Source organism: Mytilus edulis, chromosome 1 (assembly GCF_963676685.1).
Source record: "Mytilus edulis chromosome 1, xbMytEdul2.2, whole genome shotgun sequence".
Taxonomy (NCBI): domain Eukaryota; kingdom Metazoa; phylum Mollusca; class Bivalvia; order Mytilida; family Mytilidae; genus Mytilus; species Mytilus edulis.
The window spans coordinates 64,761,835-64,906,013 of record NC_092344.1 but is presented as its reverse complement, the minus strand read 5'-3'; the positions used below and the strand labels follow the sequence as shown (position 1 = coordinate 64,906,013).

The window sequence follows — 144,179 nt, the reverse complement described above, 5'->3', positions numbered from 1 at the left end:
TCCGAAGTTACAGTACTTCGAGGATTATTCTTGTTATATGAATAATTTGTACAGTACATCGAAGGATGGAACTGGCTACATCTTATACATGAATTCATGGCTGTATACACAATTCATACGAGTACAAACGGCCTTAAAATTATAATCGTAGCAAGGACTAATAATTGTGTGAGAAGTAAGAAGATGTCTGTGGAACATGATTTATGCCTACTGCAATAAACTGAAGCCATAGCTGCTCATCAATGACGTCCCATGCACGCATATGATCACGAGCTTTTCGAAATTGCATGTCAAATTTATAAACGTTCTCAAAAGGTACACCCCCTTATAATCGTCATGTAGCTAAATTAAATCAATTCATTTGCCAATTCCGGGAATCTTTGCAATAAAATTTTCATATAATTTAAAAACCCTTCAGTCCACTCACCTAAGTTAAAGAATGATTTACTTTTGAATATTTGTTTCTGTCAATTAAAATGTCTCCATCTTCATCAAAACCGAGCACTTTTTCGGTTGATCAATATTTGAAACAAAATTTTTTTTTGTAAAGTAATTGTGCCAAATCAACATATTCTAAATTCCATATTTGGTTTATAATTTTTTGTGGTACAAACACATCAACATCATTACTAGTAGGTATAACTAAAATCTCACCGTTTTGTACAGAATTACGAGCTGTGGGCTGTCCTGGGTGTACACATCCCTGATCAGGAACTTGTTGTTCAGCGGGCTGCTGAGGAAGTTTGAAGTTCAAATGAGTGTGGTTGTAGAATTGGCTGTAGTGGTACAAACGGCTGTTGTGGTAATAACTGCTGTTGTGGTTATAACTGACGTGGTGGCATTAATGGCTGTTGTGTGGCATTAATGGCTGTTGTGGTGGCATTAATGGCTGTTGTGGTGGCATTAATGGCTGTTGTGGTGGTATTAACGGCTGTTGTGGAATGGCTATATTTTGTCTTACAATTTCAGCTCTCTTTGGGCGAAGCCTTCTGTTTACCGGTAGCTGTATTTGATTTTGCCTACGTACAGCACGGTTTGGCAGCACCCTCTCCCCTTTTCCCCTCGGCATACTGGCTTAAACAAATAATTACAATGTTAGTCAATGCATTAGTAAAATAGTATATCATTTGTCAATGTTACATCCCTTAATCAAACAATTGAATCAATATTGAAATACAAATATTTCAATTTTTACCATTGACTAATTAGTTATCTGTATTAAGATACAATGGCAATAACCAAAGTAGAAAAAAAACGCAAATGCTTGATTGTGACTGTCTATGTCCAGTGGCAGATATTTCAAGTATATTCATAATGATAATATCATATTGATAACGAAAGTCATAAAAGAAAATAATTATTGTATCTACCGAATATCAATTGAAGTGGCCTTCGTTAATGAGAAATATTCCTATCCTATAATCGACTATAATACATGAAAACTATGAAACAATTAAATCGAAAAGTATATATATTTAAATAGTCAACTAACATTCTTGATGGCTCGCAAAAGTTTACAAAAAGAAATGATTCATTAGGTACGGAAAGTGATATTTTTTTTTTTTTTTTTTTTTAAATCAACTGATCTAAGAAAACTTGACCTCATTTTAAAGGCATTGTGAAGACATTTTCAAAACAGTTTCACTTGTATCAATACACATAATAACAACGAAGAAATAGCAAATTTTCAAAATGGTAATTTTTTACTACTCTGGAAAAACTGTTGCCTCTCTTTAAAAATTAATAAAATATATATATATGGTTTTTTTTTTTAATCATTTAATCATTTGGGTTATAGCTTTTGTTTATTTTGCTTCTTTTACATCTTGTTAGTCAATTTCAATCCTCCATATTAAGTTTTTTGGTCAAAATAGAAGCTTAAAGCATGAAAATGTCAACCACAATCATGAAATTATATCGTCCAAAGTCACATAACATGACAATTTTTGTTTATTCCTTTTTTCAGAGCATCAGTTGGTATATTGAAAATGTAAAGTAAAACTTTATTAACATTTGAATGTAAAGAAAAAAAATATGAAATATTACTCTTTATATACAAGTGTATATGTTTGTGTGCGTGTATAAAAAAGATGTGGTATGATTGCCAATGAGACAACTCTCCACAAGAGACCAAATGATACAGAAATTAACATCTATAGGTCACCGTATAGCCTTCAACAATGGGCAAAGCCCATACCGCATGGTCAGCTATAAAAGGCCCCGAAATGACAAATGTAAAACAATTCAAAGGAGAAAACTAACAGCCTAATTTATGTACAAAAAAATGAACGAAAAACAAATATTTAACACATCTACAAACGAAAACCACTGAATTACAGGCTCTTGACTTTGGACAGGCACATACATTCAGAATGTGGTGGGGTTAAACATGTTAGCAGGCGCCCAACCCCCCCCCCCCCCTTTTTGACCTGTGACAGTACAACATATGAACAAACTATAAAAATCAGTTGTACCATGAGAGACAAGAAAAGTTTTGAAATATGTCATCTGTCTTTGTATTGTCATGATAGTTTTAGAATGTTCCCTTTTCATTAACATTTAATGAAATATTCTTATTCTTATATAGCATGTATATTGAATGCTTATAAATAAAGATAAACAACAACCTTTTAACAATTATTCTACTGGACTAAAATACCTGTTGCACTCAAAAACAATGAAAATAATATAACATTATTCTTATTCCAGAAATTTCAAACAAATAATTATGTCAGATCACTGTATTAAAATACTTGTATGTATAAAAGTAAAGTAAATTCATATCTGTATATCAGTTACAATATTTATACAGTGAAATCTGTAAACCAATCTCATTCAGGACTGAAGTTCAAAATGCATTGAATGTGAATAGCATTCGTTGCCATACCTAGATTCATATATTGTTTTCTTTATGTCCAGTGGCACCTATTTCATGCATATTTAGGACTAAAAAGAATTTATATATACATTTATGTTGAAATTAATATGTGGCTTACTCACCGGTTACTTCGCGCTGCAAGATTTGGATTTGGATTAAGAATAAATAACATGGTAAATGTTCATTAGCGTATTTAGACAGTTAAACAATTAGATATAACAACTCGCACAATAAGTATAACCATCTACTCAATTTACAAATATAAATATAAAATAATATCCAAGAAAAGATTGACAATTTACGCAATGATAGAATTTAAATTCAGTTATAACACCAAAAAAAAAGTTCACGACTATTTAAAGCATTTAACAAAGTTAAAATTATGTAAGAAAGAAAAACCAGATTAATAGTTTAAATTGTTGAGCTATTATTTTTTATAAAATGTTGCTTAATTCTAAAACTAAAAAGAATACTCATCTTTTCTTCTGTGTTTTAAATTCTATAGCTTTGGTCAAGCTCCGTGTAAGGTTTGAATTCAAATGACCAAACCACACGAGGTAAATTGCACGGACTAACATTTCGCGGGCTAAACTAATTAGCATATTAAAGTGACCAGTATAAAATGAATCGAACACACCGTCAATTTAAATCAATAATAGGCATACCAAGTTATATAACTACAATAACTGAATTTAATTATTATTGAATTAAATTCTATTATTTAAAATATTTATAAATCATGATTTGGTATAATTTACAAACCCACATTTTAATTGGTTTATATGTTAGTCCCCACATTTGTTGTTTATACTTCCATACCCATATTTGTATTTATAAAAGCATTATATACTCACATTTATAATTGTAACAATATTTTTGTTACAATATTTTTTGTTTTTGTTGTACTGCTTGTACTGAGTGTAACTTGAAATCAGAGTATATTATATAATGGAAAATAAAACAAAAGATATATTATGTATATTAGTCACGATTTTTAAAACTCAGAATTGTCATGTAAATTCAAGACAGAATTCAAAATATTCAGAAGATGTTAAGCCATATTGAAGGCAAAAATGTCGAGAAGCTGTTGAGTAATATCAATGCAGTATTCAAATGACTAGAATTTGCCAGGAAATTTAAAGACTGCATTCAGAAAGTCTAGACTATGACGGGAACATACCTTACAAATTAAGTATAAGTCAGAATATGTCCAAAACGTTAAGACATAAGTTATACTATTTGAGAATGTCGAGTAATTATAGTAAAATTGAGCAAATCAAGATAAAATTGATCTTTTTAAACTTTTGAACTTTTATATGGATTTCATTACGTAAATATATATCAAAGGTACCTGGCTTATAATTTAATACGCCAGACGCCCGTTTCGTCTACATATCAGACCCATCATCCACGCTCAGATCAAAATAGATAGAAAGCCAAACAACTACAAAGTTGAAGAGAATTTATTACCCTAAATTCCAAAATGTTGTGGCAAATACGACTAAGTAAGTTTCATGTCTTTGATGAGAGTATTCAAAACATAAGTTTGCAACAGACATTAGAACATACCCAAAAGCATCAAACAATATCAAGCTCTGTACTCTCATAAGTTCATTTACCACATAGCAGCCTCCCGTGCCGTATACCAGAGTAGTCTAACACAGTGAAACAATGTCAAATATAATAGGGATAAGAACATGTAGTATGAGTGCTAATCTCTATCCAAGTTTTTCATCATTTGTAACACTAGCACTAAATGGAATTAAATCAAGACAAAGAATAAAACTTTTCAATAGGTACCTACCTTCACCCTTACCTAGATCAATAGTGTTATATCACATCATAGAAAGACATACTATAAAATATCAATTGAAATGGCTTAACTCAATCAAAAGACATATGAAAACAAACAAGTGATTATACATGTACGTATACATATACACTGTACGAATAAATTTGAGCTATGACACTATGTTAATACAAATCAATAAAATATTGGTTGGGATAATAAACAATTTCAGAAATTCAACCATATTTTTTAACAAAATGCCGCCATGTGCATGCTATAACGATGTAAATCTGGACCAAAATGCAACCATATTTCTAACTGTTTATTTAGATTATAAAAGACCGACAAATGCAACTAAAATTAATCCTCGAATCGAAATTACATCGAAGACAGAAGGACAATGTTCCGATACCGAAAAGAAGGTCGATATAACTTTACAAACAAATTGATCATATCAGTTTATAAGAGGAAACACATGAACAACGGGAACTCTGAGCTGCAACAAAAACAGACACCAATACAACATACACCGAAACGAACTATTCGATAACAACTGCCATTTTCTTGCATTGGTAAGCAAAAAAGTGAATTTAACCTGGTTTTTTTGTTAGCCAAACCTCCCGTATATACGAAAATGTTTAAAAAATATCGCTAACATGACAACCCTACGTATACGTGACAGAAATATAACACCAACACCAGTATAAAAAAAACATAAAAATGATGATGTGTTAAAGGAAAAGATTGTTGGTTTTTGTATGACGAAGACAGTATATGTAAACAGAAACATACAAAAACAACACTTTTTCACCTGATTCTAGTGGTTTCAAGAAGGTTTATCATTTACTGTACATATAATGAAAGATGGAATATCTATTAGGAACCAAGAGAATTGTGCCGATCTAAATATACGACGACAAACAATTTTCGATGAAGGATTTTCAAGGTTATTGTGAACTGAAAGATGTCGCAATATATTCGGAATGTTTAATTGTGTTTTTTTTAACATCGTGGTCAATCGCTGTCAATTACGGTGCTATACTGGTTGACGTGATGGCCAGAATATTTCACACGTCTCTGTCGAAATTTAATTCTAAACATTCGAGATTCAATTTTTTCGAAGGAAAGTAACACACTTTGCAATAATTGTTCAATCTTTTAAAACAATATACAAATGTTGGCTCACGACACAATGTAGCAAATGTAGTGTAGAACTCAATATTTAGCAAAGTTTCGAACCCATACTTCATATACATTCGAATGAGTCACATTGAATTTTAGTGAATTCATAATTAGTACAGTTTGTAGTAATATGTTCATTTGTCCACTTTAAAGGCAGTGATCCAGCAAAGGTATCAAATTAAAGTTAGAATATCAAAATCGATGACTTACTTCAAGAAAAGATTAAACATCTACTTTAATTTAGTATTTTTTGGTATTGGTTTGCTTACTGTTGAAGATCTAACAGCAATCTACTTTTGATAACGTTAATGTCATTCTATTGGAGAGTTGTCTCAATGGTAATAATATTTTTTTTAAAGAATTATTTATTGAAAGACAATAACAATCAAAATCAAGGAGTAACAAAAGACTCGCAAAACCAAAGGACATCTACATCAATAGTTATAAATAAGAAACAACACGATCTCCACTAAATAAAGGCAACAGTAGTATACCGCTGTTCAAACTCATAAATCCATGGATAAAAAACAAAATAGGGGTAACAAACTAAAACTGACGGAAACGCATAAATATAAGAGGAGAACAACGACACAACACTACAATGTAACTAACACACACAGAAACGGACCAAGCATCAGACAAAATCCCACGAGAATAACAAATATAACATCAAAACCAAAAACATGAATTTGGGATAGACAAGTACCGTGACACGTCTTATCGCAATGTCAATTTACACTCAAAAATAAGAGAAAACAAACGACGCAACGTTAAATTGTAACACACACAGAAACGAACTATAATATAACAATGGCTAAAAACCGGGAGTGAAATCGGGTGCTCCGGAAGGATACGCATTTCTCGCACCGTATACGGCACCCGTCGTGTTCTTTCTTTGTACAGTTCGGTAATGATGGAAGGTTATTATGACTGAGGACGAATATCAGATATGATTTCTGACACACTTTTGTCACGTTGAAACGTGAAACGTTTCCCTTTAGAATATAAAACTTCGTCATACGGAAAAATCATTAACAAAGTACCAGTGCCTTCATATTGTTTGTTTAATACTTTATTATCCAGACGTATTGTGATGCAAAGTTAAAAAGATTAAAGACAAATCATGTTTATTCATGGATAATTATAACAAATGGGTTTACTTTAGATAATGGACGCCAAATTTAATGGGGCAAATCAATTTCCAATTATTTCTTGTTTTGAAATCAAGTTTTTTATCGGAATAACTTTGAAAACACATAAGTTCAAATTGATTTTCGTCCCTGGTTATAACTGTTGTTTACATTGGTGCTTAAGAAATCACAGTTGTGATAAACAGACACTATTTCGTTTTCATGCATTATAGGACAAATACAAGGAAATACTATTAGAACATTTTAATATAACAAAAACTATTGATACACGAATCAGAATATACACTATGAATATTGCCAAAGGGACGAGGCAATTAATCTAGTAAATATGTTAGCTATGAAAACAAGAAATAGGAAAAAATCAAATGGTCATAATTCCAGTTATAACATCAAAGTCGATGACTGAGTTCAAGTAAAGATCAACATTTATTGTAACTGATTCACTTAGATTAGTTTTTGGTTTCACACCTGTTGAGTAATTGTCTAGCAAATACTCTTTTTACCGTCTCTCGTCAGAATATGAAGCAGCCTTTACTGCAGTAATTACGAACACAAATAGCAGTACATTCATGCTTCTAGTAAAAAAACTTTAATGTCCAGAATTAATTTGTTGTAACTAAGGACAGTGCGGCGATAAATATAATTACTCTTAGTAATATTAATCTGTGGTTACTGTTTTTTTTAAACGGATGTCAAATGAAATGGGATGAAATTAAGTTTTTCTGTCATATGTACAAATGTAACAATTGAATTACACAATATGGAATGAATTTCTCAACAAACATGATTAATATTTTAACAATTAAATGTTCTTCCTTTAATGAATAAAATTGATCTAACTCAGGACCATTCCTTTGTGAGTAAATATCGTAATAAGGGATTTAATACAATTAATCCCCATATAAATAAAAGTTTATCACTTATTCATTTAGATGTTTGCATACTCAGTTTCATCAAATAAAATTATAAAATTAAATTATAAAATGAAGAGTTAATAAATTGAATAGACAAATTTATGTATCCGCTTATATCATGGGTTTCATGTTAGCTTCGACTGTAAGTTGATCACTTGCTTTTTTCTTTTTTTTTATACATAATAAAAATAAAGAATTCAGCATACTTAAAAAGAAATGCAAGAAGTTATATGAAATATAAAAGCTGAACATGCTGAAGGGTAAACTATAACTACACTGTATCAATTTTGCAATCCAGTCATGATTATACAGAACACAATAAAATTCAACAAAGCAACATTTATAGCTATTATATTGAGAACCCTGTCTAATGTCTCTGCTACATTTCGCCATGTAGTATAATGAAGTCCATTGTAGAGATTATCTGATGATTCTTTATGTTCATAATCTTTCATGTCCCTCTTCGGGCGATTTTCTTTGTCTTCGACAACGTTCTGACTATCGCCTAAAGGAGAATGATCTTCTTTTGATGATTTTGTCGTCACCATTATCGTTTTGATTGGTGCAATTTTTACATAACATAAGAACTTGTGTAAGTATCTCACTATTTTTTTGTATGACATAGGAACGATTTTTTTGCTATCGTAATGATAGTACTCGAGAGTTTTTATTATTCCAAAGACTGTAAAACTGCTATAGATAAGTTGTAAAAACAAATATACATTGAAACACGACACCGTGTCTGTAGATGGTAGTTTGTCCAAAACAGTTGTTAAAAAAACAATGTATGTTAACAGAAGACTGACACAGAATGACAATCTCTCACCTGATTCTACTGGTATCAAGAACGATAAACTATTAACTGTGCATATAATAATAGATGGCAATACTAAATTCAGAACCAGGAAATATGGTTTACGAGTTAAGTATAGAACAAAATTGACGTTCGACACTGAACCTAAAAGGTCCTGTTGAACTGCAGAACATACACCCCATTCAGAATTTTCAATTGTGAACTCATTTAAAACGGAGGTAACTGATGTTTCAAGAATTATGAAACTGAAAAGGTTCCGTGGAATAACTGTTATATCACATGTATGTTTATCGGAAGGGTAATGTGTTATATCCGTGGTGCACGTAGTATGAAAGACAGTCACTAAACTTGTCATAGCTGTTCCGTTTTGAAAGAACGCTACATATGTTGACTCACTATCAAACGTGCTGCTAAACTGAAAAATTGATGTTTCCTCCGCCATATTCCGAATATATAACTTTGGAATCCATACTTCATGTACATCAAATTGCGTCATAGCGATATCAGAGAATTCCGAATTGTTCCACTTTGTAGCAATTTGTTCATCTTCCCACGATATATAAAATATTCCAGCAATGGTCATAATTCCAGTTATAACATCAAAGTCGATCACTGAAAAGTAAAAATTAACATTTGTCGTAATTGAATCACTAAGATTATTTTTTGGTTTCACACCTCTTGAATAATTGGCTAGTAAATATTCTTTTAAACGTTTCTCGTCAGAATATGAAGCAGCCTTTACTACTATAACAATAACGAGCAAAAGTAGCAGTACATTCATGCTTCCATTTAGATACATCACTGTCCAGACTATATTAGTTGTGGACAGTAACTATGGACAGTGCGGCGATACAAATTATATCTCTAAGTAATATTAATTTGTGGTTATTTTTTTTTTTACACTGATGTCAAATGAAATAGGATGAAATTAAGTCGATTGACAATAACGTGTTACTTCAATACAATTATTTCATTTGGATAACATTGGTTCAAATTGATTTCTGTCCCTGGTGTTCACTTAAATGATTTAAATGTTAATTCACTGCTCACATCACATAGACAATATTTGCTAACTGTGGTCACAAAAACAAAGAAAATGTATTGATTAAATAGGGAATAATTAAGGGAAATTTGAGAGTAATAAAAATTATGATTTTGGCTAAAATAGCGCATAAACTTACCAGAACAATGAAATAAAGTAAAAAATAAATGGATTTGTAATTGAGGACATTAGGAGATGACCCAGTGTATAAATAATCGAAATTTAGAAAAATGTACTAGTCAAATTATATGAAAACGGAATATTAGATTAAAGTAATTGTTAAAGGTAAAACCACTGTGTTTTATTATTTCTACAGTTGAGATAAGTTCTAACATCTCTTTAACTAAAATCTACTGTAGAAGTATTTTTATTCGTTGGGTACAAGTTTTCGTAAGTGTCAAACAAAGTAGAGCAACTGTTGTCCAAATCAAGACACGAAAGTTCCACATCTAAGTTTTATTACTTTGATACTTGAACATAATCTTATTTTGTTTTCCTATTTAATTTTTCAAAACAAAATTTAACCATTTTTAATTCTCATGAAAAATTAGTTTTGACCGATGATTACAGGCGATGATGAAGTGTTATTTCACAAGAATTAATTCTACTATAGTAAAGTAAGTTTGTAGAATTTTTTAAATAACCGTTTTCTTAAAGTTACAGGATTATGGCGACATTAACACTTTTGGTGATCATTAATTTGTTGACCATTCGATCTCTGGTTAATTAATGTCACCACTTCTGATAACACGCGTGAAATAACTAAAATGTTAACTCTGCAATTTTCTTCAATTGAAACAATTTGTAAGCATAGATTGGTCAGCTTATTACCGAAAGCAGTAGTTTTTGTCGAGCCTGCGACTTTTGTCGCAAACAGATCGACATAGGGATAGTGATCCGGCGGCGGCGTTAGCGGCGGTGGCGTAAGCTAACCTCTTAAAAGCTTCATATTTCAGAAGGTAGAAGACCTAGATCCTTCATACTTCGTATATAGATGTCTAATGTTATGGAGAGCCGTGGTGTAGTGGTAAGTGCATCGGACTACTAACACAAAGGTTCCTGGTTCGATTCCCGTCTGGGATGAAAATTTCAGGAACTGAATTTTCGGCTCTCCCTTGATACCATTTGCGAGTATGATCTCGAGGAAACGATGATAGTCCGTCGGAAGGGGACGATAAATGGCTGACCCGTGTTAAGAGAGAGTCATATCTCTTGCACGTTAAAGACACTCTTGTAGATTTCGAAAAAGAGCAGGCTAATGCCGCTACAAGGCAGCACTCGCAGCCGCAAAGTGGAAAGGGATTTCGCAATCCACTATAAATAAATATGTTTAAATTAAACTAATGTTATGATGTTTCCGTCTGTCATATGTCCATTGTCCTTGACCTCATTTTCAATGTTCAGTGGCTACTTGAAAAAAAGTTAAGATTTTTAGTATTCTTAATTTCTCTCTTATTATGAGTAATAGGATAACTATATTTGGTATGTGCTATCTTGCAAGGTTCTCATGCTGGTTTCACTTGACCTCGACCTCATTTCATGGATCAGTTAACATGGTTAAGTTTTCGTGGTTAAGTCAATATCTCAGATATTATAAGCAATAGGTCTCCTATATTTGGTGTATGGAATGATTGTAAGGTGTACATGTCTAACTGGCAGGTGTCATTTGACCTTGACCTCATTTTCATGGTTCAGTGATTATAGTAAAGTTTTTGTTTTTTGGTCTGTTTTTCTAATACTGTATGCAATAGGTCTCCTATATTTGGTGTATGGAATGATTGTAAGGTGTACATGTCCATCTGGCGGGTGTCATCTGACCTTGACCTTATGTTCATGGTTCAGTGATTATAGTTAAGTTTTTGTGTTTTGGTCTGTTTTATCTAATACTGTATGCAATAGGTCTCCTACGTTTGGTGTATGGAATAATAATAAGGTGTACATGTCCATCTGGCTGGTGTCATCTGACCTTGACGTCATTTTCATGGTTGAGTGGTTAAATTTATGTTTTTGTGTTTTGGTCTGTTGTTTTAATACTGTATGAAAATATTTTACGATGTACATGTCAGGCTGGTGTGTTGTATTTGACCTTGACCTCATTTTTTATGGTTTATTGCTCAATGTAATTTTTGTTTTTTGGTTTGTTTTTCTAATACTATTAGCAATAGGTCAACTATATTTGGTGTATGTATGGTTTTAAGGTGTATATGTCTGTCTGGCAATTATCATCTGACCATGACCTAATTTTCATTTGATAACTATTTCATGGTTCATTGGTCAATCTTTAGTTTTCCTGGTTTATTTTGTTTCTTAGATACTTTATGCAAAAGGTCAACTATATTTAGAAAAAAAACCACATAATGATTGTAAGGTTTATATGTCTGTCTGGCAGGGTTCATCTGACCTTGGCCTCATTTTCCTGGTTCATTGATCAATGTTAAGTGTTCCTGGTTTAGACCAATAGTTGTTAATTTCTTTGTCCTTTGGTTTATTGTTGAGAGTTGTCTCATAGGCAATCATGCCACAACTTCTCGTTATATTTTATAGCCGACTATACGATATGTTGGGTTTTTTATTGTTAAAGGCCGTACGGTTACCTGTTATTGCTTACATCCACTTTTCTTTTTAACTTTGGTGGATAATTGTCTCATTGGCAATCATATCACATTTCCTTATTTTTATATCTGAAACAGTTCTACTGACTTCTTTAAACAGTTTCTACAAGAGGCAGTGCTGCCATATTTAAAACTTTGACAGTTCTTCACTACAACTGGTTCTGCTATAAAGTGATATATTTATCTATTAGTTTTGTTCTTAACTTTGTTTCTACTTTGTGTAAACACAATATTATGTGAAGGTATGGTTTGTGTAATCCAAATAGTTTACCTATAATATACATCTCCATAGTGCTCCTTGACCAATATAAGAATGTGTTATTTGTTTTTTTATGATATTTACAGATATATAAGTAACACTGTTTTCTCATGGCTTAGATATTTTTACAAATTAACGAAAACCCAGCTAACTGGTCCGAAGCCACAATTATTTCGTAGTGCATTTCTTTAAAAACATAAATGAAAATAAAAAAAGTCCAACCTGCGCTTTCTCAAAGAAACTTTTACAGTGTGTTGTACTATTTTGGGGACAAATTATATTAAAATTATAGAAAACTTCATCGGCTCTAACTCAAAATATGGATAATTTTATGTTTAGGTCTTGAAATCTTTTGACAGCTTCAGAAGTGCTAATTTTAAACCTTTTTCAGCTGGACCAAATCACTACTTTCCTTTAAAATTCTGGACTCAAATTTCTAAGCAGTGTAATTTCACCCCCTACTTGAAATTTGAGGCATTAAACATGGAGAATTAAATTTGGAAGGGGTGTAAAAATTAATGGCAAGTAACCCACTGTCACCATTAGGGACTCTATTTGTGAACAACGAAAATCAAGGGACGACAATTGTGGTCTCGGACCAACTGTCTCTGTTCTTCTGATTAGAAAGCTGCTGTCATTTGTGTCATTTAAAAGTGTTCTTCTAACAGTTCTACCTTTGAAATAGTTTGAAAAGTTTTATCCTAGAACTGATTATGACAGTTATACCATGGAAAATTTCGACGGGCATAATTGTGTTAAAACAGCTTAAAGATCATAAAAAGTCAACTGTTTTAATGCAGAATAGATTAAATGGTATTGTTCAATCTAACTTCTATTGCAATTTTGTAAATAGAACTTACAAATCCAATCTAATTTAAATATTGATCTCTGATTACGTTATACTACATATGAGATCTAACAACTACCCTTATCTCTTTCACTTTTGTGACCCTTTCTTATGTAATATTTGACCCCAGAAAGTATTTATATTGACCAATCAAAACCGTCCTAATAAAAAAAGTCTCAGAATCGTTTAAAGATGGCGACGCAGGATTTAAAGACGATTTCGAAAACACATTAACAGACATTTTGCATCAGTACAAAGCAGAAGGGCTAAGTTGTGAGCAAACACAAATTTTGCAAAGTATTTTGGGGCACAAAGATTTTATGGTTATCATCACGGTCATACTGCCAACGGGCTACGGACAAAGTTTACTTTACAGATCATGCTACCTGTTGTTGACAGAAGTCTTATGTAACCTTGTAAAGACCTAGTCCAAATAATTATGACGTCTGGCAAGGCGTCCAAGAAAAAAACTAAAATAGCCTTGCCAGACGTCATAATTATTTGGACTATGACCGCCCTGAAACTGAAAGGCTCTAGTCATGCTTCAATGATTCCGTATATAATCAACAACATTGGGCTATTCCAGGTTTAATCCATTCCCCTCCGTATGGAAGACATAGGAATTCCAGAATTTTTTTCTTGATTTTTTCTAAAATTCCAGACAAATTTCCAAACTTCTTGTCTATTAGTGCACAAGAAATTCCATGAATTTTCCAAAGGGTAGGGTAATTTCCACATAACTTTTATTGGTAGTCGTTAAGAATTTCCAGGAAATATGTAGTATAACGTAATCAGAGATCAATATTTTAATTAGATTGTTACAAATCAAATTGATATATTTTAATTTAAACTCTGGAAAAGAATACCACTTTGTACATTTCGTGTTCTTTATGGAGGTAAAGCATGGTAGGTTTATAATAAATAGTTTAGGACCAAATGGCATTCTTAAAGTCACAAGAACGAGTTTCTTGAAATTATAATGTTATGGAAATTATTGAACAAATGCATGCTTATATACTCATCTAGTCCTATATATTTTGCACTTATTACGAACCCATAATGTTTAATCGATAAAAACATATTTCATTCAGTGAGTGTTGATCTCATACTTAAACTTCTAATTAATTTTCAGATTTCTAGCCGAAGTTAAAAGAATCGTGATTTTGACATAGTATTGGTGAACAACTAACACATAATCATGGGACACGTGAAAGACAACTGAAATGCTGGAGCGAAGCTAATTTTGTTATATATTTTCTACGCGTTTCAATTTGTTCATTAAACTTTACGACAGTTATTAAATACTTTAGTGTTTATATAGTTGTTTTAACCTTCCAGCGTACGTGTGCTTGCATTCTTTAAATATTATTCGATGTTTTCCCTCGTACTAGAGCTGTCCGGCTGTCGAAGTTCTAATGAGAGATCTTGTGGTTAAGGTCATTGCATACGGAAAAGTTATAGATGAGTTAGAGTACACGAAGACAATAATTCAATAGCATGACATTTCTTACAATTTTTAGACGATAATAGATTTTTCTTTTAAAATAATTCTCATGTGCACTGGTTTAATAGTAAAACATAGCAATTTACGTATAAAAAAAACATATTCATTTTAGTAAGTTTAAAGTTGAATATGACTTTTATAAGAATATTGAAATCTGCAAAACAAATGAATTCATACTGATTTCAAATAATTACTTTGCTTTTATTGATAAACTATCTTGATCAATGTATGTCAACTTAACAAATTATTTCCGAAATAGTTCACATCGGAGTTCGAATCAAAATAGCTGACATAGATATAAGAAGATGAGGCATGAGTGCCAATGAGACAACTCTCCATCCAAGTCACAATTTGTGAAAGTAAACCAATAAAGGTCAAAGTATGGCCTTCAATACGTAGTCTTGGCTCACACCGAACAGCAAGCTATAAATAGCCCCAAAATTGATTAGTACAGTCCGTGTAACGTAAAAGTTAACAATACGAACGATGCCCGAACCATGTACGGACGATGCCCGAACGATGTACGTACGCATACCGAACGGTGTACGAATGCAAACGAAACGCTGACCGAGCGTTGTACGGACGCTGAACGAACGATGTACGAACGAAACCATGTACCATAAACCATTCCATAAACGATAACATAAGCGCCCTTTTATCGTATATCTTATGGTTTTGCGTAAATCGTTTCATTTAGCGTATACCGTATCGTTTAGCGTACATCGTTTCGTTTAGCGTACATCGTTTCGTTTAGCGTATATCGTATCGTTTAGCGTACATCGTTTCTTGGCGTGCATAGTTTCGTTTAGCGTATATGTTGGTTTTTTTTTTTTTAAATATAAAACATGAATTGTGTTCTGTTAAATCTTTTTATATAGGTGATAATATGCGTAAAATTCGGATCACTCAACATTTTTTTGAAAATAGCCTAAGGTATCACCCTTTTTTTTCAAATGAACAATTCAAGTTATTTTAGATTGAAGTCGGAATTAATATAATGTTCTTACAAAAATATATTCGGGGTCTTAAGGTTGACTTTTTGTTCAAAAAGATTGTTAAATATTTTTTTATGTATTCTCTTTTATAGCATGTATTTTAAAAACGACTGAATAGAAGTTTTATCTATATGTCGTAATTAAACAATTTATTTTTTTATTATAGATTTGATTATTCATTTTAATATCAGACGAAAAAAAAAACCAAATATTCGAGAAATTTCAAACAAAAACAATTACTCATTATGTGCCTAATCAACTCCAAACATAATTCCCTACCAATGTACAAACGATTGTGTATTATTTTACCTATAAATGCACTTTACTTTAAACAATCATCAACAATTGTCCGACAAAAAACTAGACCATGTCCCTCTATTCTTGAATTTTCTTATACCATGTTCCTCTGTTCTTTATTTTGCCCGTTATACTCTAATCTAATTTTGTATTTTTTTTCTTTATTTTCCTGTATTTATACCTTCTTAATTCGGAGCAACCCACACTAAATATACATATGATACACACGGTCTATAGGTCATCGCTTATGCCGAAATACACATCTTTGCATAACACAGGATGTCTAGCTTGTTCATATTTATTTTAAGTACTGAATGCTTTTTTTTTGTAACTTCATTTGGGGTGTAAAAGCGTTGACCGAAGTACATTTTGTAAGAAGCACACGGTCAACGCTTTTACAACCCTATGAAGTTACAAAAAGAAGCATTCAATACTTATAATATAAATACATTTTTTAGCTAGGATTATGAAAACACGATTTTTATCAAGTTTTTTTTTAATTTACCTGTGCACTCTATTGTGGGACCTCGTGTAATCTTGAATGATACACTTTATTGTGTAATGAAATTGAGTAAGGAATAACGCAAAATTGCAGTGTAGCCAATCAGAATAACGTATTATAATTCAATTCAAATCTTTATTGCCATAAAACTACATATTTATAGTATGTGACACAACATATAATGAAACATACAATCATCTAATGTTATGTAAATGCCCTCCTAATGATACATCTAATAGTTGCCACTGGACATTTAACAACTAACTATAAATTCATCCGTCATATTCTTAGTTTTGTTATAATGTGAAAATCAAACAACATGATGATACAATATAATTATTGCAGTTTTTTACTAGGGAAATAATGGGGAATAATTGTAAACAAAACCACTCACTCACATCCCTACGACACAAATTAAAGTCTAGCCTTTTCACATTAAAATACGATATTTTCATCTATTTCAATCTACATGTATTCTAAATAATTTTAAACAATTTCAAATCAAACGGTCATTTTTCTTATTTGCCGTAAAAAAACAATTATTTTCATTTCTTATTTTAAACAGATCGATTGTTTTACAATGGTCGGTGCAATGGTCAGGATTTATAAAACCGTGTTTGCCAGGAAAAAAAAGCTACATACATGTACAACAGGAAAATAACAATGTCTTCGAAATACTTCAATTCCCTACATGTATTTTCTAATTTCTGTTGTAATGTGGTGTAATGCAAAGTGGTAATTCCTGAATACTGATTTGTACCCATCAAGCATCTGGGGTTAATAAGTGTTACAAATATATGGACAGTAGTCTCTGTTTCTTTACTCGAAAAATATTCACCTAAATCATGTTTTATTTATGAAAATTGCTCATTGCTGGCGAATGCTAAATATTGATCTCTAGGTTTTCAATTGTTTAGTTGTTAGGTTACTGTCTGATCTCGCAAACCTGACATGTCATGGTCATTATTGTTTGCATCAAATTGCACCAATGCATTCAAAAGATATAAACGCGACACCGTACAAGAGTCGTTATTTTACATAAACTATTAGTAATTTTTTTTCTTTAACGAAAACGAAATACGAAACCACTTCTCTCAATTTCCTTTGGGGTTATTGTGCTTGTCTTTTGACAAAATATAGCCTTGTTTCAAAAAATAAAACGTATAAGAGTAATATATATAACTGAACTAGAGTGAAGAGTTGAGAAGTAGGAATTACAAATTTTAATTGAATGTTCTAAATCTTAGTGTATTTCTGATTATGATTGTACAGACTCAAAAATGTCTTTGTTTTGCTGAAATGAAAGGTCACCGTCGTCAGCCAATAAAAGCAAAATAAATATAGTAGATCTTTCGAATTTTGAAAACAAAATTTCTCTTGCTCCGTTGATAAAAGAGCACTTACAAAATAGTGAATACTATCCTCACCAAGATGACCACAGCTGCATGCTTGCGGGATTGGGTTTAATATTGATAATGTTTAAATCTGCATTTGAATAACGGCACCATATTACTCAACTGCACTGGTATTAAACTGATAACCGTAACTTGAATTACGACTATCCTAATATGGCGACGGCAGATATATGTAAAATCTTTACAGCCATTTTTCTCAAATGTAGCATGTTTTTGTCAATAGTTAGTCAGCTGCAAGGTTTTTCTATATCAATGATTACATCGTATTTGAATCGTAACGGTGCACTGTAATAGTCTAAGCGCTTTGAAAATTGCCGTTGAAAAATTGTGCCAGGATCTGTTACAGAAAAAAGGTGTCAAAGTTGAGAAAAACGCTTGGTACTTTTATATACTTTGTGGAAAGATAGAAAAACACTACAATTTTCGGCAGAACTCAAAGATTCTTCGATATGTCCTATTGTCTTCTGAATATTTTTTAAGATGAACAATTTAAATTTGTTATACCAAACATTTAAAATTTTACTCGGCGTTTATAAATAGCATTGAAAGTACAACATCTTATAAACGATAATCATTGATACAATTGATGTAAATGAGCCACTCTTTCTCAGGTGGAGATGGAATATGTTCGTTATTTGATTTAACGAGTTTAACAATCGAAACCCCTGAAATATCGCCTTATGACAAGCACGAAAAATGGCTAAACTAAACTTCCAACAGCGGACAATTATTTATAATTATACGATATTCTTTCAATGGATGTTTTAAATATAATGCAGAACTTATCAATTAAGACATTTCTTATCCCTTTTCAAATATGAAGTCACATGCACGAACAAGTTTGTCTGACAACATATTTCATCCTAGCCACAACTCCCCCACCCTTACCCTGTAAAAGTTTAATGGTATTTCCCCTAGTGTTGATTTCGACAACGAGCTTTAACTGTAACCGCAGATAAATAGTCAATTGTAAGTCGGTGTGACTCTATCCACCACCAACACATAACCACAAGCTGAGTGAGGAAACTTTCTTGCTATAAGACGTCTAGAACAATTTTCAACCTTGTCGTCTTATTTCTTAAATTACGTTTTAACAAAATATTCGTTCCCGTGAAAACTAAGATTTGTTTAACTTTCAAATTTTATCGTGGTCTCTTCTCAGGATATAGCGGTTATCTGTTTGTTGGCTTTACAGCTAATTTCCTAATGCATGTAAAGCGAGACTTTAGTTAGCTTGCTTGCTTAGTTTGTATATTTTACAATTGTAATTGGGATAACCAATCAAATTTAAATATAATATATACAGATGAAAATATGCCTCTATATTGTTTGAAGTTGTCAATGTTATTTACAAAGCTTGAATCCATGTTTATACAAACAGAGCAAGCAAGCCTATCAAAGTGTTACTCTACAAGCATTGGGAAATTAGCTGTAAAGTTGACAAAGAACAGGTTAATGTATTCAAGTGAATTTAAGATTTCTTGCAATTCTAAAGTACAATGGTTAAATCAATCTTATCTTTGATGTGCCATATGGGCATCCCTATAAAATAAGACAGTCCATGTGTGACCCATGGCATTAAATATTATGCATGTCAGTGGATATTTTCTTTGTGAAGCTAGCACTAGTAAGTAAAATGTAAGCAAGTAAGTAAGTAGGTAAATTATTTATTATAGTGACATGTGTTTTTTTCACAAAATATTGTATTATACAGTGAGATATAAAAACAATAATTAGAACACCCGACCCTTTGGGTATATAAGTCACTTTAAACATAAATAAGAATGGTACGGCGAACAAAAATAAATAAATGTTATCGAAAATTTTAATATAAAAATCTTACGAATAACCTATATTATTTACGTGTCTGAAATATTTTGAAAAGTGAAATTAAACTCTTGAACAGACCATTTATGAACGTCGATTCACAGGCACTTGTCTCAAATTTTGTTTTCCTATATAGCTTAATATTAAGGTATATAGGATTTTTTTATTGAGACAAGTGCCTGTGCGTCGTTTGTGTGAATTCGGGATTTACACGTATTAAAACCTCTTCACTTTTCGGGATTCGAGGAAAAAAAATATTTAGCAAACACTGTTGAGGAACACAAATAAAAAAATAATTCTGTATCATAAATTTAATTTGTTAATATTTGCAACTCTTAAAACCAGCTGATATTTTTTTTTGTATTTCTTCGTGTTGAATAACCTAACAAATGGGGATACATGTATCCACGACTTCCCAAATTTATTCTAAAATTCAACTACGTTACCCAATACTTTTAATATTGAAACAATGCAAGATATAAATATATTTTTGTTTATCAAATTCGAATACTGGGAGCTGTCTGAAGCCTGTTCATAGGATCTCAGTTTTAATATAGGCGTGACAATCCATCACTTTTATCCAATCAACTGTCCTTAATAATAAAAATTGACGTGCAATTGTGTCTGTGTCAAGTTAGATAAATATATTCATATTTCTGGACGTACATATGTCAGAGTTTAGGCTTTTTCATTCGATAGTAGCAGATGAAAAAAAAAGGATTTTCTGATATTATATCTATAACTGAAAAAAATGGCATCAAATCGTAGAGGCAGTCCCACTTTATGTGAAGAATAGAACGTATTCAGTTTTTTGGGATTTTCTTCTGTCCACTAGCAAATGTCTGCCTGTACCACTGAAAATATATATAACTTCTGGACTAGCGAACACAGGCAACCTAGTAACTAATCTTCCTGCTTCCAACCGAACGACATGTTCCAGATTGTTGTAATCTTATTGAGTACAGTCATCCCATAACTCACGTGCATATTACATAATTGGTCTTATAAGTGTTAAGTTTATGTGAATAAGATAATTCCTAGTCAATACATATTTCAAATTTTTTTTTGAAATTTAATCTGGTGCTTTCACACTTTGAAACGTTTTCTATATTGTATAGAATTTACCATTGAAATCAAAAGTAATACTTAAATGTTTATAACAGGAGACAATTCTACTACTTGATTTTGAAGTTCTATTTTATTATCATCTGGAGAAATATTACAAGAGAATAGCATAGTAATAGTCTTGTTCCGATTAAAAACAATAAACCAATCCTTAGACCATACTAAAATTTGTTCTAAATCGCTATTTAAGACATTCGCTAATATGTTAGGACTAGTACTTGAATAAGAAAGGGATTTTTCATCAGCACACAATCGAGTTAGACTTGTCAAATTACCAGCTATGTCATATACATGAATAAGGAATAGTAGGGAACCTAATACAGAGCCTTGTGGAACTCCGGCATTAGTATTCTCAAAAGGCAAATATGAACTTGAAACAGAAACGCATTTTGTATATTTGAAATATAACTAATTAAGTGATTAAATACGTTTTTAAATACATTTTTTTTTTCAAATATTTTCCTACTACTGATAATAATGAGATGGGTCTAAAATTGGAAATCAGTGATTTGTACCTGGTTTTGAAAATAAATAAATGCTGAAAGTCAACTCATTTTAAAGAAGTTTTGAAAATAAAATGGTCAAATGCATTTTTTTTTACATAAAGCACAAATAAATTTACATGTTACATTATGAGATCAAAATACCTTAAATAACCCAGTCCAGAGATATCGTGTATATTCGACTGAATATACCATATCCAGTATTTTACATTCATACTTGTTACGTAACAAGATCTGGGCCCAGGTAAAAAGATCCAGCAGGCGGTGTATATTCTAAAGTGTTTATCGCCTTCCATTATACATGCTGACGATGACATTTAGCTTTAGGGCCATTTTGTTTTCGCAAAGACTAACAAAAATTAAATAATTTTATATATAAAATATTCTGTTGAAAAATTATTTTTTTAAATTAAAGGTAAACAGATAAGCATAATGTCTTCGCAATTTCTTGTTAAGATCCATGGACACAGATGTCAGAAGGAATAAGAAAACACTAAATTCTTAAACAAATATATTGTAAAATGGACACCAAACACATTTTGATAGAGTAGTGTACTGATAAATTTTCTTATGTATTTTCTATGTTCTGGAAACTTCAACATCCCATCAACAATACTTAAATTAAAGTCCTAAGTTTAATAAAGTAAATATATATTTTTTTAGAATATCATTTGCAAGGCTGCATGCCCTGCATGCCCATTGCATCTATCGTTTTCATATGTTTCTTTTCCGCCATGCATAAGTTTAATCTTTACTTTGACTTTATTCTATATAATTATATATAATTTGTTTCAGAGATCGATTTATGAACTTTATGCTTAAAATAATTAACCCACAATATATGTATATGGTATACGGCATTTTTTTTTGTATATATACATGTACATGCATAAATTAATAATAATCCCTTAGATATATTTTAGTTGATTGATTGTAAGTTGTTTTATGTCCAGTGTAAACTATCGCAAACATTTTTATGAAGAAAAGAGTTTCTAATTCGCAGGAAGAATTTACGTCATATTTTGCACAATGTAATTTAAAAGTATTATTTCCTTGTTTCAAAGTAAAAATAATAAATATTATCATATTTTAAAAAAAACGTGGATTTGTTTTGTGATCAATAGAACTTACTGCGACCAATTAAATTGTATTTACAATGAGATTTTTATTTAGGTGTGTGCCAAATAGGGAAACAATAAACTGGTAAGTTGGTGACCAGTTAGACTTCGTTTAGATAACACACGTCTTCAAAATTAATAGTTTAAAATAAAATTTTGGGGAGTTAAACATTGAAAAGTGAAACGCTAAAATGTATATACAAACCTATTCTATCACTTTCCTCTGAGCAAGGGAAATATATATTGAAACTGTAGGAGATCATAGTGGGTTTAACGACAACGAGACAGCAATCAAACAACAAAAACACATAAGGACAGCTAGTGGGTAACATTATATAGTTTAGTTTAAACATATTTTATTTGCTGAATTAAAGCAAAATGGATTAGACACAAGTAAATCATACTTATGTCAAGTCATTAAAGATTGCATATTTTGGCGTTAATATTGAGTCACTGATAAGGTCTTTGCATCGGAACTAAACACATTATTTTTTTAAAAACAGTTGTTGGCATGACACGGGTTATGTTCTTCTCATATATGTTATGATGGTATGATACTAAACCCCTAACGGGAAGGATTTTGCCTGATGTTCATATGTTGAAATCATAATCTTTCAGTCAGTTTAATTGAAGTCTGGAGCTGGCATGTCAGTCAACTGCTAGTAGTCTGTTGTTATTTATGTATTATTGTCATTTTGTTTATTTTCTTTGGTTACATCTTCTGACATCAGACTCGGATTTCTCTTGAACTGAATTTTAATGTGCGTTTTGTTATGCGTTTACTTTACTACATTAGTTAGAGGTATAGGGGGAGGGTTGAGATCTCACAAACATGTTTAACCAAGCCGCATTTTTGCGCCTGTCCCAAGTCAGGAGCCTCTGGCCTTTGTTAGTCTTGTATTATTTTAATTTTAGTTTCTTGTGTACAATTTGGAAATTAGTATGGCGTTCATTATCACTGGACTAGTATATATTTGTTTAGGGGCCAGCTGAAGGACGCCTCCGGGTGCGGGAATTTCTCGCTACATTGAAGACCTGTTGGTGACCCTCTGCTGTTGTTTTTTATTTGGTCGGGTTGTTGTCTCTTTGACACATTCCCCATTTCCATTCTCAATTTTATTCTCCATAATACAATATAAAGTTACAATAATAGTATAATATAATGGACATGCATATAAAACAAACAATTTATACAATATAATACTAGCTTTCATAAGTGAACAAAGAGGATAGAAAGTAAAAAGAGAAAAAGAAAGTTTGAACAGTCGTATAATTCTGTGACGATGACTTGTGAATTGATGGCAATGATGACGTTCAGTGTCAGTAATAATAACGCTCTATCAAGGCATAAGAAATCTGTTTGACCTTTTTATGAAATTTTGAACATGTTTGAAAATTTGAATATTTTGTTCGTTCGAAAGTTCCAAGTGTCCGCAAATTAATAGTTTTGTATCTAAAACAAAGTTTTCAGATAGCCAGTTAAGGTTATGGAACAAGGTTTTTCTACATAATGTGTATTTTGGGCAAACGAAGAAGTAATGGTAGACATCCTCAATATCGGACCCACAATGGCAAGAAGGATCATTTATAATATTCGCTCTAAATATGTCATTGTTTAAGAATGAAGCGGAACATCGCAATTATATTATATAGTGTTCACCAATTATAGATAGGTGTATATATAACATGCCAATTTCTAAATCATCCCTTATTTCTTTATCATTGTGAATAATTTATCTCGGAAAATAAAATACATGTACTACAAGTCTTTGATTTAACAAATGATAAAAGATCTGGCATAAAAACGTGATTCTCAATATAATTTAAAAATTGAGGAGAACGCCAGAATAAGAAAGTTATACAATTTAAAGAATACCAATCTTAAAGTTTTACTACTAAGAGGTACATTGTCCCCCTTCTTTTAACCTACAAGAAAACTTCATGAGAGCCGATGATTAAATATCCACCTTAATTTTCCGAAATGTTCATATATAATATTAATACGGCGTCAAGTGTTTAAACAGTAATATCAAATCGTTATGCACGTTAAATAAATATTAAAAATGTCATATGAATAAATAAATGCTTAAAAAAATGATGCAATTATGTTATCAATCTAAAAATATTAATCATGAAATAATAAATATATATAAATGACTGAAGCAATTAAAATTCTTAAGGATATTGTTTCAATATTGCCGAAAACTGAGACTACTATAACTGTTATACAATGTACATGTAGTAGTCTCAGCCGAAAACAATACGTAATATTGATAATATAAGCAAGTGTGACAAACCAATCAAATTTTGTTGTTTGGGACTATTCATGGTTGACTAGTTCTATATTAACCAGTGACACTAGTCCTAATTTTTAAGAAAAGGGACAGACAAAGTATGAAACAAAAATAACCGGTTTTTCAAAACTATATTTTCAAAATGCACTGCATAATTTGAACCGCTTTAAAGTGTTTCATTTTATTTTATGTTTGTGCGTATACGAAAAATTGATAGCAAGTTAAACTTCAATGTTCATAATGTTAATGTCTGTGTCATTTTGGTCTTTTGTGGATAGTTGTCTCATTGGCAATCATACCACATCTTCTTTTTTATATGACTTACGAGTATTATATTTCTTGTGAAATCGATAGATCAGCGGTTTTTTCACAAATACCGAACAAAAGAATATTGCGTAAACGTCAATTAATGAACAAGCAACCCAACGAGAAAAATAAAACTTAAGAGGCATCTACATGTACATGTATAACTAGTTTTGAATTAGAGAAATCATTCAATGCCATATGATTCTATTAAGATTTGTGCGTTTTTCGATTTACGAATAATTCAATAAGATAAAAAAAGTAATTGAAGCAACAAAAAAAAAAAGATACATGAAATAACAATTAACATAAGTTTACAAATACATACCAAGGTGCATTTAATAAAACAACATTTGAACTTATTAATACATTTTTTCAATTGTAATTTTATGTACCCGATATGGTGTTCTTCTAAAAAAAAAATCACTTGAATGGGTAGTTATGGTGTATATACATGTATCACACGTGCTATCTACATGCACAATATACGGAAATGACATGGTTGGGTATTGTAAAGTTGCTGAATGAAGATTACTGTCAGGTGTATATCACCGGGCGAAGAATTTACTGGTTTGTCAAAACGGTTAGGTGTAATTTGTCATATTGTAAAGGTTTGAATCGCGCTCATCTCTTCTTTTTTATAATATGAATTGCGCCAATAAATGGAACTTGACAAATTCCCATTTCCATTCTCAATTTTATTAATTGTGTCATATTTACCTCGAAACGATTAACCTATTTACACGTACATGTAACATTAAAATACTGACTTCAACTGTTAAATAACTAAAATTACAAAATTTGAAATTATGTACTTCTCCTTCCGTATGCCATATTTTTTGTGTCAATTTTATCTTTCCATCAGGTCCTAGTGCACTATTTTGTTCTAAGTGCACTAAGGAGGCCCTTGCGGTATCTGTACCTGTAAATACCGGAAAGGACCTCGTCAGTGCACTAAGAACAGTCAAACATTTGAAAACAAGTCTATAATATTTGCGCAATTAAATGATTGTTTTATTGGCACAAATAAATGCTGCAGTTTTTACAATAAAGTGATGCAAAAAAGAATTGGCGTAATTAAGTTGTGGCTCAAATAATTCTTTTTTAGCGAAACTGGATATCGGCCTTCAAAACATGGTGTGTACACAAACAAAACAGTATTCATCTATTACGCAGTCTAGCCGGAGAATAAAAGTTTTTGCAATTTGTGTAGGATTTTAATTTTAGAAAGTAATGAACTAGTAAGAAGATCGTTAGAAACCTTAAGTGAATCGGAAAATGAGCTATGCACGATGAAAGGGAAAAGTTTGGTGCGTCGATAACAAATTTCATAGATGCATGTGATAATTGTAAAATTTCAAGTCTTTAAATAACATCCATTTGTAGAACTGATTATTTCGATCCTTCCAATATGTGTAGAATAATAATAAAAAAATATATTATTTAGTCTCTTTCATATAAATACTGTAGATTTGTATTTTATCATCGATTGCAAACATAACGTCCAGTAAGAAATATTTCATGTATTCGTACAAAGAACAAATCAATTTCTTTTAGAATACAATTGATTGGTTATTTAAGGTAAATGATTTGCGACAGAATAAGTGAAACTTGGCCAGAAGCTTACCTCTAAAATAAAGAAATATAAAAAAGGTAGAGTTATTTTTAAATTCTGTATTTTACTTATACATGGACTTAAGCACTTTTTACAGTAAAAAAAAACAGTTTTATCACCAACAGCAGGAATCACAAACGACACTGGTTCCATAGATATCTTTAACGAATTTTTATATATCTCTGACAGTTTTCGGTTTATATCAGACTCTGACATTGAGGAGAACAAATACCATGGATGTGTTGTATTTTTTTTTAATACATTTAAATATAAAACATGTACTTCATATAAAGCCTCATTTATAGAACATTCTTTATAATTTATTGTGTCAAGGAAATATTTGGATCAGAGAAATGTTTGGCGGAAGAGAGAGAGAGTGACATAGAGAGTCTGACTTATATCACGGTATTTGGTCTCATGTTATTCATGTCAAAATGTGATGGAAGAAACGTTTCCTATTCGTTTTATATATATTCCATAATGATATTAGTTAGAGATTTAATCTAATTCAAACTAATAATTGTTTTTTTTTATCCCGCATCTTTTTATATTAAATCATTTTAACTCAAAACTATAATAATTGAAATAACTTTATAAAATAAAACCAAAACATACGTGTATATCAGACGCTTAACAAAACGATATACCATACGATTGATGAAACGCTAAACGATAGCACATACCATACGATAAACGAAACGCTAAACGCTAAACCATACCATAAACCATACGACAAATAAAAAGATTAACGATACTATGAACCATACGTTATAACAAAACCCTCAATGGTGACATTTACCATACGATGAACGAACGATGAACGAACGCTGACCGAACGTTGTACGGACGATATACGAATGATGTACGAACGATGACCGAACTCTATACGAACGATTACCGAACGCTGTACGTACGATTCCCGAACGAAAAAAGTGTTAACTTTTACGTTACAGGGACTGTACAAAACCATTCAAACGAGAAACACTAATAATGAACCACATCAGCAAATGACAACCACTGAACAACAGGTTCTGATGCATGTCTGATGCATATATTTTAGATCGGTTAATGAATAAATCAATCTTGTTATACAATATAATACCGATAAAAAGGCACAATCATGCACCATGAACACGTTACAATTGAAACACTTTACAAAATAAAGCAAATATCAAAATGTGAACAATTAAAGTAAATTAACAGTCATCTAGTTATAATGTAGATATGCATAGGATTTATTTGAATAACCTTTTGCTGAGATTACATCACATTGCTGCATTAAACGGACCAATCGAACGTTAATAACCAGACGAGTAAATTTTAATGATAAGGAGGATATTTAAAAAAAAAGTTATTATTGTATCCTAAAAACTCTTTAGTGATGTTTTTACCAATAAATTTCACAGCAATAATAAATTATTCGTTTGAAAATAATACTTGTATTTACTAATAATCCTTGGGATTCGTTCTTGTAGAGCGAAGCTTATAATCGATACTATGTGACAAAGCTGTTTAAAAACTGCTGTATAAATCTCTAAAATTAGAGTATGTAAGACGGTCGGGCATCATTTCAAGTACTTGAGTTTGGTGGGAGTAACTGCGAATGTTATATGAGTTTGACTGTCCCTTTGGTATCTTTCGTCCATCTTTTATTCGATATTCATCCACACTTTTGTTTTAATGTTTGTTTTTATTTTCTGATAAAGACATGTCATATAAAAGTTACTTTTTGTCTCCATTGAGTTTGAGTATGTAATCTTAAATATACCTTTTGTAAATCCACTGACTGATCCAGATAAAATAGAACGAATGTTGAATAACGCATTACCCTTGTTAATCGTTATTTTCATTTTGAGATTAAAACAAAATAGTTGAAGTCCGCCAAATGTTTAGGTGCATGTCCCAAGTCAGGTACGTGATCAATGGTTATCGTATATCATAAATCAATAAAACAAAATTGTGTTGTATTTTAAAGACTTTGATGTTGAATGCAGATCATTAATAGTCTATTGATTTACAACGTGCTAATTATAGCTTGCCATATTGAAAAGAAACCAGTCTCTTGACAAAACATGAAGCGGAAGAAAGCTAGGAGACTTCAAAAGCATATAAATTGAATACAATTTGACAACGCCTTGGCAACAATTGAAAACGACTATAAATAAGAAAATGTGATATAAGAGCCAATGAGAGAACTCTCCATCCAAGTCACAATGTTAAAAAAGTAAACAATTATAGGTCAAAAGTACGGCCTTCATCACGGTGTTTTGCTCACATCGAACAGCAAGCTATAAAGGGCCCAAAATGACTAGTGTAAAACAATTCAAACAGGAAAACCAACGGTCTAATATATATTAAAAAAAACTACTTATAAACCACACAAACAAATGACAACCACTGAACAACAGCCTCCTGACTTAGGACAGGTGCATAAAAATACAGCGGGTTTTAACTTTAACAAGCGCCAACATGCAACCTTACCTGAGACAGTAGTGTAACATTGCAACATAAAAAGACACACTATAAAATATCAATTGAAATGATTTTTGGAATTTTGGGTCCTCAATGCTCTTCAACTTTGTACTTGTTTGGTTGTCTAACTATTTGAAGCTTTATACTAACTTTTATTACCGCTAGAATAAACTAAGAAGAAAAAGAAAATTGAGAAAGTAAATGGGGAATGTGTCAAAGCGATAACAACCCGACCATAGAGCAGACAACAGCCGAAGGCCACCAATGGGTATTCAATGTAGCGAGAAACTCCCGCACCCAGAGGCGTCCTTCAGTTGGCCCCTTAAAAGATATGCATACTAGTTCAGTGATAATGAACGTCATACTGAACTCCTGACTTGAGACAGGCGCAAAATTGCGGCGGGGTGAAACATGTTTATAAGATCTCAACCCTCCCCCTATACATCTAGCCAATGTAGAAAAGTAAGCGCATAACAATACGCACATAAAAATTCAGTTCAAGAGAAGTCCGAGTCCGATGTCAAATGATGTAACAAAAGAAAATAAACAAAATGACAATAATACATAAATAACAACAGACTACTAGCAGTTAACTGACATGACAGCTCCAGACCTCAATTAAACTAATTGAAAGATTATGTCTTCATCATATGAATATCAGGCACAATCTCTCCCGTTAGGAGTTTAGTATCATACAATCATAACATATATGAGAAGAACATAACCCGTGTCATGCCAACAACTGGTTTTTTTTTAGTTCCGATGCAAAAAGTGAATCAATATTAAAGCATACAACAATACATTTTTATTTACAAAAATGTTGGTATGAATTGTTTATCTACATTTAAACATCAAATATTATGCATGTTATTCATAATAAATGAAACATATGTCTATAGTATAATTTATTTCAATCATTCAGCAATTATTTACAATATTTATAAATCATGATTTGTTATTATTTACAAACCCACATTTAAATTGGTTTATATTTTAGTCCCCACATTTGTTGTTTATATTTCCATACCCATATTGGTATTCATAAAAACATTATATACTTACATATTTAATTGTAACAATATTAACATGCCAACTTTTTGTGTTTGTTGTACTGCTTGTACTGAGTGTAACTTGAAATAAGAGTATATTATATAATGGAAAATAAAACAAAAGATATATTATGTATATTAGTCACGATTTTTAAAGCTCAGAATAGTCAAGTAAATGTTAAGCCATATTGAAGGCAAAAATGTCGAGAAGCTGTTGAGCAATATCAATGCAGTATTCAAATGACTAGAATTTGTCAGAAATTTAAAGACTGCATTCAGAAGGTCTAGACTATGACGGAAACATACCTTACAAATTAAGTATAAGTCAGAATATGTCCAAAACGTTAAGATATGAGTTATACTATTTGAGAATGTCGAGTAATTATAGTAAAATTGAGCAAATCAAGATAAAATTGATCTTTTCAGACTTTTGGACTTTTATATGGATTTCATTTCGTAAATAGATATCAAAGGTACCTGGCTTATAATTTAATACGCTAGACGCCCGTTTCGTCTACATATTAGACCCATCATCCACGCTCAGATCAAAATAGATAGAAAGCCAAACAACTACAAAGTTGAAGAGAATTTATTATCCTAAATTCCAAAATGTTGTGGCAAATACGACTAAGTTAGTTTCATGTCTTTGATGAGAGTACTAGTATTCAAAACATAAGTTTGCAACAGACATTACAACATACCCAAAAGCATCAAACAATATCATGCTCTGTACTCTCATAAGTTCATTTACCACATAGCAGCCTCCCGTGCCGTATACCAGAGTAGTCTAACACAGTGAAACAATGTCAAATATAATAGGGATAAGAACATGTAGTATGAGTGCTAATCTCCATCCAAGTTATCATTTGTAACACTAGCACTAAATAGAATTAAATAAAGACAAAGAATAAAACTTTTCAATAGGTACCAACCTTCACCCTTACCTAGATCAATAGTGTTATATCACATCATAGAAAGACATACTATAAAATATCAATTGAAAGTGCTTAACTCAATCAAAAGACATATGAAAACAAACAAGTGATTATACATGTACGTATACGTGTATACTGTACGAATACATTTGAGCTATGACACTATGTTAATACAAATCAATAAAATATTGGTTTGGATAATAAACAATTTCAGAAATTCAACCATATTTTTGAACAAAACGCTGCCATGTGCATGCTATAACGATGTAAACCTCGACCAAAATGCAACCATATTTATTACTGTTTATTTAGATTATAAAAGACCGACAAAAGCAACTAAAATCAATCCTCGAATCGAAGTTACATCGAAGACAGAAGGACAATGTACCGATACCGAAAAGAAGGTCGATATGACTTTACAAACAAGTTGATCATATCAGTTTAAGAGGAAACAAATGAACAACGGAAACTCTGAGCTGCAACAAAAACAGACACCAATACAACATACACCGAAACGAACTATTTGATAACAACTGCCATTTTCTTGCATTGGTAAGCAAAAAAGTGATTTTAACCGGTTTTATTGTTAGCCAAACCTCCCGTTTATATGAAAATGTTTTAAAAATATCGCTTACATGACAACCCTACGTGTACGTAACAGAAATATAACACCAACACCGGAATAAAAAAAACATAGAAATGATGATTTGTGAAAAGGAAAAGATTGTTGGTTTTTGTATGACGAAGAAATATACAAAATCAACACTTTTTCACCTGATTCTAGTGGTTTCAAGAAGGTTTTTCATTTACTGTACATATAATGAAAGATGGAATATCTATTAGGAACCACGAGAATTGTGCCGATCTAAATATACGACGACAAACAATTTTCGATGAAGGATTTTCAAGGTTATTGTGAACTGAAAGATGTCGCAATCTATTCGGAATGTTTAATTGTGTTCTTTTTTAACATCGTGGTCAATCGCGGTCAATTACGGTGCTATACTGGTTGACGTGATGGCCAGAATATTTCACATGTCCTTGTCGAAATTTACTTCTAAACATTTGAGGTTCAATTTTTCCGAAGTAAGGAAACACACTTCGCAATAATTGTTGCATCTTTTAAAACAATATACAAATGTTAACTGACGACACAATGTAGCAAATGTAGTGTAGAACTCAATATTCTGCAATAATTCGAACCCATACTTCATATATATTCGAATGCATCACATTGAATTTTAGTGAATTCATAATTAGTACACTTTGTAGTATTCCGTTCATTTTTTCACGTTAAGGAAATGCTCTAGCAAAGGTATCAAATTAAATTTAGAATATCAAAATCGATGACTGAGTTCAAGAAAAGATTAAACATCTACTTTAATTGAATAAGTTGTGGTATTGGTTTGCTTATTGTTGAAGATCGGACAGCAATCTACATTTGATAACGTTAATGTCATTCTATTAGAGATTTGTCTCAATGGTAATCATATTTTTTTAAGATTTATTCATTGAAATGTTTCCCTTAAGAATATAAAACTGTGTCATACGGAGAAATTATTAACAAAAGTACCAGTGCCTTCATATTGTTTGCTGAATACTTTACTATCTAGAGGTATTGTGGTGTTAAGTTAAAAAGATTAAAGACAAATCATGTTATTTATGGATCATTATTACAAATGGGTTTACTTTAGATAATGGACGCCAAATGTAATGGGGCAAATCAATTTCCAATCGTGTTTTGTTTTAGAATTAGGTTTTTTATCGGAATAACTTTGAATAACATTTTGAGACTCCAAATTGATTTCTTCCCTGGTTATTACTGTTGTTTACATTGGTACAAAATAAATCACTGCTGTGAGATACAAACACTATTTCATCTTCATGCATTACAGGACAAATACAAAGAAATAATATTGAAACATTTTAATATCACAAAAACTATTGATACACGAATCAGAACATACACTATGAATATTGTCGTCAAAAGGACGAAACAGTAAATCAAGTAAATATATTAGTTGTCAAAACAAGGAATAGAAATTTCACTTTGTAAATTAAAGAATCAGAGAAGCGTATAAGAATAATGATTTGAACGTATGACTGTTTGTTAATAGCTGAGTACTAGCGGACAAATTTCAAAATTGAAACGATTTATATGGGAACATAGCAAATTGTATTTTTTAAAAGGGTATTTGCGGAAAATATCCAATATATTTACATGTTGAAAAACAAATTTTATTTTTTTTCAATTGAAAGTACATCTGAATTTACTATGCCTACATGAGTTGTCCCCAATTCTTTTGTCGTGTTTACTTATAAACCTTTTACTGTGTACCTTTGGAACTTTTGTATGTGCATCATATGCTATGGCTTACCCAAGTCCAACTATATATTACAGTACCTTGTATTGCACAAAATTGATGTTTGAAGCCCATCCATTAGGAAGACCTGTATGTAAAAGAAAAAAATATATTATTCATCGTTTGAATCTATTTATGACATTGAAATATATGTGGAAGTGCGAATGCACTGTTTTATTCTAAAAAAAGTATTTGAAATGTTTTGTTTACAGAGAAGATGCTGAAAATAACCGCAAATATTTTCGACGAGTGTTCAAAAGTATTTGTCAATTGCAATCTGGTAAAACATTTCTGTTATTAAAATATTAGGCTCATTAAGGAAGTTTTCGGTATTTTTTTATATTTAGTTGGTTTGTTTGGTTTTTGGTTGTTGTTTTTTTTTTTGTTGTTGTTCATTTTGCAATATAAGGGGAGACTCCCGAAAGTATTAACTTTTATAATTGGAAGTTCAATGCATAATCTATACAGTATCTGACAATATTACAGAATCTATACCTTGAAGAAAAAGACAATTAGTTAATGTTAAATTCGCATTTCCTGATTTCTTTCGTATAAGAAAGATAATGTTTGAGAAAAACATCATTGATCACTCTCACAGTTAACATTTCTTTTAATTTTAAAAATGTCAAACAATATGCAATAGTTTGCATTAAAAGTATGTTTGTTTGGGATTTCTTAGCAAAACCGAACCTTGCATTATCAAAACCGAACCTTGCATTTATGTCGTCTACAACACGATTGACAAAGCATCAGATTTAAAATCTATTTGATTTCACGTATAACGGTTGATAATGCTTTTAGGTACTTCCGATTCAAATATTCTATAATTATCACTATGTGTATGTGTATGTTATTATATTCAGCAAACAACCAACCAGTATAAAAATCATTGTTTGTTTAATACGTTGCAATTGACTCCAGTTTGAATGACCATTGGCATTCATTACTTTTGTTATTTCATATCCTCAAAACATTACTATTATCTCAATTTCTCGGTAAATGAACCGTACGTGTTTGGTCTTTTACAATTTTATCAATATCGGTCGATTGATTAATATCAAGTTAAATAAAAAAATGAACAAAATGTTCTCATCAATAATAACATTGTGTGTTAATCAACTGTAAATGCCAGTTAAAGACAAATCCCTCTATTGTTTATGCGCATATACAAGCGCAACAGTACTATGCCGTCAGTGGTTTATGACGTCGCGGTTTCCGCGAACTGGAAACGTTTATTAGAGTTATTCCTCTTTGAGCCGATGGAGAGAGTGACAATCGTTTTGAGAGGGGGGATAGGAGGGGTCTTGATCCCGAAATCCCGGACTTGAAAAAACGAAACCCGAGGTCCCGAATTTAAATAAAGCAAATCCCGACATCCCGAAATCCGAAAAAAAAGGATTCCCGGATCCCGAAAGGATCAATCCCGAAATCCCGAGCTTAAAAACACCCGATCCCGGAGTCCCGATAAAGGTCCTATCCCCCCTCTTTTGATAGGTTAATTTGCCGAGAAAAAAATGAAAATTGTTTTTAAATAATAGACATGTTCAGAATTGGATAAAATATGAGAATGGAAAGAGAGTCAACTATACAGCAATCTAACATTAAAAAAAAATACACAAAAATGACCGTAAAGGAACGAAATAGAATCTGGATACTCGACAACAAGATGAGCCAATCAAATTATAATATAATACTTTTTTCCTAAATTTTCTACATGTATAGACTTTTGTAGGTTCTTAATTACATCGATATTTTACAAATCATTAAGAAAGTACGAAAATCATCAATCTTTCTGATCATGTCCTCAAAATTCACTATATCTTTAGCAATAGGTATGGATATGGCAAATTGCACTGACGTATTTTGAATGTGTACTGCACTTACATTTTTACATGAATATGATAATTAGATTTCAAATAAACACCAACAAAACAGTAATCTAATGACGCATACATGTAAAACAAAGTACATCTAGAAAAGTTAACATATAATCTTCTAACATTGTAGGTTTGTTTATATGACCATTCCGAGTTTGTTCCGATTGTTTGATATTTATGTATAAGGTGCGCATTTTTTGTTTAAAAAAACATAATCGTGTCTGTGTTAAAAAGATGTCGGAATGAAAAATTACAGAGGAATGCATATGGGAAAAAAATAATTAAAAGGAGATTTGAGAAAAGAGGTCGGACTTGGTTTTATTCATACTCACGGTATGACAGCTGTATGAGTATACTTAGACTGAGTTTCTAGCAACATTACGGAATATTTCGATATTCATAGATGCCTAAGGATGAGTGATCAAAACAGAAATTGGGTTAATTAGACCCCGTTAACACTTGCACGGAATTGAAATAAAATCGATCTCTGAAGAGCATCTCGCGTTTTCGATCTTTTTAAAAGAACTTGTGCGTTTACATTTAGTATACATTGCATATCTAAAATAATCAGCCTAAATAAAGGCAACAGTAGTATACCGCTGTTCAAAACTCATAAATCCATGGACAAAAAACAAAATCGGGATAACAAACTAAAACCGAGGGAAACGCATTAAATATAAGAGGAGAACAACGACATAACACTAAAATGTAACACACATAGACAAAATCCCAAGAGAATAATATATATAACATCAAAACCAAATACATGAGTTTGGGATAGACAAGTACCGTGACACGTCTTATCGCAATGTGAATTTACACTTAAAAATAAGAGAAAACAAACGACACAACGTTATAATGTAATACACACAGAAACGAACTATAATATAACAATGACCATATTCCTGACTTGGTACAGGGCATTTTTAAAGGAAAAAATGGTGGGTTGAACCTGGTTTTGTGGCATGCCAAACCTCGCACTTTTATGGCCATGTGAAATATAACATCAAAATGACAACACAGGACTACAATATAAATAAATTGGAGAACACAATTAACAAAGAATCACACGAACAACAGCCAACAAAAGGCAACAAGTTCAAAATTTTAATACGCCAGAAGTGTATTTTGTTCACACAAGACCTATGTGTGATGCACAGATACAAAAGTTTGAAAGCCGAAACGAGTACAAAGTTGAACAGCATCGAGGACCAAAAGATCAAAAAGGTTGTGCCAAAAACGGCAAGGGTTTTCTGTTAAGTTACCAGAAAATCCCTATAATTTAGAGTAATTTATACTTTTGCAAACAGTAAATTTAATAAAATGAATATTCAAAAGATGTACATGATAAAGCTGAAGTATTAACTAATTACAGGAAACAACTGAAATACATTTACATAACCAGACATTTGAAACACAAAAGTAGACACATCCGAATACGTTTAAACCTCTACGCCAAGTGACGTCCTATTTGAAACTGAAAAATGACGAAAAAGTGACGTCATTTGAATTAGTAAAACAGAGCATCAAAAAATGAAAAATGACGTCACATAAGAATGAATAAGATAGAATTAGGATTAATTTAAGATTATATATTTGAACTAAATACTGATATTGCATTTAATAATGAAGCACATTTTAATTCTTATTTATATAAAACTGAGGTAGCAATTAACTATATTATAAAACTATGTCCGGTTTGCTATGAATCTAACTTCAAACGTAAAATATCGTACTGATTACTTTGAACGAAATCAAATCTGATAAATGAAGGCGGTGATTAATTTTCTTTACCATAACACATAAATATAATAGAAAAGACGTCAACACATTTGACAAAATCCGATGAGAATTACAAATATAACATTAAACATTTAAACTAAATACATGAATTTGGGATGGATAAGTACCGTACCACGTCTTATAGTAATGCGAGTTCACACTCGGCAAAACAGTCACAATCGGGAATAAGTCACGTTTGGTAATTAAAAGATTAGACGACATTATGACAAAACACAATCTACCATGTGGTAAAAATGTCCTTAGCTAGTTTGGTCAACGAAACATCGTATGGATCCACCAAATCGTGATGGTGTCCATAAAATTTACGGAGTGTCAATTTTAATCTGTCCTCCTCATAACTTTGTTGGAGCAGTTTCTGCGTAAGGAGCACACTCCTGTATGTGAACATCATCAATATATCGTTGACAAAAAATCGTAAAAAATTGAATAAGGAAATATTTGGTTCATTAGATAATTATATGCTTCTGCATTTATTAATATTATATTTGTCATAAGTAATTAAAAAAAAATTGTCAGAAAAAAATTACTTATAACGCTCATTTCGTTTGAAGATGAGGAATCTATAGAAAAAAAACACTGCATGAATACAATTGAAAAGATATTGTTTTAAAAAGGTGCACCGAATATCACACGTATAGTAAGAGAATATGGAACGAATAAGTAACAGGGCATCAGTCGAGCACTGAAACGAGTATTTACGCCTTAGAATAGGGTTATTTTATCTCTTAGAACCAATATATAGCATCAGAGACAAGAACAAAAAAGGTGCGACCTATAACAAGCATATTGTAAGCGAATAAGTAGCAGGTCATCGGTCTAACGCTAAAACTGGAACATACGCGCTAATAGGTATATTTCACTTTTAAGAACCTATAGCTAACACCAGAGACAAGAAAACAATTGAAAAGATTTGTTTTGTAATAGGTGCAATGTGTTTCAACGTATAAGGAACGAATAAGTAACGGTATCAGTCGAGCGCTGTAACGGGTCCTGTCTCAACTCAGGAGTATGTAATTTAAAGTGGTTGTTGTTTGCAAATGAGTCACACATTTGTTTTTCATTAATTTGTTTGTTATTATTATTTTCTAGTTTGAATTGTGTTACATTTGTCCTTTCGGGACCTTTTATAGTTGTGTATGCGGTATGGGATTTGCTCATTGTTGTAGGCAGTACGGTGACCCATAGTTAATAATTTACAGTGTCAATTGGTCATTTGTGGAGCATTGTGTTATTTGCAATCATACCACATTTTCTTTTTTTATTAATATATTTTCAGAAGAATGACGCAAAAAACGTCGAATATATTAATTTGGTTTTTATTATCTCCATGGCACGTTTTGTCAAATCATTTGAGAATAAACACTGAAAACATTTTTAAACTGACCATGCGCAGATTTATTTTCATTTCTACATAAAACACTTGGAATTTTATATCGATTGATTGATTGAAAAGTCGATCGCGATGTATCTAAAGCGTTTTCACTTGAAGAAAAATCGGTTCATAAAAAAATCGTTCTTTTAATACTACGTCTGGGGATGGAATGTTTACGTCCGATTGAAGATCGATCTTTCTCATTTTTGCAATACTAAAGATCGGCGATCTCAGAAATGATCGATCTTTATTGTTATTGGAAACGGAGTCTTAGATTTCTAATGATTTTAAGTAATTATCATCAAAATAAAAAGGAACAACATTCTTAAACGAAATTAAAATTCATGATACCGGAAGCAAAATTCTGTCTTGTCTTTCAGATGTACTTTGATTGAACAATGATATTATATAAAATGTCTTAACTATTTTAAAAAGAATTTCTGTTCAACACGTAAGCACTATGAATAACCTGAAATGAAATGTTCACAGAGGCATTCGTGTGTACTTTTGTACAACGCATTGTTTTCCAACCACCGCATTTATATTACGTGTATGTGATACTGACTGAAAACTAAGTACTATCATGTGTAGATTACTGTGAATTTATCGTAGTTTAAAACAAACAAACAACAAAACAGCAAATAACGAGAACTGGGTTGTCTCTAATTTGTGAGAATATAGCCTAAAACGGCCGAACGTCTTTCGACGTTGTTTTTATAATTGGCGCAATGTGTTCCCGCCAATTCAAATTGTTAACCCCTTTTTTGAAATATCTCTTTTTCCATTACGGTGACCCCATCTTTTTATTTCCTTATTTTGTTTACATATAAACAACGCATATTCTATTGAAGACTCATGGAGAAAATATTGGTCAATTTTTTTTAAACTTATTTTTTTTATAGGTATTTCACAATAAAAAAAAGGCGGGAAAACTATTATAGCGACTTATCATTATTATTTTCCATTCAGTAAATGGTGATATTATTAAAATAGTTTGTATTAACAACTAGGTTAACAAAACAGACAAGTTTTTATTGGATACGGACTTTAAAAAAAATATTACACTGCTATTGACTAGAAGTCCCAATTTCCAAATTCCGTGAAAAAGATGGCGTTTTAAATCGAAAACGAGGTCGGTGACCCCATTTTTTAATTTGCTTATTTTAAAGCTTTTACCTAGCCTAAAGTAAAAATAAAATATAAAGAAGATATTATTGGTAGATCTGAATAGAAGAATTTGTCTTTAATATCACTTTAAACATATGTTTGAAGTCATGGTGTGCTCATAGTGTTCAGATTACAAAAACCAAAAGTCCCTTTTTTATATTTGTAGACAGGTTACCTTCTCTGGGGTAAGACATTCTGGTACTAAAGTTCTTCTGTCACACATACACAAATACAATTAAAATAAACAGTTTGGTCAGGAAATCTCAACAAAAATGATTTATATTTTTTAATCTTATGCTTCATCAATCTCCGACGCGGGGATCATATCCAATCCGTGTAATACTTTGTTACACTACACTCATATTAAGTGCACTATTGCGGGGCATGTATGGAACGGATATGAACTCTGCGCCAGAGTTTAATGCTTTCTCTAATGACTTAAAGTGATCTTACAAATGATCATTCCACAGTTAGCAATTATCATTAATTATTGATTTACTACAATGAACCACCATACAAATAAGATTTATCATCTATCCATTTAAATGTTTGAAAAATCGGTTTCATCAAATGGACTTAAATTATAAGTTGATGAGTTAATGAATTGAATTTACAAATTTATATAAAATTTGATAGCTTTGTTTCATGCTAGCATTGATCATATGTTGATCACTTGTTCTTTTTTTATATTCATTAGAATAAAGAATTCAATATACAAAAGAAAAAATGATGAGCCATGATTTTCCAAATTAGTGAAGTTCTTCTGTCATACGTACAAATGTTACATTTGAATTAAACAATTTGGCATGGAGTTCTCAAAACACATGATTAATGTTAAGCAATCAAATGTTTTCCTTTCAAAAATACAATTGATCTAACTCATGACCATTCCATTGTGAGTAAATATCGTAATTATGGGTTTAATACAGTTTATCACCATACAAATAGAAGTTTATCACTTATCCATTTGGATGTTTGCATACTCGGTTTCATCAATTAAATTATAAAGTAAAGATTTATAAAATTTAATAGACAAATGTATGTATCCGCTTATCTTATGGTTTTCATGCCAGCTTCGACTGTAAGCTGATCACTTGTTTCTTTTTTATATACATTATAAAAATAAAGAATTCAACATACTTAAAAAGAAATGCAAGAAGTTATATGAATCATAAAAGCTGAACATGCTGAAGGGTAAACTATAACTAGACAGTATTAATTTTGCAATCCAGTCATGATTATACAGAACACAATAAAATTCAATAAAGCAACAATTATAGCTATTATATTGAGAACCCTGTCTAATGTCTCTGCTACATTTCGCCATGTTGTATGATGACGTCCATTGTAGAGATTATCTGATGATTCTTTATTGTCATAATCTTTCATGTCCCTCTTCTGGCCATTTCCTTTGTCTTCCACAACATTCTGACTATCGCCTAAAGGAGAATGATCTTCTTTTGATGATTTTGTCGTCACCATTATCGTTTTGATTGGTGCAATTTTTACATAACATAAGAACTTGTGTAAGTATCTCACTATTTTTTTGTATGACATAGGAACTACTTTTTTGCAATCGTAATGATAGTACTCGAGAGTTTTTATTATTCCAAAGACTGTAAAACTGCTATAAATAAGTTGTAAAAACACATATACATTGAAACACGACACCGTGTCTGTAGACGGTAGTTTGTCCAAAACTGTTGTTAAAAAAACAATGTATGTTAACAAAAGACTGACACAGAATGACAACCTTTCACCTGATTCCACTGGTATCAAGAACGATAAACTATTAACTGTGCATATGATAATAGATGGTAATACTAAATTCATAACCAGGAAATATGGTTTACGAGTTAAGTATAGAATAAAATTGACGTTCGACACTGGACTTGAAAAGTCTTGTTGAACTGCAGAACATACACTCCATTCAGAATTTTCAATTGTGTACTCATTTAAAACGGAAGTAACTGACGTTTTAAGAATAAGGGAACTGAAAATGTTCCGTGGAATAACTGTTATATCACATGTATGTTTATCGAAAGGGTAATTTGTTATATCCGTGGTACACGTTGTGTGAAAGACAGTTATTAAACTTGTCATAGCTGTGCCATTTTGAAAGAACGTTACATATGTTGACTCACTATCAAAAGTGCTGCTAAACTGAAAAATTGATGTTTCCTCCGCCATATTCCGAATATATAACTTTGGAACCCATACTTCGTGTACATGAAATTGCGTCGAAGCGATATCAGAGAATTCCGAATTGTTCCACCTTGTAGCAATTTGTTCATCTTCCCATGATATGTAAAATATTCCAGCAATGGTCATAATTCCAGTTATAACATCAAAGTCGATGACTGAGTTCAAGTAAAGATCAACATTTATTGTAACTGATTCACTTAGATTAATTTTTGGTTTTATACCTCTTGAATAATTGGCTAGCAAATATTCTTTTAAACGTTGCTCGTCAGAATATGAGGCAGCCTTTACTACTATAACAATACCGAGCAACAGTAGCAGTACATTCATGCTTCCATTTAGATACATCACTTTCCAGACTATATTAGTTGTAACTATGGACAGTGCGGCGATAAAAATTATATCTCTAAGTAATATTAATTTGTGGTAATTTTTTTCTTATACTGATATCAAATGAAATAGGATGAACTTAAGTCGATTGACAATAGCGTGTTACTTCAATACAATTATTTCATTTGGATAACATTGGTTCAAATTGATTTCTGTCCCTGGTGTTTACTTAAATGATTTAAATGTTAATTCACTGCTCACATCACGTAGACGATATTTGTTAACTGTGGTCACAAAAACAAAGAAAATATATTGATTAAATAGAGAATAATTAAAGGAAATTTTGAGTTATAACAATTAGGATGTTTGCTAAAATAGCGCATTCACTTACCAGAACAATGAAATAAAGTAAAAAATAAATGGATTTGTAATTGAGGACATAGGAGACGACCCAGTGTAAAAATAATCGAAAAATAAATGCACGAAATTTAGAAAAATGTTGAAGTCAATTATATGAAAACGGAGTATTAGATTAAAGTAATTGTTAAAGGTAAAACCACTGTGTATAATTATTTCTACAGTTGAGATAAGTTCTAACCTCTCTTTAACAAAAATCTAAAGACAATCTAACAGACAACAGCAGAAGGTCACCAACAGGTCTTCAATGCAACGAGAAATTCCCGCACCCAGACGCGTCCTTCGGTTGGCCCCTCAACAAATATCTACTAGTTCAGTGATAATGAACGCCATACTAAACTCCAAACTGTACACAAGAAACTTAAAGTTAAAATAATACAAAAGTAACTGCAGAAGTATTTTTATTCGTTGTGTACAAGTTTTCGTAAGTGTCAAACAAAGTAGAGCAACTGTTGTCGACATCAAGACATGAAACGTTCCACATGTAGGTTTTATCACTTTGATACTTGAACATAATCTTATTTTGTTTTCCTATTTAAAATCTTTCAAAACAAAATTTAACCATTTTTAATTCTCAGGAAAAATTAGTTTTGACCGATGATTATAGGCGATGATGAATTGTTATTTCACAAGAATTAATTCTACATTAGTAAAGTATGTTTGTAGAATTTTTTAAGTAACCGTTTTCTTAAAGTTACAGGATTATGGCGAAATTAGCACTTTTGGTGATCATTAATTTGTTGACCATTCGATCTCTGGTTAATTAATGTCACCACTTCTGATAACACGCGTGAAATAACTAAAATGTTAACTCGGCAATTTTCTTCAATCGAAACAATTTGTAAGCATATATTAATCAGTTTTTTACCGAAAGTAGTAGTTTTTGTCGAGCCTGTGACTTTTGTCGCAAACAGCTGGACGTAGGGAGTGTAAATATCAGGCACAATCTCTCCCGTTAGGAGTTTAGTATCATACAATCATAACATATATGAGAAGAACATAACCCGTGTCATGCCAACAACTGTTGTTATTATACCTTACATATATTTTAAACAATTCTATTGGGTGAAACGTTGTCACGTGACATGGAATAATTCAGTTGTTTTTCATTCAATTGCAAGGAAGGACGAAAAACCCTAAAAATTTCCACCAGCGGTGAATAACCCTATTATTCACCGGCGAATAACCTTTTGAGATTGTTGATTTGTACTTGAGTTATCTCCCATGATTATAACGTCACAGACGTAAATAAACAAAATGGCAGCGTTCACGTTACAGTTGAAGCTCACCGAGAGATGAAGAAGAAAAAGGAAATAAGGCATTAGACATGAATAGAGTGACAGCAGCTGATGATAGCTCTTATAGAGTAACGGTCCTTTTCAGGGCCATCAATATTTTAAAAAAAGATTCTACTTTTGTTGTACAATCTAGAAATTCTAGAACACAAATGTATTTTCATCTGACGTCAACTTGTCTTTGACTTTGTTATGTAAAACATAGAAAGTGTTCAAAAGGCCTTTCCACTGTTAGTTCGGTATAATAAATCAATTGTGGCCCCTTAGAATCGATGAATATCCAAAATTGTCAACCCTTGAAAGTTATTTCACTTCGGGCTGCGCCCTCATTGAAATAACCTTCTCGTGTTGACAATTTTGGATATTCACCTCTTCAACGGGCCATAATTGTATATTGTTTTTTTATTTCCGATGCAAAGACCCCATAAGTGAATCAATATTAAAGCATACAACAATACATTTTCATTTACAAAAATGTTAGTATGAATTGTTTATCTACATTTAACATCAAAGATTATGCATGTTATTCATAACAATGAAATATATGTCTATGGTATGATTTATTTCAATCATTCAGCAATTATTTAAAATATTTATAAATCATGATTTGTTATTATTTACAAACCCACATTTAAATTGGTTTATATTTTAGTCCCCACATTTGTTGTTTATACTTCCATACCTATATTTGTATTTATAAAAGCATTTTATACTCATATTTTTAATTGTAACAATATCAACATGCCAACTTTTTGTTTTTGTTGTACTGCTTGTACTGAGTGTAACTTGAAATCAGAGTATATTATATAATGGAAAATAAAACAAAAGATATATTATGTATATTAGTCACGATTTTTAAAGCTCAGAATTGTCAAGTAAATTCAAGACAGAATTCAAAATATTCAGAAGATGTTAAGCCATATTGAAGGCAAAAATGTCGAGAAGCTGTTGAGTAATATCAATGCAGTATTCAAATGACTAGAATTTGCCAGGAAATTTTAAAACTGCATTCAGAAAGTCTAGCCTATGACGGGAACATACCTTACAAATTAAGTATAAGTCAGAATATGTCCAAAATGTTAAGATATAAGTTATACTATTTGAGAATGTCGAGTAGTTTTAGTAAAATTTAGCAAATCAAGATAAAATTGATCTTTTCAAACTTTTGAACTTTTATATGGATTTCATTACGTAATAGATATCAAGGGTACTTGGCTTATTATTTAATACGCCAGAGGCCCCCTTTCATATTAGACTCATCAGTCACGCTCAGATTAAAATAGTTAGAAAGCCAAACAACTACAAAGTTGAAGAGAATTTATTACCCTGAATTCCTAAATGTTGTCGCAAATACGACTAAGTAAGTTTCATGTCTTTGATGAGAGTATTCAAAACATATGTTTGCAACAGACATTAGAACATACCCAAAAGCATCAAACAATAACATGCTCTGTACTCTCATAAGTTCATTTACCACATAGCAGCCTCCCGTACCGTATACCAGAGTAGTCTAACACAGTGAAACAATGTCAAATATAACATTTAGTATGAGTGCTTATCTCCATCCAAGTTATCATTTGTAACACTAGCATTAAAAGGAATTAATTATGGACAAATAATAAAACGTTTCAATAGGTACCAACCTTCACCCTTACCTAGATCAATAGTTTAACATCACAACATAGAAAGACATACTATACAATATCAATTGAAATGGCTTAACTCAATCAAAAGACATATGAAAACAAACAAGTGATTATACATGTACGTATACGTATACACTGTACGAATAAATTTGATCTATAACACTATGTTAATACAAATCAATAAAATATGGGATAATCCTCAATTTCAGAAATTCAACCATATTTCTGACCAAAACGCCGCAATGTGCATGTTATAACGATGTAAACCTTGACAAAAATGCAACTATATTTATAACTGTTTATTTAGATTATAAAAGACCGACAAATGCAACTAAAATTAATCCTCGAATCGAAATTACATCGAAGACAGAAGGACAATGTACCGATACCGAAAAGAAGGTCGATATAACTTTACAAACAAATTGATCATATCAATTTATAAGAGGAAAACAAATGAACAACGGGAACACTGAGCTGCAACAAAAAATAGACGCCGATGCAACATACACAGAAACGAACTATTAGATAACGACTGACATATTCTTGCATTGGTAAGAAAAAATAGTGAGATTAACCTGGTTTTATGGCTAGCCAAACCTCTCGTTTAAATGATAATGTTTTAAGAATATTGCTAACATGACAACCCTACGTATACGTGACAGAAATACAACACCAACACCGGTATAAAAAAAACATAGAAATGATGATGTGTTAAAAGGAAAAGAGTGTTTGGTTTTTTTATGCCAAAGACAGTATATGTAAACAGAAACATACAAAACAACACTTTTTCACCTGATTCTATTGGTTTCAAGAAGGTTGATCATTTACTGTACATATAATGAAAAATGGAATATCTATTAGGAACCACGAGAATTGTGCCGATCTAAATATACGACGACAAACAATTTTTGATGAAGGATTTTCAAGGTTATTGTGAACTGAAAGATGTCGCAATCTATTCGGAATGTTTAATTGTGTTCATATTGAATGTCGTGGTCAATTGCGGTCAATTACGGTGCTATACTGGTTGACGTGATGGCCAGAATATTTCACATGTCTCTGTCGAAATTTAATTCTAAACATTCTAGGTTCAATTTTTTCGGAGGAGAGTAACACACTTCGCAATAATTGTTCCATCTTTTAAAACAATATACAAATGTTGGCTCACGACACAATGTAGCAAATGTAGTTAAGAACTCAATATTTAGCAATGTTTCGAACCCATACTTCATATACATTCGAATGAGTCACATTGAATTTTAGTGAATTCATAATTAGTACAGTTTGTAGTAATATGTTCATTTGACCACTTTAAAGGCAATGCTCTAGCAAAGGTATCAAATTAAAGTTAGAATATCAAAATCGATGACTTACTTCAAGAAAAGATTAAACATCTACTTTAATTTAGTATTTTTTGGTATTGGTTTGCTTATTGTTGAAGATCTAACAGCAATCTACTTTTGATAACGTTAATGTCATTCTATTGGAGAGTTGTCTCAATGATAATAATATTTTTTAAAAATTTATTTATTGAAAGACAATAACAATCAAAACCAAGGAGCAACCAAAGACTCGCAAAACCAAAGGACAATTACATGAACAGTTATAAATGATAAATAAGAAACAACACGATCTCCACAAAAAACCGGGAGTGAAATCAGGTGCTCCGGAATGGTACGCATTTCTTGCACCGTATACGGCACCCGTCGTGTCCTTTCTTTGTACAGTTCGGTAATAATGGAAGGTTATTATGACTGAGGACGAATATCAGATATGATTTATGACACACTTTTGTCACGTTGAAACGTGAAACGTTTCCCTTTAAAATATAAAACTGCGTCATACGGAAAAATTATTAGTAAAAGTACCAATGCCTTCATATTGTTTGTTTAGTACTTCATTGTTCAGACGTATTGTGATGCAAAGTTTAAAAGTTTAAAGACAAATCATGTTTCGTCATGGATGATTATAACATATGGAATTACTTTAGATAATGGACGCCAAATTTAATGGAATCATTTTCCAATTATTTCTTGTTTTGAAATCAAGTTTTTTCATCGGAATAACTTTGAATAACATTTTGAGATTCCAAATTGATGTTCGTCCCTGGTTATAACTGTTGTTTACATTGGTGCTTAATAAATCACAGCTGTGATAAACAGACACTATTTCATTTTCATGCATTACAGGACAAATACAAGGAAATACTATCAGAACATTTTAATATAACAAAAACTATTGATACACGAATCAGAACATACACTATGAATATTGCGAAAGGGACGAGACAATTAATCCAGTAAATATGTTAGCTATGAAAACAAGAAATAGGAAAATATTACTGGGTTAATTGCAAAACAAGAGTAGAATGATTTAATGATGATTTGAACACATGGCTTTTTTTAATAGCCAAATTCTATCGGAAAATTTCAAAATTAAATCCAATACATTTACATGTTTACAAAACAATACACGGTTTTTCTTAAATGAAAGTACATCCAAATTTACTATGCTTCAGTATTGTTATGCGTTTACTTTTCTACATTGGCTAGAGGTATAGGGGGAGGGTTGAGATCTCACAAACATGTTAAACCCCGCTGCATTTTTGCGCCTGTCCCAAGTCAGGAGCCTCTGGCTTTTGTTAGTCTTGTATTATTTTAATTTTAGTTTCTTGTGTACAATTTGGAAATTAGTATGGCGTTCATTATCACTGAACTAGTATATAATTGTTTAGGGGCCAGCTGAAGGACGCCTCCGGGTGGGGGAATTTCTCGCTACATTGAAGACCTGTTGGTGACCTTCTGCTGTTGTTTTCTTTTTTTTTTTTTTTGGTCGGGTTGTTGTCTCTTTGGCACATTCCTCATTTCCATTCTCAACTTTATTCCATAAGTTGCGTTATAAATCTCCTAGTCCCCATGCACTTATTTTAATTCGTCAGTCGTTTTTACTTATAAACCCTTATACCTTTGAAACTTTTCTATGTGCATCATTGGTTGTGCCTTAATCATGTCCTACTATATGTACTCTGTACTAATCAGACTTGATGTTTTGAAGCCCATCCAGTAAGAAGATTTGTGTATAGAAGTCAAGATATATTTTTCATTGTTTGAATCTATTTATGACATTGAAATATATATGGAAGTGCGAATACACTGTCTTATTCAAAAAGTACTTGAACTGTTTTGTTTACAGATAAGCTGCTGAAAATAACGTTCAAAGGATTTCGTTAGTTGCAACCTGGTAAAACATTTCTGTGATTGTAGTATAAGCCTCATTAAGGATGTTTTCGGGTCGTTTTTTTAAGTCATTGGGTTTTTTGGGTTTTTTTTGGGGGGGGGTGTTCATTTTGCAATATAAGGGGTGACACTCGGAAATATTAACTTTTTTTATTGGAAGTTCCATGCATAAAAGAGGGACGAAGAATAACAGAGAGACAGTCAATGTATAATCTATACAATATCTGACAAGCTGGCAGAATCTATTATACGAAGAAAAAGTTTATATGTTTTACGGCATTTCCTGCTTTCTTTCGTATAAGAAAGATAATGTTTGAGATAAACATCATTATCGTAAAAAGTTTTATTTTGATTGATCTCACGGTTATTTTTTTTTTTTTTTTTAATTTAAAAAAAAAATGTCATACAATATGCAATAGTTTGCCTTAACAGTATGTTTGTTAAGGATTTCTTAGCAAAACCGAACCTTGTTTTTACGTTGTCTACAAAACCAATGAAAAAACCGCAGAATTTAAATCTAATTAATTTCAGTGACCGTATGGTGGTTGATACAGCTAACATTTTTGGTATTACCGATTCAAACATTCCATTACTAAGGGTACGAAGTCCCCTATAGCAGTCGAAAAATTAATAAGTAAAAAAAAGAAAAAATATTTTATAATTTCCAAATTGAATGTTCTTACTTTTTTCAGCATTTGCACAGAAATCTCTATCTGTCTTACTTCCGGTCTCCTTTGTCATGAAACTACGTGTAACAACAGATCCAACATCGGAAACGTTGCGGAATTTTCGTTTCTTTTTTAACATTAAAATATGTTAGAATTACAAAAATGTAATTGATACGGATTTCATTCCCTCCCACAGGTAACGCCTGCCTCATATTATCAGTATGTGTATGTTATTATATTCAGCAAAAACCCATCCAGTATAAGAATCATTGAAAGTTGGCATATGTTGTAATCAACTCCTGTTTAATTGACCATTGGTATTCTTTATTTGTTTTTTTATGTCATATCATTAGAAAAATCAATACTACTAGAACACACCCGCAACATCGCGAGCATATACAGCTTGTGAACTGTTGTAGGATGATTCTTTGTAAAAGATATTATGTATGAATAATTTCACAAAAGTTATCAAAAGCCCTCTCCCTAAAGTCCTATATTTGTTTCCTTTCTGTTACATTCAATTATTTTCGTGTTTCTGGCCTCAGACCACACTTATTCTTCTCCTTTGCTACAATGCTTCTTTTGGTAAAATTCAAATCAAATTAAAAATTTGCACATCATACATGAAATAAATGCTTATATATAGACCATTATAAGTCTAATAAAATATGCTTCTAGAACAATCCATCGGTGCTTTTTCTTATTTGAGCCTTATTAACATGCCAATGGTAGGATATGAATCTTGTATAAATGTCTAAGACCGACTAAGGCTAATTTGAGGGGTGGTCGGAGAGGTCCTGATCCCGAAATACAACAATGAAATCCCGAGATGCAGAATAGAAAGAAATTCATATCCCGAAATCTGACTCCGAAATTTATATTTGTCGACATGTTACCTTCTTTGTTGTAAGACATTCTGGTACTCGATCAAGCAAGACCAACGTAAACAAGTAAATTCAAAAAGTATATCAGTACAACTTTTAGGAAAAGTTAATTGTTTTAATGCTCGTTATACATGACTAAATAATTCAAAAACAGTAAATTTCTATCCAACGTGCACCGATCACATATTTGATTTCACTTCATTGGATGTTTTTGTGTTTTGTTTTTTTTTGTATATGTTTGTTTGTCTTGAGATTATAACACAGTGATGTGTAACCATATTTTGACTATTTTACCGATTATGTCTGTTGTGTTCACGCATTGATGTTAAAATAACGGAATTTGATGCGACTGTAATAAAAGTGAGAGGTTAAGCGCTATAAAATCAGGTTCAAGCCACCATTTTCTACATCTGAAAATGCCTGTACCAAGTCAGGAATATGACAGTTGTTGACCACTCGATTGATGTGTTTTATCCTTTGATTTTGCCATTTTATTAGGAACTTTCCGTTTAATTTTCCTCGGAGTTCAGTATTTTTGTGATTTTACTTTTTGGATTGCTCGTAATTGATCGAGTATCAGGATATCCTACCACAGAGTAGGTAACCTGTTGAATATTTGTTGAGTTCGTAGTCAAAAAGTAATATGAAAATGGTCTATAAGGAGGGGGAAAAGTATAGAAAAACGATAGACAATTCATTTACCAAGCAGTATGCCAATCTCTTGTGTGATCTATTTGAAAACCTTATAGTTCATTTTCATATTACTGATTTTTTTACTTCGGAATTTATATTTTTCGACAGGTTACCTTCTCTGGGGTAAGACATTCTGGTATTTGGTCAAGCAAGAGCAACGTAAATAAGTCAGTTCACGATTTGTATCAGTACACTTGTCAGGGATAGATAAATGTTTGTATGCTCGCTTTACATGACTAAATCATTGGAAAACAGTAAATTTCCAATCAAAGTACACCGATCATATATTTGATTTTACTTCTTTTGGTTGCCCGTAATTAACCCAGTACCAAGATGTCTTACCACATAGTAGGTAACCTGTCGAATAATTGTCCACACCTGAGTCAAAAGTCGGTAATATGAAAATGGTATATAGGGAGATAGAAAAACTACAGAAAAAAAGATAGACAATTCATTTAAGTATTCTAATATCTTGTGTGATCTATTTCAAAGGTTTTCATGTGTATTTCCCGAAATGCAAAATACCATGATTAGACTAAAAAGGGTTTGTATGCAGATGGAGTAATCATAAATGATTTAATCGAACTAAATAAAAAATATAGAATTTCAATTTTCATGAATTATTATTTTCACACTTTAGTTTGTCATATAGATCGTTGTGTTGGTCTATTTTTAACTAGCAGTTAGATTTTAACATGAAAAAAAAACAATAAACCATTACCACCAGCATCAAGATTTCGTGCGTATGCAGTGATCGTACCATCACGAATCGCCATGTCCAAGTGAAAAACAAATAACAAACGTGGACGAAAAATTCACACACAAGACAAGTTTAAATATATAAGCATGATTTGATGAAAAAATTCCTTAACACAATAACTAACTACCATTATATTACATACAAAATGGTTTGAATGTCTATTTTACCGTTTCCATGCAAATAATTGATACATCACCCATAGAGTATACAAATATTCCTCACTTAAACGATGAGCATTACTACAAAACTTTTCAAATCCAATCCATGTGCGACTACAATTGTCGTGATCTTAGTCTTTTGTTTAATTCTTGGTATGACTGTTACTTCAGGTTCTATAGCATGTTTATATTTGTATATTAGGGATTTGTCCTACGTTACAGAAAACTAATGACCGCTTTTCGTCTGTGTGTTTAGGTCCTTTGTTTTTTTATTATTGACTAATCCCTCACATCTTCTATTGTTCAGGGAGCCTCGGTTGCTGTGTGTAACAACTGTATCACTAGCCAGTCAACACTGAGGTTATGAGTTCGAATTCCACACAAGTGCTATCGACTTCGATTTCGATTGCCTTAAGAATACAGAAGGAATAACCCATTACCCAATTATACATTAAAAGAAAAAAATTACTCAAAAATTTTAAAAAAAACCATAAAATATCAATTTCTTAAATTTCTACACAAATATATTTGAATAAAAATTTGCAAACATAGATCAAAAAAGTAAATTGTATTTATATAAAAGTTTAAAGCAAAATTTAGAAATGGAAAACTACTTCAACTGTAAATCTTTTGAAAAGAGAAGTAACATAACAAAAATGAGAATAAGCGATCATAATTTAATGATAGAAAAGGAAGGAAATTTAACAATACCTAGAGAAAAAGACTATGCACATCCTGTAACACAATGGATAATGAAGCCCATTTTATTTTATACTGAAAAAAAATTACTAAACTAAGAGATAACTTTATAGGAAATGTAATTAAACATATGCCAGGTTTTATGTCTTGGCAAGAAAATGAAAATATTAAATATCTTCTTTGTCAATCAACCTCAAAAGAAGTAGGAAGCTTAGGGTCCGTTTTTAAACAGGCATTAGAACTGAGGACAGAGGACTCTTGATTTATTTATAAAATATATTTATATATCATATAGATAGATTGTTTTGTACTGATACATCTCGTCAATGTGTTTGTATTGTTTTTCATTTTTTGGTGGTGTGTTTTGTATATGCGACTTTTTGTATTTCTTTGGTTCTTATAACGTGACTCTGTACTTTAACAGATCCCGTCAGTATGATATTGTTCTATTTTATGTCATTATGATATATTTCTATTATGAATTACAAAATACGTTGAACCATAAACGTCAAAATCATTCAATCGCGCAGTGGAATTAACTATTGTTGATTCTTATAAATTCTATATATAACTTTTGGACTATTTTCAATCTCGGTCTATTTCTGAAATGTATTCTTACATACTTTTGATTTTTAAACCCTATATGCTTATATTGCCTATGTAAATTTCAAAATTGTTTGTATGCACATTGAACGATAAATCTATGTGACGTATAAAATTTTCTGACGTCAGACACAAAAATCAATGAATGTGTTTGTAGATAGATGTTTTTGTGTTCTGTTAAATTGTTCCTTTTAAAATTGTTATACGATGATGACTGATGTACCCATATTTTGACTATTTTATTTATTGTGTCTGTTTAGTTAACGCATTAATGTAAATATAACGGAATTTGATGAGACTGTCATCAAAGTGAGAGGGTCAGCGCTATAAAACCAGGTTTAATCCACCATTTTCTACATTTAAAAATGCCTGTACCAAGTCAGGAATATGACAGTTCTTGTCCATTCGTTTTTTATGTGTTTTATTATTTGATTTTGCCATGTGATTATGGACTTTCCGAATTGATTTTCCTCTAAGTTCAGTATTTTTGTGATTTTACTTTTTGCTTTTTTGCTTTTTTTTTGTTTTCATGGTTTTGTTTGTTAAATGTATTTTGTGTATGTTTATATTATTTGTCACAAACTTATTGTTCAGAGTTTATATGACAATAAATATTTGACTTCAAAAAAAAATTAAAATCAAAATATATACCCTCAATAAAAAATTTCAAGGTATTGGTCAAATATTTTTTCTAATTTTTGGAAAATAAAAAAAAACCTCAAGCAAGAGCAAAAGAATGACAGAACAGATTTATTTTTTTTAAATTGTCAGGATTTCGCACCATTTAAGGAGGTAGACCTAGGTTAAGGGAAATAACTCTTTAAATCACCAGTACGTTTGTGTCAACCATTTTCAAAAATATATTCTAAGCTTCTAGGTTACATAGATTATTTTCAATCTGTTTCAGGTGCATGCTTAAAATACATTGATGAACTTGACTTTTACAAACGCTTAACTGATTTAAAGAGTTATCTCCCTGAACCAAGGTCTACCCCCTTAAACAAACCCTGAAATATATTGATGGTATCCGAATTTGATTGTATCTATTTCTAGGATATAATTAAGAAAACATGTTTGGTTTAATCGAAAGCAACAAAACATTAAAATTATGATTATTTAAACCTACTGATTTTTTAAGTTCAAAAGTATATTTTGGCATTTTAGATTGACAATAAGAAATATAACGTGAAATCAAGACGGACTGTATTTCAATGCTTATATAGCTTCTTAAAAATTAGAAAGGGAAAACATACCTAGCTTTTGGCCAATGATTCATTCAGACAGATACAATATGCAATCGTTACCTTAAAATAGCTTATCAAAATAATGTTATCCTATATCGTTTGAAATCAATCCCAAATGGGTGGACAAGTATAAAATCTTATATTTCAACTTTTAAGTCAAGAAAAGTTTGAAAGTATGTAATATAAACTCTAATAAAGTTTTAAGTGACTAACACCTTCGATAAAACAAAACAAATATTTAATATATATCTGCAATGAACAAGATTATCGGCTTATCCTTACGGTAACGTTGCATTTTATTCTATATATTTTAGTGCTTTGTACTTTTTTAGTGGTATTTCAATACACTTGCAATGCATTTCTATATCCAACTAAAAATAAAAGTGTGAAACTAAACTAGTCCATCACGATCTAACAATTACGACTACCAGTGCATATATTATATTAGATCAAAGCTTCAAGTATAAACATCGTCTAAGCATTGTATCTTGCTTGCTTTGATGTATGCATGTTTGCTTAGCTATTATACTATGCATGTATTTCATTTATATATGTAAAATGTCAAATGCTTATAAATTGTTATTTGTTTTTTGATATTCAGTCGGTTTATAGCACTACTGTTTACTGTGGTAATTTGAATAATCATGACAGACCCTAGATAAAGTTTACTTACTAATATTAACTTATTGTTATCAACAATGATTAAGTATACACTAATATATATAATACATATTCCTATCTTTGAAAAAAGTTCATATTTTAGTGAGCCAGGTTCATTTTTCTTGACATCTTTGTTAGGTAGAATTAAAAGTAAACGTTCGAAAAAAAAATATTTTAAAATGATGACCCATGATTTTCTAAACATTAAATGTGACAATTTGGTAAGGAAATTTAAACAAAAATGATAAATATTATACAATCTAATGCTTCCTCAATTTTAAGCGCAGAGATCTTATCCGTTCACTACTTTTTAGTAACACTACACTCATATTAGAGGTTTCCCGATTTGCAACGTACCATGTACGGTTTGTATGTAACTTATCGTTTAGTGCAGTTTTAGAGGCATCATTTAATGCATGAGATTATTTTATTCGTCCTTAGAAAATGAAACGAATTGAAATGCATATCAGTAAAAAATAGGTTAACGTTTTATTTGATAACGATTTCAAAGTTTCTAGGAGACTTTGTTTATGAATCTTTATGATATAATTCAGCTGTGCACAAGGTCATGAATCAAACAGACCTAAAAAGAACTGAGTTGACTCGACGTTTTAATTAGATTCTAAATATAGATTGGTATTTCTGTTTGTTATAGTATTGCTTTTCCGTCGTTTATTTATATATAAAAAAAAATTGTAAGCAGAAGTTGGAATAATTAAAATAAAAACTATGAAATTCTTTCTATTGTTGATTCCATATTACAATTACATAAAGTCCTTGCATGATTTTGAAATTAGTAAATATTATTCATGTAATCTATATCGATAATTGCAGCAAAATATTTTTTCTTGAGAGGATGCGGGAGCTGAGATTTCATAATGAGTGAGAAAAGAGCACTCTTCCTATCTTTATTATTAACAACTTAAGAAATTTTCCTTTCTAGAAATGCAACCTTAACAAGTAAACTGAAAGAAAAGAAAGGTCAGTATCTACTTTTCTGTTGCCTATGAAAAAACCCACCAACTCTTGAATTATTGAATTTAAACGACTAGAATTATTGCCATATACTCATACTTAAATGAAATTACATACTGTTATATAAATATTACAGGAGAACATTATATCAGATAAACATATGAATGTGCTTTATAATTAGCTTCTTTTTGTCTGTGCAATTTCAGGGGAAACACATCTTAATTCAAACCGTTTGTGCAGTTGGTACTAGCAACGGTTGGTTGAAATTGTAATCGAGTACACACAATATCATTTGTTACGAAAAATGAAAATATCAAAATGAATTTTATTTTATGTTGAAGCTAAAAATCCTCCAAATAATGTTGGTAATAATTCATGAAACATGCGTTGACTTTAAGGGCATAAATTAATTAATTTCAAACGTTCAATGACGGTTCCTAGTTCGTACTGGTACGTTAGCAAATCGGGAAACCTCTACCAAGTGCAGAATGGTGGAGCATGTATAGAACGGATATGAACTCTGCGCCAGAGATTGATACCTCCTTTAATGATTAAAATTGATTTAACAAATGACCACTCCATAGTGAATAATTATCATTAATTATGGATTTACTACAATTAATCACCATACAAATAAAGTTTATCACTTATCCATTTAAATGTTTGTATAATCGGTTTCATGAAATGAACTTAAATTGTAAATTGATGAGTAAATGAATTGATTAACAAATTTATGTCTCCGTTTATATAATGATTTCCATGCTAGCTTTTCGGGTTGATCACTTGTTCTTTTTTTATATTCATTAGAATTCAACAATCAATTGCAAATTAAACAAATAGGTATGGAAATCTTAACAAACATGATTAACATTTTAACAATTAAATGTTTAGTATTCCATTAATGATAAATATTGATCTAACTCATGACCATTCCATAGTATGTAAATATCATTAATTATGGATTTATCACTTATCAATTTAAATGTTTGTATAATTGGTTTCATGAAATGAAGTAAAATTATATGTTTGTGAGTTACTGAATTGTATTAACAAATCTATATAAAATTTAATATCATGGTTTTCATGCTAGCATTGATCATAAGTTTATCACTTGTTCTTTTTTTAATTCATTAGAATAAAGAATTCAATAAAAAGAAGAAAAAATGACGAGCCATAATTTTCCGAAATATTGAAGTTTTTCTGTCATACGTACAAATGTAACAATTGAATTACACAATTTGGCATGGATTTCTCAACAAACATGATTAACATTTTAACGATCAAATGTTCTTCCTTTAATGAATAAAATTGATCTACATGTAACTCAGGACCATTCTATTGTGAGTAAATATCGTAATTATGGATTTAACACAATTAATCACCATACAAATAAAGTTTATCACTTATCGATTTAGCTGTTTTCATACTCGGTTTCATAAAAAAAAATTATAAAATCAAATTATAAAGTGAAGAGTTAATAAACTAAATAGACAAATGTATGTATCCGCTTATATCATAGGTTTCATGTTAGCTTCGACTGTAAGTTGATCACTTGTTTCTTTTTTATATACATTATAAAAATAAAAGTTCATCATACTTAAGGGGGCTCCTGGGTATAAATCAAATTTTGTTTTCTAATATAGGATTTTCCTATATTTTTTTTATAAATGAACTTTATCATATACTTAAAAGAAAAATGAAATAAAAAAATGGGGTCACCGTTTATCTAAGCTGACAATCTGCCTCTGACAGAAGCATACATTTTTGTTAATGTCCTTTTTTTTAGGTTGAACTGATAGGAGAAATAGAGGTAATATCGAAGAAAAAAAAATAACTTAATTACAGAAGTCGCTTAAATTTTACAATTATTTAGTTATTGTACAGCTTATATGAAAACAATAATAAAAAAAATAGGTCACCGATCAGTTAAGGATGTACACTTCTTAGGAGCCAAAAATTTCTAGAATTAAACTTTTTATGATTTTGGGGTTCATAAGACTGTAAAAAAATAATTGGTGAAGAAAACATTATATGGTGGTGCACTTCTTTTATTGCTACGGCCCTTTGAAAATGCCAAATTTTGACGATTTTCCCATTTTTCATCGATTTTTACCTATTTTGGGCTATTGTCGTGAAAAAAATCACAGTTCCGCAATTAAACTTTTTTCATACTTTCTATAAAGATAAGGTGGACCAATCTAAATAAATTTTACGAAAAAAAAACTATAAGTACGTGTTAATATAAGAAAGTTTTATCATATTTTGACGCTTTTTTGTGTAAAATTTACCATGCTATCAATTTTGTATTTTTGTGATTTTCTCCAGTTTTAAGAACAAAATGCAAATTATTTCAACTTTTTTGTAATAAGTGATTGAAAAAATACATATCTAATAATTTTGAAAAAAACAAAATGATATGGGATGTACATGATTCTTGTAAATACAATTTTGGTATCCATAACCCATTTTCCCAAAATTTTAGCTAAAAATACTGACTTGATTGGCCGTAAAATTTGAAAACTGGATTACTCAAAAACCATTCATTGTAAATACACAATTTTTTCACAGAGTTATCTTTTTAAAATTCATTGATATTTTCCACTTGTATTACATATTTTGGATATAATTCAAGAACGAGATTTCAACGAGACTGAACCAGACTGAAAAGTCAGAAGAATACATCTTTAGAAAAGATATTTCAAATTTAATGCCAAAAAATGGCATTTATGCACCAAAGGGAGATAATTTGGAGCTTTTTCAATGATATAGACATTTTAAAAGTCATCTTGGGCCAAACCGAATCGATTTTTTGGGTTGATTTTTTTACCATATCATAAAGTCATAACTAATAGTGTAATAAATAAAATTTGTAATGAAAAAATAAAGGTTCAAATTTTTGCTGAAATTTTTGTACCCACGAGTCACCTTAAAAAGAAATGCAAGTTATATGAATTATAAAAGCTGAACATGCTGAAAGGTAAATTAACTAGACTGTTTTAATTTTGCAATCCAATCATGATTATACAGAACACAATGAAATTAAACAAAGCAACAATTATAGCTATCATATTGAGAACCCGGTCTAATGTCTCTGCTACATCTCGCCATGTAGTATGATGACGTCCATTGCAGAGATTATTTGATGATTCTTTATGGTCATAATCTGTCATGTCCCTCTTCTGGTGATTTCCTTTGTCTTCGTCAACGTTCTGACTATTGCCTAAAGGAGAATGATCTTCTTTTGATGATTTTGTCGTCACCATTATCGTTTTGATTGGTGCAATTTTTACATAACACAAGAACTTGTGCAAGTATCTCACTATGTTTTTGTATGACATAGGAACGACTTTTTTGCAATCGTAATGATAGTACTCGAGAGTTTTTATTATTCCAAAGACTGTAAAACTGCTATAAATAAGTTGTAAAAACAAATATACATTGAAACACGACACCGTGTCTGTAGAAGGTAGTTTGTCCAAAACAGTTGTTAAAAAAACAATGTATGTTAACAGAAGACTGACACAGAATGACAATCTCTCACCTGATTCTACTGGTATCAAGAACGATAAACTATTAACTGTGCATATGATAATAGATGGTAATACTAAATTCAGAACCAGGAAATATGGTTTACGAGTTAAGTATAGAACAAAATTGACGTTCGATACTGAACCTAAAAGGTCCTGTTGAACTGCAGAACATACACTCCATTCAGAATTTTCAATTGTGTACTCATTTAAAACGGAAGTAACTGACGTTTCAAGAATAAGGGAACTGAAAAGGTTCCGTGGAATAACTGTTATATCACATGTATGTTTATCGAAAGGGTAATTTGTTATATCCGTGTTACACGTTGTGTGAAAGACAGTTACTAAACTTGTTATAGCTGTTCCATTTTGAAAAAACGTTACATATGTTGACTCACTATCAAACGTGCTGCTAAACTGATAAATTGATGTTTCCTCCGCCATATTCCGAATATATAACTTTGGAACCCATACTTCGTGTACATGAAAATGTGTCAAAGCGATATCAGAGAATTCCGAATTGTTCCACCTTGTAGCAATTTGTTCATCTTCCCATGTTATATAAAATATTCCAGCAATGGTCATAATTCCAGTTATAACATCAAAGTCGATGACTGAGTTCAAGTAAAGATCAACAATTATTGTAAGTGATTCACTTAGATTAGTTTTTGGTTTCACACCTCTTGAATAATTGGCTAGCAAATACTCTTTTAACCGTTTCTCGTCAGAATATGAAGCAGCCTTTACTGCAGTAATTACGAACGCAAATAGCAGTACATTCATGCTTCTAGTAAAAAAAACTTGAATGTCCAGAATTAATATGTTGTAACTAAGGACAGTGCGGCGATAATTATATAACTCTTAGTAATATTAATCTGTGGTTACTGTTTTTTTAAAACAGATGGCAAATGAAATAGGATGAAACTAAGTCGATTGACAACAGCGTATAACTTCAATGCAATTATTTCATTCAGATACCATTAGTCAATATTGATTGCTGTCCCCTGGTGTTTACTAAAGTAGTTTAACTGTTAATTCACTACTCACATCACATAGACAATATTTGATAACTGTCGTCACAAAAACAAAGAAAACTAATTGATTAACTATAGAATAATTAACGGAAATTTGAGAGTGATTGAAACCAGCGATGTTAGCTAAAATAGCACAAGAATTATCATAACAATAAAATAGAGTAAAAATAATGGATTCGTAATTAAGGACATTAATAATGTACACCTCTGAGAAGCCAAAAATTTCGAGAATTAAACTTTTTTTCTTAACCTGATTTTTGGGTTTATAAGACTAACAAAATAATTAGTGAAGAAAAAAATCATACGGTGATGCACTTCTTTTTTTGCTACGGTCCTTTGAAAATGCTCAATTTTGATGATTTTCCCATTTTTCATCAAATTTTACCTATTTTTGGGCTATTTTCGTGAAAAAAATCACAGTTCCACATTTAAATTTTTTTCATACTTTCTATAAAGATGAAGTGGACCAATCTGAATAAATTTTACTTAAAAAAAAACTATAGGAAGGTGTTAATATAAGAAATGTTTATTAAATTTTGACGCTTTTTTGTGTAAAATTTACCATGCTGTCAATTTTGTATTTTTGTGATTTTTCCCAGTTTTAAGAACAAAATGCATATTATTTAAACTTTTTTGTTATAAATGATTGAAAAAAAACATATCTAAGAAAATTGAAAAGACCAAAATGATATGGGATGTACATGATTCTTGTAAAATCATGTTTTGTATCCCTAACCCATTTCTCAAAATTTGGCTAAAATACTGACTTGATTGGTCGTAAAATTTGAAAACTTGATTACTTAAAAACCATTCATTGTGAATACACAATTTTTTTCATAGAGTTATGTTCGATTATAATATTTCTAAAATTCATTGATATTTTCCACTTGGATAACACGTTTTGGAAATAATTCCAGAACGAGATTTCAACGAGACTGAACGAGACTGAAAAGTCTGAAGAATACATCTTTAAGAGACAATCCAATGTCTAAATAATAGAAAAATAAATGTACGAAATTTAGAAAATGTAGATGTCAATTTATATGAAAACACAACATTAGATTAAAGTAATTGTTTCAGATAAAATCACCGTGTATAATAATTTTTTAACAGTTGAGAAAAGTTCTAACGTCTCTTAAAAAAAGGCTGTAGAAGGATCTTTATTCGTTGGGTACCAGATTTCCTAATTTCCATGGAATTTGTCCACGAATTTAAGTGTCCTACAAAAAAGAAAAACTGTTGCCCAAATCAAGACATGGAAGGATCAACATGTAGGTTTGACCTTTTTAATACTTGAACATAATCTTATTTTGTTTACTCCTTTAATCTTTCAAAAAACTTTTAGACTTTTAATTCTCGTGTAAAATTAGTTTTCACCGGTGACGATAAGAGAAGCTGTTGTTTTATTTCACAGGCATATATTTTACGATATTGAAGTATATTTGTAGTATATTTCAATTTAACATTGGCGAAATGAACGACTTAAATGATAGCTAATTTGTTGAACATTTTGATCTCTGGTAATCACCTCTGATTACACATGTGTAATATTTAAAATGTTAATTCTGCATTTTTTTCCCGATCGAAACAATTTACACACATACATGAGCCACCTAATTACCGAAGGCAGAAGTTTAAAAAAAATGTTAATAAATGTTGTCAGTAATGAAAGACGAACACGTCACTTTTTTTTAATGTGACACAAATCACTATTAAACAAGATTTGATTATTTTAAAGAATCTTGATTATTTAAGGCTTCACGTTTTCACTATTGTTATTAATAAAAAAAAGTCCACGAATTGAATAACCTACGATTATGCAACTTTTGCTGACACAAAAAAAATTATAACCCACAAATCAAAGTACTTTCAAAGTATCTAGAAAAGTAACTTATTTTAAAATGTTTAAGAACAGTCTTTTATAGACCACTATACGGTATGGTATTCTCTCACAACTGAAGGTCGTACGGTTGTCTGATTGCTCACATCCCCTTTATTGGAACTTTTTTTTTATAGCGGATGTCAATCATGCCACATCTTATTAATATTACATGTGAAACAGTTTTTCTGGCTCCTTTAAACAGTTTCTACAAGAGGCAGTACTGCCCTTTTTGAAAGATTTACAGTTCTACACTACAACTGATTACGCTTGTCCTAAATAAAGGTAACAGTAGTATACCGCTATTCAAAACTCATCAATTAATGGACAAAAAACAAATTCGGGGTAAAAAACTAAAACTGAGGGAAACGCATTAAATATAAGAGGAGAACAACGACACAATATTAAAATGTAACACACACAGAAACGGACTAAGCATTAGACAAAATCCTATGAGAATAACAAATATAACATCAAAACCAAATACATGAATTTGGGATACATGAGTACCGTGACACGTCTTATAGTAATGTGAATTCACACTCAAAAATAAGAGAGAACAAACCACATAACGGAAACACAACGTTAAAATGTAACACACACAGAAACGAACTATAATATAACAATTGCCATATTCCTGACTTGGTACAGGACATTTTTAAAGGAAAAAATGGTGGATCAAACCTGGTTTTGTGGCATGCCAATGCCTCCCTGTCCTAACACTTCCATCTGTTTCATACTTGAGTCTTATGTAGACGAAACGCGCATCTGGCATATTAAATTATAATCCTGGTACCTTTGATAACTAATAATACTTCTTAAATCAATTAAATATTTGTTTTATTTCTTATGCATCATAATTGCATTGTTGTAAGTAAAACATATTATATTTCTTCATGAGTTTTTGTTTTCTTAATTTTCTTTCTACATTGTTTAAACGCACTTATGTGTGATGGTATAGTCTGGTGTAATCCAAATCGTTTAACCATAATTTACATCACCATGGTGCTCATTGACCTGTATAAGAGTTTATCTAAATATAATGTTTTATTTTTGCTTAATACTTACAGGTTTGGGTTGGGTTTTTTTTGGTTCACTACAGTGTTCCTGTTGTTCGTTTTATATTTCTCTTATAGTTGATGTGTTTCCCTTGGTTTTAGTTTGTAACCCCGATTTGTTTTCTCTCAATAGATTTATGTCCTTTGAACACAGGTATACTACTGTTGCCGTAATTTTCAGATACTTCTCATGGCCTAAATATTATTACAAATACTAGTAAACGAAAACCCAGCGGACTCTGTTCTCACGTTCATATAGCTGCTTTTATTTAAGTTAATAAGAAGTGTTCTTTTAACAGTTTGAAATATTCTAAACAGTTATATCTAAGAACTGATTCTGAACATTACGAGGTCATAATTGTGTTAAAACAGCTTAATATCGTTAACAATATGTTCATGTGCACCTGTTTAATAGTAAAACATGGTCATTCACGTATAAAAAATAAAAACATTTTTTTTTTTATTAATTTGAAGTGTCATATGACTTTAGTTTGTGACCCGGATTACTATTTTTCGAAGTGTATTTTACTAAACAAACGATCACAGATGACATAAGTAACATCCTCAATATTATTTTCCAAGACATCTTTTTAAAACGCATATGGTTTAAATGGATTAATAAATGAATCAATCAAGTTATACAATATAATTGAAAGACAAATGCAAGTCAAACATCAAATTCCTGTATAAACTGTTTAACTTGTCAATTCACAAATAAAGCAAATACCAAAATTGCAACAACTAAAGTAAATTAACACCTTGTTATAATGTAAATATTCATAGGAATTATTTTGAATAATCTTATGCTTGTTTGTAATATGAATACATTAAAAATGCTGCATTAAACTTTACAATCGAACATTAAATACCAGACGAATAAACCTACTTACATATACTCCTTGTAATTGGTTCTTGTATAGTTCAGAGTTAAGCGTGTGGTCAATATAATATGATGATATTAAGATACTGCTGTATAAAACCTCCCTTTATTAGAGTATGTAAAACAGTCTTGCTTCATTTCAAGTACTCTGAGTTCGGTTGGGTAAATTTGCATGTTCTTTGTTTGTTTATTTGTTTGTAAATTTTTGGTTTTCTCTTATAAGACAACTGATCCATATTGAAAACAAAGAAAACATTTGAATTACGCATTATATTTGTATAAAGCCCTTAACAACATCGTTTTTATGTGTTAATCTAATTACATAAACTGCATGATAAATGAATTAGATATTGACAATTCACATGGAAACTCAATATATACCCCCACGACACATACCAAAGAGGAAATCGTGGTCTGTTATATGTTCCTTTGGCATTTCAACCGAAGATGAAGAACTTACATCGCTGTATTGGGTACCTAAACTACATAAGTGTCCTGACAAACAACTGTGTATTGCTGGGTCTTCCAAGTACTCCAATAAACTTCTTTCTAAATTATTAACATCTATTTTATCAGCAATCGTAGTCGAGCTTCAATGGTATTGTGAAACTGCCTACTCTTGAGGTGGCCTGAATCAAATTTGGATATTAAAAATTCCAAAGATCTTTTAGAGTACATACAATCTAAGACTCTTTCATCTTGCAATAGTATTAAATCATTTGACTTGTCTACACTTTACACAAGTATTCCCAATTCCAAATTAAAAGACAAATTGAAAGAGTTGGTACTGCTTTGTTTCATAAAAATGGCCTACCTAGATACAAGTATCTTGTATATGGAGGATTAATCTATTATGTAAAGAATCAATCTGATTAAAAGAAAAAAATCTCTGAAACTGACATTATCAAGATGCTTGATTTCTTGTTAGACAACATATTTGTTACGTTTGGAGGACGTATTTTCCAATAAAATATCGTCATTCCTATGAGAAACCAATTATACCCTCTTCTTGCCGATTTGTTCCTTTATTCTATTAGGCTGGCTACATACAAGAACTTCTCAGGAAGAAACAAAAGAAGTTAGCAATATCATTAAACATTTCTTTCCTGCTATATATTTGATTTTCTCTCACTGAATATTCAAAATTTGGTGACTATGTTAAAAGCATCTATCCCATCGAACTAGAGATAAAGTATACAACAGATACAAATAAGTCTGTCTCATAACTTGACTTACATCTAGAAATTGGCAATGAGGGCAGCAGCGCCTGCATACGGAGTATATATCTCCTTATTGATATAATATTCCTGGGCTTGTATTTTCTATCATGATTTCCTTGATAAGGGGTTGCTGCTCACGAGTAAGCTATAAAACCAAGAGTTCCAAATGGTTAAGTTGAAGTCATCCCATCGTAAATTTTACGGAAGACATCACACGTTAGTTGACCACATATCGTTGTTCCCTTTTCACGAATGTTACCTACCGAATTAGACTATTTACCGGGTTTGAATTAACATGAGCAACACGACGGGTGTCAAATGTGGAGCAGGATCTGCTTACCTTTCCTGAGCACCTGAGATCACCCCAGTATTTTGTGGGGTTCGTGTTGCTTAGTCATTAGTTTTCTATGTTGTGTTTTGTGTACTATTATTTGTCTGTATGTCTTTTTTTAGCCATGAATTCGTCTGTTTATTTTCGATTTTTTAGTTTGATGTCCCTCTGGTATCTTTTGTCCCTCTTTCGTAAATAATTATTTATTTATTTAGAGAACACCACTAGTTTAACCCAACTATACGTTTGATATTGAGTCCCCAGTCAGGAACGTCGTCGGTGGTTATCTTTAATCATAAAACAATAGTTTCATTATTTTTTGGATTTGAATTATAAAGACTTTGATTTTGATTGCAGATTATTGTTAGTCTATGTATTAACTAAGTGCTATTTATAGCTTGACATAAATAAAAAAACCTTCATCTCATTCCTAGATGATTTTTCTTCAGCTGATTATTTGCAATTAATTAACGTGTGGTTTGTTTGATATCAGCTCTTCATTGGTCAACATTCGATTCGATAATGATGTCAAAATTTCTTGCTTTCCTTTGAAATTCCTATTGTGAAGCCATGTAAAAAAAACTGACTATGACGGATGACTTAACATAGAAAAAACACCTTTTTTTGCAGATCGTTCGACAAGATGTATTAAGATTGTTTGCCTATCGTCTAAAAAACATTTAAGAAAAAGATTTCACCGCCACCAACTCTCGTGCAATACGATATGTGTCCACTCCGACAGTTAAAGTATAAATATTTAAAACGCTCGGCGAGCCTTGCGTTTTAAATTTGAAAACTTAATTGTCTCGAGTGGATACATATCTTATCACATTCGATGCAGTGGAAGAGCTACATGTTTGTTGATGAAACAAGAGGCGGATTATAATTAAGGGGGCTCGCAGGTATAAATCATTGTTTTTTTTAAATAGGATTTCGCTATATTTTTCTATAAATGAACTTTATCATATACTTAATTGAAAAATGAAATAAAAAAACGGGATCACCGTCCATTTAGGCTTACAATCTGTCTCCGAAAGAAGCATACATTTTTGTTTAGATCCTATTTTTCTATTAAACTAATAAGAGAAATAGAGTAATATCGAAATAAAAAAAATGACTTAATTGCAGAAATCCCTTAAATTTTACTATAGTTTAGTTTAAGTACAGCTTATTTGAAAAAAAAATAATAAAAAATATAGGTCAGCGACGGGTTGAAAAAGATATTTCAATTCTAATGCCAAACAATAGCATTTTTGCACCAAAAGGAGGTAATTTTGAGGTTTTTTTCAATTATAAGTACATTTTAAAAGTCATCTTGATTTGTTTGGTTGATTTTATACCATATGATAAAGTAACAACTAATAAAGTAAATAAAATTTGTAATGAAAAAAAACTGTTTAAATTTTTGCTGATTTTTTTGTACCCTCGAGCCTCCTTAAGATATATTAAAAGCTAATAAACTAAAGACAATTTGACAACGCTTTGGCATCAAATGAAAAAGATGAAAGGGCGAACAAGTTTTCAAAACACTTCAACGAAAACTATAAATTGAACAATACAAACCACACACAAAAACGGCGAAAAACTAAAGTGTCCGGAAAAATAAACAGTTTTTTCGCCACATGTAACACATTTGTGTCGATCATTCAAATACGAATCTGGTGAAATGTCCCATTCGTCTATGGTACAATCGAGGAAAAGAGACGGGATGGTTGTATTGACATCTAGAATATATAAGTGGCAATTTATGACACGGATAATTCATAACTGTCAATCAACTCCAGATGGCGAAGACTGTATGTTGTCATGTAGACATATTACGGTTATTAGTATATATATATTTGTTCTTCTTCTCGTTCTGATTCTGTCTCATTACTTGATAATCGACAATGAAATAATAAGTAAAAAAACATAGGTCGACGCACGGCTTTCAACACGGAGTCTTGGCTGGCACTAAAGAGTAAGCTATAAAGTGTAAAACAATTCAAACATGAAAACCAACTGTATAATCTTTATGAAAAACGAGAAACAAGAACGACTTATGAACAACAAAAACAAACGACAACCACTGACCAGTAGGCTCCGTACTGGGGACAGGTGTATTAATAAGCAGCGTGTTTAAACTTTTACAAGCGCCATCCTTCACTCAAACCTGAGACAGTAGTGTAACATTACAACATAAACAGACACGCTATAAAATATCGATTGAAATGGCTTAACTTGTTTTTATGTAAAATGTTAAATGTATTTGTATTGGTAGGTACATGTAGAGTGTCCGTCATAGGTGGTTTACAAGATTTTTCATTGTGATGTTTTGGACACCTTTTACAAATGGGCTAAAATGGACACATGTCATATTTACTTCCGTATCCTCCCCAAAAAACAATAAATATTTTTAAAGAAGCATAATTTTTAAAATTGACTTTAATTTTCACAGCGTTAATATTTTATTTTTTTCTGGTAACATAGGTCAAACTATCCATTTCAACTCTAACAGTAAAAGCTATGCTGAAATAAAAGAAAAATGTCAAAATCAGATTATATATAGCATTATATTATGATTAATATACCAGTGATTAATAACACGACTGTAAACATTGGAGATTTTAAAATTTTTTTTAAAAAGATTCCAATCAATGAAAATTATATCAACCTTTTTACCGATGCATGTGTTTGGTATATATATAAGCATATTATATTTCGTACAATGTTCCGAATACGTGTAACCTTTGTTTAGGTGAACAGATTTGTAGGTATTTAAGAGCTGTTAAAATATGTCAATGGGAAAGACAGATAAGTTCTAGTACTCACCAGAGCATTTTCTTTGTATTAAAACATCTCTCATATTTCTCAGAGGATCAAAACTGTCTTGGGAAAATACGTATTTATCATGCGGTACTGTTGCCATTCCCTGGAGACAATCTTGATGGGTATAATCGCCGATTCCTATTACCATAATCTTTATGTTACTGTTTCTCGCTTTTTGGGCTTCTCCTAGTGTTTTTGATAGAGCCTTGTCAGATCCATTTGTTAGAATAATCATCAGTTTCCTCGCTTTACTGCGATTTTCTGTTTAAAAAAAGAAAATTGTTATCAACAATTTCTTTTTATAAGAAGAAAGCATAATTTTCAAGAGTTATAATTAAGAATTAAGTTTAATTTGTGTCATTTGTCCGAACTAACAAATCTGAAAAAAGTAAAGTAAAAAAAAAACTGAACTCTGAGGAAAATTCAAAACAGAAAGTCCCTAATCAAATTGCAAAATCAAATGATAAAACACATCAAACGAATGGACAACAACTGTCATATTCCTGACTTGGTATCGGCATTTTTAAAAGTATGACATGGTTAAAATATGGGGTACAACAGTCATCAATATGTCCGCTTATATATTTGTTTAGTTGTTCATCGAACTAGTAATGTAGAAATTACGATATTGCAAAAAAAAATTGGAAAGGAATGATAATTTGCCAATATGAACCAAATGTGTATTTCTATTTAGAAAAAGTACATTTAATGATATAAATTGAAATACAAAATGATAAATTAATAGTTGCTTCGGAATTCAAATATTATGTTATACATGTTGTTCCCTAATGCATTTTGAGATCATGTCTTGTTAAAGAGTTAAATTACATAAAGTTCAGATAGCTCTTTATAGATGAGTTAAATAAAGACCTGGAAAACTGTTCTTTCTGGTGTATTCAATAGCCTTGCCAATAGACACTTTTCCACCTGTGTATTTAATTCTCTGGACAGCTTTGATGATATCATTTCCAGTTTTGTACTTTCCAAGTACAAATTCTGATTTAGCAGTACATTTGAAAGTATTGACACCAATCTGAATATTTCCGTTACCAATTGGGACTTCTTCCGCAAGGTTTATAACCATTTGTAACATTTTATTGAAATTCGTCTCTCCGATATGACAGGAATCCTCGAGTAGAAATACAATGTCTGTTTTCCCCCAACAAGCTGAATCGAAAGACAATACTAAGTCTTACATATATTAATGTGCATCACTTGAAAAAATAAAAGAATAAAGTATAAAATTTATACATTTTGTGCGTCTAAATTTATCAGAAGGGTAAATTAATAACAATTTGGAATACATTTTATTTTCACATCTATTATATACCATGCATATGACATGTGTGCAATTGATTACAATTGAGTTTCCGGAATAACGAGCCAATTATTTAATTTTGGCTTAACACATCTTCTGATTGGCTGTAAACATTTTGTCTATCAGCTAAAGACATCCTTTTGTCATGTTGAAAACCATTTGTTTTATAAGTTTCAACGGTATGCAATTGTTTCATTATTATAATTTATGAATACTCACTGATATCAGCAACTGAAATTAAATGAATCAGGCATGAATTTTAAATATAGTTTATGATTGGCTATTCAAAAATACCCTTCATGAAACAATGTATAAACGTTTTAAATTTAATGTTTATTTCGATCGTTTTGCCGTTTTGTTTAATGCTAAAATTAATATTGTCCAATTTATAATAAATCAATCAAGTGAACACATTAGTTGACACTTCTATAATTTTATTGTTCAACTTCGAGTCTTTTTCAGATAAACACTAGAACCACAATGCTTAAAAGTGACCAAATAAATCTGAATCAACAGCCAGCTTGAGTTAAAAATCTGAATATAAATTACTTTTCCAACACTAAGAAAAACTTAATGTTTTTAATTCAATTATATTAGATCACGTTCAGATGCAAATTGACGCTTCTATTTTCAATGCTCCTTGATTTTGTTTTAACTTTCAATCGGTTCATGAGCATAAGTGTTTAACTATGCTAATGATATCTGAACTACAGAGATCTTAATAACTTTTAGTATATTAAAAAATTACCGACGCTTGCACTTTTTTATCTACTACAAATAAAAAAAATTAGTTAACTTAATTATCTAATTTGTTTTGTATATGTATTTCGGATTCTGAAACAACACATATTAGTAGTTGATTTGACATATAGTTCATCTTCTGATAGACTGGCAAATATGTAAACATTTTCATATCATTTAAACACGTACCTTCGCATGTCTTACTCAGCAATAATGATTCAATAGATTTCAATAATTTGAAACTTGCAGCAGTGAAAACAAACTGACTTTTTGGTTCGCTAGCAACACTTTCAAGTTCCGTCGTGTCAATGGCATTACCAATTCCTATGGAAAACATTTTGATGCCCTTCAACCGGGCGTTCATTGATTCCTTTCGAGTTTCTGCCTTGTTTGATGAATACCCATCTGTTATTAATATTCCAATCATTGGATAGCCAGGTCTATGCCCTGATACGAAAATAAAACGAAAATGTAACATAAATATGAAATAAATGCATGCAAGTCCCAATTTTCACAATTTCATTTCAATTTGAGTGTTTAATCCAAACTCAGGTAAAAACATGATAAACAAGAATGTGTCCATAGTAAACGGATGCCCAAACCGAATTATCATTTTCTATGTTCAGTGGACCTTGAAAACGGGGTAAAGAGTCTTATATGGTATTACAATTAAAACGATCATATCATAGTGAACATATGTACTCAGTTTCAGGTTGATTGGACTTCAACTTCATCTAAAACTACCTAGACCAAAAACCTTAACCTGAAGCGAGAAAGCCGGACAAACGAACGGACGGACGAACAAACAGACGAACACACGCACAGAACAGAAAACATAATGCTAATAAATGGTGCATACAAACATTGATTAGGTGACAATATACCTCACTTTTGTCTGTAGGAGTTTTGAAATATTCTAAATAACTCTGACCAAATCATGGTGTGCTATCTTTACAGTTTGTTAGCTCTTTACAACTATTTTGAACTGAGCGTTACTGATGAGATTTATGTAGACGAAACGCGCGTCTGGTGTATTAAATCATAAGCCTAGAACTTTTGATAACATTAACGGTTTCTTACGTGAGTACTAAAAGTATAACCAAATAACAATAATAACGGCTCAATTCCGTTATTTACATATTTTTTAAACTGGTGTTGATTTGCTGCTTATCTTTGCATTAAATTATTCATCTTTTTCTTTTTGTAATAGAAACAAAATATGTCAAAATTAAAGCATTGTCATTTTTTGTTAAAAAGAATATCAATCAAGAGCACTTTAACGAATGTCAAATAGAGAATGATACCCAATCCGAACAAGTATATTCAATCCAAAATTCTGTTGAACTTTAGAAACTGTGTAGATTTGTCAAATATATTTCTGTGAAAGTCTATCTTCTTGTTTAAACAACTATAACTGATTGTTTATTAATCATGTGATTATATATATATGGTTTGTGAGAAAATAAATCATTCATTCAAACCTTTTTTTTTAATTTATATACAATTGGAAAAGACATGAAATTAAAATCAATTACACGATCATTTTGAAAATGATTAAGATCATGGTTTGCTTAGAAAAAGCAACTATACCTGAAGTCCTCGAGAATGCTGTTGTGTGTAAATATTTAATAGCTCCTCCTGTATTTGTACCACCTCCTTCGTATGTGATTTCCATAATGGCTTTCTGTATGTCTTGTTTATCCTGATATTCGTCAAGATTAAATTCTGCCTTTACTGGAGTATGAAATGTTAGAACTCCCAACTGGAATTTGTCTTTCTCTTTGCCGATATTTAGACCGTTAACAATATCAGAAATAAACATCAAGGTGGTATTGAAGTTGCTTGAACCAACACTTCCAGAATTATCAACGAGGAATACTATATCAGCACCAGCTTTGCAACCTTTTAATAAGAGGAAACTTAATAAAACTAAGATGACAAATATTTTCAAGCATATCCCAATTAAGGTTACAACTATCAAACTCATAACAGCTTAAAAGATAAAAGTTGTACTCTTTTCGAAGAGATGATTTAATAAATTCAATTTATGACATGTGTTGACAATTCTCTTTTTTCTTCTGTTAAAATAATTGATTCCAAGGGTGGTGTTTTATAATGAAAATAAAATTTTACATAGTGACGTTGTTCTTGTTTTAATTTACTATCACCATGAATCACGTTGAAGCTTCCAGTAAGATGAAACACTTGGAATATAAAATGTGTCTAATGATTCAAAATGTTTGTAATCATATATATGAAAAGAAAACACTTACCAATTATCGGGTCAAGATCTGAAACAAAATCGTAATCATTAGATTTATTATTCTCCTGGTATAAACCACCCATCAATGTAGACATAGAACCAATACTTGCACCAAATAACCAAGTATAATCAATACTTGTACCAAATATCCAAGTATAACCAATACTTGTACCAAATATCCAAGCATACATATACACTCTGAATATACACGCCATAAAAGGCTATAATAAATACCAAAGACTTTGTAAAGTGGATAGTCGCACGACAACGCCGATGCTCTATATTTAATAAGAAATAAACATAATTCATACATATATATCTCCACATATAATATATAATTCAAACATCAGTATCAAACAAAAATTCTCCAAATAAAAGCTTAATAAACTTTAACCAGAATTAAAATTTACCAAGAACATTCGACTGCTCAGATTGACGATGTCGTGCTGAATGATTACATAGGCAATAAAATACTGCGAAAATAATTTTGAAGCGGGAAAACATTACGCCCTCTATGCTACATATGATGAAACACCCAGGAGAAATTAATTTCATTCTAATGCACTGCCCGTTTAAACGAATGAAATTATAATTATCATAATTTTTATTATTTTTTTAAATATAAGTATTGATTTTTTTTTATGTAAAGTTTACTGTTGGCTTTTCATTGAATAACTTTTGAATTATCATTAACATCATCTTCAACCGCTCAATTTATACATAAATATGTATATTCGTGCAAAATGTATACACTGTATCCAAACAAAAGGTGAAACGATGTTAAAAACTATTGAGAAACTTTGTTAAGTATTAATTATGGTAAATGTGTTCAATGATACAGAAGAAAAATCTAATATACATTCTTGAAAATATAGCACTTACTCTTTTAAGGGGTAGTTGCTTACCCTTCTGGAGCACATGAGATCACCCCAATTTTTGGTGGGGCTCATGTTGCTTAGTCTTTAGTTTTCTATGTCGTATCTTTTGTACTATTATATGTCTGTTTGCCTTTTTCATTTTTAGCCATGTCGTTGTCAGTTTTTGTATGCCCCACCTACGATAGTAGAGGGGTATTATGTTTTCTGGTCTGTACGTCCGTTCTTCCGTCCGTCTGTTCGTTCGTCTGTTCGTCCGTTCGTCCGTTCGTTCCTCTTCAGGTTAAAGTTTTTGGTCAAGGTAGTTTTTGATGAAGTTGAAGTCCTATCAGCTTGAAACTTAGTACACATGTTCCTTATGGTATGATCTTTCTAATTTTAATGCCAAATAAGAGTTTTGATCCAAATTTCACGGTCAACTGAACATAAAAAATGATAGTGCGAGTGGGGCATCCGTGTACAGGGGACACATTTTTCTTTATCTATGAGTTTGATTGTCCCTCTGGTATCTTTCGCCACTCTTTTGTTATATTCAGAACTAAAGCTTCTGTATACAACAAGTGATAATTATAAAATAAAGTATATGCGCATCACATCAGACCCCTTCCGTGAACAACAATCATCAAGTCAAGCTCGAGAATCAAAAACAAAAATTATAAACGTTCAAGAGCATCACACACAAAAAGTGCTATGAAGTATATTTCGCTTCATATCTAAATATGAATAAAACTCGGTCTGTTACTTTCTTAACCCAATTTCAAACACAACACAAACGAGATTAGATTCAGTGCATAAGTAATTATGATTTTTATAAGGAAATAAAAAACACAATTTCGCTTTTACATAAAGAGCAGTTAAATCTTAAAATATCAATATTAACTTTGTGTATATTTACATACTCTGACATGTTTCTGAGGCTAATCTACTCCCAATTGACTGCAACGCTTTGAAATTGTGGACACTGAAGTAAAACATACTGTCTGGATCATTTGCTACTCCTTTCAGTTCTATAGTATTGACACTACTACCGATTCCAATACTAAACAACTCGATTCCCTTCCTTCTGGCGGCGTTGGCAGCAGATATTGTTGAATATTGTGAATTCGATCTGCCATCTGTTAATATGATGCCAATCTTCGGGACTCCAACCCGGCTACCTGAAGATCAGAACAAAAGTTTCAATGAATTAGTATCGTATTACATTGTAAAAGTTCATACTCTTCTTATGATTACAATACTAGCATTCAGTGATTTACATGTTTTGCCAATGTTATCAGTCTTTTATTTTTAACGGATTTTAAAAACTAATTGAGTATTTATATTTTCATTTAGCTACATGTAGTTTGAATATAATTTAGGTGATGACTAACGTATGATGCGACCACAGCAAAAATAATCAATGCAATAAATTACTTTCAAAACTGAAGTGAAATGAATCATTTTTTGTTTTATTTAAAAGACGTAGCTGAAACCATTAGTTTTAAACAAATAAAGGCAACAGAAGAATACCGCTGTTCAAAATTCATAAATTGATAGAGGAAAACAAATCCGGGTTACAAACTAAAACTGAGGGAAACGTATCAAATATAAAACAATAAATGAAGTTTCTGAGCTCTAATCATTTATAAATTAATTACCATGTGACGACGAAAAACTACTGCTTATCAAATGATGTATCGCCCGGTTTGTAGCTGTTCCACCATTAGTATAGGAAATACGTTTCACAGCATCCATTAACTGTGTCTTTGATTGGTAAGAGTTCAGCCTTATGCGTGTAGAAGCAGAATTAGCATAGATATCAACCCCAACCTGAACATCATTTTTACCGATAGTAAAAATATTGATGACATCTTGCACAAACTTCAGCATAACTTTCCAGTTAGATGTTCCTACACTGCCAGATGAATCTAGTACAAATATTATGTCTCCCTTCTTCCCACATCCTAAAGGTTTTTGAAATATAGACAATCAAAAAATTTAGATGTGACATGACATGTTTTAATTAATAACACTACGAGAACCACTCAATTGGCAATTCATCGGGAAAAATAATTTTGAGTTACACAAATTATGTGGAATGTCATTTCTGTGTAACATCCTTCTTCTAAATAAAGACAACGAATTTTTTTTAATTTAAAAAAAAACAAACCATGTTTTGCATTAATAATTTTGTTTCCTATTAGTTCAATATAAGAGTAAAAAACTCAAATATACTTTTTAAGGGAATGTGCTAGGAATTCCCCTATATGGTTTAGTAGCAGGAAAACGGCTTCGGTGTAAAGCACATGAATGTGTAATACAACCATTTCATAGAACGTCATATCTGGTTGCATACGACCAAAGGTCGAAAAAAAATATTCTCTTGAATTTGATTGTTGTATGAAATTAATACTACATTTCATTGCAGAAAATATTTTCTAAGTCATAAACATATAATATTGTTGTTTCACAGCACTGTTCTTTTTTTTTAATTGTTGTTTCTATAGAATATTTTGGAATCTTGAGGTTACATAATTACTAAAGCTTGTACACAGTTATACAAGGAGTGAAAATTTGATTGTATAACTTCCAGTGATGGTTGTTATTTTTAATGAAATGAAATGTTATGTGACATTTTTTCCGTAGTACTGGATGGGATAAAACTCTACCCTTAACTAGTATTTCTTGATTTGAAACAAAGATACATTAAGCACATGTTTAGGAAAATTGCAAAATTAACAAAGACTTATATGAGCAAATAAATGGTGGTATTACACCAGTCCTATGGGAATTGTCTCCTCATCTTTTATCTAAAATTTCTGTCGTTTAGTTTCAAACTGCAGTTTCATTATATCCAAATGATTCGTAAGATTTATTTTTTTTATTTATTTTTTTTTTATATTCAGAGTTTGTTTACATACATTGGGTTCTTTAACCACATGACTCGTCGTGATTTTGACATGAAGAAATTGTTTCTTCCACACACTCATGAACTAGTTTACATGTTGTTGATAATTTTGCAAATTTATAATTGTTCCCTGTAATCCTTACCATCTTTAATTAGTAAATTGAAAAGAAAAAGATAAGAAATAGTTGTTAACATACACATAATACTAACCAATTTTTCTTGGTCGAATAGTTACTGGTATTTTATAATTCGAATTACTAGTACCAAAAGAAGAGGGATTCATAGTAACTGTACTAGCACTTATATCTTCTGTTGTATGTCCTGTTGTCATATAATTCGAATTACTAGTACCAATAGAAGAGGGATTCATAGTAACTGTACTAGCACTTATATCTTCTGTTGTATGTCCTGTTGTCATTTCAGTAGTAAATGTACCGTTCGTAAAGGGATTCATAGTAACCGAACTATTACTAGTATCTTCTGTTGTAGGTCCTGTTGACATTTCAGTTGTACCATAGTTGTTGTAATAATAATTTCGATGGTAATAACGATTCCATCCTAAAAAAATATGAATGGAAGCATATTTTGAAAATATTACATATTATTAGTGTGTATTTTCTTTTATATCGGTTATCTCAATCGAAAGATATATACGTATTACTTTTATAAAAAGGTTTATACATAACCAGATCAATTATGAATAATAAGGGTCTTTTTGCTTTGAATTGTCCTTACAGTTCAGCATTTTTGTTATTTTACCTTTAATGACATTATCAAAAGAGTATTGGCATATTTTCAGGCAGTAAAACCCCTTCTACATTCTAGTTTCTATTTGGCTGTGCGGACTAAAAGAATCTTCTGTAATATCCGGTCGAAATAGGGACTTTAAATCAAAAGTACCACGCTCTCTTAAAGCTACATACTTCTCGTAAAAATATATATAATTTTAAGGAGACAAAAATTCAAATGAAATGGATACAAGCTATAATAAAAATAAATCAGTTTGCAATTGCCTGAATTCAAACAATAATTATGAGAAAAAAACACTAACACAAAAACAAAAACAAAAACCACAGAAGTAAATACTTTTTTTTATTCCAAAAGGTGTTGATAACAAAATTACAAAAATTACAAACTCCAAGGAAAATTCAAAACATAATGTCTCTTATCAAATGATTAAATCAAAAGGTCAACGCATCAAACAAATAGAAAACAACTGTCATATTCCTCTCTTAGTATTGGCACTTCCTTTTATAGAAAATGACTGATTAAACCTGGTTTTATAGCTCTCTTTTAAACCTCTTACTTGTATGACAGTTGAATAGAATGCCATGATTATTTTTCTAAAATTATTACAGAAATGTTATAGTTCATTATGACCTATTTATGCATTAAAAGGTCGTTATTTCTAAACAATACTTTTTGTGTAAATATATAAATTTAATATCGGAATAATATTTTTTTCTAAACTAACCTGTAGCAAAATGTGTAGCTGCTATCAATACTAACAAAATGAAAATCATTTAAATATCTGAAAATAAATTATAATTGTCATGTTACAGTTTTTAGATAAATATAATCCATCCTGTTTAGTATCTGCAAATAAATCATACTTAGCCTGAATAATTAACTTACTATGAAAGTCCCTTTTACTATTTTTTAATAAAAATATAAAAATTTCTTACATTTTGTTTTGTTCACACATCATTGTCAATATAATGGAATTTGATGCGACTGTCATGTAAGTGCGAGGTTAAGCTAGTTTAAAACCAGGCTAAATCAATCATTACCTACATACGAAAATGTTTGTACCAAATCAGGAATATGACAGTTATTATAGATTCGTTTCATGTGTTTGAGCTTTGGATTTTGCCATTGGATTAGGGACTTTCCTTTTTTTTTATTTTCAGTTCAGTATTTTTGTGATTTTACTTGGTTCTGTTTTGATAAAGTTAAGTTATTTACAAATGTATTTTCCAAGATTTGTACATATATAAGATAACGATTTGGTGTCTTTTATATTAGATGTTAAACTTTAGATACACAGGTTCTTCTTTATATCAGTTTGCATCTTAATGGTTCAGAATTTGCAATGACTAGTTGATATGGATTTTTTTTTTATAATTTTCATTATCTACATTGTAATATAGAACAAAGGATGTTTCTTTGCTATTCAAAATTAGTTTAGCACTAGATGATTGGTCCTGTGTGTTAATAAAAATCCTTATGTGTAGATCCAACTTTGTCACAACCATTGACAACTTTAATAAGTGTTATTTCTGAGACACCCATTTTTTATTTTTATTTTGCGAAGACCTTTAAATGTGTTAATATGTCTCTTTCGAAATTATTACTTTTTGAAGTAAATAAACACATGATTTGCTATGTTTCTCAAATTTCTAAAGAAAGTGTTATTTAAACATGGTTACAATTATCTCGTACCGATAATTTTGTGAATAGTTGAAGAAACTAGAGGCTCTAAAGAGCCTGTGTCGCTCACCTTGGTCTGTGTGAATATTAAACAAAGGAAGCAAATGGATTCATGACAAAATCGTGTTTTGTTGATCATGATGTGTTTGTACGTCTTACTTTACTGAACATTCTTGCTGCTTACAGTTATCTCCATCTATAATGAACTTGGGCCAGTAGTTTCAGTGGAAAATGTTAGTAAAAATTTAAAAATTTAATAAAAATTGTTAAAAATTGACTATAAAGGACAATAACTCCTTAGGGGGTCAATTGACCATTTCAGTCCTGTTGACTTATTTGTAAATCTTACTTTGCTGTACATTATTGCTGTTTAAAGTTTATCTCTATCTATAATAATATTCAAGATAATAACCCAAAACAGTAAAATTTCCTTAAAATTACCAATTTAGGGGCAGCAACCCAACAACAGGTTGTCCGATTCATCTGAAAATTTCAGGGCAGATAGATTTTGACCTGATAAACCCATATCAGATTTGCTCTAAATGCTTTGGTTTTTGAGTTATAAGCCAAAAACTGCATTTTACCCCTATGTTCTATTTTTAGCCATGGCGGCCATCTTGGTTGGTTGGCCAGGTCACGCCACACATTTTTTAAACTCGATACCCCAAAGATGATTGTGGCCAAGTTTGGATTAATTTGGCCAAGTAGTTTCAGAGGAGAAGATTTTTGTAAAAGATTACTAAGATTTACGAAAAATGGTTAAAAATTGACTATAAAAGGCAATAACTCCTAAAGGGGTCAACTGACCATTTCGGTCAAGTAAACTTATTTGTAGATCTAACTTTGCTGAACATTATTGCTGTTTACAGTTTATCTCTATCTATAATAATATTCAAGATAATAACCAAAAACAGTAAAAATTCCCTAAAATTACCAATTCAGGGGCAGCAACCTCAACAACGGGTTGTCGGATTCATCTGAAAATTCGAGGGCAGATAGATCTTGACCTGATAAACAATTTAACCCTGTCAGATTTGCTCTAAATGCTTTGGTTTCAGAGTTATAAGCCAAAAACTGCATTTTACCCCTATGTTCTATTTTTAGCCGTGGCGGCCATCTTGGTTGGTTGGCCGGGTCACGCCACACATTTTTTAAACTAGATACCCCAATGATGATTATAGTCAAGTTTGGTTAAATTTGGCCCAGTAGTTTCAGAGGAGAAGATTTTTGTAAAAGTTAACGACGACGGACGACGGACGACGACGACGACGGACGCCGGACGCAAAATGATGGGAAAAGCTCACTTGGCCCTTCGGGCCAGATGAGCTAAAAAAGAATACCAACTCCCAGCATCAAAATGATTGTTTTATTAAAATGAAAAAAAAAAGAACTCTTAAACTGTGGATGAATTTATGTTACATTTATTATTTTAAATTAAAGTATTTTATTGTATCAAATTATCAGGCTAGACTAAATAAAGGCAACAGTAGTATACCGATGTTCAAAACTCATAAATCGATAGAAAAATCAAATCCGGGTCACAAACCAAAACCGAGGGAAACGCATAAAATATAAGAGGAGAATGACGACACAACGTTAAAATGTAACGCACACAGAAACGAGCTAAGCATAAGAAAAAATCCGATGAGAATAACAAATATAACTTCAAAACTAAATACATGACTTTTGGATCGAAAAGTATCGTGACACGTCTTATAATAATGTGAATTCACACTCAAAGAGAAAACAAATGACACAAAAGAAACACAACGTTAAAATGCAACACACACAGAAACGAACTATAATATAACAATGACAATATTCCTAACTTGGTACAGGAAATTTTTTAAAGAAAACAAATGTGTTTTGTGGCATGCCAAACCTCCTTCTTTCGTGGCCATGTTAAATATAACATCAAAATGACAACACAACAGTACGGGACTACAATACAAATACTAGTAAATAGGAGAACATATTTGACAAAGAAACACACGAATAATAGCTAACAAAAGGTACCAGGTTTAAAATTTAATACGCCAGAAGTGCGTTTTGTCCACACAAGACTTACTAGTGACGCCCAGATATAAAAGATTGAAAGTCAAAACAAGTACAAAGTTGAACAGCATCGAGGACCAAAAGTTCAAAAAAGTTGTGCCAAAAACGGCCAGGGTTTCTGTTAGGTACCAGAACATCCATATTATTTAGAATAATTTAAACTTTTGCATACACTAAATTTTATAAAATGACGATATAAAATATATACATGATAAAACTGATGTATTAACCAATTACAGAAAACAACCGGATACATTACATAATCCGACAAAATCCATCACAATCCAACACCAAAAATAGACACACTCGAATTAGTTAAGGCCTCAACGCAAAGTGACTAAGTGTCTTTCATGAGTTTTTGTATCTGCTAATTATGAAGGAACTATCATTACTGTATACGAGTGTATGCGACCTTTCATCATTGCCTAGGCATGATTATTTCTTGGGAGTAACATTTGTTTTGTGGGGTTTTTTTTTCGCTTAAATAAAAAAAGAAATTTCAATAACATTCTCGTTCAAGATTTTTAAACTCTACGTTGTATATATGTATTTTTTTTTATAAATAATCCAGGAAAACAGTTCTACCTCTCCATTTGAAACAAATATTTGAAATAATTGTTCAATACTTTTAAATCATTTTTTTAAATTACGTATAATTTGTCATATGGTTCAAAAATTTAAAAAAATGCATTACATTAAATATTATAAATTAGGCTAAAACAAAAAGGTAACATGTATTTAGCTTTTTTATTATATGGCTTGGTTTATTTGTGTCATTTTTAACATAAATAAAACAAAATGACAAGTGTGATTGAATTCTTGAATCATGGACCAACAATAGGTATGAGAATTTTCCGATTTTTATAGAGCCCTTGTTTTGTTTTTTAGTCTCGATGTTGTCTTTACAACAAAAATTGGAAACAGACTGTTTAGAATATGTTCAGATAATATCACACGGAGTTAAAACTATTTTGAATTCATTAGTTATTCTACCTCCAGGAATAGATGTTCCTACTCGTAATCAGCAAACTTCATCAAGTTATTTTTCCTGTACCGTTTTTCTACTTCGTGCTTAATTGTCCGGTTTTTAATTCAAGCGTCACTAAATGAAGGGAAAATAATACCTGATGGCCATTCAAACTCATAGATCGAAAAAAGAAATGACAACGACATGGCTAAAAAAAAGAAAAGTCAAACAGACAAATAACAGTACACAAGACAATGCCATGTCATGACAAGAAAAACGATCAGAAGACAAATAAAAAAAAAATATAACAAAATATAACATAGAACACTTGAGACTGAGCAACAAAAACCCCACTAAAAGGCAAGATGGTCTCACATATCAAAAGACTCAAATCTTTTGAGGAGTTCATATTTTTTTAAATGCCTAGCCAGAGACGGTAAAAGAAGTGATATCATTGCCGTAAATATGTCAACGGTACATGAGGGAAAATATGAAGTGGCTTGAATAAAAGTAATATTTTGAAAGTAAATTAGTTTTCAAACAATTAAATTTTTCATTGTTATTCAACGCAAAATAATTATTTAAGATACTTGGGACGATCCCATTTCAAATAGGCTTTCTTTTGTTTACTTATTGTACCTCGAACTTATTAACCCGGTGTAGGTCTTTAAGTTGCAGGTTCAATTTACTAAAAGTTAATCGTGCATGACTAATTAGACACGCCCTCTTAAATGCAAGGGGTCCATAATGGGAATGGAAAATAAAATACCATCAAAGTGCTTTTGGTTGATTTTAAAATATCCTCGGTCAATAATCAGACGGTATTTGAGTGGAAACACAAACCTGTCCAAAACAGGGAAATGCTGGCTGCAATAGGAATTTATTTACAAAGTTTGTCCATATTTCATTAAATTTAAGTGGGCTTTATTGATCGTAAATTCATGTCGTTTTCTTTTTGGCGTGCGTCTTCCGTGGAGAAAAAAAGTGGGGCTAATAGCTTAACTTACGATTTTGATCATGTTTCAACTTTATTCTAGTACAGCATACGTTTTACCTCTAGCAAACTCTATATATTAGTTATGTGTCAATCATTTGCTTCAGGTCGATTCACTTTGCACCTTGTCGTGAATATGCGTGATATATTTGCCACTGGACATTACGGGAGCAATTAATATATCAGCTTCATTTAGTGATGAATAATCATTAGTTCTCAGTTGATAATTGTCTAAAAACGGTTTTCCATTTTTTGTGTATTTAATTTTTACTTCTATTTGATTTTTAAGCGTAAATTTTAGAATTTCTTTCCACTGTTTTCTCTTTGAATTTATTTTGTTGTTAACATTTAGTAACCGGCGTAGTCCACATCAGGAGTTACTTTGTATCCAGCCAAACAAGGAGGAGGGGATCAGAACAGAAAAATATCTCCTTTGAGTACATACAATAACTCATATATTGAAACGTAAAGCAACGGCAGTGTCGTATAGGTGGCAAAATTTGCTGTGTCAATTTTTTTATATATATATATCTGGTATAGTTGTCATAAAAGCAAAATCAGATAAAAAAAAAAAGGTTGCAATTGGCAACAATTTATAATAAGATTCAACTTATTTTGGCCGTTTCGTTTATTCTTTAGGTATTGTCTTATTGATCGGTTTTGTTATCTAAATTTTTTTTATTTTTTTTATGTATAATTGACCTTGTAAAAGGCGCAAAAGATGTTTTAACATCACCCATGCGACTTTTTTTATGATCCAGGTGACCTTTGTTGGGTTTTTTTTTTAGAAATTTCAATCGTAGATCGTATTTCCCGCTCAACGATTTATTCAGGTAGATAGCGTGAAACTCTCATTACACCAGGCATCGAATATACGACATTTTTATTTCGACCAAACGAGGCTGCATATTTTATACATCCGAACAGCTAAACGGCCGCACCCAATTTTAGCAAAGATATACTGTCGGAAGGGAGAAATCCAGAGATGTCAATATTTCTATACCCAATCAATCCTTTGGTTTTGAAAACGCATATAAAGGTATACATCAATACGACAGCAACCCAACGACACGCATAAATCAAAACATTAAGAGTCAACATACAGATTTTTGTAATAGCAAGAAGAATATACATGCTATACAGAACAAAAAAGCCCAAAACCGCAACATGACTAAATAATACGGAGTTGAGTATTAAGAAAAATGTTTGGTTGAAAAGTTTTCCATGCCCCTTTTTAATTTCGATCGGTGGAAATTATAGAAGGTGAAATATAAATCCGTAGAAGAAAAACACTTCACTGCATAGTAACGGTAAAATAAATAATGATTATGGATGACGTCCAGTGACAAATTGAATGAATTTTCAGGACAAAAGCATGGAATGGAAATATAATATGAAAATTAACCCTGCTTTGCACTAGACCGACATACTGAGACGGAATTTTTAACGTGTAAGTTCACAAACTATCAGTTCGGAGGGAAACAAGTCACCCGCCGTTTGACCCGGTAGGGATTCGGACCAAAGTCCTCCCGCTCTCGATGCGAACATACTCTCACGAGACCAACCAGGAGAGCAGTCGCAAAGAATATCACACCAAAACCTCCAGCATAATTAACAATACAGTTTCACAGAATTCTCATGGTTACTAATGCGAGCTAAAAGTATTTAACTTAAATTAGATGCGTGAAATGATATCGGAAACTACACGTAAATAATGATGGCCCACATCAGGGTAGATTTAGAGGATCATTGCTCTCTGCAAAGTAAAAACTCTTGCTTTAATTTTTTTAGGGGTCCCACTGTGGCGAGCTGTTTCAAGGCTAAATGTCGATCCTTTTAAATCTACCCTCATTTTCCATTGGTATTACAAGTTTACGTCTAACCTTAATGTCGACCGACTACTGCAAGTCCTACCTATCTATAATACTAAAATTACGAGGTCCAATTTGTCAGCCGTCATCGGGTAAAAACGACAAATCAAAGAATTCAACTCTATATATAACTAATATAGGACAATGGTGTAGATTAAAAATTACACCACTCCAGACCCTTTTGTTTTCAGCATAATTAATATTGCCAATAATTAACAAGTTCCGGGTCGAATCCGATACCGATACAAATAGTATATTCAGCTGTTACCTTATCTGTACATTCCGCATTTGACAGGCGCACCACCAAACGGTGTATTTAGGATTTTGCTATATACACGGGTCATAATCAAAGGACTGACACTACTAAATTCAATCATTGTCAAATTTTTCCCTATTGTAGTTTTATTCAGCAATCAGCAAGACTTTCTAAGATAACTAATATAGGACAATGCTGTTGATTAAAAAATACTCCATTCCTGAATAGCCAGGACCTTTTGTTTTCCAAATAATTATTATTTCCAATAACTGATAAGTTCCAGGTTGACGGGTTCAAACAGAAAGATTTGAAAGCAGAGAAAACTGTGTATCTTATAATCGACATGACTTATCAGATGACAAAACCAATTACTAAAATAAGGCTTAGGCATAGTTATATACTTTAATTCAGTCACGGACCCGCGATATCACGGGTGTGTACTTGTTGTATTTAAAATTAATGTTTTCTCGTCATGAACATGAATGAAATATTTGCCACTGGACGTGATGCAAACAACAGTGAATCAACTTCAAAAATGATTCCATGTTAAAAGTACACGATCTTGTTAAATGCTGTAATATCTATTTAAATCACTGAATAATAGTTCAAACTTTTTTTTGTTATTTTGTGCAATTTACCACAAGACTGAACAATTATATTTCTTTTAAATACTTCTTAAGCATGGTTCTTTAAATTAATATCTACCGTTGTTATTATTTATAATATATGATTATGTCAGGCGATTATTAAACTAAGAAAGATAAAATGTTTTTTTTCAACGTGTTTATGCTTCATCTATAGCCGTGAAAAGGGAATGACGGACGACTAAAATAAAAGTGTTTGTTCTCATATAATACTCATATATAAAAAAAAAAAAAAAAAAAAAAAAAAAAAAGTAAATAAATAAATGGGGTTTGCCACATCTCTGGAGTAGCAACTCTCAAATACTTTTTTATTTAACAAATAATACCTGTATGACTATTTCAATATCAATATTAACTTATCATTGAGCTTTTACTATTACTTAAACTATATTTATAATGTCTTTCACATGACTTCGATGTAATTGAAAATAGACATGAATCTCTCTGTGACACGGCTTGGTTTAAATTAGAAGATGATTAGTGTCTTATTTGTCATATTGCATGTATTTTGTACCTTATTGCATGACATAGGTTTAAAAGAGGGGTGAAAGATACCAGAGGAACAGCTAAACTCATAGATGAAAAAACATGGCTAAAAAAATACAAAAGACAAATAATAGTACACAAGACACAACATAGAAAATTAAAGACTATAAACAACACGAACCACACCAAAATCTGGGGTGGTCTTATGTGCTCTGGACGGATAAGCAAATCTTGCTCCACATGTGACACCCGTCGTGTAACTATGGTTATTACAAACCGGGTAAATGGTCTTATTCGGTAGGTAACATTCGTGAATAGGAAACGGGATTGTAGTTATGACATAAGGAACATATCTGATGTTTAAATGTTTCGAAGATAACGTTCCCCCAAATAATTATATATTATGATGTAATAAAAAAAAAATTATATATGAATAACCATAATAATTATTCTTACCGAAATAACACCTTCTGTATCAGAAATGATTATGACAAAAACATGTGATGGCAATTAAAATGAAACTGTATATGCGTGTGTATTAAACAATATCAAATATTCACACGCAACAAATACATTTTCTCTGAACGAACAATGAAAAGCTGTTAGATATATAGTTTATTCTAGAGTTTTATAATAAAAATCCATACTTGCAGACTACAAATAATGTGATAACTGCTGTTACATGTTCTATGTCTCATCAGGATGAAATTCCATTCTTAAGTATAATTGGATTAATGAAAATTAATTATCTCGTCTTAAACCATCCGTTTTACATTAGAAGATTCATATACTAACTTTCTTTTATACAAAGAAGATATTATGATTAGTGTTAGGTCGTATGTTTTACCTTGCATGTACATTAAAAAGATAAAAATTTGTTAAAGCCAAAAACAGGGTTTTTTTTCTCTCAAAAGCGGTTCACAAGAAAAAAAAGTGTTTTAAAAGATTTGGACTATCATACCATAGAAAAACTGATGCTTCCACTTCATTGATATGTTCATAATTATAAATTAACATTAACAAAATGATGATATTTTTTAAGTACTAAGGCTTTTTTACCTCAGGAATAGATTACCTTAGCTGTATTTGGCAAAACTTTTAGAAGGTTTCGGTCCTCAATGCTCTACTTCGTATTTTATTTGACCTTTTTAACATTTTTTTATTCAAGCGTCACGGATCAGTCTTTTGAAGACGAATCGCGCGTCTGGCGTAAATGTAAACTTTCAATCCTGGTATCTATGATGAGTTTATTTGCACATGAAAACAGATCCTCGCAGTTTGATTTTTAGCACAGATTTAAACATTTTTTTCCTGTCAAATATTTTTTTAGTTATTGTATTTCATCAATCATATCAATTTTAAGTTAATACTAATATAAACAAAAACAAACTATTCCTGTTGAACGCTGTTACTTTTAATCATATGTTATTTAGCGTTTTTATAAGAATGTGCACATATTTTATATATATAAAAAAGGGACAGACACGTACATAATATTTTAGGGTTAATATATTTGTCATCTATCCCATAACCTTGGAAAATGGTAAAATATGGTTTCACTCACAAATCAGCAGAAAAACAAAAGATAAAAAACATAAAGAAAAAGCAATAAAATGCAGATATAACATTAATCACAGTTAGTTAAAGTTATTTCAAACCCAATTACAACTAATAAATAAATCATGTTCTCCCAGACTGAAGTATTTTGGAGTAAAATTAGTACGCTTCCAGCAAATGAAATAAAGGGACGTAATTCATAGTATGTAGTCCTATTTCTCGACAAGACTAGATGGCGAGCCATAGGTTTTCATAACAGCAAATCAACACATATTAAGTGATATTTTAATTTACAAAAAGTTAAATTCTAGTTTATACATTATGAATATCAAAATATGGTTTAATGTAAGGTAAACTTTTTTTTTTGTCATTTTCCTTTTTTTTGGAAAACAATATTCGAGAAAATAGCGTATATACGATCAAGGCTGTTAACAATTTTCTGATTTTTTTACTCTTTCTGATAAATGAATAACAAATTAATCTAAAAACCTGCCCTTTTACCTTCTGTGTATCGTCAATTGCGTGAATTAAAATTGTTGTTATAATTAAGAACAAAATCTGACAGCTCAAGAATTTTTTATTACTACATTTAAACATCAGTTTACAACTGTTGCCTTAATCTAAACAATTCTGCAACTGATATTTACAGTTTACTCTACAGCTGATCATTCAAATTCGACACCATACTTCATTCTGACAGTTCTGTCGTAAAACAGAACTGGTCTATGACTGTTTAAAACATGCTTTGTATTAGCAATTTTTGACAGTTCTGAAGAAAAGACTCTCAAGTTAAAAACTTATCCAACCGCAATACACAGTTATGAATTAAAACTAGAATCAGCCCTCATTTTTTAGCTATTCGACATTCTCAAGATTCTACCAGCTTTGCCAATTTTCGGTTCTATACATTCATCATGGATTCTTAGTATCAAGTCAGATTTTTTTCCACAGATATGGTTTCCTCCAGTAAAATATTTTTAAAAAATCCACAAATGTGGTTTCCGACAGTTAAATGTTGAAAAATATTTATTTCTTTTTTGTGTATAACAATATAAACATTCTGCATTTATTTGATATACATGTAAGCACAATTAAGTTCCGACATTAATATCTAATAAATCGTTAAAATGTTAATTAAGGTAGCAATAAAACTGCAAAGAAAAAATCTGCAAAAACAAAAGTAGCGAAACAAAGGCGTCCTCTAACTTCGGCATGACTTTAATTATAAGTTTGCGTTAAAAGAAAATATGGAGGACAAATAAAAAATGCGTACCAGAAGAAGAAATTTTCCAAATTTTGTTTTCAGGAGTTTTGGTTATTGAGTGATAGAACATCATTAATACATCTCAAAATGAAATTAAAGGACTCAGCAGATGACATTTTCTATGTCTTTAAGAAGGTTCTGTATGAATTAAGCTTCATATGGTTACACAACCAAGTCCTCCATAAAGTGTGCTTATTAGTACCGATTTACAGTCTATCTGTAGAATGGCCAATCATATCCAAATTTAATTATTCGATAATATTTAGATTTATTCCTAATCCATCCTTAACATGATACACCCAGATCAACATATTTTAAATTAAATTTTAAAAAAAATAATCATTTTGAATTTTGTTTAATTATTAAGACATTTAAAAGAAAATCTAGTGTATGATACAAAACCCCTCTTTGCGCTTCAGATCATTCTGTATGTAATCCAATCATTATTATCAAAAACAAAATCAGGTTCAAAATAACAACAGATGTAGCTATTATATTTATAATCCTGTCTAAAGCTCTTGCTACGTCTCGCCATGCAATATTGTCGTAGTCACTGTCCAGATCCGCTGTGTCATCCTTATTATCTTTCAAGTCTCCGCTTGTAAGATTCATTTTGTTTTCATCATTGTTCTTATATGTGCTAAAAGAAGAATGGTTTTCAGTTAATGTTTTTGCCGTAGTCGTCGTGTTCGGTGAAATCTTCAAGTTAAAGTTGCAACGAAGTACAAATCTAACAATGTTTTTGTATGCAACTGGGACAACTGTGTTGCCTTCGAAATGATAATATTCAAGTGTTTTTATTATTCCAAAGACTGTCAAACTACTATAAATAAGTTGTACTAACAAAAAAATATTAAACAAAGACACTGTGTCTGTTGGTGGTAGTTTGTCTAAAACAGTTGTTAAGAAAACAATGTATGTTAACAGAAGACTGACACAGAATGACAATCTCTCACCTGATGCTACTGGTATCAAGAATGATAAACTATTTACTGTACATATAATAATAGATGGACAAACTAAATTCAGAACCAGAAAGTATGGTTTTCGAGTGAAATTTAATTCATATATGGGCTCCGAAAACGGACCTGCTGAAATGCCACTATATACTGAAGAGGATATAGTCCATTCAGAATTTTCAACGGTGTGCATATTTAACATTGTAGTCAACAACGTTCTAAGTAATACGGTCCTGTTAAAGTTGAGCGTAATGATTGAAAGATCGCATTTGTGTTGATCTAACGGATAAAATGTAATATCCGTGGTGCAACTTATCTGAAGGACTGTAACAAGCTTTATCCTAGCTGTTCCATTTGGCGAAAATGATACAAATGTTGACTCACTATCAAATGTGCTGCTGAACTGAAAGATTGAAGTTTGTTCAACCATATTTCGAATATAAAGCTTCGGAACCCATACTTCATGTACATTTAGTTGTGTCTTGGTAATCTCACTGAATTCAGAATTATTCCATCTCGTACCAATTTGTTCATCGTCCCACGATAATGAAAATGTTCCTGCAAACGTCAAAATTCCAGTTAAAACATCAAAATCGACGACGGAGTTCAAGAAAAGATCAACTATAACTGTAACTGATTCGCTAAGGTTGATTCTAGGGTGTAAACGTCTTGAGTAATTCGCTAATAGATATTCGTTCAAACGTTTTCCGTCAGAATATAAAACAGCGTTTACAGGGAGAATTATGAGCAGAATAAGCAGTGCCTTCATATTTCTTGTTAGATTGTCAACCTGTCCAGATGTGTTATGCATGATATTCTTTAAAACTGATTGGAAAACCATTTTATGTTATACGAAATAATAATAATAAAAGGATTCACTTTAAGATAATTGATCTCAACTGTCATTGGATGAAATAGAATCGATTCAAAATAATTTTCTATCTTGTTAATGCAAATGTTTTAGCTTAAATTCTTTGTTTTGGATTTAAAGATCCAAATTGATTAATGCCCCTGCTACTCAGTATTACCACTAGGTTTCATGTAAATGCCAATTCCCTCCTATTATTAAGGAAAATATTTGATAACGGAATAACTTTTAAGATAAATAAGGGATTTAAATTTTGAAAGAACTATTGAAAAATTTTGAGATATTAATACATTTTAATAAAAACAAGTATAATAGTTTTGAAAGGGATGATTCAGGGTATATATTTAATACGTTTGCAGCTTAATGAAAGATAATTGGATCGTTGAAAAATTTGAATGACGAATTGTATAAAACATTAATAAATATCGGATGTTTATAAAGAAATCAATATTCCAAAAAAATATTTTGGAAATTTGATCTCAAAAGAGGATATGATACTAATGCAGTAAATAAAAACAAAGAATCGAAGAAAAACAGGCAACACAGTGACTAAGAAAAAAGCGACAAAAAAAAAACACCAGTCACTGACAAACTATAGAAAAAAATTAAGATTTAGCATTGAATTTAGAAGCACGTAAATTCTAGTGTGTATGACTTGTGTTTTATTTTGTTTTAGTTCTGTCCAACAAAAAGATTCAAAAAATGTAAACAAATGCATCTAAACCACTGGCACTGCACCTGCCAATAGTGATTGAAACCAAATATTTTGGAAGGCAAAATAATATAAAATGATTCAGAGCTTCGAAACTTTGAGAGACATGAATACAGCACACGGATGAGGAACAAAAGAAAAGCACTGCTAGTGTAGCTTAATTCCTGTTTCATAAATTGTATAACTGTTCGAATATCGTTATAAAAATCTTCAATATATAGAGTATCTTAACCGATGACTAGAGTCCCTATCTACAACTGTTGATCTGCATTAGTACACCACTACCTACACGTTCATCCATATTTTATGTATCTTTTTGAGGACGCAAGATAATTTGTATTCTTGGCGTTAGAAAAATAAATAATTGACAGGATCACTGAATGTCAACCAACGCCAGGATCTATTGATATTCATTGAGATTTTTCAGACCTTTATCTATAATTCAAACCCATTTGGACAAATGCACTTTTTCATTTGTTCTAAAATGAACTGGGTCGTCAGCATGAGATCAAACCTGTATTGGTAGTCAATGACGGTAAACATGGAAACATGCACGCATGTGAAAACCGGTTGGAAGAGCAAGAGCAACACTAAGTTTTGACGCTTCTCGAATAAGTTAATGCCTATCATTTTAGGTAAGATTGCCTTTCTTATATTTCGTGTATCTTGTTTCTTTGAAATGGCTATCTTTGCATTTCAAGATCGAATTCATTGTACATGTATACGGTATATGAATATTTTTTGAAAGTTGAAATAACACTAATTTCCGGTAAAAGTAACCTAAGTTATATGTTCACATTAGTAAGAAATTGTTTTAAGTCGCTGTATGGAATTTGAAAACGCACTATTTACACTAAACATAAATTGCAACAGATTTAAACGACATCAACGGTATCATGCTGATTACTTATATTATTTCTTTCATTTTAAGCGAAGCCACAAGTGGTACTAGATCAGTTTTGCCTTACCGAAACATCCATATATCTGGTTTTTTATGTGATTCTTGTTGCTTAGTTTTGCATTTATATTTTGTTTTTTGTCTACTGTTATTTTTCGTTTCGTCTTTTATCGATTTTTTTTTTCTTTTTTAAATGGCTTTTGCCTCGACTTATGAGTTTGAATATTGCTATGGTATCTTTCGCGTTTCTTTTATGCAAACTCAACCATTTGTTAAAGGTCTTGCTTATCAAACTATGTATGCAGAAGAGTCTAAGGCTGACATTATGCTCTTTATGTCCTTTATTATTTAACACCTTTCACATTGTTAAACAGGAACACTGTTTGTCAGATTATTATGTATTGGGAATATTTTCTCAGGTCATTAGACATAGTTGTTTTGTCGATGGCAATTAACTGATAGTACCTTTATAGTAAATTATCAAACGAATTTTTCAGTGATATTGAAGGATTTGTGATTAACATCTTATGGCAAATATTACAAACATAGCAAGATAAGAATATGTTTATGTGACTTGTTTAAATGATTTCTTTATCGCTTTCAAAAGGGTCAATATATATTAAGAACTTTGAGTGCCTGAATAAAAACGACCGAGATTGACATTTCACATGTTTTATAGTCACAAATCAAGTCACTAGCAATACGTTTTCGCGGTCGCCGATTAAGTCAAATTTGTTTTCGTCTTGCAAAATTAACGATGTTGTATTTTCTTCATTTCAGACAAGTATAACTATTTTCATTTGAATTGGCAAATTACAAATTTTCCTTTATCATATGATGTTAATAGAAAAATTCCCGATTGAGGTTTAAATCGTATTACCCAAGGTCTTTCAATTCCTAATTTAATTGATGATATATCGCTAATAAGTTCGCCTGCGCTAGAAATTTGGTGAATATTAGAAGAATTAAATCCGCAAATGTAAATGTTTCCTTCCGAATCAGTATCTATTCCTCTTGGATTCGTTAATGTTTTAGAATTGTACGATGTAGTTCTCCCTCTGTCTTCGACAACCGAAACTGAATTTGTGCCGTCCGCATAAATATACGAATTGGTTTTTGATGCAGAAACATACCATGTATCCCCCTTAGTCTTGTGCTGTTTAATTTGATGTCCAGATAATGTTGTCCAAGTCAGTGTATCGTTATATGCGGTAATAAAATGTGAATCTACATACGCTAAGCCGAAGACAGGGGAAAGTGTTTCAACTGCCTCTATTAAACTCATATTAGCAATGTTAATGATGTAGATTTCTGTGCAAAGCGAAGAGGCAACCGCAAGAGTGTTCGTATCTATGCGTGCAATATCACTTATCTCCTTGGATAATTTCATTCTTGTCCGTATAACATATTTTTCATCGTATTTTAAAATCATTTTGTTCAGGGAATCCGTAATTAAAATTGCGTCATCCATGAAAATTCCGCTTATTTGTCTGCTTCCAAAACCACCGTCATTAATATGGATGATTTTCAAGACTTCAATGTTTCCGATATCAAAATTCTTTGTGGACAGTCCGAAGGAGGCTTTGGTTGTTAAAAGATCTAATGAACTATTTCCAAACGTTTTACAGTTTTGAATGAAATTTCTAATAAAATCATTAACTTCGATGGTTACCGAGGGCTTTCGTGATTGTGATATTACGCTCTGCATCTCGTTTTTAACTTCTAAATATTTAGATTTGATTTTCTCAATATTTATTAAACATTGTTCATCTGAACCATGTTCCACACAGGCAATGGAAAACCTATATATATTATCAAGAAAAGCCCTATACCTTGACAAACCAGAAACTTCATCGGTAAGAGACACAAATATGTCTTTTTTCGATGCAGTCAAACGATTTAATGTTACGTCCGATATTCTATGTATATGGTTTATCAAGATTTCTTTCCTTTCATTCATCTGTTTTATAGCAACATCGGTTTCCTTATCAAATATGTCCATGCAGTCTGCACGATTTTTCATCAATTCGTCAACTTTCCTTAATTGTTCTTCCAGATGAATAAATGTTTCCTTCACAGTATTTGAACTCTTTATACATTTTGCCGCGTCCTTAATAGGAATTACTCTTTCGCATTTCCGGTGTGAAAGTGTTGCGCATAAACAGCAACATGATTTAGAATGATCGATGCAATACACTTCAACTATTTTATCGGGATGTTGATAACAGTAAATCATACTACATGAATTAAATTTTGTTTCGTCGGCATTCATATCGTGCAGGGATAATATGCAGTGTGTCGATGTTATTTTGAATGCTCTGTGACATCTTTCACAATTTTTACAAAATGCCTCTTTACAATAAGTACACCATGAAATTGCCTCACTTTTATTTCCATTCAGCTCACACGAATTACAAAAGCTCACTGACACTGTGGTAGCCTTTTGTTCTATTATATTCATAAGTAAATAGTTCAGAGGAAACTGCATTACTGATGACTCAGAATCGTTTATCCCCTTTTCCATGGAAACTGGTCTCCAACATATTGGGCATTTAAAAATTTGTTCGCTACAATCTTTCAAAATAGTTGATAATAGTTGATTTAAACAGTTTTCACAAAAATTGTGGAGACATGGTAAATGCCTTGGGACTGTCAAAATATTCCGACAAATAGTGCATGTTAATAAGTCCTTGAATTGTCCGAATTCTTCAAAGTTATTTTCTTCATACTTAGTAGCCATTGTATCAGAATAAATGCATGAATTGTTTGAATCCCAGATAAGAGTTTTAATTTTACTTAACGACTTCTAGCATGACGTTTCTTATCATTCAAGGTCATACTATACATGCTATATTACGTTATATGACAGACGAACAGCAGGTAGATAAAGACATGCGTCTGGGACATTATATATTCTGTGTCAAAATTCATTGATTTATTATCACTTTAACGATGTGCACGCATCAAGTAATGGTCATAAAATAATGAAAGCAATAGTGACCCGTAAAATACTTTCGACTGATAACAACAAAAGACGATAAACCAGTTTTTTTCTTTTTTGTCTGCGACGAAGGTTCCGCTGTGATATACTGGTTTAGGTTTTCTGTGATGGGGTGTGAATAAGTATTAAAGTGATATCTTTCCGGACGACAACCAGTTGTTTCACTGTAGAAAATTTGGTTTCCTTTGCGACGTTTAAAATTGTAATAGTTTTCATTGTAGTTCATGTATATAGAAGTTTACGAAATCATCCCTTTGATAATTTTACGGACGTCAACAGTAGTTGGTCGACCGTTATGGAATAACCGGTTCACAAATGATATCGGATCTGTTCCTTACGTCGTAACTACAAACCCCTTCCCTTTCATGAATGTGACCGACCGAATTAGACTATTTACCGGATTTCTTATAACATAAGCAACACGACGGGTGCCACATGTGGAGCAGGATCTGCTTACCCTTCCGTCGCAACTGAGATCACTCCTAGTTTTTGGTGGGGTTCGTGTTGCTTATTCTTTAGTTTTCTATGCTGTGTCATGTGTTCTATTGTTTGTCTGTTTGTTTTCTTTCATTTTTAGCCAGGCGTTGTCAGTTTATTTTCGATTTATGAGTTTGACTGTCCCTCTGGTATCTTTCGGCCCTCTCTTAGATATGAATATGTTTTTTATTTGGTTTTATAAGTGCTTATAGTAGTTATCAAAGGTACCAGGATTACAATTTAGTACGCTAGACGAGCGTTTCGTCTACATTAGACTCACCAGTGACGCCCATATCAAAATATTTATAAAGCCAATCAAGTACGAAGTTGAAGAGCATTGAGGATCCAAAATTCCAAAAAAATTGTGACAAATACCGCTAAGGTGATCTATGCCTGGGATAAGAAATCCTTAGTCTTTCGTTTTCTTTGTCCTGCTTTTTTGACCTGTTTTATGAGTGTATAAGAGAGTCGAAGGATTCTAAAAGGTTCATTTCAACTCACGAGTCGAAAACAAGCGGACAATGCCATAACCCAAAAAGTAAAAGACAAATAGACAAACAACAACATAAATACTAACTATAAAACCCCAAAACTGTGTAATCCGTATCCCATCAAATACATGGGAGTGATCTCAGGTGATGAGGAAGGGTAATCATATCCTGCTCCACATGTGGCACACGTCGTGTACCTCATGTCAGTACAAACCCGGTGATATGTCTTATTCGGTAAGAAGAAAAGGTGATATTTTAGTCGCAACAATTGGAACATATTGATCGTCATTTTTGATACAAATATTCCAACTGTCAACTAACGCGTAAATTTTACGAATGGATGACTTCAAATTAACCACATGCAACTCTTGATTTGATAGATTCCTTGTAAGCTACACTCTCTATAAAGGGAATCATGATAGGAAACACATGCTCTGGAATATTGTATCAACTAGGAGATTTGTCCTCCGTACGCAGGCGCTGCGGGAATGTTGCTACATAGAAATGAAAAGTTCACAATGGGAAACTAAAATTATCTCTTTTGTCGTAACGTTTTGATGCCAACGACCCGTATTGTCAAATCCTATATGTAATATCAACTTAAATCAAGTTATTAGGTTCGAAGGGATAGATGCGATCCATAGTGGCCATATTTTGAATTACTCATTTAGAGAACATGAACTCCATAGCGGAGTAAAGGATGCCGCTAACTTCTTTTCTCTTTTCATAAGAATTCAGGAGAAGAAGTCAGACTTGTGATAAACGAAAACGTCGGTAAGATGAGGAGTACGATTGGTTCCCATGGAAATGTCGCTTTTTTTGTTGTTGAAAAACACTATCTTCATCTATATTATCAAACATAACAAATATAATGTCAATCAAGAAATCAAGCATGCTGATCTTAAATGTCCCTTTTATATCTTTCGCCTCTCGTTTTGCATTGGAAAGGAAATTTAGAATAGCTGACGAAAGATTATTTATTAACAAAAGTAAGTTCTGATTAGTTGTCTCATGATATAGCTTATATTATATTATATATCATATACAATGATACTGCAGTGCATTATTGCGATTTCCATTTGACTAATATGCATTCTACATTAGTTCATGTCTGCATAGAACATTCCTGTAAAAAGTCAAGAAACTGACAGTTGTTATCCATTCGTCTGATGTGTTTGAACTTTTGATATTTCCATTTGGTTAAGAACTTTCCTTTTTGAATTTTTCTCGGCCTTCAGTATCGTATTTATTTAACCTTTCACATATCATGCAGAATGAGACAAACATAGCTCTATTCACTGATACGTTTACCAAGTGATAACCCATGTGCATTTAAGTTATATATTTTTGTAAAGAATATATGGGTCTATATCACTAACTTGATTTTAAATAATACAAAAAACTAACACGCAACAATATAACGTCAACTTTGAATTTTAACCCTCGGTAAATGATAAACATAAATTTAAAGTGTAAATTCAACTATAGGAATGTTCAATAAATGATTTTGTGACAATAAAATCGATGTTACCAGTGGACTTCAATGATGAGTCGTTTATCATAAGAGAGAGTTTGAACTTCATTTGTACATGAAACGCGGACATTTCATGCCCAAGTATAAACATAGGTTTTTTTTATATGTTTTGCATATTATAAAAAATAATTGGGAAAAAGATTGCTGTCAAATTTGTGACAACAAAAGCATATTACTCAGAACAAACATCAAAATCAGGATCTTCAACTCAAATATAAAATCTATACCTCACATGGGTCAGAAACTTGGAGACTAATTATAACAGCTGATTCTACCTAAACATTACAAGTTTTCATGAACGTGTGTCTACTTATCATTATTTACATTAATTGGCCAAACAATATTAGCAACAAAGAATTATGGAAAGGGACAAGACAATAATATAGTATTCATGAATGGTTTTTTTTATAATGGTTGCCTCGGGCCATTACAGACTTCCTCGACCATTATTACAGACCTTGGACATATAACAAGGCCATTATATACCCATTTCTTAATACATTTACTAACCAACTGAACAAAAGTGTATGCGTTGCTGCCAACTGTACCCTCTTACTCTTTTAATGACAGCAAGAGGGTACTTTTAATGACAGTTTAGTTTGAAAAAATATACGTTGTACTTCAACATGATAATGCTTTTTGAACAGGATGAACAGTGATCCCTTTATATGGTTCTTTAATGTTGGTTGCTGGTTACTAAATTAAATAAAATACAAAAAAAGTATTATAATCTTTACAACTTTATTTTAATAACTTTATTAAAAACCGCAACTGGGCTTAATACTGACAAACTGGGCATTAATACATGGCCATTACATATAAAACAGGGCCATTACATATAAAACAGGGCCATTACAAAAAAACAGGGTGATTACAGAAAAACAGGGCCATTACAGAAAAAAAAAACAGGGCCATTACATAAAATATGTATTGTTTTTTAATAAATAGTCATTTTTGGCAATAATGTACTAGTTGGTTAAAAACTATGAATAACCAATAGAAAGAACGATTACAACACGTAGATAGAAATTTAACTACACAGGTGCAAGATTGGAATCCTCAGGCCAATCGGAAAATAGGACGACTTATACAACCTCGCACAGAGATCTAACCTTTGATCTACATAGAAGCAAAGCCAAGGACAGGAGAAGATGCTATGCAACTGTGGTCGCCCTATGTCAACAACTGGACAAAGTGGGTTAAGATCAAATTTGAGAGTTATCATTTTTGTGTATGTCCTGGGGTATATATAACATGCGAATTTCAGAATTTAGAAAAATAACCTGTCTACGTATACTTTAAATCATGAATATCATTTTCAAGACTTATTTTATTAAAATAATCTTTACATCATGTAATTTCGTCATTAAATGAGTCATAGGTGAACGTTCATAGCCAATGACTTATAATAAAGAGCATGTATTCTCTTGGTTCATTTCCTTATCAGAAGAACACTGGAATGCCTTATGGAAGAAATCACTGTTTTTAAGCACGTGATTAATTCTGAAATAAAAATAAAAATTTGATATCATGGAAAATAAAGAATAAAGAATAACTTTGAATGATAAAATATAATTATATAAAGCAAAAACAAACATAAATGTTAATAAATGAATTGATTTGCAACAATCAATTATTTAAGGTTCACACTTATATATACAGATACTGCTTAACCTTAAAGTGTACATGAAGCATTTACTCTTTCCGGTTCGAACACGTGTTGCTCAATTATTGGAGTTAGATATATGGTCCTTTTTAACTTCTCAGTCAGTAGTTAAACACATACTAAAATTGAGAGTGCGTTTGGCTGTATAAGTTGTGTCAATACGTACGCAGACCCTTTATGTCCGATAACTTTTGGTAGGAGAGCCAAGATGATCATTTTGTAGAACTAACCTTTTTTGTTTTTGAAGTGGTTTGTTTTTCGTGTCATGTATAAACATAAAACATTTGGCACTGTTCGTTATGTATAATCAATAAAATCCAATACTATACATGTTAACATCTGCTTAAAAAAAACTAAGAGAAATGCTAGTACTGCAAATACATAATAACAAATTTCAAGTAAAGAGAATTTCAGAAGATACTTTAATTAACAATACTGCTTTCGAAGATATCTGCTAAATTAAATATTCCTTTTTTTTGTCAAGACGTATGCATACATTGGAATTAAAATGTAAAGGATAAAACGTTCCTGGTGACGGCATATATAGGAAAGTGCTACGGACGCACACAATTCATAAATTGTTACTTTGCGTTCAATAACAAATCTCTTAAAGGTCATTTATTAAATGGAATAGAATTCAAATCTACGTTTTTATTATGTTAAATTTTTTGATATCTCTTACCTATTTTTACTCATTGATGTTGTACCTTGGTATGGAACTTCACAAAAATTCTAAATAAAGAAATGAATTTATATACAAATGATAGCTGAAATTTGATTATGATATTCTTAATACACGTTTACACAGAATTTCTTATCAAAGCAAATATAAAAAAATAGATGTGGTATGATTGCTTATGCTACTACTCTCTACAACAGACCAAATGACACAGAAATTAATAGCTATAGGTTACCGTTTTATCTTACAAAAACATGATTTTGTTCGATACTGACAACAACTAGTAACTTGATAGTCAATGTATGATTTAAAGCTGACTTATTAACATACTTTCAACATCAGGGTCATTGATATAAATATACCTACAAACGCATAAGATACCTTTTTCGAAAGTGTTAAACGTTTACTAAACTTACTTTTATCATGCATGGTGGTAATGTCCGCTTTCAAGAGATAGATAATGTCAAAACAGAAATGTAAATGAAAATACACAAATTAATAACAAACAAATCTACCTTCTTTCCCAGAATTCAGTAAATTCTGCATGACAAAACTGATGAAATTTGAGGAAATTTTGACTTGATAAACAACGTCTTTACTTACTCGTTTATACAAACTTATGAACTTACTTGTGTGAAATGCAGAAGAAACAATTGTTCCGGAGTTGCAGATAATATCGGAAGATAATATCTCTTTGTATTTGCAGCTTTCAGTTGTCGCTCATATTCCTTCAAATATAATGATATACCTTATGTTCAGCTAGATCAACGGAGTGAGACTATGTGCTTCAATTCGGTATAATTTATCCTGTATCATATTTCATGTGATTTAGTCAGGTCCAATATTACTTTATAGTCGAAGTAGGAAAAACACACCAATGATGGAAGATTGGCATAATACATGATTTGGATGTTTAACATTTGAAAGTTAAAATGTCACTGCAGTGGATAAGACAACGGGATAATATAAGTAAGATCCACAGATTTATGATTTCAACTAAAGAACTTGACAAGTGACACTTTTCTGACTAAAATTTTCCTAAATATTTTTTTTTTTACAAAACAAAATACAAAAATGTACATGAAACTTTGTACATTAAATCGCCATATTTAGATTCGTCGGTTGCTGCTGGCATATTGTCCAGTTGCAAATATGGCCTGCATGTTAAGTAGCTGCTAAGGAGAGGGCTGCTGAGGGACATTTAAACTCACGATTCGAAATCTGACAACTCCAAGGCTAAATAAGAAAAAGAACACCAACAGTACACAAAACACAAAATAGCAAACTGAAGACTGAGCATTACGATCCCCACCAAAAACTAAAGATGATCACAGGTTCTCCGGAAGGGTAAATAAACTCACTACCATATATTGTAGTAAGCATATGTTTATCCAGCAACTATGTATGATAATAAAAATGGTACTCACAAAATATTTTATGAATCCAGAAGCCTTATATTCGTGAAATATAGTAATTCCGCTTTTGCTTCCCCTAGAACGCAGATGTGTTTTGCTTGAATATATTTTCCTTTTCACACTTCAACATGACAACCGTCCTGTGTATACATTTTACAATATTTCTTGAATTAAATGTTGAGCGTATCACTAAATGAATTTTACCTGATAGATGAGTTGAAGTGCTCCGTCCGCATTCATTACTTCTCCTGTACTTAAACGGATGTTGATCTGCAATTTCAATTTTTATTTATTAAAATCTAAGCTTGAACCTCTGCGGTCTTACAAAGTTGCCCCCTGCCGGGAATCTGGTTGTAACATGTACAACAATCAAAGATCAACCCACACTAAACTGAATGTAATTGAAAGACATCTAGAGGTTGATATCAGAGGCGGATTTAGGGGGGGGGGGGGGGCCTGCTTTTTGAGAAAAAATTTGTTTGCTTATATAGGGAATCACTGAACCATGACTTGAGCGAGCCCCCTCTTAGGTCAGTCAGTGGGCCCCCACTTGAGAAAATTTCTGGATCCGCCACTGGATATACAGTATCTAACAGAAGATGAAAAAGGGAACAATATGGTGAATTTTAGAGATTTATATTATTTCATGTACATGCATTTGAAATATATCAGATATATTGTTTCGATTTTTTTTAGTTCTAAGTTCCAAGGTGACCTAGCTTCCATTTTAGAAATCGGATTTAAATGCTAGTCTATCAGAGGGATTTTTCCTTTTAATTGGTTGTAGATATGGAATCTTATTTTACCATGAAGTCAGATTTGAAAATGACTTTGGGAATGAATGTCAGTTTTAGTCTTATATACAAACATGTATGTACTTTATAATTTTAGTCTTGCATGTATATAATTATGTGTACAATACATATATCACTGATTCAGTGGCAATGGTAAATAGACACTGACAAGTCTTAGATCTATAATATTTTATAGTTTTGAATGTTTTGTCCATTGACTAAAACTAGGTGGAGGTTTGTGTGTTCTTATTTCCAACAGAGGTACACTCAACATATATCAATATGTGCATTAAGCAAATTGATAGTTGCTAGATACGGAATGATTATACAACAAGAAAGTTTAAACCTGTGTTTATATACTTAAAATATGATAAAAAAAATCATGTCTTTTTCAGGACTTCAGAATCCAACCATGTAGTATGGAATGTTGATGAGATATGGTTTTGGTCAATGGATGTTAATGAAGGACCTGTAGTACAAAGTATATCACTGGATTTAGCTCTTTGTCTAAGTGTATTATTAAAGTACTTTGCTTTGAGCTCAGTTCATTGTTATGCAATTCATTCTTTGTGAAATAAAGATTTGACAGAAAACTCTCATGTACAAGGATTTGTCAAAGTAGTACCACCTCTATTTACAATGTAAGTATTAGGGAGATAAAAGCATTCTATTTTGATTTGAACCAAACATATTATAAAAAAAAAACGAACAAATTTTCCCGAGAATGCTACTCCCACTACTAGCAATATGATGCTAGGTTGTTTTAATACATCTGTAGACTGTACTGCCTACTTATGACTCGGTCCTGAGTGTAAATGGTCCTTCAACTATGTGGGGGGAAATTATAAGGCCTATCTAGGCTTATCAATTTCTAAAACTCTATTTCATTGTACATATTTGAAATTTTTATACAACCACAGAAATTTTTGCAGTTGAAATACATGTAGGTATCCTGTCGTCGTCTTCCCAAGACGGATGGTTTCCAGATAATAACTTCAGTATAAGTAAAAAGGAAGCCATTTAATTATAACATAATATTTATAATCATAAAAGGAAGCTTGGGATTGTTTTGGGGCGGTTATATATATATATAGTCCCTAAGGTTTATGAATAAAGGTTCCAAAGGTGCCCAAAACAAGCATTAATCTTGTGTCAGTACAAAAAGTTGTGTATAAGTATTTCAATTGTTCTGAAACTGTACCATAATATTTAATACCATAAGTAGAAGTTTGGGGTTTATTTTGTGGGTTATGGGGCAAACAGTCGAGGAATTGAGGGCCAAAAACAAACATTTTTGTAGATTCAAGACAATAAATTGGAGTTATCTTTCTTTGTCCAGAATGGTTGTTGAATTAATATAACCTAAAACCATTGCTTTATGAAATCTTCTTTGAAAATTGGAGTTATCTTTCTCTGTCCAGAATAGTAGTTGAATCGACTAAAAATAATGCTATATATACAATATACAATGCAAAATTCACTTTACTACCAACTGATAAATTTAAGCAGTCTTTAATAGCCATTCGGTGATTACAAGCACTTTGATTATCATTCTAGGGTTATCCCCTTTCACAAATGGAAAAATTTCTCAAGTTTGTCTCAACTAAATTTAGTGAAATGTGTATATAATGCTTATTTCTGGTACCTCTAAACTCGGTTTAAGTTCAATTTTTAGCAGCTTCACTTTTACAGTTCTTGATTTATGTACCTTTATAACGTTATATGCTAGCGGAGGCATCATCACCATGACTATGACATTTACACTTTAATACTTTATGATGTATTAAAATGAGTAGTTGAATAATTACTGTTGCAAACTCCATTAAAAATTTGATTTGAGATCATTTTTATACAACCGCAAAAATTGAAAACTTTTTGGTTGTACATTGGAATCACGTTGGCATCTTCGTCTTCATCCAAAGACATTCGGTTTTCGCACTCTAACTTCAGTAAAAGTAAAATAGATATATATGAAATTTAGACACAAGATTTATGACCATGAAAGGAAGGGTGGGATTGATTTGGGGTATTTTGGTCTCAACAGTTTAGGAATAAGGGGCCAAATAAGAATTGTTCTTGGTTTTTGCTCTATAACTTAAGTATTAGTAAACAGAAATCTATGATATTTTAACATAAGGTCTATGGCCACATAAGGAGGGTTGGGATAGATTTTGCTAATTTTAGTTCCAACAGACAGGCCCCAAATAAGCATTTTTCTTGGTTTTTGAACAATAACTTTAGTATAAGTTAATAGAAATCTACAAAGGTTTATGACCACAAAAGGAAGGTTTGGATTAATTTTGGAGTTTTGGTCCCAAGGAATAAGGGGCCAAAATTAAACTTTGTTTGATTTCAGCAAAAAAATGAATTACGGTATTGTGCTTCTTTGATATGCCAAATCTAACCATGTCCAAATTTTTAATTTTAGGTCCTGTTTTCTAATTGGTCTACATTAAAGTCTAAAGGGTCCAAAATTAAAATAAGCTTGAGAATATTACACTGTCTAAGAAAACAGCACAATAAAACCAACTTAAACCAGAAGAATTTTGCCCTTATTGGTTTTATGCAGCCATAATGACATGAAAGTAAGTAACTATAGGTCAAGATACTGCCTTTAACAATGAGCAAAACCTTGACTGCATAGCAAGCTTTAAAAGGCTAATAAAAGGTTTTCGCACTCTAAGAAGAATAAGAATTGAATTCTTGGGGTTCTTTGATATGGTGAGTCTTAACATGTACTTAGATTTTTGATTATGGGCCCAGTTTTCAAGTTGGTCCAAATCGGGGTCATAAATTATTATACTATATTGTGCAATAGCAAGAAATTTTCAATTGCGCAGTATTCTGCAATAGCAAGAAATCTTCAATTGCACAGTATTGCACAATAGCAAGAAATATCTAATTGCACAATATTGCGCAATAGCAAGAAATTTTCAATTGCACAGTATTGCCAATAGCCAGAAATATTCAATTGCACAGGATTGTCCCGTTTTCAAATTGGTCTACATTAAGATCCAAAGGGTAAAAAATTGAACTTTATTTCATTTCAACAAAAATTGAATTCTTAGGATTCAAACGCATTGATCTCAGCAATTTCTTCACTGTCGTTCCCTCAATAACTGCATTAAACAGTTTCTAATCATTATTCATTCAAAACCTTTTTATTATACCAATGTCTCATACACAACATATTATAGTATACTGTTGTCTATCAGTCCATCATCCACACTTCAGACAATAACTAGAAAACACTTCCCCTACTTTCAAGAAACTTTGTTGAAATGCTTATATCTATTGACATTAGCTCCACATCGATTTTATAAATTTTAGAATTTTCGTTTCCATGTTATGAAGAGAGATTTTATCCTTAAAAAAGAGAGAATTTTCCAATTTTGAACAAGAACACAAAAATGCATCCATCACCTTTAATTAAACTTTGGTGAATTGTTTAAACTATTGACCTAAGGTCCCTTTTGATTGTAATAAATTTCAGATTATACATTTCTGTGTTATGAATTTTTATATATGCTTAAAAAAAGAAGGGATTTTATAGTTTTTGGACACCTATAAGTGCAGGAGTTTCTGGCTACATTGAAAACCCATTGGAGACATATCATGCGCTTACTGTGCAGCTATTTATTAACAAACTCCATATTCAAACACTCAAACAACTAATTCATAGAGAGGGGTGGAAGTTGAAGCCCCCTTTTTTATCAGTCAATGCATTTGAATGAAGACATGTACACATCAACTCAATTTGTTAATACACATTTCCAGTCTAGCTTTCAATACATTTGTAACGACTTTTAACCCCACTGACAATTTGCGTCTGTGTCCATACTTGTTTATTAACATAAATTATATGCTATAGATAGATTAACAATATATTGCATAACATTTTGGTTCGAATCAAATAAAACAAATTAGTTCGCAATGTGCAAACAAATGGCTATTCATTTCAGTTCGAAGAAAAACGATTTGATTTAAAATTATATAGATTTTGAAAGGTTTCTTTTTATAAGTTTTTGTTTTTGAAATGAATATTAAACGTTATTAGAGATATCTTACATCAATGTCTGATGAAAGTTGATTGTCATAACAATTCCATGTATCGAGGAAAGATGAGGATGAGGATGAACTCCACCATGATTCTGCTAAAGCTATATCCATGGAACCTGTAAACAAATGTAATTACTTGATACTGTTGGTATGTAGACACAAACTACGTAGTTAAAAATGCATTTACACATCTTCCTATATCGATTTACCTTTAGAAATTACAAATTGTACTAGAACGACACGAGAAGCAGGATTTTAAACCTGCTATTTCACAAGGTAACATTTTACAAGACATGCCATCGTACCGGACACAGTGATCCGACTTCGAGATGGCCAGTATGCCACGGTGTGTTTACTCCTTAATGCTGCGTACGTAGCGGAGAAGTAGAAAATGACCATTTTAAAGTATTCGGTTAGTCCGTGTCGCGATTCGAACCGATGACATCCCGCAACACTCGAGGTGAACACTTTACCCTGAACACCCGAGGCGGTTCGAATTCTTCTGAGTTCCAGTCATAGAATTGACATATGTAACCTTACCGTATAATGCCTTTATAATGTTCGATGCCAAATTAAATCCTACACTTGTTAGAATAGGAAATAAGGGCTCTTTCTCAACCATCAAAGAGGTAAGTCCAAGTGGCAGTTCTGGAAAATAGAATACACATTTTTTAGTAGTAAAAGATTTTTAAAAATACATTTTAACGAAATTTGATGAACAGATTTTTGGAACTATTTTCTTTATGATCTTCATCACTGACGATATTGTTTTTCTTTGGATTTTGTTTTTATTGCGTCTGATTCATTAACTTTCTAATTTATAGTTTTTATTTAACTAATCAACAACAAAATATAGATTAAAAAATAATACAATGACAAAAAAACATTGACAGACATTATAAAAGATCGATTATAATTGGAGGGAGGGGATTTTTATGCATACTTTTGTTTCATAATTTTAGACACAAATAGATTAAGAGGATAAGAGAGATAACACCAAAATGTAAATGTTTTCTAATATAAAATTTTATAAAAAGCAAACAATATTTCAAATCACAATTTTCAGTGAAATTATTCTGAGACTTTTAATTTTTGATACTCAAAATAAAATGTTACCTATTTTATTGAACCTATCGTTATACTGAGGTCTGAGATCTGACCATTCAGTCACTGTTGATTTCGTTGATTTTCCCAGTTTTGCCATATCTTCATTGAATCGTTTCTTCAAACATTCAGTTGCAGAAAGAACAAATGATATGGAAGACGTTAATTTGAATGATAAATCCACGTTTGGTGGCGGTAAAACCTCTACTTGAAGTGAAGACAATTTATTAAAGAGTGACAATTTCGTTTCTTTACTGAGGTCTGTGGAATTGTCTGTATTAAATTTCACAACATTTGTTATATTTTCAATCACAGTTTTTGTGTCCTCTATTCCATCAGCTATATCGGTCGACATCTTTACGGAGTATTCCTTATGCAATTCAGAATTCAAAAGGTCAAAGGTGAAATTGACACATCTCAACCAATCATATCGCTCTTCTATGATGTCACTAAAATACAAATAAGTCCGCTTATCATATGGGAGGTATTTCCATAATCCTCGAGTGATTACTGTTATCAACTCATATAATTTGATAATATCTGCACTTGTATCGGCGATAAGTCTATCCAAACCATAGAAATAAGTTGAATGTGAAATGCTGACTGGTGTGTTCGGTTTTACATCTGGGAGTATATCTGTCCAATTCAATGAAGGGTGCCTAATTTGCAGGTCATTAAACTGTATGTTACTACTACTTGTCTGGCTATCAGTATTTCTGTAAGGGATAATCTGGAATTAAAGATGTAAAATGCGTCAATTATGAATACACATGAGAGTATGTTGACTATGCTCACCCTATTAGAGCACTTGATATTATGGATACCAGATTATTGTGATAGTTCGTATTCATTAAGATAGATTAAAAGTACATGTTTAACTGTCTTAATAATAACTTGAGCATCAGAACGTTTTCTTCTTTGTCCTGAGATCAGCTGTTTTACAATACGAATATACTAGTAGGTAAGATCACAAAATGTATTATGTTAAGCATGATCGACTTCTTGTATCCTGCCTCATTTTGAACAAACATTAAATGTAATTGTCTATGTAACACAGTTGCTTGAATATTCTGTTTTTACTTGATAATTTAGCATTTTACTAGCATACTTTTCCCTGCTATAGGATGCATTCGGATCTCATATAAGTACAGAATTATTCTTTCTGGTGTATATATAACAGTAATGCTCATTTAAATATACGACAATGAATAGCAACTTCCTAATAATCTACTTTATACATGCAGTTGTTAGAATCATCGTCCTCTGGTCTCTGGTCGATACTTGTCTCTATGACAATCATACCACATCTCCTCGTTTTTAAATACATTGAAATATATTATAATCAGCTCTATTTCAAATTACAATTGATACAAAAACCAGAAGAGGAATCTTATCATGACGGCGTCCGCCATCTTTCTCTTTCAGGTTATTGAATGATTTCCTTTCTTCTTATACTAGTTTTCGGTGTATATTATGAACGTTTTCAGATTCGTGGTTTTAATTCCAACGTTATTATTGCAACATTTCCCATAATGACAGAAATAACATTTGCGACATCCGAGGTTCCGGTAACACTGAGTAAAGTTCGAGAAGATAGATAGTGGATTATCGATTTTGTGTACATAAAAAGTGAGATGTCGAAAAGTCTTTGTTTTTGGACAGATTTCCAATTTTTTTTTGTTCTAGTCAAAAAATCAATCATTCTATTGTACCTGATTTAGCTGCCTTTCGAATTTGAAGACATCGAGCAATTTTGCTCTTGCAGTATTATATACGGATTGGCCTTCATCATCTGAAATTTTGGTAAAATTGCAATGAAAATATTGTCAAATAGTAATATTTTTTCAATGAACTGCTTGATTATATATAATTTGTTTCTTTACAAACACGCATTCGCGAAAAACGCACTTTAGCGTGTCGTGGCATCGCACTTTAGCGTATACCATCGCATTTTACCGTGACCATCGCACTTTAGCGTCCCCATCGCACTTTAAAGTCCTACATATAGAATTTGTTTCTTTAATGTAAACTCATCCAAATTGCGATTTGATACTTTTGTTGTAAATAGATTAAATCAGAGTAATATGAACACGTTTGTTGTGGGTTTTTTTATTGTGACAGCTAGGATTATATGACTGTGATGTTGCTGTCCATACGAGAATCATTGGTCAACATGTACATTACAAAGTCCTTATTTTTACATGCTTTATCGGTTTGGGCTTTGCTCTTTTTTGAAGGCCGTACGGTGACCTATTATAGTTGTTAATTTCTGTGTCATTTTGGTCTCTTGTGAACAGTTGTCTCATTGGCAATCGTACCACATCTTGTTTTCTATATTTATAATTGCTACTTAACTGTAAAACTCAATTTAACTTAAACAAAATATTTTGAACAGAGAAATTTACTTTTTAACATGTTGAAAATCATATTTTTTTTTTAAAATATATCATCAAGTTGTATATTTCTTGCAAAAGTTTCAAATATATCTACATTATACAAGTATTAATTCACCATAATAATAATCCTCTTGTAATAACTTCCGGCCAATTATCTTTGGTCTTTTATTTTGTTTCTCGTCATCAAAATAATCAAAGTCGTCCTTAACCATGTCTGCATCCCTGCGCCGTCTAAATTCACCACCAGAGCCAGCAGAACCGGTTCCATATATTGAATCAAGAACAGTAGGAACACGGTGCAAATAATCAAGTCCGTCCTTATAATAAAAGTTAAAACATTATGTCTATAGTAGGGGTCACTTGTGGCTGTTAATATGATAGATATAAACTTGCTGCTAGTATATTTTAAAGTACAGAGTTATTCTTTTTTTTTTTAATTTATCATATTTTATTGAAATCTGTACATTTGTTAGATTAAAAACATCAAGTACCGGTACCTTATCCCGGCCTCGTTAACATTAGTAAATAACATATTTATACAGCTGTTAGTTTTTGTTAGTATTTACATACAATTTTCCATACTTGAAAAAATTATATACCATATCAGTATTATCAAAAAATGAAGTTTACCATTAAGAATTTCAAAGATAATTATCTAATATAACAAATGCACAGGTTATGAAAAATATATAATGTGAGTAGTTAAAATAGAAATTTAAAGATATATAAGATATATACAGAGTTATTCTTCTTATATCTACAGCGGTTTCTCTTTTACTTTGATATTAAATCAGCTTTAGATACGATTTCGGCAGTACAAGTTCCAAAAAAATTGTATTTCTTTTAAAACATTTACATGAACGGTAAGTTTTGCCAAATACAGCAAAGGTAATCTATTTTTGAGGTAGAAAAGCCTTAGTATTTCAAAAATTCAAAGTTTTGTAAACAGTTAATTCATAATTATGAACATATCAATGATAACTCAAGTCAACACAGAAGTGCTAACTACTGGGCTGGAATGAGCCTTGCGTGTCGCTGATACATTGTTGTATGGCAAGCCGTTCTCGTCAAAACTATGTTTAAACCATTTTTCGTAAAATTTACACACTGAGATTTACAACAAAGCACACTGAGATTTAAAAACTTCAAAACGCACACTGAGAATTGAAAATTACACACTGAGAATTGAAAATTACACACCGAGAATTAAAATTTTCACACTGAGATTTCATAAAGACGCACTGAGATTACAAAAATGAAAAACGCACACTGAGAATTGAAAATTACACACTGAGATTTCAAAAAGACACACTGAGAATAAATAAACTGAAAACACACACTGAGAATTTGAAATTACACACTGAGAATTTAAAATTACACACTGAGAATTTAAAATTACACACTGAGATTTGTGCGCAATTTTTATGCGCACATATCTAATTAGCATACTTAATCTGAATCTATTACAAGCTTAAAACAACAAGGGACAGAACTCGTTAGTCCTTCGATTTGGTTCCAAATTATTAATAAAAAAAACTTTAGAAATACAAGAACAAGAAAGATACCCATTTACTCTTATTACAAAATATAACCAAATGGTGAAAAACTTTATCAAAATTATAAGAAAACATTGGAACAATCTGCAAAAGAATGCCGTGAAATTTTTACTCAAGTGTCTATTATAGCATATAAACGTAACAAAAATATAAAAGATTAACTGGCGAAATCAGGGAAACAGTTGGAAGACTTTTGAAAAGGGACACAATAAAGTCATGTTTAATTACTGGTAGTAATGATCTGAATTATAGGCAACAAACTTATGAATATGAGCGATGTTAAGTCTTGAAATTTATTACGAATGTTGGTTAAAGGATTCGCATTTCATATTATAATGACAAGAGTTCTTCAGATCAAGATATTAATCTGTTGAATTATTCATCTCATGAATATTCATTAGTAATTTGCATATTAATCTCAGTGTGTATTTTTGAAATCTCAGTGTGTAATTAACAATTCTCAGTGTGTGTTTTTCAATTTATTTCATCTCAGTGTGTCTATTTAAAATCTCAGTGTGTAATTTCGATTTCTCAGTGTGTTATTTTAGGTTTTTAAATCTCAGTGTGTATTTTTTTTCGAAGAAAGGGTTTAAACATAGTTTTGACGAGAACGGCTTGCCATATTGTTGTATTGCTAAGACAGTTGTTTAGATCCATATGACTTCGACTTATTGTGTGACATCAGTTTGAGTCGATCGTACATGTCATCAGAATGTTTAAGAAATAATTGATGCAAGCTATACTTTATTGTAGTTTTAACATGGGTAGGCATTATATAGGTGATTATCTTTGCCCGAGCGTTAGTGAGGGATAAAATAACACGAATATAATGCCTACCCATGTTAAAACTACAATAAAGTATATCTTGCATCATTTTTTTCGATTCTGAATAGGACAATTTAGGTAATTTCTATCTCCGATAAGTATAAGTGTAAAAGCGTTTGTGTAGGCTCTTCCATGAACCTCCCTTTTTTGTTTGTAAAGAAGCAAACGACTGGCACTGTGATTTTACAGAGGGAGCAGTTTGAACAGCCGTTAAGAACGGTTGTCGTATCTAGGTCAAATATTTCAATTTCGAAATGCAACATATTACAGTCATAATAAATGAATTAGTAACGTCATGTCATTTAAGAGTTTGAAAGTGTTTGAGTTCATGATAATTTGATAAAATTCATTATTCTGAAGTAGTCAATATACGCATGTGCAAACAAATGTTATTGGATTTAGAGCATGGGTTTGTTCACAAAGCGAAAGAAGCACGTCATATTAGAATAAGTTATTAAAAAGAATGCATGTCGTCTGAAAAACAGACAACTTTTGTTCTCTAAAAAATCATACATTTTTTTTCACATTACACTAGCAAACGAACTCTTGCTCTTACTCGTAAACGTGTACTTTTCCGACGTAAACGTGTACTTTTCCGAGAAGCAAAAAACAGTTAAAAAAAAGATATTTGGTTTGATCAAGCCAGTGAACAAACCCTCCACTTCCCACAATCAAGCCGAGCACCATACCACGAGACCACAGAGGCTGTAGATCATAATATAACGATGTCAAATACTTACAATTGTTTCATCAATATTACCATTATAAATATCACGACGCAGATACATTGAAGGTGGGAATAGCTACAAAATAATAATAAAAATTATTATGTTATGACAGGCTTAGTTTCTTTCATTCCAATAAGAAGAAGAATGGTGTCCATTACATTATTATCAGCATCAATCTGTATAAACGGGTAGGTGCAAGTAATAAGCTAGGGCATTAAATAAAAATCATCAATAATAGTTTCTTTTGGAATTTTCAATTGATGATACTTATTCATTTCTATTACATATAGAGTTTGGACTTGTTGCATATAGTTTTGTATACATGCATGTTACTTAAAATTCAGTACACAAAAGTGACTGGGAAGTACAAAGATCATGGTCACTTTGGTTTTCTTCCGACCAGCAGTAAACACCTGAGGTCAAATTTGGGCGTTCGTTCGGCTGTGCGGGATGTACAAATACGCTGCAACGTCTGGTCAGAATGGGTGTTAAATCGTGACTTCTGCACGGTTTGAAACTTTGCAGCAACATTGTGATGGGTACTCAACTACTAGTGCCTCGTACATGACTTAATTTCTGTCTCTATCTAGATCTGCTTTGTCCTCATTATAAAGTAGCAGTCAAATTTGCCGGGCTTCTTCATGCAAGACCACTATAACAGAACCTTCCTATTGTATTTACTATCGATCTTTTCTCGTCTTGAACTTAATCAATCAACAAACAATCAATCTAAATATTCTAGGAGAGGACGTTATTAAGTTGTCCTGTGTCTCATCCTGTGGTCATTTTAAAATAATGTTTAAAAAGTAAATGAATATACAGTTACCATCAGAGTATATACAGTATCTTCTCCGTTTACCACTGGAGCCACGTCATATCGAAAGAGTGGATAGGATCCAAAATAATACATGGCAAAGTTCTGTATTTCTTCTATGGATTTTATTGTGGTCATTGTGGCATCAAATTGGAGAATTTGCAGGAAGAAACGAATTTCTGACATGACTGGAAAAAAGAATAGAATAGAAACAAATTGTATCATTATGGTGTAGTACAATGCTTGTAAGATGTGGGTTTTAATTTCATCTTTGCACGAAAAACTTGAATGGACATTTAAGCAGTTTGAATGATTTTATAAAAAAAAAAAAAAAAAATTGACACAACTATAAAAAAATACACAAAGAAATATTCGAGGTCAAGATCAATGACAAACTTCGAAAGAGACTTATTACGAAATTTGTACTTATACCATGATCAATGTGAAGGGTTCACCAGGGGTGCAGGATCTGCTTTCTCCTTCGGAGCACCTCTGTCACATCACCTCGTAGTGTTCTTGTCGCTATGTTAATACTTTTAATGAAGTGTTTTGTGAACTTTTTTTCGATTTTCAATATCTTCCCATACTGTTGTCAGTTCCTCTTCGACTTTAAATGTACCCTTAATTGGCATCTTCCGCTTTTATTTTTGTCTTTATTTTCATATTTCAAATGTGCATTTGGTGAATCCGGTGCTATCAAAACAGATAAATGTGTCTTACCAGCAGTGTCGTCAAAAACAGAATCCTTGTTTAAACAGGCAGAATATAAGTGCTTGAGATTCCTGGCAAATGATGGATCCCCTTCTAAAATAGGTAGCTCTAATATATCTATAAATATACAAGGATAGAACATCTAAATTATCCATAAGTTTGCAATAGCTGAAAATTCTAGCAAGGCGCCTTATTCTAACAAAAGTATACATTAATAATAAATGTCTGTCACCCTCTGTTGTTTCTTAATGATATTGTAAGATTTTCTTATAAATCTCAAAATGAAAAGCCTAAGGTAACACATTTTGGTTAGAAGTTGTTATTCAGCAAAAACTTCGTTATCGATTAAACAAAAACAAAATCTAAATGAAAATGACGCGGGAAGGAAATATGCATGCAAACGCAATTTTTCTGTGATCAAATAAATCCGACTTTCAAATTTATGGCTTTGAGCGTTCCTGGTGAAGGTTTATTCCCGCCAATAAAACCAGATTGTAAAAGTACATGCCCATTGACTTCACATACACAACTGATTATAGTACCTCTGATTTTCGAATAAAACTCTGTCTTCTTATCCTCCTCAACGGATCTTATCCATGGATCTACAAATCCTCCTTCGATGGCTAGTTCCCGTGCATTCACCCAACTGCCACAAGCGTACTCGTAAAAATCGCTGCACTCATCTGCAGATTGATTTATATATCCATACATATTGTATGCCAAAGTCGAGCAATAATTAGAGTTGCATAATGTGCCGTTACTTTCTGTGCTTGTCTCTATTTCTTTTTGTGTAGTGATTTCCGTAGCTGTAGTTTCAGTTGTCACCTTTGAATTTGTTGTTGTAAGATTTGTATCTGTTACAGTTTGTTTATATGTAGTAATAAATGGCTCAGGAGTAGAAGAAATTGGCTCAAGAGTTGTAGTGGTCTGCTTAGGGGCGGTAGTAGTTGGCTCAGGAATTGTAGTTGTTGGCTGAGGAGCGTTAGTGGTTGGCTGAGTAGTAGGCTTAGGAGTGGTAGTTGTTAGTTGAAGAGTAGAAGTAGGCTTTGGAGTGGTAGAAGGCTTAGGAGTGGTAGTTGTTGACTGAGGAGAAGTAGTAGGCTTAGGAGTGGTAGTTGTTAGTTGAAGAGTAGAAGTAGGCTTTGGAGTGGTAGAAGGCTTAGGAGTGGTAGTTGTTGACTGAGGAGAAGTTGTAGGCTTAGGAGTGGTAATAGGCATAGGAGTTGTAGTAGTAGGCTTGGGAGTGGTAGTTGTTGGCTTTGGAGTAGTAGTAGGCTTAGGAGTGGTAGTTGTTAGCTTGGGAGTAGTAGTAGTAGGCTTAGGAGTGGTAGTTGGCTGGGGAGTAGTAGTAGGCTTAGGAGTGGTAGTTGGCTGGGGAGTAGTAGTAGGCTTAGGAGTGGTAGTTGGCTGGGGAGTAGTAGTAGGCTTAGGAGGTGTAGTTGTTGGCTTTGGAGTAGTAGTAGGCTTAGAAGTGGTAGTAGTAGGCTTTGTAGTGGACGAAGCAATAGTAGTGGTAGTGGTTGGCTGAGAAGTTGTGGTGGTTGGCCTGGCAGTCGTTAATGTTTGCTGTTTAGTGGTAGTAGTTAGTTGAGCAGCGGTAGTAATCGGCTTAAACGTGGTAGTAACTGACCGAGGAGTAGTAGTAGGTGCTTTAAATATGGTAGTAGTGGTCGGTTTACCAGTAGTGAAAATAGTTTGTTTAACAGAGGTAGTAATTAGCTGCTTAGATGTAGTAGCTTTATTAGGCTGTGTAATGTTTATAAACGACGTAGACAATGGAGAAAATGAGGATAATACTCCTATTGATTTTGGGGTATAAGTATCTCCTGTAGAGCCATCCTGAAATTTTAAAAGAAAAGAAAATTGTAAAAAATAAAGTTAAAGTAAGAATTTTGGGTCAGCAGATTTGATATAAATATAAAAACTGCGAAGATCAGCGAGGAATAATATTTTCTGTTTAACGCGTGCATTTATTATTTTATTATTTATCAATATTGATACATTCATAGGAATCAGCTTAGACGTTTAACAAGTATTAATATAAATTGACACTGATGAAATTAATTTATCAATACTTTACCCGCCGAAAATTTACTATTACGTAATATTTATAGCAGTTGATATATTCTGAATATGAATAAGGCATGCATGGAGGAGTCTACTGAGAAGGGTTGTGGTATTTTTTTTAATTATTTTTTTTGGCTAATAAGTCAAATAACATGTATGAAAATAAGAAGATATTGTATGATAGCAAATGAGACAATTCTCAACCAGAGACCAAATTACATAGAAGTTTACTGCTATAGGTCACTGTACTACGGTCTTCGACAAAAAAATAAAGCTCATATCGTATAGTCAGATATAAAAGGCCCCAAATGGACAAATGTTAAACAATTCAAATGAGGAAACTAACGGCCTTATTAATGTTCAAAACAAAAGCAAAACAAAACTATATACAACAACAAACAAACAAAAACAGAATCACAGGCTCCTGAATAGGACAGGCACATGCAGAATGTAGCAGGGTTAAACATGATAACTGGTGCCAAGCCTTCCAACAACCAGGGACACTGATGTAACAGTACAGCATAAAACCAAGCTATAAAAATCCGTTGAAAAAGGCATAACTTATCAGATCGATACAAAGCAGAGAACATATATAACAGAAAGGCTAACCGGACGTGCCAAGGAATTTATATACCCCCTGGTTATTTTGCTTCAATAAGAATACTTACCACATTTATATTTTTGATTGATTTATTTATATCCTTTAATGATGCAACCATGACACCAATCACAATTAACATAATCAAAACTGCAATGGCTAAATACATCGATGTTCCGACAAGAAATCTTTCTGCTAAGGTGCAGCCTCCAGATTTCTTAGGTACTGCATAGTCCTGTTCGCTTTTCAGTGACAATAAAGCACGACTGTTTGACGGCGGTGGGTACCTGAATGTATCGACTGTCTTCGGGCTGTCTAAATTCGGCTCAAAACTTTCAGTCTGGGTCAAATATCGCTGGACTTTGTCTAACGTTATCGCCGTTCGTGGTGTAACGGCAAGCGTTTTGTCTATCCTAGGAGTGTTCACATTGGACGGATGGATGCTTGTTGACGATGGGATTGCTCTATTCGCAATTTCTCTGATGTCTTTAAAGTATCCATTAAATGGATGGTCGCTAAATTTTCGAATATCACCGTCCCATAATCCGTCTTGATCGCTTTTGTTCACATCATGCGATTGGCGATTTGGCCAATTTTTCCACCAGCGCCGACCTCCGTCACCGCTTTTATCATAATTAAACCACATATCATTTTAGAATCTGTATGATATCATATTCCGAATAACATGATCCATTTTGTAAATTTTAGCGGTTAATTTTTGACATGTCGGAGGTGATCTAGTTATAGTTAAATGTTACTTGAGCCGTTTTTGTGTTGGATTAACGGGATCAATAGATTAAGGACTTGTTTATAACAGTTTATTGAATTAAAATGTTTAATAACATTAATAGTAAATTTATATTTAAATTTTACGAGTTATATAATACGGTTAGGTTTAATTAAAAGTGTGCGTTATAATACAGATTTGTCATTTGGTTTTGATTATAGATGCATTTTCATTATCTAATATTTCATTTCCTTGTATTATGGAAAACTAATTCAAAAGCGACTACTTTAGACTAAAGTGATCTGACAGGAAAATTGATATCTTTTTTATTATCAAGTAAGTTAGTGGTTGATCCCAATCCTCCTTTATAGCCGAATTTTTTTTTCTATTAATTGTTTCAGATTTTTTTATTTACAGATCCCGGTATAGTATTCTTGTATCTAGTGGGTTGCGTTCAACATCGTAGCAGCTAAATAATTATATAATAATGCTACGTAGATTTATGACTATTGAACGTATAGCTAGCCTAGCTGGTATCAATGTCTACGTAGCAGTCAGGCTAGCTACACGTGCAATAGTCATACATCTACGTATCCCTATGTAGCCGCTACGATATTGAACGCAACCTGGTTCCGCTACTATTAAGGTTCGTCTAAAAATCTCAAAAATTTGCAATTTTTGTAGCTTATGCTTTTCGATTGTTTTGAATATTACTGCTACGAAAATATAAATTGGATCATAAACTTTTACGTCTAGCATGATAGTAATTTTGGTATTCGGTTGATTACAACTTTGAAGCAATATATATTAACCAAACTTCTTCCCTTAAAGAACTTGATATGGAATATTTGTGCAATGGTGCTATTTTGAACAAGGATTTAATGAGGAAATATTGAAAATGTATGTTTTGAAAAATTTAAGGAAGAATGGTATGACAAGATTATGTCAAAAGATAGAAATAAATTACGTACATATAGAATGTTCAAAAATATATATGGCGTAGAAAATTATTTAATCTTTAAAATACCAGGGTTGCGTTCAATGTCGTAGCGGCTATGTAACTACATGTGCGACGTAGATTTTGACTATTGAACGTGTAGCTATAGACTAGTTGTTATATAGATATTGATAGCAGCTACGTAGCCGCTACGTAGCTACTACGATATTGAACTCAACCCTGGTAGATACAGGAGTGCTTTAGCAAAATTTAGATGTGGTGTAGCACCCATCAGAATTGACTGGTCGTTATGAAAATATTGATATTGAAAAAAATATGTTTTAACTGTACTGATGACGTTGAAGATGAAAAACATGTTTTTTTTAAACTGTCCTGTATCTTCAGATATTCGTAATGTTATTTTTAACCATGCTAGTATTGTTGATGAGAATTTTTTACATATGTCTTAATATAATGAAAAAATTATATTTCTTTTTACAAATGAAAATATGGTATTTTATACTGCCAAAATCTGCTATGAAATTTTAATAAAGCGAAAATGTATTTTTTATTCATGATAGCTGACTTAAGTTGTATTTGTATTATAATTTAAGAAAAATTGTTTTATAGTCGCTCATAACTCTTTAAAGAGTGGCTCTTGTTGTTAATTTGTGTTTTAAAAAGCTGTATATTTTATATGTAACAAGTGGTGAGACTTTAATAAAGTATTTGTCTTGTCTTGGAAAATATTGTAATGTGTTTCGCCTGTCGAAGCTAATTGATTAATTACAATTATATTACCTCTGTAATGCACACGGATAAGTCACGGTATTGATTTGTAATTTAAGGAATAGTATAAGGATGAAAAATGAAAACAAAGTGTAAAACTAATGGTACTGTTAAAGATGGTGTGCAGACTTCGATCATTCTGTTAGTGGTGTAGAATTATTCTGTAAGTGTGAAAATACAAACAATTGCGATGCTATAAACGAGTACTTTTCTAAATATGATATGATTTATACATTTGTAATAAAGAGAAGATTGTGGGCATATTCGCCATTTCCCCCGTACTAAACGTCCAGTCCCATATATTTCATATTAGATAAATAGAAATAAACCATTAACCGATTTTATCACATCTTGTTCATACATGTATACTACTATCTTATATCAGTATCAAGAGTTATCGGCTTCTTCAATGTGGACTTTTCCAACAGTTATTTAATTCAATGGGCCTACTTGATCTGAATTTCGCTCCGTAGCTTCTGTTTTTTTCCGAAAGTGTTTCTTTTGATTGCTTTAAACTTTTGTATTATAAGTTTTTTGATTCACAAACATGTTTGCATAAAGTATCGATGATATATATCTCTAAATCCGTATTTGATGTATACAGTTAAATACCGTATTCAAAAAATTAAAGTTCTATTACATAAAATTGGAAAAAAACAGGGAATGTGTCAAAGAGACAACATTCCGACCAACGAACGAGATGAAAACAACCGGAAGCAACCAATGGGTCTTCAACAACACATCCGGTGTTGTTACTTATAATAATTTCATGTACATTATTTCGAATTATTTTTCATATACGATATGGACGAACTCCATTTTTCATGTTTTGAAACGCCATGATATTTTGTTTATTTTTTCGCTTTCGATCTTCAAGATACAGTTTTAACAGTTTTAAAAGGGAAAATAAAACGTACTTTTAAAACTGTCTAACAATTACAATGTAGGTAACTTCTAATTTGCCTTACACGTGGAGCTTAATCAGTTCTCTATATAGATCTAACCATATTGTGCAACAATTTCATCACGTGATAGTAATTGCACAAGACATAAAACAGCAGTGTTCAGAACTTCTTTAAACTCTGTCGCGGTTATAGACGATGAAGTTAGTAACTCTCTACAATTAATCAATCGAGGTGCATAAAACGTCGCCTGTAATTGTCAAATTTAAATCTGCATAAATTGCAGGCGATTAAATTGAATTTGATAAAATTTATAGCTGGGACATGTGCAACGACGGAAGAATTTCACATTAGAATTTAAAATGTATATATGCCTTTCTTTGCAATTGAGATAATCCAGTTTATTTGAATACTATTTTGAAACCACTAGGATATATGAATATTCTAAAAGTCTGAGTATCGTAGATAATTGATTAAAGTAAAGTTGCTTTTATATAGCTAGCTTACTGTACGGTTTTTTGTTTATGAAGATTGGTGTAGTTTGTTACATATTAAAGTGTTTGTGTAAAAAGGTAAAATACATTTCTTGAACATCTTTTTAGCTTCACTTTAAACTATTGACCTCAACTGTACTCAGAAATTGCATTTAATTTGTAAGAAGACTTCTGTAACCTAAACCTTCTTATAACTAGTTATCTAAAGTACCATGGCTAGGTTTATAATTTGATACGCCAGAGGCGCGTTTAATCTACAAAAGACTCATCAGTGACGCCCAGATAAAAAAAAAGTTAGAAATCCAAACAAGTTTAAAGTTGAATATCTTTTTTAAGATGGAGAATGTTGAACAAGTGTCATTAAAAATACTCCTCAAAGGTACTTGGCTTATAGTTTTTGTTTGCCAGACGTTTATCGAAAAAAAACCGGTCTAATCAATAACTTTTAAAAACAGTTATTAAACGGCAAAATAAGAGACGAAGTATGCCTGCAACCCAACTTAAAAGAGGGACAAAAGATACCAGAGGGAGAGTAAAACTCATAATTAGAAAATAAACTGACAACGCCATGGCTAAAACTAAAAAGACAAACAGACAAATAATAGAACAGAAGACACGACACAGAAAACTAAACACTAAGCAACACGAACCCCACCAAAAACTAGGAGTGATCTCTGGTGCTCCGGAAGGGTAAGCAGATCCCGCTTCACATGTGGCACCCGTCGTGTTGCTTATGTTATTACAAATTCGGTAGGTCTCATTTGTGAAAAGGGAAAGGGTATTGTAGTTATACGACATACGGAACATATCCGATATCATCTGTGAAACGGTTGTTTCATAACGGTCAACCAACTCGTGATGGCGTCCAATAGTGGCTATCAACCCTGTGATACATATATATTTTATTCGTAAAAAGCATGTTATATATACTGTTAAATGATGAAGCTAACCAAATAAAAATTGACAAGTGCATGAGGTAGAAAATTTTTACATATATGCTGGAAAGACGATTGTTCGCTTTATATGGTGAATTGCATTACCAACTCATTTTAAATTGACGGTCTCTCTCGTGACTGATCTAGTGTGATCAAAAACGTTTTTGAATTTAAACATCTTGTACAGAATTATTATTTCACTACATTCATTAGAAGTTATATTTTTGCCCAATTTTATTGACACAGTAACTGTAGGTTTAACATATCGCTTTGAGTCCTGGTAACTTCGTACTTTTCTTTCTCCAAAGTTTTATTGGACTAAATCACAAAAGGATTATCATATATGCATATTATTTAAAGATCATTAAACAAAAAAAGGGGGGGAATAAAATTCGGTAAATGGGTTTTTAAAAAAAAAAAAAAACATAGTAACTGTTACACTTTAAAAAGTGTTACTATGTTTTTTAAAGGACCAAAATATCACTTTGTTTGTTATGTCAAGGATGTGTAACTAACATACGTCCTCGGTTATACGGAGCCTGATCTCTTAGTACTTTCCTATCACTTTTCATTGTAAGACAAAAATATTATAAAGTCGCTACTTGTTTATGTGTATTTGATCCACCAGCTGAAACTGAAACGGTGTTATATTCTTCTCATTTTGACAATGATCTTTGACTTGGAATTTTAATAATTAAATTTAATTTGAGGTTAATAAAACAAGTTTAATCTAGTTATTTTTTATATCAACAGTCTTCAAATTAACAGTTTAATTGATCTGAAAATAAACATTTGCCTGAGTCTGGCTTGCTTGTTTGGTTACGGTTGTTTAATTGTTTTCAAAGAAAATTAGTCTAGCTTTCGGTCTCTTCTTTATTATCTCTCACCGAATTAATGTCTAAATCAATAATTAATACTCATTTCAAAGCTGCTTTTTTAAATTGCTTATCTGATACCTTTCTAGATGTGCTACTATTTTCGCCTCGTCTCGGTTTTCTTGCAGTTGAATACCAACGTGTGAGAAATTAGGAACAAAAAGGCAATACAAACGCTGTTCAATGGCTTATCATTAACTTTGTAGTAATATTTTCAGACTGATATTCCACAAAATTAACCAGTGTGTACACGCCCGCGTCATTTCAAAATATGTTTTGGAACTGATGGTTATGTACAAAAACTCAGTATTTCTATAATGGTTATCTGTTCGTTCTACAGACTAGTAATTATCTAGCTTATGACGTTGACTCATTATTTCACATCGTGCAACATGCTGTCATTATGAAGATTTCATAAACCGACTTGTCCTCTAAAAGCAAAACTCCACTATACAAGGCTATGAGCGAGATCGTTTCAGAAAACATATAGTATACATAATACCATAGCTGTCCGTAAACTTAGTTCTAATTCTTTAACTTGTCTACATGTGTCTGGATATATTATGATATTTCATCTGACGTAGGAATTCGTAGTAGGCGATGGATCTGCTAGTCTCCGACGTAACTATCAGCTTAGAATCCAGTTATTCGGTTCTGACATGTTTCTTACATTCTTCGTTGATAAACTAATACATCATTTAGTATAAAGAGTCTAACTCTCTCAGGCAAAAAAGATGGTTTTGTATGTCCTTTTAAAAAGTCGTATCTATACTATTTAACGAGAAGACCTCATTGTGTATGTCGCTTCTCTTCCTTCCACAATAAATTTATTATAGCAGTGATCGCCGTGGAGAAGAAATTTCGAATTGGTTAGCAAATACACTTTATTTATAATATATACGTTTGTTCATAGTATACAGAAGGCTTCAGACCACAACTAATTCACTTTGTCCGTGGTCTTGGAATATTGTTCCCAATTATTATATGGGGTCATGCTTCTTAAGTATTCTGTATACTGTTTTCTTTGCAAGGTTTACTATTTAAGCCGTATTTGGCACAACCTTTTTCAACTTTTGATTCTCAGAGCTGTACAACGTTGTACCTTTTTTTGACTTTCGAACTTTTATATCTGGGCGTCACTGGTAAGTCTTTTGTGGACGAGGCGCTTTTTTTGACGAATTGAAATTTAAACCTGATGCCTTTTGTTATATATTATTCCTGTGTTTCTTTGCCTAATACGTTCTCCTATTTATTTGTATTGAAAACCAGGTTCAACCCACCAATTTTTTCTTTAAAAATGTCCTGTACCAAGTCAGGAAAATGGCCATTGTTATATCACAGTTCGTTTCTGTGTGTGTAACATTTTTGCGTTGTGTTTCCGTGGTGTCGTTTGTTTTCTCCTATATTTGAGTGTGAATTCACATTACTATAAGACGTGTCACGGTACTTTTCTATCCCAAATTCATGTATTTGGTTTTGATGTTATATTGGTTATTCTCATCGGATTTTGTCTAATGCTTAGTCCGTTGCTGTGTGTGTTACATTTTAATGTTGTGTCGTTGTTCTCCTCTTATATTTAATGCGTTTCCCTCAGTTTTAGTTTGTTACCCCGATATTGTTTTTTGTCCATAGATTTACGAGTTTTGAACAGCGGTATACTACTGTTGCCTTTATTCATATCAGTTGCATATATATTGAAATAAGTAAAACATGTGTGGGGAAATATTGTTCAAAGTGAAAGTTATTTGGCCAAAATGAAAGTAGGGTAAAAATTAGCCTTAGTCAGATATACAAGCTTTAAATCCTACAATTTGCATGTTAATAGGGCTCTCACGGGAAAAAAAGCACTGATGGATTGTCATAGAAGCATATTTTATTAGAATAATAATGGTCTATAAGCAGATACATATATTTCATGTTTGAAGCGGTGCAATTTTTTTTAATTTAATTTGACTTTTACCGAAAAATACATTGTAGCAAAGTGGAAAAATAATTGTGGTGCGAGGCCAAAAACGCCAAAATAATGGAATTTAAAAGAAAGGAAACAAATAACGGACTTTGGAAAAAGGGAGAGGGCTTTTGATACATTTTCTGAAATTCTCCAGACATAAAATTTTTACAAAAATTCATCCTACAACAGTTTAAAAGCTGTCAAAGCCCGCAATTTCGCGGGTGTGTTCTGGTAGCTATCTATGCATGATAAAGCTATATCAAGTAAAGCTTTTCAAACGCATTATCTTTTTAAAAAAAAAGGTGTAATTATCATTTAAAAAGAATTGCCTCGTGTTTGTATTTTCCAGTCAATATCCTAAATAACCAAGTTAAAGAAAACTAGCAAGATATGAAACAAACTGAAGGAAAATAAATTTTAATCAAGCAAATTTATTGTATTATATATATAGTTTCACCGCCCGAATTCGAGGTTGTAAAATGATGTCGACCGATTTTTAAAGTTTAGATACTTATAATAGTGACTGGTAGATTTGTCGTGAAAACTAAACGATTGTATTCGTAAAAGAAAGCAATAAACAACTAATTTGTCACATATTGATAACGTTTATTATAAATTTCCTGGAATCTCCAGAATCTAACACTACAGTGCATCCTTAACAAAATCATATCTCCAATATAAAGAGAATTTACACTTTTCTTATCGAGAGTACTTTTAAATGTCTTTGAATATGAAATACACAAAATATAAATTGCATGATGTGTTAAATGAGATGTGGCATGAAATCGTTCAGATTGCATAACAGTTAAATTGCATTGAAAAATTCAACATTGCTTAAGCAATTAAAATATCTGTTTGCCAAAATTGGATTATAGCAATATTCCTTGTGTTTAATTTCCTTTTTCACAACACAGAAATAATACATTTAATTGATTAAATAGATGATGAATTTTCAACATTGTAACAGTTTTCAAGGAATAACTGTCGATATCAATTTTGTTTTCAATTAAGAGGTATTGGCCAATATCTCCTGTATTTGATCCACTGTTTCACAAATGATCAAAATCTGAAAGAAATAGAATTTTGAAGAGTCTATATAATATCATAAATTTCAAACATTCTTCGATAACTTTACTTGCAGCCAAACACGGTATTCGGCGCTACATGTTGTGCTTCAGGAGAAAATTTTGAATAATTTTGTTATGCGTTTGGAAATAAGCCATGTTTGACCGTTGAAGTACACATGCAACAAGCAATGTTTCTATGAAATTTTGCAAACATTATAAAAAAAACTTTTGAAAACGTCCGTGGTATGAAATAAATTCAGGGGAAGTATCCCTACCTCTTTGTTCTCTCAGATGATAGAATAATAAAAAATAACATTTCACCAACTCATTTGATTTATCACCATTAGACAATTTAACTACAAGACATAATAATGATTATGCAATACTCAATCTGAATATATTTGCAGTGGTGTAAAAATAATGCGAATGCTACTCCTATAGACATATTTGATTCTTATACATGTAAGTTACAATATATAATGTACCAAATTAAAGATGCAACTACACATAATACAATAAGTTGTACGGGTTTTGCAATGTTCATTGTCTGAAATGAAAACCAAGTCGGATTTCAGTTGTTCTGTTACTATCACCCGTCAAAAAATACTTTGCATACATTAAAACGTTTAATCCTAATATAAAATGACTGAAACTGTATTCTCTTAAAACACTCACGCGCAAACATACATTCTACAATTAACCTGCACATCCACCGCATCCTCCACAACTACCACACGCTCCGCCACAACCACCACAGCCACCACAACCACCACACCCTCCACACCCTCCACAAGCTCCTGCCTCGCCTCCCGCCTCGGCGGCGACCTCAGCACCAGTATCCCCGATGTCACCAGCAGACGCTTCACCAGGTGCGTCTATCGTGTTTTGAGCCTCAGTCATTGGTTCTGTACCAAGTTCTTCAGCTATAGCGTCACCGAAATCGACACCCATTCCGTATCCAACCATTTCAGTTTCGTCTTTTGATGAACACGGACCATTTCTGTTCCGCAGTTGAAGTTTTCTAATGAATTGATTGGTTGGTGCTTCTACGGAATACCCTGCAGCAACTACCAGCCCTAGATCGCTGGAGGGAATCGAGCGTATCAGTTTCATTCCTCTCATTGGCGTTGTGTTTTCTCCTAGTTTCTTTAGTTTCTTCCTTGGTTGACACAGAACATGAAGCAATGCGACACCAAACGCCATAGTAAGATTCTCAGCGACTTCTCCATTTTCAGAAGATATGGTGAGGACGCCATTTTGAAGGTCCACATTTGAATCGCCAAGATTAAACTTAAATAGATTTTCCAAGTAAGGTAAGGCTAAATGGTTCCAGTGTCCACTCTTAATATGGAAGAATCGGATTGTCAATGTACCTGGACTTCCTTTAAGTCCCTTTTGAGCTGTAAAAGAGATGAGCGCCTATAGATATTTTTAAGAATATTTTTTTGGAAGTAGTATTTTCCTATTATTTATCTGCTTTTTTTGTCATCATTTGATAGATTTTGATTTATTTACTCTATATGATGTTAGCTAGGGAATTTTTTCAATTGCTTGTTTATTTAGTTATCAGGTTATAATTATCTGAAATGTTTAACAGTATTGCATCTTAACATTCAATATGGAAAGTATATTAAGCAACTTGGGTTTAAATGTTTAACAGTATTGCATCATAACATTCAATATGGAAAGTATATTAAGCAACTTGGGTTTGCTTTACCATCATTTGCTTAAACATGGATTTTTATCAGTAAATAGTTTTAAATAAGTACAAACTAACTTTCAGCATTACCTCTGGTTCCTGGTTTTCCTCTCCGGAACCCAGTCCATTGTCCAATCAGAATTCCCCAGTCTCCCTCCTCTGTTTTGATCAACAAAGCACGTTGACCTTGTTTGGAATTCAGTGATGGACAAGATTTAGGGTCTGAAACCTATGAAATTGAAAAACAATATAAGTTTATAACAGTAAAAAAAAAGAAGAGGCCTTTTTCATATAAACATGAAAATGTGAATTTACTTAAAACATGAGCATTGGTAGTTCAAAACACATTTTCACATGTTTCAGTGATACCTCATATTATAGATATTCAACAACGTGTGTTTATGTTCTATTTTAAAGTTCTGTGTTAATGTCCTAATTATATTTTTTACTACAGAGCCTATATATCTTGCACACATGATTTCTTCACAAGATAAATGATAGTTATGTTATGTTCTACAATCGATACAAATATTGGTTAAAAGCATCTATGGTTTTGTAATTTGTCTTAAAGTTTGTAGGCTGCATGTATACAGATAATATACAAATAGAATCATATTCAAAACAGTGTAGCTGTGGCCATTGATTGACGACCTTAAATTATCCCATTGACTGGGACAGATTAGGTGAACGTGTGTCTGTAACGACAACTGCTCACTACTTACTTATTATAGAATTTAAACTGTAAGGTCACCAAAGGTTCTTAACGCCTTTAATATTAAAATAATTCAAAAAATTAATCAGGAATAACTTTATGTTTTGATTTATATTATTGATTTAAATCATAACATCGTGTTATTCCGGATTAGTTTTTCTAATTTCTTTATTTAGGTGTTGAGAACCTTTTGTGACCCCACAGTTTAAGTGCCTTTAACAAGTACATAGTGAGCAGCGGTCGTTACAGACAAACGTTCACATAATCTGTCCCAGTCAATGGGATAATTTAAGGTCGTCAATCAATGGCCACAGCTACACTGTTTTGAATATGATTATAAGATGATATATGATATGATTACCAATGAGAAAAATCTTCACAAGAGACCAATAGACATAGAAGTTAACAATTATAGGTGATCGTGCGGCCTTCAACAAAGAGATGATCCCAAGGCGCATAGTCAGCTATAAAAGTCACCTAAATGACAAATGTAAAACAATTTAAAAGAATAAACTAACGGCCTAACAAAAATATAGATAAGAAAATGTGGTAAGAATGCCAATAAGACATCTCTCCACAATAGACCAATTAAATGACTCAGAAATTGACAGCTATCAGTCACCTTCAACAATGCACAAAGCCCATATATGTACCGCATAGTCATCTAGAAAAGGCCCTTAAATCACAAATGTAAAACAGATCAAACGAGAAAACTAATTAATGTACAAAAAATGAACGAAAAATAAATATGTAACACAGCAACAACTTGAAACGACGACAACTGAATTACAGGCTCATGAATTTGGACAGGCATATACATTCATTGTACAGAACGTGGTGGTGTGAAACGTATTAGCGGGATCCACACCCTCCCGGCCATAATCTGGGACAGTGGTGTAAAACACAACAAAGGAACGAACTATAAAATTCAGTTGAAAAAGGCTTAACTCATCAGATGGATACAAATAGAAATACATATAACAAAACCACAGAGTGGACATGCCCAGGTACTTATACATCCCAACAATAAAAAGACACGAAGTAAAGATCTGAGAGTATTCGCAAAAAAGTCCATTTTTGTTTGCCGGAAGTATGAATACACATACACGTCCGTTTTTCTCAACGAGATGTATGATTAGACCGAAATGTTGAAATATGCATTAATATACAGCCATTTGAAAGAGATAGTTAAACTCCTAACTGGAAAACAAACTGACAATACATGGCTAAAAACGACCAAAAGACAATTCTTCAAACACAACAAGGAGAACTATATACTAAACCTCGTCTTGCAAAGCAAAGGTTGTGTTGGTATAGACAAACATAAAACATTGCGTTATATATTCCATATGTCCGAAGCGCTTTCTGAAGTACTCTTCATCAGGAAAGCTCAAATCCGAATATCTGAAAGCCAGAATGTATAAGAATCGAAACAGTTCAAAAGCTATATGACCAAAATAGAAACATAAAAATAGTTAAATTCATCAAAGATAAAATTTGCGTGATGGAGTTAAAACCTTAGTTTCCATTAAGCAAGTTCGAAACAATATATTTAGAGAGGCAAATGTAAATAACCTTACAAAAAAAGAAACAAAATCTAGATTAGTTCCTTTATCAATAGATACATAGATGTTTCAGTAATATTCTCTTCAAACGTAATTGTAATATTTGGTCTCGAGCATTACTGAAGAGAAATTAATTGTCGAAGTGCGCAATGGTGAATTAAAATTGTTAACTTAAATGTTATAATTCCTAATGTATACATGTGATTTCTTTATGATTTGTTTACATATATCTGTATATTTTATTGTTATCTTAATGTAAACTCCCACTTTTCTATTCAATGAGATAATACATAGTGGGAGAGAAGCCAACAAGTCTATATCCTCCAGACGAAAATGTTCTCTATTTCACAAACTGGTTCAGTAACAGTAACTAAGATACCCAATAAATAAAACAAAGTAGTTAACTTTCAGGTTTATGACATGAATCAAATCTAAACAACGTAAAGAAGTTTCAAAGTGCTGAAAAGTACTAGAGAGCATTAATTTAAATGACTTAAGAGATCTTGGGTTTATATGTCAATGAGACAACAACCCAACAGTTACATATCAGAATGAAAGTGTTGAAATGTACTAAAGAGCATTGATTCAGTTGACTCAAAACGATCTAGAGTTTATTTCTAAATGAGACAGCAACCCCAACAGCAACATATCAGATTCAACGTGTTGAAATGTACTAGAGATTATTAATTTAGATAACGTATTTAAACAATCTGATGTTAATATGTCAATGAGACAGTAACCCAACAGTAACATTTCTGATTCATATATATATATAGTGCTGAAAGGTACTAGAGAATATTAATTTAGATAACTAAATACGATCTGGGGTTCATGCCAATGAGACAGCAACCCAACAATAAAATATCAGAATCAAAGTGATGAAAGGTACTAGAGAATATTAATTTAGATAAATTAAAACGATTGAGATTTTATATGTCAATGAGGCAGCATAAAACATTAAATATTTTTTAATGTGATAACTGTTGTGATCTTGTGTGTGTGTGTGTGTGTGTGTGTGTGTATTATATATAGTACCCTTACCATTTTTAACAACTTACCTCAGTAGAACATGGTAACTGCTCTGGACCAATCAAATGTGCCACTGTTACCATTTTGTCATGGTAGAACACTTGTATCGCTGACATCAGTAACGGTATACTGTGTATTACTCGACAGGTAAACGTCATCTCTCCCATGTGATTAACAAACCTGCAAATAGAAATTACTGATACATCTTTATGTGTATGGGCTCTCTGTTTTTTTAATTCTGATTTTTTTTTTTATCTTTCCTAGTAATCAAAGATACAAACTTTACATATTTGTTACGCCAGACGCGAGTTTTGTATACATAAGACTCATCAGTTGCTCTCAAATCAAATCAGTCTGAAACCTAAATTAAACCAAATACCGGCAAATTTGAAAGCATTGAAAACCTTTAAATCCCTTAAAATTATGGCAAATACGACTTGGACCATGAATGCTTGGGGTAGACAAACCTTAACGTTCCGAATAACTGAAAGTTTTGCGAAAAGAAAATAACCGCATGATTGATATTTTATGTCAATACAGCAATTCTGACTACTAAGCTGTTGATATCACCGTGGATCAAGCGATGATACCAGAAATTAAAGTTAATGTGTGGCGCCAGACGCGCGTTTCGTCTACAGAATACTCGTCACTGGAGCTCAAGTTAAATCAGTTGAAGCATTTAGAATTAAAATTACCAAAACATTATGCACTTTATATTCATTGAAAGTTTGGTGGATGAATGTGTGGCTGTTCAAAGTGGAGTGGTATATTCAGGACGAGAACATGGTAATATGATATGAATATAAACCCTTCTTTGTAGCTAGACCAACACGCTGAACCGGATTTTTTAACGTGCTAGTTCACAAGGAAAGAAGCGTCCACAGAAAGGCATGTAACCTTTTATACCCGAACACTTTATTTTTACTCTTAAGCCCCGGTCACAACAGATCGTACGATTTTTTGTCGTGGAAGATCTATAAAAAGTTGTCGTTGCGCTGTCGTGCAAAATGTCAAAAAAATATTTCAAGTGGTCACATCAGCTACGACATGTCCACGATGGGTACAAGACAGAAAGAAAGAATTGTAATCGTACTGTCGTGGGTTTCTCGCAATTCGGTCGTGCTACAGTCGTGCGATAATCGTACGACATTCTTGAGTTGTTTGGGGCTATTTTCCAGGTTTTTATATATGTCAATGGATGAGCGTGTTACTGTCGTGTCACTGTCGTACCACTGTCGTGTCACTGTTATGCGACTCTCAACAAAAGCTCTTTAAACATTCCAGGCACCATCCGCATGAATCCAAAGAAATCACCGGTAGATTTCCGCTCTAACTCTTACATCAGTGTACTATACTGCCCAAACATCAGGCGCCGTTCGATCCATGGCCTAACCTACCAACGTCGGGGGTTTCGCTGGTTCCTATACTGTTCACAGGCTCGAATAAACGCTAACAGGACCATAATTTGCTTTGTTATAGTCCGCCAAGGCGCCTATTTAGCAGTTCCTAGCACAATCGTTATGATGAAATAGCCATTCTGTTTAAACGGTAGACGGCATGTTTTTCCAAACATTCATTCACGCCGAATTGAATTCTTCTAAATACAACGAAAATATGTTGCACGACGAACGTACCACGGTCGTACGACTGACAATCAATGTTGTTTGCGATCATCGTACGAAATTTGGTATTCGTGAGACAATCTTGCGACTGTATCACGAGTGTCTTGCGACAGTCGTGAGATTGTCGTACGACAGCCGTGTGACGATTGTTTGATTAAAATGCATTTTATTGATACCCACAAAAATGTGTTGTAACCCCAAGGGTGACTGTGGAATAGAAATATGGTCACTTGGTCTTCTCCCGACCGTCAGTAAAACGCTTGCCGAAGTGGGGCGTCCGTTTGGCTGTGCGGGATGTATCAAGTTCGCAGTCACGTCCGGTCAGAAGGGAGACGTTAAATCCGATGCCTCGTGTAAAGAGAGTGCCACGCTCTTTGCACGTTAAGAACCCTTGCAACAACTCTTTGAGGGGTCCGTAGGTGGCCTGTTGCAAGGCAAGATTTCTGTCCCTATCCAATATACCCTCATTTTCCAGTGGCAGTCCAATTTTTCCCGACCATCATCCCAGATGGCCTCTATTGTATCAAATATATCGTAGAGCAAAAATTGTGCATGTCCAATTTTCGTCCCACGACACACGACAGCGCCACGATGCTCAAAATATCGTGCGATTGTCGTACGACGACCACAGATGACCCGCGATATTTGACCAAATTTCATGTCGTGGAGCTGTATAGATGTGTCGTAGGTTCGTTGTGACCAGGGCTTAACTCTTAAATTACACTTGCTTAGCGGAGAAGCAGTAAATGCCTATTTTCAAGTCTTTGCATGGTTTGATCCAGATCGGGTTCAAACCAACGACCTCCCAAGATCGATAAATAAAGGCAAAGAATGTGCGTTCCTTTTTGTCCCATTTTTCTGTTTATTTGTTATGTAATTCTCCTTATTTTATTTTCTTGTTAATGACCTCGTTATGTTTTAATAATTAATTGTAATGGGTTATTATTCTCCATCAATTTTATTAACGATGCCATTTTCACTACGCCAGATGCACATTTCTTCATAAATTCATTATTTTATATTCATTAATTTAGATCAAACAGTCATGAATGTTCTACGATTTTAAATATACGACACACTAAATGAGGGTCTAGATAGGTTTTACAGAATAGAGAACAATGGGTCAACTACAGACTACAGACTACAGACTACAGACTACATAAATAAAGGATATAGAAAATTGCCCAAAAATATGAAAGAATACAGAAATGAGAACCAACCCATTCAGACAAGCATAAATATATGACTAAAAATTGTGAATACAATTGTAACTAACTTACTTGTGAGATGCAACTACACAGTTATTATCTTGTCCTGCTGGTAGCCTTGGCAACGGAATTGGTCCCCACAATTGCCGTATATTTTCAGGCATGATGCAATACTTTCTATCGAAGTTTCCATTCTTTAAAAACAAGAAACATGGTCCGGGTTTATCATATACGTGAATATTCCCATTGAAATTCAATGTTATATTCTTTTCTTCGTTTAGAACTAATGTTTCTGATAATTCAGTGTCACATCCGGTGTTTGATTCAGCTAATGGAAGAACGTGAAATTTGGCCTCTGCTGTTTCGATGGTAGCACTAAAACACATGCGTTTTGGTTGATGTATAAGTTTGAATTTCAAATAGTTGTAGTCTTTTGTGTCAAATTCAAACTCAATTCCCTTTTTCTTGTCCCAGTGACTAGGTAGACCTTTAAAATTCAATATTACTGGGCCTTCTTTGTCATTGGAAACATATTGAACTTTTAACTTGTAACTTTTTATAATTTCAGGTAAGTTCTCAATTTGAATGTTGTCTAGTTTAACTTTTGCTCTCTTTGTAGAAAACGACATTACGTCACTTGAAGACAGTCTATGCAGCTGTCCCATCGGTGGGTCTCCTCTGTACATTGCTCCGTTTCGGGAGAAACTTTCATTGTATGCTTCTTGCCAAAATTGCTTTGTTTTAGACTCAGCTCTCAGTAATCTAGATCCTGAACTTCTATCGTTGACTGAGTCGTCATGATTGAACATTTTGCCTAAAATCCGTTCTGTGTCTTTTTTATATACTGAAGGATGAAGTTGATGTGTGTGCCAGATTAAATCATTGTCATAACAAGGAACAAAAAATAGTCCTGGATGTTGAACTTTCAAGAACAATAATTTCTTATACCGTTTTACTGCTTGCCTTAAAAAGTTTTTGTCATGATAATGCGGTAGGCTAACTTGATAATTAAACGCTGACTGTCGTATAGCAGCGGATACAACATCATATGTCAACTTACTTTCCCACATATCAACACTATCCCTCTCCTCTTCGGGAGATTCGTCCTCATTTTGATCGACATTAATCTCAAATGGAGAATCTGGGTATTTTACTTCCCAAAGCTTTTTTGAAATTTCCAGATGTTTTTGTCTGTCTTTGTCCTTGACAATCACATGATTAACTGTTTTACCTACAAGATTTTTACAGTCCTTTTCGTAGCAAATTGGAGACAGCATGTGGCAATGCCAAATCCATTCTATATCTAGAGGGGCTGTTAAAACCTTTTCGTTGTGCTCCGCTGCTAGCTCTAACCAAAACTGTTCATATCGACGTACAGCTCGACGTAAAAGCGGGACGTAAAATAAGTTTCTGTGTTTGTTGATGTTTTTGAGAAATTGTAAATGATTTAGGGCGCCTTCGATGATATCTACTCCAAAATGTATAGACTTGTAGCTGGCTACTGTTATTGTCTCCTCAGAGTCCATCTGTAATAAACAAAACAAAAATGTTGTGATTTACTTAATATTATTAATACTTAACGTACTTAATGATTTTTAAAGATGATTTACGGTTTCTCTTCACCAAACTCGTGCTTTTATAGAAAGATTATGCGAGCCATAAACCGAAAAATAGATGCAGATACATGTAGATATATAGATATGTGTTTAAAACTGTCGATTTGTGAACATAACAGTGCATTGTAAAACAAATCAGGATTACTTACTTTTTTAATCATGATAGTTTTCACAGGGCAATTATATGTTTTCGTCAAGATAGCTATAACAGGATAACTCTTTGTTCATTAAGGTAGCTGATTTCATGTATACCCCCGACGAAAATGATAAGAAATGAAATCGTGTGGTTGAAATTTGAAAATATAGAATGCGAAGTATTCTTGATAAGTTACTCTTTTGTTTCACTACATAATTTTTTCTTTCTTTCTTTGACATCGTTGATCAACTTTAGGATATAAGCAGCCATGCGAAGTAACATAGAACAATTACCTTAGAATTGAGCATATCGAATCTTTAGAATATTCACGACTATGATGAGTCGACCCGACTACACTATTTTCGTTTAAGCACTGGACCAAGTACAAAGATGTATGGTAAAGCGATAAAACCATACAAAAGACACCAATTAAATTATAATTAGTTCCATCACTTCGTCAATACAGTGATGATAATAAAATTTAATTAATTAAAATTTCATAAGCGAAAGTAAAGATAATAAAAAAATATACCTGGCAAAGTAACTACAACTATCAAATTATCATTTACTTTAACATCTTTTTTTCGTAATTTTGTAAGCTTCAATATCTCTCCCTTTTCCTCCTTTCCAATGTTTTTTTTTATGACATTGTTCCAACATATGCATATTCTGTTGATAATAAACTTTAAATAGCTAAAATTGCTTTTATAATTCTTCGTAAGAAATTAGTTTTATTCTTACAAGGGATAATGAATCTTTTAAATCTAAAAGATTATGTATCAACGCCTGCATTAACTTGTATAAGAGTTCTAACGTACTTATGTCTTGCATTAAAACCTATAGTAAAATCGATTTTTCCCACTAGTCTTATAAATAGATACAGAATTATACTGGCATTTTACAATTCTAAAAACATATCAAATACATATAAAATAGATAAAATGCATAAAAATGTGTTACCTTGAAAAATCTGCGCCTCATCTTGGAAATAATGGTGTATAATCTGACGAACTGAGGTTGAAACTTCTGTTTTGTCAATTAAAATGCGTGTATGAATTGTGTAATTGTTAACCCAATGAATTGCTTAAGATCGCTTAAGTTCTGGTTAATTAGTGAAATGCCATGTACAGTTCTATAGTATAGTTATATCTTCCATCTAAAACTATTAATACTTAGTTGGTTTTCTGTGTGCTTTGCATGTTTATGAAACTCCCAATTGATGAATGACAACAACCTATTTCATTATTAATACTTAATTTCTATGATTTATTGCTTTCAGTTTAGCATCAAATAGTCGCTTCCTGGATTTCCAATGAAAGTGGAATCAAAACATTACTTTTTATGTGTTTATGTATTCAATTATGGATAATTATATTGCATCGTTTGATTAAATAAATATGGTTATATTCCAACTTTAGACAAAAATCTAATAGATCACCAGATAATTATAGATGTATATTTTAAGTCAACGAAAAGTACATATGTACCATAAAAACAGGAAAACAACAATTTATAAATGTTAGGCGTCCGTAGCGCTCTTCTAGATTTACCTTCAAAAGGAACGTTCAGGTTTGGTTTAGTTTAAAAAGACAGACACATAACGAATATGGCTGGGTTAAACATGTTTCTTCCTAACTTGGGTCTTAGGGAGCTACCATTTGATTTTTATGGGGGGGGGGGCTAGGATGAAAAATTTTGTCCTGCATTTTTTTTAGCTGTAATCTCTGTCCTGCCTTTTTATTTTTCACTCTGTTCGGTCCTGCCTTTTTTTTTTAGTTTATCCTAACTTTTTTTTTACCTAAACTGTCGTCCTGACTTTTTTTTTTTGCAAGTGTCTCATCCTGCCTTTTTTTTTTATTCAAAACTCCTGTCCTGCCTATTTTTTTCAAATTTCATTCTAGCCCCCCCATAAAAATCAAATGGTAGCTCCCTTATAATGAAAATAACACTTAATAAATCTGGTGTATTCCAAGTGCGTTTCTGGATTTGACTTCGTTAGAATTGCTCAAACCCCGAAATTTGAACGCCAATGATGCATTTTCTTCTTGAAAGCCGGAAAAGCTATATGATCAAATACGAAAGTAAAGTATTCTATTAGTCACATATGCAAAATGAAACAAACAAATGTCTTTAATGTTTCCTGCACTGTCTTTTCTACATAAACTGAAATATTACGCAATTATAAACACTGTATTACTTCAAACCATCTGTTTTAAGCATAAGCATGCAAGTTTTACGTTTATTTTTTTTAGAAACCTTGAAAAATTAATAGCCTCAAAACATTAAACTTTATTGAAAACAATGGATTTGCATTTGCGATTACTGCATCCTTAAAGTATAGTAGAGGTTTATGTTGAAGTTATCGTGTGCATCTCATTGCTTTCTCGTGCTGGTTTTGGCACGAGACTCGCTGATTCAATTCCGTTTGAAACAAATCATTATAAAAATGCCAACACGTGCTCTGTCAGTTAAAAAGATAGTGAGATAATTTAGAAAAATGAAATGATTTAGAATTTTTTTGCAAGGTCTGGAGGTAATAAATTTATTATTTTAAATTAATGATGACATAAGATGCGCACGGAATTAAATTGCATATTCAAAAATATAGAGAGTAATCATTACAGCATTTACAATTGGCATATTCTAAAATATTGTCTGATCTTATGATCTGATCGTGCAGGAAGCTTGCGAATATGGTTTATGGTATAATATTATTACCAAATTATGACAGACTTGAAGGAAACGGCTTGCTGATGCAGATAAAATATAAGCAAAATTGTAAAGTACACTTCTCCCTTCCAGTAGTCTTTTGTTCGTTATTCTCTCATCGGGAAAATACTAGTCAAAACCAATCATTTCTGCTGGTACTTTTTTCGCGTAAAGCTCCTTTCAAGCCGACAAGGATGCAATTATTTTTTCGCGATTTTCCAACACAACTATAGTATGGAGGCAATTATTTTTTGAGATTTTTCTACTTAGCTAATGTAAAACTGTATTTAGATTACGACAATTTAAGAAGCTCTCCACATAATCTTCAATAATTTGCGAATGCTTGCATATATAGTGCGAACGATTATACAAACAAGACCAAAACCTGTTAATAAACAAACATGTGCAATACCAAAAGCAAACACTATACGACGAACGAGATTTTGTAAGGACAGTTAGATTCGTGTAACTGGATAGACGGGGGATTGTGAGGGCATATAAAACGTTGACGAGACACCAAACCTAAAACCGAATAGACATTGACCCAGCATCCCGATTTGACGCGCTTTTGTACGTAGAGTGAAGAAAATCCTTTTTATATTTTGCCCGCTTTGGCACAGCGATCAAAGGACTAACTATTGTTATAATAAGAAAAAAAAGTTGCTTTAGTTTTTTTTTGTTTTTTGCGGTGCATGTAATAATTTTGTGTCATGTATAGATACCCCATATTCTAATGTGTTTTTTCTATTATGTCCTTAATAAAAATATCAAAATTTAAAAAAGGTTATTTCCCTGGGTGAAAATAACCGTTCCTCGATGCAATGATTTCATATTAACTTCTAATGAGGACAATAATATAATACATAAGGCACAGGAAGCAAGATCAAAGTAGTGGATCGGATGATTTACAAATAATGTCATAAACGCAAACATCGACTGTTGATTTTTTTCTAGAATATATCATAAAAAAAGAAATAATGTTTGGAACAGCACAGAACAAAATACGATTGCGTGCAAAGCCTTAAATAAACATGTGTTCAGAACGTTAATAGCGTAAAAATACAACATTTTATATCAAGTCTAAAAACAAATAAGAGTTCATATCAACACACATATAGTACATTGAGTCTGCTTTCAATTGCTGCAGGCTTTTTTATACACTAGACTATTGTTTACTTTCTGTTTGTGTACTTATGTTTACACTATCATGTTAGGGTTAAATGTGAGTTTAAATTTGAGAAGACAACTTATGAAATGCTTGAAAGGACCTGCACAAACACACACAGTTGGAAACGATCCTTCACAACAAATACCGTACAAGGTCAACTCTGCCCTAGTGTATTAAAAAACCTTAGTACTGTACCCAATAATAATAAAATGTATGATATATATAATCGTCATAAATCATATAAGTACTGGATCTAGCACTAGTAATTTTGTTGATTGTATCCTCAGGGACTAGTAGCGAATAAAAATAGGAAGATGTGGTATGATTGCCAATTAAGGTAGATCATAAGTAAATCTTTTTTGAGACAGAATTTTCTTATACTTAGCCAGAATGAAGATTTCAATATGCTCTTTTCAAAAATATAATAAAAAGTAGGGGTCACCGTGCTATTTTTCAAGCTATGAGTCGTTGAAAATTGCCTAAATTTGGTTAGATTGTTCATGGAAAAACACAATTGTGTGCATAAAAAATAATCTATGAGATAGAATTTTGAAATAAATTTTGAAAAGATAGGTTTTGTAATATGTTTTAAGAAAATAAAAAGAAAAAATGGTGTCACCGAACTTGTTTTCTTGCTACAAGTAAAAAGAAAAAAAATCCCTATCTGTCCAGTATAATTTTTTTACTAAAAGAGTTATCTTCCCTTAAATGGCTCATTTGAAAAAAATGATTCAAAAAGCAAAATAAAATGATATTTGTTTAATTATTTTGAATTATTCAATAAATTGCCAAGTTTTCTTTATATTATTAAACAGTCTAACCATCAAATTGCAAATCTGTCTCCAAATTTGCAGATTTAGGCAAATTACTAGACCGATTTTTTACTGTGATTGTTCAATCCAAGATGGCGGTATACCATGAATCTACCTTAAACAACTCTCAACCAGAGACCAAATGACGTTGAAGCAAACATATATATATATAGGTCACCGTCCGGTCTTTAAGAATGATCGGAACTTGACCTATATCGCATTTAAAATTCCGCTAGAAACGGTACCGACAGTACTCAGGTAATGGACATGAACTTGTGATAGTATAATCTTCTTGAAATACCACATCCCACCCCAAAATCTACCCTTGCAACCCTGAAATCAAGAAGCGTATATAAAAATTCCCATCTTTGAAAATACAGAACAGAAAAGATCATCGTAAGTTGAGCTTTTCAACAAATATATAAGGAGATGATACTGGTATTTAAACGAATTACTTATAACTGGATAACCGAAATGGGTATCAGCGCAGTTTTCCAAATTGCATATTCGTGATCTCTCGGACGAAGTTACTGTATCAAAAACGTATATCAACGCAATGTCCTTTTGAAACAGTAGAATATAAAGGGTCATATATTCTCGGTAATACTATAAATGGAAAAGAAGGGGTGTGATTTAATTATTCATGACAAAAACATTACACCCACTTTAGAATTACACCCTAAAGCAAAGAAACTGCGCTCTTATATTTATGACTTTCGTTTAAAAGTCAAATATATATATGCCTGTTGTAAGTGTTTACGATTGGTTAAACATTTTTATTTGATAAATTGTCAAAATAAAATAACATAAAAGGAAGAATTCGGAGCAAGATAATAAAGTTTATGGATACCTTATAGGTAATGCAATCAGGAAAAATATAAATTAAGGTTTGTATAAATGAAGATACTATAGAATGATGATTTTATATCCATTCAACTTCTGAATTGATTTCAAATAACTCAAAGAAACACACAAGAGTAATATAATCATTCATGTTTCAAACACATTCTTCTAACTTCTATATTAATTATTTTTACTAAAATTCAGACACGCAATTTGATTAATTTGAAATTTTAAAAAAAGGAGTAACATGGATGGTATAGGAGATTTGTTAATTGTCGACATGAATAAATATATCTTTAAACAATACTATGATTTTGCTACAAAATAAAAATAATGTGTGAATATAGCAACAAGAGAATTCGTACACTGCTGTTGAATACATTCAATCGCCATGAAATTTTGATGGGTCTATCGTGATAAGAAATAGTGTATTGGTTTAGTGATACATCAGATTTGACATAAAAAGTTGTAGATTTCAATACTTTGCGTACGTAATTAAGTGATTTTTACAATAATCAACTCAATTATGTACAACTATCTTACATAAGCTGAGGTAAAAAAGCAAAGGATACTTACATTTATATATACATTGATTTAATATCCAAAAAAAAACCTACACGCCACATCTATTCCTCTAAAGAATTCTGCAAGTTAAATTAAGTAAACACTTGAGCTTATTTTCTGCTAAAAATAACTGAAGCGGTTGATGATGTACAAAATCAGCTGCTGAATGGGGGGAAATATTGCCAAAGTTTCCAATAATGTCGTTTTATTGATCTCACACGGAACTACTCATAAAATTATTGAATGAACATTTCTCGAATGATTGATTCGAATGTGGGAGATATTTAGTACATTTATTTTGATCCTAAGATTAATTGGAAACGATTCATGAACTCTGGAAACAGTTTCAGTAAAAGAGTGGAAATGGGGGCAATTTTAATTTGTGTGTGGTGCAATATAGAAAGATGATACCTATATATTGTAAGAAGCATAATCGGTAATTGCAATAGGGACTGGGGCCGTCATAGGGATAGGATTGAGATAAAACATGTTGGTGTGCCTTTCTCTCTCCTACTGACTTCAATTAACTTTAGTAAAGTCGATCAAAATAGTTGAAGCACTATATTTTGATCCTAAAACAAACCAGCAAAACACACTATTTCGTATATTCGTACTACTGCCATAGCTTTTTTTCATCATTCTCAATAATATTTTTGACATTTCAACTTTGACACTTGCAACATTTCTAGAGCCCCAGCCCCTCCCCCCCCCCCCCCCCCCCCCCACTTTTACACCCCAACAAAAAATCCACCAACATCACTAACGAAGACGCGGTCAGTCACAGTTTAAATTCTGTATTCCGGTGAAATGTTTTCCGTTTAATAATGGATATTACTTCACACTACTTCTTTGCCAGTTGTTAACTAATTAACAAAGATATACATCATGCAGTAATTCAAGGGAAAATATTTTTGATTATTCAAACCTTGACAAAGTTCTTTAGCTACATATATATTTTTTAAACACGCCAACACCAATGAACTGGTATTAACTGCATGAAAGAAGTATTTTCAATCAACATTAATTAGAATTGATGACAGGTAACCCATAAAGTATCGACTGAAATGTGGCGTAAGGTTCTAAGCAGTGCAAGTTTCGTGATTTTATCAATATTTGTTTAAAGTCTTTTTGTCGATGTTTCAAGCATGTTTAATGTTTTTCATGTGACCATGTTGGTGCCTCTTGTGGCTTGCTGTGTGGTATTGGTTATGCTCGTTGTTGAAGGCCGTGCAGAGACCTATGGTTGTTGCATGGCTTCTTGTCATGTGGTCTATAGTGGAGATTTATCTCATTGGCAATCGTACTGCATTTTCAAATTTGTATGATTTTTTTCGAATATATGACACACGCTTTAAAAACTCCTCTCAGTTAAAAACACTCATAATCTAAAAAAAAAATCTTCAGTTGGTATTTTTTTTTTTTACATCGGAGAAAAAAACATTTACAATCACTTCTAGCGTTTATAGCCCGTTGATTCGTTTTCATATTTGCCAGTTCTAAAATGCTTTGTTTCGGTAAGCAACCGAAATTTACATATTTTCGACGGTCAAGTTAAAATTACAAAACTGCTACGTCAGAATGGACAGCTATTCGATTGAAGTGAAGGATAGATTGCAGATCGAAAGGAT

General features: G+C 31.9%; 4 protein-coding genes across 7 annotated transcripts; all 4 read right to left on the bottom strand.

Moving 5' to 3' along the window:
* Positions 1-68,829: 68,829 nt before the first annotated feature.
* LOC139486928 (cartilage matrix protein-like) lies at positions 68,830-77,880 on the bottom strand. Its single transcript, XM_071271975.1, has 10 exons — positions 77,526-77,880; positions 76,066-76,371; positions 75,328-75,585; positions 73,564-73,581; positions 72,881-73,192; positions 71,480-71,737; positions 70,769-70,780; positions 70,102-70,398; positions 69,235-69,492; positions 68,830-68,931 (listed from the first exon to the last, which is right to left on the bottom strand). The coding sequence occupies exons 1-10, from the start codon at positions 77,815-77,817 to the stop codon at positions 68,927-68,929; spliced, it is 2,016 nt and encodes a 671-aa protein (XP_071128076.1). The 5' UTR covers positions 77,818-77,880; the 3' UTR covers positions 68,830-68,926.
* Positions 77,881-93,683: 15,803 nt separating this feature from the next.
* On the bottom strand, positions 93,684-96,020 carry LOC139519830 (uncharacterized). Its single transcript, XM_071312111.1, has one exon. The coding sequence runs from the start codon at positions 96,014-96,016 to the stop codon at positions 94,073-94,075; it is 1,944 nt and encodes a 647-aa protein (XP_071168212.1). The 5' UTR covers positions 96,017-96,020; the 3' UTR covers positions 93,684-94,072.
* A 4,053-nt stretch (positions 96,021-100,073) lies between these two features.
* Positions 100,074-118,914, bottom strand: LOC139486914 (uncharacterized). The gene is made up of 14 exons (XM_071271968.1): positions 118,262-118,914; positions 116,069-117,365; positions 115,536-115,643; positions 114,828-115,003; positions 114,014-114,076; positions 111,008-111,209; positions 110,209-110,288; positions 108,509-109,226; positions 107,933-108,040; positions 107,402-107,508; positions 102,744-102,809; positions 101,754-101,852; positions 101,128-101,177; positions 100,074-100,282 (listed from the first exon to the last, which is right to left on the bottom strand). Exons 1-14 carry the CDS (start codon positions 118,835-118,837, stop codon positions 100,183-100,185), a joined length of 3,750 nt encoding a protein of 1,249 aa, XP_071128069.1. The 5' UTR covers positions 118,838-118,914; the 3' UTR covers positions 100,074-100,182.
* A 7,472-nt stretch (positions 118,915-126,386) lies between these two features.
* On the bottom strand, positions 126,387-142,744 carry LOC139486880 (uncharacterized). 4 transcript variants are annotated; one of them, XM_071271961.1, is made up of 5 exons: positions 142,564-142,744; positions 134,776-136,229; positions 131,903-132,053; positions 128,658-128,796; positions 126,387-128,268 (listed from the first exon to the last, which is right to left on the bottom strand). In XM_071271961.1, the coding sequence occupies exons 2-5, from the start codon at positions 136,227-136,229 to the stop codon at positions 127,565-127,567; spliced, it is 2,448 nt and encodes an 815-aa protein (XP_071128062.1). In that variant the 5' UTR covers positions 142,564-142,744; the 3' UTR covers positions 126,387-127,564. The 4 variants fall into 4 exon arrangements, with proteins under 4 accessions (XP_071128062.1, XP_071128056.1, XP_071128044.1 ...); XM_071271955.1 differs by having other exon boundaries at positions 128,646-128,796; positions 142,564-142,696; XM_071271943.1 differs by lacking the exon at positions 142,564-142,744 and adding an exon at positions 137,416-137,531 and having other exon boundaries at positions 128,646-128,796.
* Positions 142,745-144,179: the final 1,435 nt, after the last annotated feature.

Bases quoted from the DNA above. Each gene is read 5' to 3' on its own strand.
- LOC139486880 (XM_071271943.1), bottom strand. From the start codon at position 137,436: ATGAGGCGCAGATTTTTCAAG. The intron at 136,230-137,415 runs GTAACACATTTT...TGTTTATTACAG, and splicing joins TGAGGCGCAGATTTTTCAAG to ATGGACTCTGAGGAGACAAT. The intron at 132,054-134,775 runs GTAAGTTAGTTA...TTCTATTTGCAG, and splicing joins TGTGTAGTTGCATCTCACAA to GTTTGTTAATCACATGGGAG.
- LOC139486914 (XM_071271968.1), bottom strand. From the start codon at position 118,837: ATGTGGTTTAATTATGATAAAAGCGGTGACGGAGGTCGGCGCTGGTGG. The intron at 115,644-116,068 runs GTACTATAATCA...GTATATTTATAG, and splicing joins GTTTTATTCGAAAATCAGAG to ATATATTAGAGCTACCTATT. The intron at 107,509-107,932 runs GTAAGGTTACAT...ATTTGTTTACAG, and splicing joins CATTATAAAGGCATTATACG to GTTCCATGGATATAGCTTTA.
- LOC139519830 (XM_071312111.1), bottom strand. From the start codon at position 96,016: ATGGCTACTAAGTATGAAGAAAATAACTTTGAAGAATTCGGACAATTC.
- LOC139486928 (XM_071271975.1), bottom strand. From the start codon at position 77,817: ATGTCAACAGGACCTACAACAGAAGATACTAGTAATAGTTCGGTTACT. The intron at 71,738-72,880 runs GTATAGTTGCTT...TTTTCGTATCAG, and splicing joins AGCATTCTCGAGGACTTCAG to GGCATAGACCTGGCTATCCA. The intron at 69,493-70,101 runs GTCTTTATTTAA...TTTTTTAAACAG, and splicing joins CAGAAAGAACAGTTTTCCAG to AAAATCGCAGTAAAGCGAGG.